Here is a 143,512-nt window from a genome sequence, read left to right as displayed (position 1 = left end):
GAAATGAAGGTACGTGCCGGATTTCCGGCATAGGAGACGTGTGGTTGACAACCCCGACCGGATGCAAAATGCTGCTGAAGGATGTCCGACACGTTCCGGAGGTTCGATTGAACCTGATTTCGGCCGGGAGGCTAGACGATGAAGGCTACACAGGTAGCATCCGGAACGGCGTAATGAAGTTCAGCAAGGGGAGCCTGATAGTGGCTCGGGCCCGGAAAGTCAACACACTGTACCTGATGAATGCCCGGTTATGTCCGGAAGAACTGAATGTGGCAGCCGACACTGCCGGTGAGCTGTGGCACAAGAGACTGTGCCACATGAGTGAGAAGGGGATGAAGAGGCTTGCAGAAGACAACCTTATCCCAGTGAAGCATGTGCACCTGGAGAAGTGCACCGATTGCCTGGCCGGTAAGCAGAACCGAACCTCCTTCCACTCAAGGCCACCGACGAGACGGAGCGCACCATTGGAGTTGGTGCACACTGATGTGTGTCAGGTAGAAACGAAGTCACATGGCGGAGCCCAGTACTTCGTAACATTCATTGATGATCACAGCCGGAAGCTGTGGACGGCACCGTTGAAGACAAAGGACCAAGCGTTGTGCGTCTTCAAAGAACTCCACGCGAGAGTGGAAAGGGAATCCGGCAAGAAGCTGAAAGCGATACGAGCGGATAACGGAGGGGAATACCGGGGGCAGTTCCAGGAGTACTGTCGCTCGAAGGGAATCCGACTCGAGTTTACTGTGCCGAAGACGCCGGAACTGAACGGGCTGGCTGAGAGGATGAACCGGACCATAATGGAGCGGGTCCGGAGTATGCTGGCGCATGCGAAATTACCCAAGGGGTTTTGGGCTGAGGCAATGTCGACGGCGACATACGTGATAAACAGATCACCCTCAGTACCTTTGGACGGAGACACGCCGCAGAAAGTGTGGACCGGTAAGGAAGTGTCCTACCGGCATCTGAAGGTGTTCGGGTGTCTCGCATACGTGCATGTGGCAAAGGACCGGAGAGGAAAGCTAGATCCAAAGACCCGGCCATGCATATTCCTCGGTTACGGCGATGACGAGTTCGGCTACCGAGTATGGGACCCGGTCGACAAGAAGATATTCAGGAGTTGAGACATCATCTTCATGGAGGACAAGACACTCGCCGACTGGGAGTCGGAGAAGAAGGTGAAGAGCTCCAAGTCGACCGGTGAGGATCAACTCTACAAGGAGCAGTCCCGACCGGCAAGGGACCGGTTAGCACTCGAGGATCCGGCCGAAGACGGTGAAGAAACAGAACCGGCCGAAGAAGATGAAAACGATACCGGAACCGGCCCCGATCCCGAAATGGATTCGGATGAAGAAGAATCGGAAGAACCGGTTACCGAAGCTCCGGAACGGAGATATCCTCTAAGAGAGAGAAGGGCCCCCCGGAGATTTCCGGAACCAGAGCACGTGCTGCTAACCGACGAGGGGGAGCCGGAGAGCTTTGAAGAAGCAAAACATGACACCCAGAGCCGCAGGTGGTTGAGTGCCATGCAGGACGAAATGGATTCCCTGCACGAGAACCACACATATGAACTTGTGGAGTTGCCGAAAGGAAAGCGGGCACTTCGAAACAAGTGGGTGTTCAAGCTGAAACCGGGAGATGCCGGAAACCCCCCGAGATACAAAGCCAGGATCGTGGTGAAGGGGTTTCAGCAGAAGAAGGGCGTCGACTTCGACGAGATATTTGCCCCGGTAGTGAAGATGACCTCCATCCGGACGGTGCTGAGCATAGCGGCAAGCATAGACCTCGAGGTAGAACAGATGGACGTGAAGACGGCATTCCTTCACGGTGACCTCGATGAAGAGATCTACATGCAGCAACCGGAAGGATTCGAGAAGAAAGGGAAGGAGCACCTGGTATGCCGGTTGAAGAAGAGCCTTTACGGACTGAAGCAGGCTCCCCGGCAATGGTACCGGAAGTTCGACTCCTTCATGACCGACGAAGGGTACCTCAAAACGCAGTCCGACCACTGCGTGTTTGTGAAGAAGTTCGAAGGAGGAGACTTTCTAATACTCCTCCTGTACGTGGACGACATGTTGATCGTCGGACCGGACCAGGTCAAGATCCGGATGCTGAAGAAGGCTCTTCACCGAACCTTCTCAATGAAGGACCTGGGTCCGGCGAGACAAATACTAGGGATGCACATCATCCGGGACCGGAGCAAGAAGCAGTTGTGGCTGTCACAGGAGAAGTACGTGACGAAGGTGCTTCACCGGTTCAACATGTCGGAAGCAAGACCGGTCGGATCGACCCTCCCGACAAACTGCAAGCTGTCCAGCAAGCAAAGTCCCAAGACAAAGGCTGAAAAGGAGGATATGATGAAAGTGCCGTATGCCTCAGCCGTCGGGAGCTTGATGTACGCCATGGTGTACGAGACCGGACATCGGATATGCAGTCGGAGTGGTGAGCCGGTACATGAGCAATCCCGGCAAAGAGCATTGGAACGCGGCCAAGTGGATACTCCGATACCTGAAGGGCACGGCAAACGTGTGCCTCCGATTCGGCTCCGGAAAGCCCGAACTCGACGGCTTTACCAATTCGGATATGTCGGCTGATGCAGATACCAGCCGGTCCACATCAGGGTATGTGATGACGTATGCAGGGGGAGCTGTTTCATGGCAGTCGAGGCTGCAGAAGACGGTTGCGCTGTCAACCACGGAGGCGGAGTACATGGCGGCTGTTGAAGCCGGCAAGGAAATAATATGGATGAAGGACTTCATTAGAGAGCTCGGTATCCGACAGGAGGAGTACCGACTCTACTGCGACAGTCAGAGTGCAATCCACCTTGCGAAGAACGCGGCCTATCACTCCCGGACGAAGCACATCCAGCGAAGATATCACTGGATCCGGGAAAGGATAGAAGACAAGGAGTTCGTGCTGACAAAGATCCACACGGACGAGAACGGGTCGGATATGCTGACCAAGGTCCTCACACCCGACAAGCTGGAAGCATGCCGGAAGAGGATCGGATTGGAGAGACATCCCATGCCGAAGTGAAGGGGGAGTTTGTTGGGATTACGGTCCCTTCTTCATGGGATGGTCGGATATCGGAGATGAATGCCGACAAGCCCGGTTTCGGTTTCGGATCCGGATGACGAAGACCCCGGTTTCGGTACCGGATGACGAATGTACCCGGAGAGCGATCCGGATGCAGGGACATATCCGTGAATATGTTCGCTATGGGCCCCTGAGGCTACAGTTGTAAATAGCCCAAAGTCATATAAGTATAAATATGACTTAGGGCAAACAGTGTTGTTGTTGCTTATCATTTTTCTGTTTTTCCACTCAAGAGGAGTGAAGAGGGAGCAGCCGTGAGACAGAGTGAGAGATAGAGCGCGAGAGAGGAAGAGGACGACGCCTCTGTGTATTTCCGCCGCCTGTGGCGAGGACAGCAAGCTCAAGGTCGTCGCCTTGGAGCTCGTCATTGTATACTTCTCTTGTATAGTGTTGTTTGGAGTCTTGTACTCCCGTGGTTTTTCCCATCTAGGGTTTTCCACGTTAATCCCTGTGTACTCGTGTGTTTCTCTCTTTTTGGTTTCTATTTTCTGCTGCATTGATCCGCGATTACTCGGTTGTGGCCGAAAGGAAGAAGGTGAATCGAAGCGTTGATTCCCAACAAATCCAAACATCGATTTGCACCCGGGAGAAACCATCGTCCTTCTTCGACCTGCAATCTATGTTGATGATCGAATAAAACCACGCAAGTGGGTCAAGGACTGTTGAGAGACAAGCTCAACATTGCGTGTGTAAACGGGTACGTAACCCAGTACGTAGACTGGGTACGTAAAACCGTACGCAAAATATGGTCGTGGCGGTGTTTAAACCAAGAGGCCGTTAGAACGTTATTCCTCGTAAGGAATAGTTTTGGGTGTTAGTGTAGAAGGCTCATTTATGAGCGGTCAATTACTGGCAGTACTTGTGTCAGCCTGATAGTCAGGGCTTGTATATAAGGTGCTTACTGAGCACAAAATATGTAATACAAAGAACATAGAGAATTATTTGGAATATAGTTTTGTGTTTCTGCTCTCTCTCTCTCTCTCTCTCTCTCTCTCTCTCTTTTCTTTTTTTTTCATAAATCAATGTTTTGTTATTAAAACAAGATGATTTAATACAACCCTTGCTATCTTCACTACATCATGAGTAGTGATAATGCATGAGAAACCCTCTCAAGTGTTGCAAAACTAGATGGCATACCTCTATCTCCTCTCGGGACAATGTCCCCAAACAACATAGTTGCGAAAATTGCCAAATCAATTTCCCTTTCATCCTATGAAGTTGTTGTGTTACCCCATGAAGTCCATCAAACAAGAACCCATTTCTCATGGTCCAATTAAACCACATCCCCCAATACCTAAGGTAGTCAAACATGACCTTATATGATGGTGTAGGCATGCCTTTATCGTCATCAATAAAAACCCAGTTAAAAGGTGACAAAATATTGCCTGTTATTGATGCCCAAATTTGTGATATAACCACCCAAATGGCTTTAGCAACCGGACATGTAATGAACCTATGTCTGGCATCTTCCTCAACCATCGCCAAAAAAACACCTTAGCATGAAACGGAAGATGAGACTGACATCTTGCATCCAAAACTCTAGTCCACCACTTTGCATGTCGAGTAATATACTATGTGTTTGCAACCTTGGTTGCTAACCAAGCTCTATCTTCAACCAACTTATGGTATACATCATTAGTGTTCACCACAAAAATTGATTGTCCAATACCAAATGACCAATCTTTCCATGGGTCCGCAACCAGCAACGTTGGAATCGGGAAAACTAATCTAGGCAATGCCAATATTGATTCCCAAATGTATCCATATCCCCGTGGTATATGAAACTTATTTCTAACTATCCTAAAGGCCATCATTTTCCTACATGACTGTAATATACCATCTTCCACCGTTACCAATCCCAGCCTGACCATTTGATTAAACTGTGTATTTAGGCTTTCTTTTCCATCCCAATGTAGTAGCCTTGAAGATGCCAATACCTCTGCTGCCAAGGAATAAGTATCGTTTCTACACTCAGGGGGGCTCCAATGAAATAATTCCAAGCATCGTTGCCAAGAAAGCACTAATTGTTGGACCATAATAGATTCTGAACATTTAAATGCACTGGTACTATTAACAACATGCCACCACGATGTTCTAATTCTGGTTTTCCCATGGTATATACCAACCTTTTCCACCAAATAACGAATTATTTCTGCCCAAGGTTGGGTACCTATGCACATACCTTTCAACAGATTGAATCTTCGAGCCACCATATGATCCTCCAAATTTAGTAATGCAACTCCCCCTAACTATTTTGGAGTACAAATATTGTTCCATGATACCCAACTCATACCCAATCTTGATTCTTTCTTCCACAATGTATATTTAAGTGAACGAGCTAATTGATCAAGTGATTTCTTTGTCCAAGGTAATAATGGCAAAAAATAAGAAATCATTGGAATCATTATAGCTTTTACCACTTTGAGACGAGTACTAAATGCCATGCTTGAGACTTCCAATACATAAATTTGTCTAAAATGGTCCTCGATATCCAATTCAAACTTTGAGAGCAATAGGGTAACCTAAGTGCCAACGGATAAGCTTGCGATAAGACAGAGTTAAGTTGTTGTTATCGAAAAGTATAAGACAACAATATGGACAGAGGAATGGGAAGCTCGCTACTGACTGAGAAGCTTGACAGGAGCAACTACGCATCTTGGTCGTACAAGATGCACCAGTACCTATTTGGTCATGGTTACTGGAGTTACGTCGATGGAGCTAATGATGCAGCACCCGAATCGACACACAGATACTTTTCGGCTTGGGAACAAGCGGCAAGAAGAGTTCTTTACTGCTTTATGTCCTGTGTGAGCAACCAACTCTTGAGCTACATTCGGGATGCTAAGACGCCAAAGGATGCATGGATGAATCTCAAGAGGATTTTCGCCACTAGCACAACGGCCAAGAAGCTGCAGCTCAAGCAGGAGCTTAGCAATATCTGACAGAAAGATCTCTCTATGGCCGATTATACAACCCGAATCAAGGAGATCTGTGACTCTCTCGCCTCCGTCAACGTGAACATTGAGGAGGAAGAAATGGTGTAGGTGTGTCTTGGTGGGTTAGTGTCAAAGTTCGGAGCGTTCCGAACGACGGTCTGCACAAGGGAGATTACGCCTTCGTTCTTTGAGCTTCAGTCGATGTTACTCGTAGAGGAAAATCACGTGGGTGCGTCAACGAGTATGCACACCGACAGCAAGATGTTGTACACGGAGGAAGATAGGCCCCATAGTCGTGGCGGACGAGGCGGATCGGCGCGCAATAGAGGTGGCCGAAAAGAGCAAAACGTGTGGCATAATCGAAATGTCGAAAGCAATTCCAAACTCTCCGGAAGCAGGGGGAGTCATAGCAGCTCCGGAAGTTGGCAAGAGAAGGCCGTAACGGAATGTTGGTACTGTGGAAAGAAAGGCCATAGGGAGAGTGAGTGTTGGAAGAAGAGAGCCGATTCGGAAAAATCCGGATGGAGCGAAAGAGACGCACGAAGGTGTCAAAAATCGCACTACACTGAGGGCTCCGAACAAGCCGTAAATGGATCGGGCCCAGCCTTCGTAATGAAGCACAAGGCCAATTCAATGGCCGTGAACACCTCAAAATCGAGCGAGGTGTGGTATGTTGATTGCGGAGTGTCAAATCATATGACGAGTCATGATGAATGGTTCTCGTACTTGGAGAAACCGGAAAAACGAGGAGTGGTCGAAATGGGAGACGACACTCCGCATACCATTGAACATATCAGAGAAGTTCCTCTCATCCACGTCGAGCAGAAAGGGAAACTTATGAACGTGTTGCACATCCCGACAATAACCAAGAACCTGGTGTCTGTTAGACAGATCGTCGACCAGGGGTTGCAAGTTCGATTCACACACCTTGGGTGCTACATTGAAGATGAAGGTCAAGCTATCGCGCAAGGGCATCGTGAAGGGAGGATGTTCATCCTCGACACCAATCAAGTTGGAACCGCGTTGTTCGCGAAAGGATAGAAGGTCGAGTCGGACATCGATCTATGGCACAAGCACTTCGGCCATGTTAACTTCCCATGGCTTCGTGAAATGCAGACAAAGAACATTGCTTTCGGATTGCCGAAATTTTAGGGCCGTAATGGCCAAGTCTACAAAGCCTACCAACTCAGGAAGCAACACCGCCTTCCATTCCCCAATGAGCGTAATCGTAGTCGAAATCCATTGGATTTGATCCATTCGGATTTGCGGGGACCGGCACAGAACGTGAGTCTCGGTGGAAGCCATTACTTTGTAACCTTCATGATTCATCGATGACTTCACTCGGCATACCTAGGCGTGCTTGATCGTGAAAAAGAGCGAAGTCTTCACGTGGTTCCTGAAGGTGAAGAGCCTTGCGGAAAGGGAAACTAGGCGAAAGATCAAGTGCCTATGGTCTGATGGCAGGAAGGAGTACTTCTCCAACCAGTTCACGAGTTATTTACAGAAGGAAGGAATTCGACGCGAATTCTCGTGTAGATATACGCCGGAGTAGAACGGCGTAACCAAGCGGAAGAATCGGACAATCGAAGAAGTCGCCAAGGCAATGCTTGAAGTGAAGAATATGCCGAAGTTTTACTGGGCTAAAGCCATAAGGACGGTGGTTTACTTACATAATCGGACCTCTGCTAATGGAGGAGTGTCACCACATGAGTTGTATTACGGCAAAAAGCCGAACTTGGCACACTTGAGGATTTTAGGTAGCATTACGTATGTGCATGTGCCAAAGGAGAAATGGAGGAAGCTGAATGCCAAAGCCGAGAAGTAAATCTTGGTCGGCTATTCAGACGAACAAAAGGGGTATAAGTGCTATAACCCCCGAACGAAGGAAGTTCGCGTAAGCCGAGATGTCGTGTTCGAAGAATCCACTTCATGGTACTTGCCTCAACCTCCAATACCTCGTGATTCCATTCTGAATTCTAAAGAAGAAGTTAGCGAGGTTGAGATGCCTTTGCGTGATGAAGATATCGGAGCTCTGACAGAGAGTCTGATCTCATTTCGGCTAAGTGGGCAGAATGAGGAGTTGAGCCGAGATGGCCAACCAAATGAAGAGTCGGCGAGTAGTGGAGACTCGATCGTGTTATCCCCGCGTAAAGAACCAAGGAGACGGTTTACACATAAAGAAAAAGGGAAAAAGAAAATGTTAGAATACGATTTCGGCAGTGTTGAGTCAGATCAGAGTGAATTTGACTTCGGGCCAATCGAAAAGGAACCTCCGCGAAAGAGGTCGAAATCGACCGAAAGGGTCGTGAAATCAGGTAATCACGAATTGCGTTGATCTACCCCATAAAGAGGTACAGGTATAATGAGTACATGGCGCATCATTATGCGTACATGACACGCATGGCAGAAGTGCGTGAGCCAAAGAGCTATGCATAAGCGGCGAAAGACGCAAATTGGCGTGCCGCGATGGAGGAAGAGATGTGCGCTTTAACGGACAATGAGACTTGGGACCTAGTTGATGCACTAAAGGGTGTAAAGTTGATCAGACGTAGATGGGTGTATAAGGTGAAATACGACACCGACGACTCTGTCAACCGATATAAGGCCCGTTTGGTTGTGAAAGGCTACGCACAGAAGCACGACATAGATTACGACGAGACCTTTGCCCCAATCGCGAAGATGACTACCGTGCAAGTTCTACTAGCCGTAGTAGCCGTGAAGGGGTGGCATTTACATTAGATGGATGTAAAAAATGCATTCTTGCAAGGCGATCTTGAGGAACAAGTGTACATGGTACAGTCCCCCGGATTTTTATCTGAACAGAACACCTCGGCAGTCTACTGATTGAAGAAGGTATTATACGACCTTAAGCAAGCCCCGCAAGCTTAGAATGCGAAGATTACGCAACGGTTGCGTAGAATGGGGTTTACAACATCCAAATCGAACTCTTCATTATTCGTTCGGCAAGGTCGACATGGACCGGTTTGTCTTTTACTTTATGTTGATGATTTAGTCATCGCCGGTGCCAACCTAGAAGAAATCAGCCGTGTAAAGTCTCAACTTGCAACATCATTCGAAATGAAGGATCGTGGAGACCTTCATTACTTCCTCGGGATCGAAGTGATCCGTTCCCCCGAAAGCATATTGATCAGCCAACGTCATTACGGATTGAATATGCTCTTCAAATTCGGGATGGCAGATTGTAAACCCATCTCGACCCCCCTAGATAGAAACGAAAAGTTTCGACGAGATTCGAGAAAGGCATGCGACACGACACAGCTTCGACAGATTGTCGGAAGCCTCATCTACTTGACGATCACTCGACCGAACCTCAGCTATCCGGTCGGAATGATCAATCAATTTATGTCGCAACCCACGACCGAACACCTTCAGTGCGCACAAAGGATATTACGATATGTCAACAGCACGAAACACATGGCGTTGTTGTATCGTGTAGGCGTAGCCAAATAGTTAGCCGGCTACACGGATGTTGATTGGGCCGGAAATGCCCACGATCATAGATCCACATCTGGATACGCATTCTCATTGGGAAGTGCAGCGATCGCATGGAGCAGTAAGAAGCAGCCGACAATAGCGTTGTCAAGCATAGAGGCCAAATATCGAGGGGCGATTGTCGCTACGTGCGAAGTCATCTGGCTGAAAAGGCTATTACGGGATCTGCATGTGGAGGTGTCAGATCCAACGATGATCTATTGCAACAACCTCAGTAGCATCCACCTTGTGAAGAACCCTATGTTCCACGCCCGGACGAAGCACATTGAGGTGCATTATCATTTCGTTCGCGAGCATGTCCTTTCTGGAGAAGTTGAACTAGCGTATGTTCCAATGGGTCGGCAGATTGTCGACATCTTCACCAAGCCCCTTGGTCTCGACAAGTTACGACATGTTTCGGGTGAGCTAGGGTTGCATCACCTCGACACGCCGAACTTGAGGGGGAGACAGGAACAAGAACAGGAGCGTGAAAGGAGCGGTAGTGACCGCGACACCAAATCGGATGAAGAATTTGATTTTGGGCCGGCTGAAGAAGCCGAAGAAGAAGCAAACAGGGTCCGTAATCACAAGGAAGAGCCGAAGACAACCGAACAAAAGGGAAATATAGCCAAGACGGGCATAAAGGCCAAGACCAAGACGTGGTCTGATGTTGTCAAGGGCCTGAAAACAGAAGACGAATTGGAGACAACCAATTCAGGCAAAAGTGGAATTGAATCGGAAGTATCCGATTTAATCGAAATGTTCAATTTGAACATTACGAATCGACTAAGGTCCAAGCGGAGGAAAGGGCAGCAAAAGAGGCGCCAACACCGCGATAGCAAGGGCACTGAGAAGGGTCCCATGAGCAGACAAGCCGACCAGAAGGGTCGAAGCGCGCAGAATCGAACGAGTCGAGGAGCGCGAGCAAGGCGTGAAGCCAGGAGAGGCCGGAGCGAAGATCCGGAAAAACAGATGGAACCTCAAGTTGAGCTTGAGAGGGAGTGTTGAGAGACAAGCTCAACATTGGGTGCGTAAACGAGTACGTAACCTAGTACGTAGACTGGGTACGTAAAACCGTACACAAAATATGGTCGTGGCAGTGTTTAAACCAAGAGGTCGTTAAAACGTTATTCCTCGTTGTCGTGACGATTTTCGGCTACGGTATGAAACCGAGTGAGACGAATAAACCAAGGATGTGCAACATTGCACATGCACTTAGCAAATAAACCTAGCCTAGTGGCACTTGAGTTCATACAGAGGGGTGCAAGCAAGGATTGAACCTTGCACCTCTAAGATACAAGATAATTGCCTTACCACTAGGAAAACTATCATATAGTGTAGATTTTATGTATTTCCTTTTCATATACAAATTATAGACGAAACAACCATAGAAAACCATGTGCACAAAACCATGGTTTTAAACCCATGGTTTGTGCATGACATAAGCAAAACCGTGTGCACAAAACCATGGTTTTAGCCCATGGTTATGTGCATGTCACGAGCATGGAAAGACCTATAAAAGCCTCTAGTTGGGCTTGTGTAAGGAGGGCTCAATATGTGATATCACCAACACCATTATCATCAATATAAATTATATTTGTCTTTATCTTCATATTTTTCTACTTCTCAAGTGTACAAATTTTCTTCTTCTCAAGTAAACCATTTTCATTTAATCTTACATTGATCGTCATCTAGCGTCGATAATTCCGCGATCATCCTCCCCAGTCCAAGACCCCGGTGGTCGCTCGAGTAGCACACGCACGCGCGAATCTTCGCGACATCATTTACGCGCGAATCTTCGCGACATCATTTGGTGAACCCGACGTGAAGAGCAGTAGGGGAGGACAAAGATGGATGGCGAATATCTCATGGAGGCAATGTCAAGAAGGATGATGGAGTTTCTGAGAGAAGAGAAAAGAAGAAATGAAGCCCAACAAGCCGTCGACAAAGTAGTCGAACGAATGAGCTATTTCAACGGTGCCGAAGTCCAAAGTTTCCTAAAAATCTACAATGCGGAGATGGATTCAAGAGGTGTGGACAAAGCTATGAGGCTAGAGTACTTTTCTCGGGTGGTGTCTCAACCGATCTTCAAAGATGTAACAGAGCTTCTAGAAGCTCATGATTCGTGGGCGAATTTCGAGAAGGCTCTATTGGAGGGATATGGCTATGAGAGACTGAAGGGACGAGATCGACGCAAGTTCGACCAATGGGTGACATCAGCGAAGACCCACCAAGGTGCGACACAAGCATTCGTAGACTTCGAGCATCATTTTTCTCAATTGTCGGAGCGGGAACAAAGATTGGTGGGGGTCGATAAGGTCCTTATGTTCGTGAAGTCAATCGATCGAATGGAAAGGATGGCGATCGGCCTCAAACTCGAAGAAGATGATGGTGCAAATGGCCTCATCGAGGATTGGAGCAAAGTGGAAAGTGTATGCCGACTACACGATAAGGGGCAAGCGAGAATATCGACGACAACAAGACGGCCCATGAGGGATGATCGAAGAGGGACGAGATGCAACAACGCACCACCAACAAAAGAAATGAAGCTTAGAAGGGAGACAAAACCGAGGCGAATGGTGATCGAGGAAGAAGAGACCTCCCAACAAATGCGGGTTAATGAAGTGGCCGATACAAAGGCTCTCGTTCGGTATGACGGTACCGAGAGAGAAGGTGTGAAACAAGTCACCTTCTTGTCTTACAAAGAAACGACGGCGAAGGAGGAGGCCGATGACTCGAGGACGGCGAACGCCACTTCGAGGGAGGATAAATGTTTCGGAACACGCATTGTGTACGAAACATCGGGTGATGACGGCGCAAGCATGAGAAAAGCTTGCATGATCGAGGGAGAAAAAGTGTTTGAGTCTGAAGAGATTGAGGAGGTAGCCATGACAAACAACATCGAGTCGGAGGTGGCTATGGATGAGTCGACGACGAATAGCCATGTCGACACTTTCTTCACGCTTGTTCCAGAGACTTCGGCGGTTGCGCCCATGTGCCAACGTGAGACCGGAGAGATGGAAGGTGGTGACGGGAAGACGAAGGCCCAACACAAGGAGGAAGAAGATCGAGGAAGAAAGGATATCCCCACACCTATTCTAGAGACTTCGGCGGTTGTGCACGTGCACCAACGTGAGACCGGAGAGACAGAATGTGTGGACAAAAAAGAGGACGACCGGAAGGGCGATGAAGAAGACAAGGTAAATGTAAATGAACGAAGGGATTCCTTCACACCGGTTCCGGAGACTTCGGCAGTCGAGACCGTGTGTCGGCATAAGACCGAAGATAAAGGAGGTGGCGAAGAGGAGACAATATGGCTCGCGGCGAGCATACATGGAGGGAAGGATATGGCCGACGTGGAGGCCAAGGATGAAGCTGCGGTTGAGTTCGATGGAGAGGTTGCATGCGGGAAGGAAGGAAGAGTCGAGAACCGGTTGAACCGGAAGACGATCCGGCCGGGATTCCGACCCGAACGAAGGAAGATCCACATGGGAGCCGATCGACCGGGGCCGACCCGGCCGAAACCTGATTCGGCGAAAATCGATCGGACGATTCCGATCCAAAAGGGGGCCGACCCAGCCAGAATCAATCGGTCGAGCCCGACCCGGGGAAATGTGAATGCAGACGAAGGCCAACCAAGCCAAGAAGCGATCGGTGGAGACCGATCCGGACAAGGGCAAACCCGGCCTAATCGGAGATCAACACGAACGATCTACAATACCCAGTTGAAGACGGTGAGCGTGAGGAGTGGCCAGGAGTCCAATCGAAGGACACACGCGGTGGACGAAGGAAGAGCGGTCGTATCGACGACATCGTTCGGTAGATCTACTACAACCGATCGGGGAAGAAGGTGTGAGCGCCGGATATGGTGGATCGGGTGGCTACGGTGGTTCGGTTGGAAAGATTGCGCATACTCGAAGTGGAAGATGAAGTCGACGAGCGTGCAGAGGAACTCGGTTGATCACCGTTGCCAAAGATATCACCTCTTCACCTTTCTTGGCACATACCGGAGGATGTGCGGGTTTGGTGGGGGTGGATGTCGTGACGATTTTCGGCTACGGTATGAAACCGAGTGAGACGAATAAACCAAGGATGTGCAACATTGCACATGCACTTAGCAAATAAACCTAGCCTAGTGGCACTTGAGTTCATACAGAGGGGTGCAAGCAAGGATTGAACCTTGCACCTCTAAGATACAAGATAATTGCCTTACCACTAGGAAAACTATCATATAGTGTAGATTTTATGTATTTCCTTTTCATATACAAATTATAGACGAAACAACCATAGAAAACCATGTGCACAAAACCATGGTTTTAAACCCATGGTTTGTGCATGACATAAGCAAAACCGTGTGCACAAAACCATGGTTTTAGCCCATGGTTATGTGCATGTCACGAGCATGGAAAGACCTATAAAAGCCTCTAGTTGGGCTTGTGTAAGGGGGGCTCAATATGTGATATCACCAACACCATTATCATCAATATAAATTATATTTGTCTTTATCTTCATATTTTTCTACTTCTCAAGTGTACAAATTTTCTTCTTCTCAAGTAAACCATTTTCATTTAATCTTACATTGATCGCCATCTAGCGTCGATAATTCCGCGATCATCCTCCCCAGTCCAAGACCCCGGTGGTCGCTCGAGTAGCACACGCACGCGCGAATCTTCGCGACATCATTTACGCGCGAATCTTCGCGACATCGTAAGGAATAGTTTTGGGAGTTAGTGTAGAAGGCTCATTTATGAGTGGTCAAGTACCAGCAGTACTTGTGTCAGCCCGATAGTCAAGGCTTGTATATAAGGTGCTTACTGAGCACGAAATATGTAATACAGAGAACATAGACAATTATTTGGAATATAGTTTTGTGTTTCTGCTCTCTCTCTCTCTCTCTCTCTCTCTCTCTCTCTCTCTCTCTCTCTCTCTCTCTCTCTCTGTGATTTCTGTGTTTTACCAAACTGTCGTACTTCCGAACCGTGTACTCTATGTGTCCTTACGCATACACTTCCGCATACGTATTCTTTTACAAGGACCACTCAATCGGACAGTTGGATGTTGTACACAGAGGTGGATCGCCCCGTGGGCGTGGAGGACGAGGTGGGTCGGCACGCAATAGCGGCAGCCGGCACAAGCAGAATCTGATGCATAGAGATGGTGTCAACGACAGTTCCGGACCCGTCACAAGTAGGGGGAGTCAAGGCGGCGCCAGAAACCGGCAATCAAAAGTCGGCACGGAATGTTGGTATTGTGGCAAGAAGGGCCACCGAGAGAGCGAGTGCTGGAAGAAGTGCGCCGATTCGGATAAATCTAGATCCGGCAAGGTCGGACAAGGTAACCGGCAAAGCTCCCACTACGCAAAAGGATCGGAAGGATCCGGAACCGGTAAGACCGGAAAAGGGCCAGCCTTTGTGATAAAGCACAAGGCGAACTCAATGAAGAAGACCACTTCCGGATCGGAGGAAGTGTGGTACGTTGACTCAAGAGCATCAAACCACGTGAGGAGCCATGAAGAGTGGTTCTCGTTTTTGGAAAAGCCAGAGCAACCAGGAGTTGTCTCTCTATCCCATCCTTACCCTATGCTCACACATAGAGGTGAAAATATACAATTTTTTCAAAGCTTTAAATATCTTGGTTTTGATGTACCCACCACAAATAAATGGAGTGCATGCTTTCATTCTAGGCTTCCAGCCGGTTGGAAATCGTATTAACTTTTGGAGAACCAATGCAACCAAAGTGATAATTGTGGATTGGAAATAAAACTGATGTTGTTTAATGACATGGTAACTCAAGTATGGCTTGATGGAGTGCATGCTTTCATTCTAGGCTTCCAGTCGGTTGAAAATCGTATTAACTTTTGGAGAACCAATGCAACCAAAGTGATAATTGTGGATTGGAAGTAAAACTGATGTTGTTTAATGACATGGTAACTCAAGTATGGCTTGGAGTGCATGCTTTCATTCTAGGCTTCCAGTAGGTTGAAAATCGTATTAACTTTTGGAGAACCAATGCAACCAAAGTGATAATTGTGGATTGGAAGTAAAACTGATGTTGTTTAATGACATGGTAACTCAAGTATTGATTGATGGAGTAGAAATGTGGGGTGGCACCATCTCTCTTGATGCATGGAGTGAGATTGAGAAAATTCAAAAGATGTTTTTAAGGAAGTAATTAGGAGTTGTAAAGAAGTAGATAAATAATTGTGGTTTAGTTAATATCTAATTCAGCAAGTAGTTAACCACATGTGTGATTAAGCCGTTGAAGTTAAATGTGTGTGTATGTGTAGAAGAGGATTTAGGTTTACATTTAATGAACATTTAATGGAGATGACTTAAAAAGGCTTGAACACCAACACTTTATATTAATTAGCATCAAGTTACAAAAGATCCCACGATGGGGTATATATACATCTTGTGTGAAAGAGTGCACATATAGTGAGAGGGAATGTAACTACAAAATTACATTTAAGGGTGTGACATCAACTTACAAGTAGTGGGGGATATCTAGAGTAACTCCTATTTAATACTTCACTCAGAACTAGATTCTATTCATGTAACTACTAAGTTACGTGACAAACTAAACACTTAATGCTACTTGAGCTTGAATATCTCAACGGGAGTTAAATGCACTAGATCTTACCAGGTTATGCTCTTCGAAAACTTATGTTCGGCCCATAGAGATATTAGCACTCTAAAGAGTATATAGATACATTACAAAAGTCAAGAATATGTTGAATTATCGATTACCACATCTTACTTGGAATGTTGGATGTAACCTACAAAAGAATCATAATAGTAAAATTCTCTCATCAATTGAGTTGCTGACATAAGAAAATGGCTCAGAATATGGGGTGTGGATGATCATTTAGAGCTTTCGGGCAATGTTATGCATTATGTAATGATCGAGGAAAGATTGGTGGAATCATTAATGATGAAGTAGGATGATGCCAAGAGGACAAAACTAGAATACTACATTGCAAATGTCAATCTTGAATGTTGGTCACAATATAAATCTTGCAAATGTCAATCCTAAATTGATCATATCTGACCTTATCGCATTACCAATATGAGTAGTAATGCTCATAGAGCCCTCACACGACTTCACACTCAATCTCACAAGTTAGGTATCAAAGTTGCATCATGGTATCGAAGTGTAACAAATTTGAAGGCATGTAAAGTATGCAATGAAGGCATGATAGAGGATGAATATCACTTGTTCTTCACATGCTCGGCATATAGTGCAATTCGTTCAAGATACAATGACATATTAAGTGGGAGTGTCATACTTAAGACACCACCTAGAAGGTTGAGCTTATATGTATATGCCTTATTCACGCATAGAGACTTTGTGCTTCAATGTATGAATACTCCTTTTTAGGAAGGAGACACATATCAAGAACACGTGTATACTTTGGTCCCATAGGTCAAAATTGGCCTCTTTATGGATGATAAGAAAAAATTTAAACTCTAAACTCTCACTCTCTCCTATTCCTCTTGACCTATCTATTTCATTTTCTTTCTTGCTCTCTATGTCTCTCCTTGTTTAGAAACCCAACATTTCTAATGCACCAATCACTAACTTTTGGACAATTTGTGCACTCTTATGTATCCAAGTGAATATGTGTGTTTCATGGATATGCAAATATGTATGAAAATGTTGTGCAAGTAAATGTGTGTTCATATTCTTTATATATATTTGTGTGTATTTGTGTTTATATATTGTGGTGTGCATGTGTTCATTTGTGCCACCCTTTTTAGCATGCATGTAGTTAAGCCAACCCAAATGGGTACCTTTGTATGAACTACAAATTGAGTAAGAAGTAAAAAGCTAATTAGGTTGGATTTGATCTCTTATGTGCATTTCATATATTGGTGGAGAATGGGGTACCAATCCCCCACGTCCAAGCATCCACCTCTTCCCCCTCACCTTAAGTTGCCCACCAACTTCTTGTCCTACGAGTTTCCTCGATCTCCCTTCGACACAATAGCCCTCCTATCCCCCACCTCAGCCAAGTTCAAGTGACCCTCAGTCTGTAGGAGCGATTAATCTCTATCCGCCTATAGCCCTCATGTCCCCCACCTCAGCCAAGTTCAAGTGGCCCTCAGTTCACAGGAGCGATTGATCTCTATCCACATATAGCTCTCCTGTCCCCCACCTCAGCCAAATCCATGTGGCCCTCAGTCCACAGGAGCAATTGATCTCTATCCGCCTATAGGGCTTCGGTCCCCCACCTCGGCCAAGTACAAGTGGTCCTCAGTCCACAAGAGCGATTGATCTTTATCCGCCAATTGTTAGCTCATACACAATAGCCCTCCTGTCCCCCACCTTAGCCAAGTCCAAGTGACCCTCAATCCATATGAGCGATTGATCATTATCCACCGATTGCTAGCTTGTTTTCCATCACTAGCTTCGTCCAACTATCAGGGCTAGCAGTTCCACGGGGATGTCCTCAACGCCGTTGCAGCTCAACTCGATGTCCAATAGATGTTTACGTCCCCATACCATCCTTAGACAAATGACCTCACTAAACGCCTCAACAAGACCCTCAAGAAGGAGATTGCCGCTTACATCAATCCATGCCACAAAACCTCGGATCAAATCTTTCCTTTCATCACCCACGCTTACAATACATCCGTACAGGCGTCGACATGGATCAATCTTTTTCGAGCACTCTATAACCCTCGCCTCCCACCATAATCGTTCATTGATGTCCATTCAAAACCTGCCAACATGGATAATGCCACTTGGGAGCTCTATCTCCAATAGATGCTCCCCCTCCTTCGACAAGTCACTGCTCATGTTCCTGTTCTTGCTCCAGCTCCTTAGTGTCTTGTTTCTCTCAGGGGGGAAATGTGGTGTGAATGTGTTCCTTTGTGCCACCCTTTTAGCACACCCTTTTTAGCTAAGCCAACCCAAATGGGTACCTTTGTATGAACTATAAATTGAGTAAGAAGTCAGAAGCTAACTAGGATGGTTTTGATCCCTTAATATGTGCATTTCACAATATGTATGTGTATTTGTGTGTGACGATAATGTAGGCATATTATTGGTTTTTATTGGAAATGTGTGGTTATTCTAAGAGCTTAAAGTTCACCACCCCCTCGGTATTAAGTGTGTAAGTTGGGGAATTTGGGACAAGGGAAAAGTGGTTATTCACTATGAACCCCAGGCTCAATGTCGAGCCTATTGAGCCTAGCCTAGGATCAGGCGACAAGGAGGTTTAGCATCAACATCCTTGACAATTGCAGAACATTGCATTGTTCAACAACAACACTTCGCAAATTGTTGCACCCTTCCTCCTTCCTCCCCTATTTCATGCAAGTATAATGACAAGCTTTGCATGATAGAACTCTTTAGGTTTTATCATGTAGAGTCAATGCGATGAGTTCTATTGTAACAAGAGTCCCAAGATAGGCTCTACATGCGAGAACTCAATGGTGAGTTCAACATTGGAGCTCGTTGCAAGACCTCAATTTAGATTTTGAGCCCACTCAATATCTCTTGTTAGAGTGGTTCAATATCTCTCTACCATTGGTCTTTGTTTATCTCAACTGTTGTTCGCTTTTTCTTTTCCTTCCTAACTCCAATTAATATGCTTTCCCCTTATTTATCTCACACGGTTACATCTTCATTTTTCTCGTACACATCACAAAGTGTTAACAATATGCTTTAAAATACGCTTGACATGTTTGACATAAATAATTTATCATTCACGTATGCACAAGCATAGAGATTGAGTTATCATATTGTTGCCCTATATTACGGAAGAGTCATGAATGAACTAGAAATTGACTATTGGACACATAGTTTGATTGCTACTAAAGCAATCTTTGACAAGCAAGCATAGAGATTGAGTTATCATATTGTTGCCCTATATTACAAAAGAGTCATGAATGAACTAGAAATTGACTTTTGGACACATAGTTTGATTGCTACTAAAGCGATCTTTGACAAGCAATATTTTAATCAATTTGGCTCCAATTGACTTTATTGTCAAAACATCCTACCTAATTACTTTATCGTTTTAATAAGAACATCATATTTACATGTGCCATCTCAAACATAGCTAGCTTGATTCACAATGTTTTATCCAAAAATTAACCCCTCTATCAATGATATTTTGTATATGACAATTAATTGTTTTATGTGTATAGAGGAGAGGAGTTGTGTTTGTTAAATGTTTGATAGCCCTTGACTTTGGGATTTTGGGTTTGTATATAAATTTTGTTTGTTCCAATCATTGTCAAATGACATCCCTTGTTAGGAAATGTGAATGAGTTACACAAATGGTTTGAATCAAAACACATAAGCTAATGAATGGGGATGCACATATACATACAAGTACTAAACACAAGTCTTCCGAATTTCAACATCCTTCATACTTATAAGTTGTGGAACAAAAACATTTCATCATCTACATCAATTATGAAGCATAAATGATAGTGTTATGGAAAAAGTGTGTTTGTTTGCGTCATGTTTCACAGGACAATGTTACACTCCTCAACCTTGTCAAAAAAATGGTATTTTGTCAATGCAATAAGGCCATTTTGATGAGCAAACGACAACTATGCATGATATCAAACTAAACATATGAAGATAGATAGATATAATAAACACAAAGTCAAGCCATTTGATGATGGAACAAGGAAAGGTTTCAAATTGTAGTTAACATCCCCAAAAATTATGTGATAAGTGTTACAAACATTATATATGTGTGGAGTAATTACAAAAAGTGTGTTTGTTTGCGTCATGTTTCACAGGACAATGTTACACTCCTCAACCTTGTCAAAAAAATGGTATTTTGTCAATGCAATAAGGCCATTTTGATGAGTAAACGACAACTATGCATGATATCAAACTAAACATATGAAGATAGATAGATATAATAAACACAAAGTCAAGCCATTTGATGATGGAACAAGGAAAGGTTTCAAATTGTAGTTAGCATCCCCAAAAATTATGTGAGAAGTGTTACAAACATTATATATGTGTGGACCTTCATGTTTTTATTTTTTCCATAAAATGACCTTCATGTTTTTAAATTATTGTATCATAGATTACGTTCATATGGCAGGGATCTTTGGTTTACTTTAATTACTTTTCGATTTATATATTTTAAATTATTAGTAACCATGAATTTTTGAGGACCTTTCTTTAAATCGTGACTCAACTCATATAAAAGTTACAAAATAGAATTATCATGATCTTGGGAAAAATCGATGCATTCTTAGCTTTGCCAACAGATAATGCACAACGTTTCAATACACAAATTTGTACTTCACTTTATACAATCAATCGTGTTTGTACGAAGGTATTTGTCATGATATATTATCATTTCTTGCGAAATTTATGATGAATGTCATTGAAATTTCATTGACCATGGTTTTGTTCAATAACGTGTGTTTCAACCCTGTTAACAAGAATGTCTTCTCATTTGTTAGGAAGGCATCAAAATATCAATACATTTAGATCATTACATGATTCTCCTTTTTGCATTTAGGTTATTACCATGTTCAATTGTTTTCTTGCATGATCTGAATTAGGTTTTTTTATTCTTGTATTGTGGGCCATACAATTGATTTCATGCACAATAGAAAACCTAAAAGAAGCATAGAAAGAGACACATAAATAAACTATTTAACTCACATTGATTAGTATTGCATCACTAAACATGTCAAATCCCACATATATGGTTACAATTAGACATTTTCATCGACCTTTTACTTAAGCATGTGTGGACTAGAACTTGAGACATTCTGAAGTTTCCTTGTCACAAGTACAACCCTTGCTCATGATATCAATTGTTTTTCTTTTCATAATTTATGATATGATGCATGTTCCATCCCCCCAAGTATTTAGAAATTTGTGTCCACTATAGTTTTCCATCTAATCAAATTTTGTTATACGAACATTATTGATATTCAACATCGCAATCCTCCACATTTTCCTTTAATAGTAGGGTCCATATAATAACTTCCAAAGCACATTGGATGCTAATTTGAATGGGCACATGTCTTAGTAGTTATCGTGTAAAGTTTATACAACCATACCGTGAAGAGTATGAACAATGGAATGAGCAGTCATGTAATGCAAAGATTTTGAGGTCATTGGGTGAATTTGCATATGTACATGCAAACATGGACATTCTTATAGTTAATAAGATATAAACAATATGAATTGGTAACCCCATATTCAAGCTTCCTTACCATTAATGTTAAAGCCAAATTGATATTGCTTTGTTTTCCTTTTTAATAATGAAGTTTCAGAGTATTCTATTCCTTCAACAATCTTGAAGTAGCCACTTAATAACTTTAAAAAAGCTTCATGTGGGATTTTAGTTGTCGGTTGATATTTAACCTACCAAAGCTCCTCTAAAAAGAATATGCCATTCAATTTTGTACTCATCCTCGATGTGCATTCTCAATTGCAACGATGATTAATAAAATTCTTGAATATTGAGGGTCACTTGCCAACTCCATGCACACCACGTGAAAACGTTTTGGTTAGTCCATGGGTCATACTTGACCTTTAAGGGCAATATTTAAGATATATAATAGACCTTTCTCTCACCCTACCGGTGTACTCCATTATGGGCAACCAATCTTTGAACTCCATTCATTCTTGGAATGTAAGGGTATATAAGTTATAAACCTTAAAAATATCTGAAATTTATAAAGACACAATTATCTTTTTAAAGCTCCTATTGCACATATATGGTCGAACTTTTATCTATTCAAGTATTGCCATACACTTAACATCAATATATAAAGTCATATGGTCTACTTCCCAAGTCCATTAACTAGGTGAAAGTTTGTTTATGCAATCCGATCCGAGATACATTCTGAGAATAGCGTATAGTCAATCACACATAAAATCATATTCGTATGTGAGTTTGGTATCATTTATATGGATAGTATGTTTCTTGAATTGAAAGTATAAATCCACAACTGAAGGGATCTAACTTTGCAAAACTAATATGATCATTTTAATTTGATATTGATTAAAGAGCTATTTGGAGCTATACTGCCTACCTAATGGCTTCATTAATCTACAATTGAATTGGTTCCACTTCGCAAAACTAGTGCACTTTTTAAGTTTGAACCATGAATGCATAATGACATATTTACAAAAAGAAGATCACGCCATCAAAGCTTATATCTATGGTTTTAATGAAATAATGCACAATCCATCATGATCTTGATGAGATAAAAACATAGCTTATTGATGTTGACATTGTGATCTTGCTTCTTCATATTGGGTTGGGGGGGGTTAGAAACCAATACCTAGTAGTTGATGCACCCAACATCAACATCTATCTTTGTGGGATAGTTTGACTACTCATATTTGAATCGTTCTATTTTGTTCCTTCTATCAATGTTGTTGGTGATAGTTTGCTTGTGGATTTCCATTGATTTGCAGTTTACTAAATTCAAGCTTAGAGTAGTGAACGTGAGTGTTGTTGATAATAGTTTGCTTGTAGATTTCGATTGATTTGTTGGTTACTAATTTCCATTGCACATTAGCGATTGTGAGTCTATGGATGGATGGATGGATTCTATTGAGAAGGCTAGAATCTACATCCATGGATACAAAAGTTGCATTCATGAGTTGGGCCCAATTTGTGTGAATTAAATTGCCTATGTCAACTTGTAAATTCCCCTCTACTATAGATGCCCAATTGGATGGTAAAATCTAGCTTCTAAGATACACATAACTAGAAGCTATGTTTCTATCTACACGCAGCTTGCTAAAGTTAAACAACAAGCGCTCCTTTTTGCCGGTGGTGAACAGGGGCCCGCCCATAGTTCAAAGAATAATCAAAGTAGATATTGTCGACTATAGAGTCTAAACGAGTCAATTGAATGTGGCAATACATATACCAAAGAGGATCCCTGAAAGGCCCAACCATAGAAAAGTCGGAACCCCACCATGGAAAAGGTAAAAAGACAAATATGTCCAAAGCCCTCTTCTAGGGGGCTTTTTTGAGTAAGGGCACAACAAAGATGCATGAGATGATCTTGACGAGCGTCGGACACAAGGCACATGCATACAAAAAAATACACAAAAGAGAAAAGAGAACCCCCCTCGATGAGAGGGCATACATACTTGGAGTCGGCCACGAGAAGAGAACATTATACATTGGAAACGGAAAACATTTCACACATTTTTAACATAAAACACATACCATTTTCATCAAGTTTGAGCCTCATCAACGGAACTAGTAAAAAGTATTCGGTTGGACTTGGTTCATACTTTGAAGGGTCAATGGGATTGTATTATTGGATATTCCAACGATAAAGCTGCTCAACACCATCGGTTTCTTAATTTGTGGACAACTACCCCCCACTTATGTCCTCGAAGAATGGCACTCCTTTTTGGCACTTTCACTTTCAACCACCAAAATGGCTATTTCTCCGTCGATTACATAGAAATCGAAACTTTGTAAATGGTTTACACTAATGAATGGATATCTTTTGCTTTTTTTAAAAACATAAACACGCACACACACATACGACACACACACGTACGTACATACAATACATATGTACGTACGCACGTACATACGCACACACACAATACAATACAATACAATACAATACATACATACGTTACTACGTGCATACAATACATAATGCATACACACATACATACAATACAATACATGCATACATACGTATGTACGTACATACTAACTGCATACATACACACACAATACATACATAACACACACACACATACGTACGTACTAACTACATACATACACACACAATACATACATAACACACACACACACATACATACATACAAACATACATGCATACACACAAACACACACACACACATATACATACACACATACATACATACATACATGCGTATATACATACATACATGCATGCATACACATAAACACACACACATACATACATACATACATACATACATGCATGCATGCATACACATAAACACACACACACACACACACATACATACATACATACATACATACATACATACATACATACATACATACATATTTATGTATGTATGTCTGTATAAATATGTCTCTCCAATTTCATTCATTCAATCATCATCATCATCATCCCTGGTCTCTCTCTTTCATTCACTCATCCATACAGAGAGACACAGAGCTGCTACTACTCACACAGTCACACAGAGGAAGAAGAAGAAGAAGAAGAAGAAGAAGAAACCATGAAAGCTTTGATTTTAGTTGGGGGCTTCGGTACTCGCCTGAGGCCTCTCACCCTCAGCTTGCCTAAACCTCTCGTTGATTTTGCAAACAAACCCATGATCCTTCATCAGGTATATCAAAGAAACCTCTGATCCTATCCTTCTTCCTCCTCCCCTTCCTTCCTTCTCTGAATATCTGCGAAATTCGGCTCTTTTTTCAGCCCCTGTTATTTCCCCCCATTTGATCTTCTTTATTTTCTTAGCTTTCACAAAATTCTGTTTCTTCTTCAGTTCTTATATCTCTCTCTGTTACTCTCTGACTTTATTTAATCTGATCTGATATTATCTTCTTTTTCTCATCTAGGAATATTTTTTGAATGTTCATCCTCCTTCCCCTCTGTTTCTTCTCCTCCCTCTGATCTGATCATTTTCCTTCATCTATGTTTTCTTCATTGTCTCCAATTGTTTTATTCGCTGATTCGGTATGATCTCTGGTTCTTCTCGTAGATCGAAGCCCTGAAGGCGATAGGGGTATCTGAAGTCGTGCTGGCTATAAATTATCAGCCTGAGGTATGATCTGCCCTCCGAGATCTGAACGCTCAATATTTTCATATTTTTGCATGTTTCCATGGGTTCTGGCAACGCTTAGGTTTAATGTTAGGGTTAAATTAGACTTATGGTCTTTTGTGTGGGATCATGTTCTTGGGTTTTAGGGTCTATGTTTTGTCCTCTTACAGATCTGAACAATTCAATTCATAATTTAGGGTTCAAGGATCTTTTTATATATACACTTATTACACCAGACAGCAGGCTTATTGATAGCTCTAGCAGAAAATCTACTTTCATGCCAGAGAAACGGAGCAACATTTCTCCATACAGCTAGAAATATGTATAGTAGCGAATATATGTACAGATCCATGCAGAAGACCAATCGATTTAGATTTTTCGTTTTATTTCTACTCATATATGCGTAACAATAGCCATTTAAGAAACCCTAAATCTATCTACTATGCACAAGATATGGACAGATCTGGCTGATTGTGCCAATGCAGTAAAGCCAACTTTGTTGCTAGAGCATCAGATCAACCATTGGGCTGATGGTCTGTGTGAAAGCTTATAGCTTGGAGTGTACGTAGTGGACAGATCTATGCATCGTTTAGGTTTTTTGTCAATGTATGTGCCTCTTATAGAGACATGGTGGAAACCCTGATTTTATGTCAGAGGATTAGGGAAACAGCTTGCCAACAACGGAGCATATGCCTATAGTAGTAAATATATAGTCATATCTAGGCAAAAGCAAAAGCAAAGGAAGTGTTTTGGCTTTGGGGGTCCACGTAGTAGAGATACATCAAAAAAGAGCCATTATTAGTTTGGTTCAATGTTGGAGAGATCCATGAAGAAAAAGTCTCTTTGGCCTAGACATGGCTTTGTTATGAGGATACAGTACCTACATTGTTAGGGTTAATTAAGGCCAGAGTAGACCAATTATCACTATGCTCTAGATCAATATAGTCTGAACAGGGCCTTGGTTCTATGGATATAGAAAGGCTGTGATCCCTTGTGCTTGTCTTGCTACGGTCATGACTTGAGCGTAGATATATATATATATATATACACACACACACAATTTACTAACCTTATTGAACTTACATATCTCCCCTACGCAGGTCATGATGGGATTCCTGAAGGAATTTGAAGCAAAGCTAGGGATCAAAATTGTATGTTCTCGAGAATACGAGCCGATGGGCACCGCTGGTCCCCTGGCATTGGCAAGAGACAAACTTCTCGATGGATCTGGCGAGCCATTCTTTGTGCTTAATAGTGATGTTATTAGTGAGTATCCCCTCCAGCAAATGATAGAGTTTCACAAGTCTCATGGAGGTGAAGCTTCTATCATGGTCACCAAGGTATATACTATAAACACTCTTTTAACATTGGAATGTAGGTCATTAGCATTTGTTCTATTGCTTAAAGTTTTACTGCATGTATGTGTATGTCATGAAAATGTATTCCGTTTATTCTGCAGGTGTTGTGTCTTGAAGACAATGACAATGTGTGCTTCATTTTTTAAAGATTTATTACGTGAATGCTTCATTCTTTAAAGATTTATTATGTGTATGCTTCATGTCTTAAAGATTGATTCAAGTTATGTGTCTGTCGGTATATGCTTCATGCATTACAGATTGATTCCGTGTGTGCTTCATGACTTAAAGATTTATTCAATTTATGTATGTCTGAACATGCCTTATGTTTATCAAGGTTTTAAATGGTTTACTCAATGTATTGTGTGAAATTCAATATCAGGTTGATGAGCCCTCGAAATATGGTGTGGTGGTTATGGATGAGACGAACAGTCAGGTGCAACGTTTTGTTGAGAAGCCACAGGTCTTTGTGGGTAACAAGATCAATGCAGGGATCTACCTTCTCAATCCAGAGGTTTTGGACAGGATTGAGTTGAGACCCACGTCGATTGAGAAAGAAATCTTCCCCAAAATTGCGAAGGAGAACAAACTCTTTGCGATGGTTCTACCTGGTTTTTGGATGGATGTAGGACAGCCAAGGGATTATATAACTGGGTTGAGATTGTACTTGGATTCACTGAAAAAGAATCACCCAGAGAAGTTATTGACTGGACCTAATATAGTCGGAAATGTGCTTGTTGATGAGACCGCCCAGATAGGTGAAGGATGTCTTGTTGGGCCAGATGTATCGATAGGTCAAAATTGTGTGATTGAGGCAGGAGTTAGGCTTTCAAGATGCACCATTATGAGAGGGGTTAGAGTAAAGAAACATGCTTGTGTCTCAGGAAGCATTGTTGGTTGGCATTCTACTATTGGACAATGGGCTCGTGTAGAGAACATGACTGTATTAGGTGAAGATGTACATATATCGGATGAAGTTTATAGCAATGGTGGTGTTGTTTTACCCCACAAGGAAATCAAAAGCAGCATTCTGAAGCCAGAGATTGTGATGTGATCTTCTCCGTGCCCTATTCTTCTTATTTCATTTTATTTATTTCATTTGTTTGATTTCATGTATCATATACCTTTGGAGGAAATAATGTAAAAGCAATGGCAAATGTTTGACAAATTCTTTTTAGTCGAAGTGTTCTCTGATCAGATTCGAGTATAGCTTCCTTTTCCTTTACTTCGTCTTTCAGGCGTCTATAATTAAAAAGTTGATTGTTGTGCAGTTTCAGTAACACTACATTAATGTTCACTTACCATCTACTCCGACTCATAACTGAAAAGATAATTCAGTGGTAGTATGTAGAGCTCTTCAAATTTCTTCCAAAATAATGGCATTTATCAAGCAGCCTACTCTTTGTTAATGTGTCATGGAATGCTCGAGGAGAACATACATCTAAGGCTTGACCTACATAGATTTAAGGCATGAATCCTCTGAGAATGTAAAGCCAAGACATCTCAATCGAGTAGTTATTTAATTTGTATTGATGTAGCATGAATGTATGACCCTTTGAACACTAAACAATGCATCTGTATAGATTGTCTCACAGCCTTTTCAATCCATAGATGAAGAATTCTTTGAGAACATAAAGCCAGAGTTGGTTGTTGTCGGTGACATGAATGAATTCTCTGAGGACACAGCAAAAAGTTATACCTTTAATCCGTAGATGAATTCTTGAGATAAAAGCAAAAGAAAAGGAGTCCCTTTAATTGGGAAATGAATGTGTGTTGTTATTCTGATGTAAAAAGGAATAGTGGCATATTAGGTCATAAAGCAATGGTGAACTGTCAAACCTCTTTAATCCAAGATAAATGCAATATTCTCTAAGGATATAAAGCCGAAGTAGCTCATGTTTACATGCATTGAATGCATAATAGTCAGCCTGTATGAAAAGGTTGAGTAGAGTACCTAATTGAGAGAGTACAGTAGAGCTGAGAGAACCCATGGGAGAAAGGTGATGCAGAGAGTCATTGATATAGTAAGAAAACTACACCTTATTCTCTTCCAAATATCTAAAGTATGTTCAAGTTTTCTTCCAAATGTTGAAGATCTCATTTTGGTTATTGCTTCCAAGAAGTAGGCCCTCTTTCCTTGCTAGATAATGACTTCTTGATTGGCTTCTGGCAGAGATGAAGTGAGTTTCCTTTTAACTCCTTCAGTGTTGGTGCAGCAGCTGAGGGAATCGACCTGTGGATGCAGATTGATCATTGTTGATCCAGGTTTCGAAGTGAAATTCTTGATTTGCCTGTTAACACGCTGTATTGAGGGATCCTATGATCGGACTAAAATTGGCTAGTTTCCCAGATGGTACATAAGAATGCTCTATCCTTCAGGGCTACTGGAGCCAATAGCCACCACTGTTTCTATTACTAAAACATTGGTCTCCACTCTGAATGAATGAATGAATGATGAGGGAAGCATCTGGTTAGAAAGGACGGTATCGTCACAATTCTGAATTCCATTTGTTAGTGAGTTTTTTTATTCTTTCTATGAATGGGCATTGAGCGCTTTGGAGAGGACTATTTTGGGATGGCGGAACATACAATCCAGTCCTAAGGTTTTTACTTAGTTCATGTCCATGATCTTGCGTAGATTTAACCAGCCTGGATGAATCTGCCAACAGATAACTTTCCCTAGAAGAAGTGGTTCATCCCCATAAAAAAGGGGTTTGATGAATACTTTGGTTTTCATTCGAGATGAAGTGAATTGGTTTTCATCGGTGTTGCATGTAATGCCTGGTTATTTGGCAATATTGAAGGTCTCTCTACTAATTGATAAGTATACTACTCTCAGTGGGAGCATTATCAAGTGGCTCATTCCATCACTAGTCTGAGTCACCCATAAAACAGAAAATACTGGTCAGTTTTTTTATTTGCTCACCCAGCAAGTAGAAGGATTTATCCAAACTAACCCAAGCAATGAGATTATTAAAAGGAAAGACTTTGGTGATTCTCGCGATTTAACATTTGATTGATGAATTCTTTCCTCTCACGTGCGGAGCAGTCACTTGAATGATTATATGGGCAGAAGTGGGAATCAAACCTGTGTCATCTCCTTGGCAAGGAGATCTTTTACCATTCAACTGTATCCACAGATTTTGCTATTACTCGTATCATGTACTCCATCAGAGGCTTAGTATATAGTATCCTCTACAAGTTGTTCGGCTTCTCATTATCTCCTTCACTTGGTCTAGTGGGGGTAAGGTATCCAGTCTTGAACACCGACATGGTGCCAAATTACCATTGAGGGTTTCAATACCTCTCCTACAATTCAATATCAAGCATTTAACATTAAGCCACCATAATATTGAAAAATATCAGCCTCATAAATGTGGTTTGTCTCTAGCAAAACAATGGCTCTTCAAAACAAAAGCAATGGAAGGTATGCTTGAATCAATCCAGAAAGATCCAGAAATTGCACCAGTATACTGAAGGCAAATTTGTTGCCTATAATATGATGGATTGACAAAACCAAACGAAGTACAAATCATTCAGGTTGATGCTAGTCCCCCCCCCCCATTTAAAGGAATATAGATTTCGAGTTATAACCAACTGTCTCCTCTCCAACAACATACCTCAAAACAGCTCCAGGAAAACCGCCATTCCACATCCATAGAACATCCATTACCGCAAAAAAACTACGCTGTTTATGGTTTTGGGGTTGCCCATACTGTTGACCTAGCTATAGACTCTGAAGCTGCTGGTGTTTGGCCATCCCATTACATGGATACACAATACAAATCAACTGGGATTTAATGGGCAGCGAATCCCCCGACAATGATGTACATTCACCAAGTGCACATGGACTTACTGCCAGAGGAGGGAGAATCCTTTCCTTTTCCCATAGTTCTAAATGTCTTCTTTTCCCAGAATTGATTCTTTAATTAACAGGAATCCTTGAAAAGGCGGGGTTTGGTATTACAATCAATTGCTTTTCTCAAAACTCGCTATAACTGCATGATCCCAGGGGAACCACAAAGAAGGAAGAATCCTAGATTGAAGTGAGATGTTGCCAGCCAACTTCAGGGGGTGATACGTAGTTGACAGCATAAATCTCAGTACCTACTCCATCCATGGAATTTAAAGAGCCCAGAGGTGCATGAGTCGTATACTCCGTAGATTAATGATCTTGCCAAAGTTTGTATATCCATCTTTAACTACTGAGATCCAAATCATTAGGCCCTCTTAAGAGGTTCTGGCCACGGAACCTGAAGGTCCTAGGGATACATAGTTTCCCCCTGAAAATGTGATGTCTTCCGTTGAAGAACACATAAGATATTTATCAAAACTGGTAGTTTCCTGAGTCAAGCATATGGGAGTTTTCACTAGAATCAGGTGTTGGCTGTTCCTCCATATGCATTCCTTGCCTCACAATAGCAATGATTAACGTATTTTAATACAAATTACACAGAATAAGATAGACAAAGAACAGGCAAACAATTGTGTACCATATTTAACGATTAGTTGATCGAGAACCACATGTAAACTGCGTGACTCGAGTGACTAGAATATATACCATTTGTTGGGCTGTTGTACACCAATAATGCATATGGGTAGAAACCATACATTGCCATATGGACTAAATTCAGTTTATGTATGTTCCAGATTGTGATCAACATAAAAACTGTTTCCTCTGTTGTGTTCCACCAGTATCAGCAGCCTATTATTCTATAGAAGTTATCTTGTTTAGAATGCCACCTTAATCTACACTTTATCTAAGTTGCCAAGAGATATGCACACATGAAAGCCCACATGTATACACATAAAAACTGTTTCCTCAGTTGTGTTTCACCAGTGTCAGCAGCCTATTATTCTATAGAAGCTATCTTGTTTAGAATGCCACCTTAATCCACACTTTATCTAAGTTGCCGAGAGATATGCACACATGAAAGCCCACATGTATACACATAAGAAACCATACATCTTAAACAGAGGATTTAGGAATAGAGATGAGGAAACAAGACCAGAAACTGAGATCAACACACATCAATATGCATATAAAGAAGACTAGAATTGCGATGAACGCATCTACATCCATATAAAAAGGACTAGAATTGAGATCAAAACACACTCACGTACACATTAAAAAAAACAGAATGAAGATAAAAATACATATCCACATGCACAGAAAAAAGACCAGAATTGATACTCATACAGAATTGCATCTTTGTTTAGGAGACATATGAGATCAACGCATCTACCTACATCCATATAAAAAGGACTAGAATTTAGATCAAAACACACTCACATACACATAAAAAAGAAGCCAGAATGAAGATAAAAATACATATCCACATACCTATAAAAAAGACCAGAATTGATACTCATACAGAATTTTATCTTTGCTTATGAGACATATACATATATATATATACTATTTTGATATAAGTTACAGGGCATGTAGGCAAAGTGCAACTAGGGTGTCTTGATTCATAGATCCCCCCCTTTTGCAAAGCCAAGCTTATAAATGTTAAAACAAAAGTTTCTTTTTGCTTTGCGACCACTAATAGCCTAAGAGGCAATCTGGGCACAAATTACACAATAAATATGGTTATTAATCCCTCATCTTCATGAGTAAATCCGTGCACAAGGCATTAGATTATATGAGGAGTATAGCTTGCTGTTGGCCTAGATAGTTGAATGGATGGATGGATGTATAAATGGTGTGTATGTATATGCATGTACCCGTGATCTATGTCAAGTTCCATGACTCTACACATCATCAATAACATCATTTATGATGAATTTAGTCATAATCTATGTCTAGATTCATGACTTTACTACAATATCATCGACAAGATCATCCACATCCACATCGACCACATCTATGCTACTATCTTCATCTTGTAGAGAGAGAATGACCAAGTCTTCGTCGGCTCCACTTGCCTCATAGTTTTGGAGCCAATACTCACAGAAGTAAGGAGAGATGTGGACGAGGTTCCACCACTCTGGAGAGAAATCCTCTATTTCATCCCAATCTGATGTGAAGCCATCATCACCATCACCATCACCATAAGCATCGGCATCAACATCAACATGCTTATAATACGAAGAAGGGATAAACAAGGGGGCATTAGGATTGAGTGAAGAAGCGAGGGATGAGGGCATATGGATGGCCATATACGGGTGATTATTCAAACCCATGTGATGGATTGGTTTCTATATAAGTATGTGCAATGGATCTATATGTATGTGATCTCTCTGTGTATTGGGTAGGTTCTATATGTGTATATGTGATGGATCTATGTGTATGTGATCTCTGGGTGTATTGGGTGGGTTCTATAAGTGTATATGTGATGGATCTATGTGTGTATGTGATCTCTTTCTTTCTTTCTTTCTTTCTCTCTCAAACACACAGAAACAGAGCAATTCTCAGCATGGGAAAAAGAAAACAGAGCAATTGACAGAGAGAAAAACACAGGAATGAAGAAGAAAGTGCCTCACCTATTTTTAAAGTCTTCCTTTCGGCCCTTTGTGAAAATTAAAATATTCCCCTCACAATTTACAAATAAAATTAGGAATTAAACCAGAGGATGGATCAAAATCCTTGGAGAAATTGTTTTAATTTAAATACATTAGAAAAATTAAAAAAAACAAATTTAAAAACCAAAAAGAGAAAAGAGGGGAAAGAAACTAAATCATAATGTTTGCATTAATTGAAGAAATAGCCCCCTATATGTGTTTTATTATGAGAAATTGTACTTGTTACATGAGAAATTGCCCCCTAGTTATTTACATGAGAGGGACAAAGACAGGTCACCAACCCAGCTAGTACTACATCCCAATCCTCCATCCCATACTTGTTTCTCTCCGGAACTTTCCGAGCTAACAGGTGCGCATTCAAACGTTTTGTCTGTGCTCATGACATTAATGACATCTTTGTTTTAACTGTCCCTAGCATCACGCCAAAGTAGCAGTCCTAAAGTCTCATTTTCCCACGTACAGTTGATGTAAAAGGAAGGACAACAGCCATTGTGAGAGAATGGGACAATCCCATCCTCGAAGGAGAATATCACTCATCGCCTCGGAAGAGAGTAAAAAGAACAAAATTGATGACAATGAGTTGATTGTATAGTTATCTCATAGATGGAATCAAAAGCTCTTATTATGATCCAGTGTCGTCAATGATGATGTTATTGTTATTACATCAATGATAAAGGACTTTAATCAACCCTAGGTTTGACGTCTAAACCATACCTACCCAAAACTATTGTTGTCCCAAATGGTTGTCGAATGGCCATCCAATGAGTATTTTGCAAATGGCTATTTAGTAGGTTGTTGGTTAGCTAATTCCAACCCTTTGTCCAACGAAGCCAATGAATCAATGCTTATGACATGGTAACGAAACACTTTGCACACGCACTATATCCTATCATTGTAGATAGTGTTTGCATTTTATGTCTTTCTATCACACTTTTAGCCACTATTGATATGGTGGCTATTTTAGGCCATGTGCATATCTATTAGTTTCTTTATGTGATTCCAACATAGCACCTCAACAAGATCGATGATTGCATATGCCAAGGTGAGTTTGCAATGATTCTTCTTTTGTGTGCATATGAATGAATCATGTTGTCATATCAAATTCAATCGATGCAAGATTAGTAGGTTCGGACATCCATGTGTGCTCATGCCTTTTGTTATAGTCGTAATTTCAAAGACTAATTGTAAAGATAATTTCTTAGTACGAGGGTAGGATGAGTTGGAAACCCTAAAGTTATGCCAATAACACCTTTAAAGTAAGAATAATTTTCTTTCACATCAAACTCCTTAGGATCATCGATCTAGATTGACACTGTGAGCTTCTAGGCTTGCATGCTATATTAGTTAACTAAAAGCCATTGTTCTTTACAACTCTTTTTGTGGGATGGATATTGATGGATCTTTATCGGATCAAACCCGTGCATGTACTCTCAACCACTTCTATTTTGTTATGCACCAACCATACGAATGCTAAACCCTTTAGGGGTTGCATTGCCAAAACATATATCGCCTTCAATGCCATACATTTTTGTTTTTGGAAAATGCAAGGATACATTTCATATCATTGCATACGTCAAGACATTGCTTTGAATTTTTGTTAGAACAAAAGCTAAAGATAAAAAATAAATTGGCAAGGAAATATGAAAGTGTCTTTGTCCATCTTTAAAGTTAGATGGCTACCCCTTTCTTCTGTCCCTTACAATAGTTTATGCTTACAAAATACATGAGGTATCATTCGATTGAGGACTACCACCACTCAATATGCATATATTATTTCTAAACAAAACCTTCCCCCGCCCATAATTTGATCTTATTCTCCATTTTTTAGGCTTTGAAGTGACTTTGGAAAACCTTTGAGAACATACTTTTGAAAATTGCAAGTTGACACTAATTTGCATGTCTTGATATGTATTCTCTCCCATGAGGAGTGTGTAAGTCTATCCTTCTCGGCTATTGTTTTCCATTGTTCATATGTGCTGGATAGATAATGTTGAAGGGGTCCCTATAGGCGTTGCCTTTTAAATGTCTCCAAAGGACTAGTCTCAAGGTCAAGAATCATTTGATTCCTACCGAATATGCTAACTTTATATGAACTTTTACAAATACAGACAAAGATGAAGATAAACAATCTCATGTTTTTGGTGGGTGGGTATGAATTTGATATTGTTTTAATAGTATCTCATGTTAGAGAGTTTTTATCGATAGAAAAATACTCTTCTTTCATCTAATCCAATGGAAAAATTTGTCGATCCTTGGAAAATTACAAAAGTGTGTCTTGTTTCCGGCAATATCATCTCTACTCCTCATAGTTCTATAGTAGTACCAACGTCAATCATCAAAGTTTCCCCTCTTTTTATTGATGTAAAGTAAACACATATTAATATATTAACTAGAAATTGAATCAAACAACTTCAATGAAATAGATTAATGAATGAATTAGTATAATTGAACAACACATTATTATACGATTATAGTGTCTGTATTTGAAAAATTAGTAAAGTTAAATGTATTCATTTCGTTAGATAACCTTTTTGTTAGTAAATTCTACAAAGTTCTTCATCCCATCAAGTCATTGTAAAATAAACAAAAAATAAAATGAGGGGGTAGACAAATACAAGGGGCACTTTCAATATTTTCTCTTTACTATAATATTAGAATACACATGATGATAATACGTAGGACGGCACACGTGTGAATCGTCCCTACGCTGAACACATTTGACTAGTACCTAATGATTAATAGCGTTGTATAACATTATTGTTTGTGTTTTACATTTGGTTAAGTAGCTTGTCTCAGGCTTTCGTTTGGAGAAGTCTACACTTATAGATTTGAAATACTATATATGAAAACTAAGCATATCATATGGCCCTACAAAATTTAAAGACAACATTCTAACACCTTAATCATCAACTAGATGAATGTCTCATGTGTGAGCTTGAATAAGTGCAATTAGTACCAAAATATATATATATATATATATATACACACACACATATATGTTTGTTTGGTTACACGAGTTGCTTTCATTCATCCAATGTTTTGGTCTACTTTGAATTCCTTTTCTTCATCCAAATAGGTGTTATGACATCCTTGTCTTGAAAAATATTTTATATTGACCTAAACAACTTTCTCCTCAATCTCTTGGCCTTTTGCCAATAAAACAATGCCCCAATATGATTTCAACTTAACTTTTGAATTATTTTAAAAAAAATTTAAATCCTTTAAGAAGTTAACTTTTAAATGTTCATTGTAAAAACTATGTTCAGTGGTGATTTTCCTTTAAGACTTAACATTATGATGGAGACTTACTTTATAGATACCATCTAGAGAGTACCCTCATGAAGCTATGGATGAATAAGATGTTACTTAGCATGGGGGCCTCCAATGTTTGTTTTGTATGCTCATGTAACAAAACGATACATTCATCGTTAAAGACATTTAAAAACACCAAGTTACACTAATTCTCAATATGTGCATGTATGCACGTACATATAATGATATATTTATATTCAAATACATAATCATGCATTCCTACATGCAAACACATACATGTCTACATATACAAAAAGAGAGACAAATTGCCATTGTTTTGTAGAATCATTAAGCATCAATAAACATCCCCTCCACCATTGTGGGTGCACCCAAGAGTGTGTATTCATTGGGTTACAGGGGGATGTCACACGTGGAGGCTATATCATATTAGAGACAAGTGTTGAAGGTCAAGGGAGAGTGTGCCTAGTATTAACACTAAAAAGTGAGGGTGACTAGAAATGTAGAAAAAGAACTATAAAGTTTTTTCTTCATTTTTTTCTTCATTTTTTTGAAGTATCTGTCTCCCCCATAACTAGAGATCTCTAAATCCTTAAGATGTTAATCTCTCCCATTGACATTCCTTAGTCTCGCCAAGCTTGTTGTTGTATCATTATCTTCATGAGCGTGCTTGTAGATGTTAATGAATGCAAAGATTCGAGAAGTCACTATCTTTTTGTGATTATTGATGTTGCCTTTATGCTCCTAAATTTTGGAATTACCATTGAAGTTAATTATATTCATGTATTATTATATTACGTGTTAATGTTTAAGATTAAGGTTATGAATACTTTAGGGATTTCACTAACAAAATCTAGGTGATTTGTTATTACACACAAATGTGGATTGACACCCACTCCTTGCCCATATAAGATTGAATGCCCAGTATATCTTGACAAGGATCTAACGTGAATAAAGTTGTTAGTAAGTCATGAAAAGACATGACATTTGGTGTTGGGAATTTAATAGACATCCAAAAGCATTTGGCCAAAATTCTAGTAAATGCACGAGGCTACAAACAACTAGTTAGAGGAGACGTTTTCTTTTTAAGATTTTGATATGTTTATATCAATTTTTGGGAATTTTTTTGTTTATGGTAATTGAATGATTATCAAACTCCATGTATTAGGGGGATATGAATTGTTTGGGAAAGGAATTACGTAGACATAAATGGTTTTTTCCAAAATGTTGCCAAAAACCACAAAGACAATTAACAATTCCCAAAGTAAAATTGGACTTCCTAAGGACAATTTAGGATAAAAGAGTCTTAGAGACGATGATATTCCATTAACCGAGATATATAGAAGTTGAGCAAAAGTACTTCAACCTTATGCTCGACACCATGTCATTGTATTTAGAAGATGGTGTGATGACCATACAGACAACTTTCTACTTGAAAGATATATACCCATAAATAGTGGCACTTCTTTCTTGTCAAATGGTTCGAGCTCAATGCCAGTTGCCTCTCATGGCATCGTACATATCATGATTCATCATGTATTCAATACAATTCCAAGACGTGCTTCGGTAGTTAGGTTGATGATAACTCAATGGTACTTGGCTTCTCTGACGATCATGCAATTGCTCTCAACGACGAACGGAGTCATTGCTACGAACAAGTCACGTAAACGATGTAATGAATCATACAAGAAACACCAAACCATGGCATAGGTACAATACAAGCTACACATTTGCTATGATAGAAAAAAATCATTTTGGTTCATCGTAGATGGCATTTTAACCCATTCTCGGAGATCGGGATAACCTCGGTTGGACGGACATCATCATCATCATCATCATCATCATTATCACATGGGAGAAGGGGAAGTGAGTGACGGTACGACACAATGCATTGTCTTGATCCATTTGGCTACGGTCTCTCTTTTTTTCTTTTTCATTATTATTGTAATTACCTTACCCTAGTGGTAAGTTGATAACACTACAAGCATTGTGTCTTGGGTTTGAAACCCAATTTCCTCACCTCTCTATTATATACTTCATATATATCTCTATTTCACTAGATGCCACTATGGAATGTAAGGGTTGAACCCATGACCACCTGGTCTCCATTTGGCTACAATCTCTCTCTCTCTCTCTCTCTCTCTCTCTCTGTGCCACCTTTGCTACTCCAAACCGAATGATAGAGCAAACTAAACTCCAAACCTCTCTCTGCCTCCTTTGCTACTCCAAACCAAATGATAGAGCAAACTAAACTCCAAACCGAATGATAGAGCAAACTAAACTCCAAACCGAATTATAAAAAGCAAACTAAACTCCAAACCGAATTATAAAGAGCAAACTAAACTCCAAACCGAATTATAAAGAGCAAACTAAACTCCAAACCGAATGATAGAGCCTCCTCCTCCCCCCCCAACGTTCAGAAAATTTGAAAAGGACGGACTCCAAACCGAATTATAGAGCAAACTAAACTCTCCACACGATCAAGTCCGCCCCCCTTCTTCCTTCCTTCACGTACACAGACAGAGCGCTCTGTGAGAAAGAGAGAAAGAGAGAGAGAGAGAGAGAGAGAGAGAGAGCGATCGAGCTCACGGGGAGAACAGAAGGCAACGCAAAGAAACGAATCGACAGAGAGAGAGAGAGAGAGAGAGAGAGAGATTGTGTGTGTGAGAGATAGATCTATCTGCCCCCCCCCTTACCCCCTTATCAACCAATTTCTGCTTCCATTTCCTGCAATCTCTTCCGTTTTAGGGTTCTGCGGTTCAGGGTTTTGACATCGGCGGCGATGCAGAGCGCAGTGACTGCTGAAGAATTCATTCTTGATCCGAAATACGAGTTCTCTGCCCCTCGATTCTTCGATTTCTGCGCTGGTGAGACCCAGGATGAAGCCTCCGCTGCTGAGCTATGGTTTTATGCTGCTCCAAGCCACCCTGCATCTCGTAACCCCCTCTCTTTCCCCCTCTCTTTCTTTTTTTTGCTCTCTATTAAATAGAGGGAGACATGGCATATACCAAAGAATCATTGCATTTCGTCATGTTTTCTTCTAGTTATCTCCACATTAGATGCCATTCATAAAAAAGCTTATTCCGTTTCTTAAGGATTTTATATATGCAGGTTTCATTTATAAACAAGAAGATTACTTCTTTCATTCGACTTGTTTTTTATTTCTGAATTTGATTGGAAAATGAATAGTTTCGTGATATACATTAATGTTTTTTTTTATATCTTCAAATTCATAGCATTTATCGGCAAAGTTAAATCTGTTCGAGAGCTCTCAATGGGTTGCACTCTAGAAGAATACATTGAAGTTCAAAAGGTATGCTCTTTTTTATCAAATGCTTTTTTCTATGATAGTAGTGGTGAAGTCCTCATAATTTATTCCCATTCTGTAGTATATATGTGCATTGCGGTGAATCTTGATTCAATTTGTTGCAAAGAATATCTTGATTCAATCTTTTACCATAGATGGCTGTATATTTGGTAACGGTATGACCCCAATTCTACAGGATATATGTGCATACTGATTTATTTTAATTTTCTTTTTGGAAGCAATTATCTAGAAATTCATTGAAATTTAAATGTATAGAGATAAATTTTGGGGTTTCTCAAATTTCCATGCATATGTTAATTGTATTATAGTAAGATTATCAGGCATGTAATGAAAATTGTGTCAATATATTGTAAACAATGTTTTAATTAGGTTGTTACGGTATCTTTTAGACTTGTATGCTGTAACCATTCCGTTGTAGTTCTCTAGCAGATGTTTGTATTGTCTTAAACCTTGATTCATCCCAAATCACTAATATTTGTGTATTACTCATCTTAATTTGCTATAAAAAGCATGTTGAACTGCCCAAGTAAATGTGTGTTTAAGGATATCTTTTGAGTGCTATCAATGGTAAAATTATTTTTTTATTTGTCCTAGTTCTCTAGTATTTAAGTGCTTGCAATAAATATTGGTTAGATGGGTTGTGACCCATATGACCTTGGATTGGTAAAGTCTTTTATCATATGCCTCTCTGAGAAGGTAAGATAATCATACATTCATGCCAATTAATCAGTTTATATGTGTAGATCAGTTGTGACCCATATGACCTTGGATAGGTAAAGTATTTTATCATATGCCTCTCTGAGTAGGTGAGACAATCATGCATTTCTAGCAAATTAATTAGTGTATATGTGTATTGCAATAAATCCTGGTTAAATCTGTTTTCGTTTTGAAATTTAGCTTGTAGTTCGGCTATCCTCGGAGTTTCCAAGTGACACAAAGGATGGTGATGCAAGGTATAACGATACCATGGAAATGTAATTATATCAAATTTTATTTCTGCGTGGCAATTTCTTTACTGATGGTATAGTTTTTTATATGTCATATCCACATAAACACAGCGCCGTTAAATAATATCCTTATTAAGGCCACGCATTTTGTATGTAATTAGCCATACGGATCTCTCAAAAAGAAATTTTGTGGTTTTGTGTATGGATAAATCACAGCTAAAGTTTCTTGCGTGATATGTAGTGTCAATGTTGAAGATACAAACATTGTGAAGGAAACATCACCTGTGAAGGAAATCAATGTACCTGGTGAGATTAAAGATCTCTCCTGGGGTAAACAAGATACTTCTATTTTTGTAGAACTATGTTTGTAAGAATTAGATATTGAACTATCAAAATATTTCACGTATAGGTCCCACATCCAATTCAAATAAGACAGAACCAAGCACCCCGAAACATCAGTTGCCTCATCATTTTGAGGAGCTCAAGAGTAATAATGAAAATGCTCATATCAAACAGAACTTACCTCTGAAAAGGACTTACTCAGAGTTGAAGAAGCAAGAGACTGGCAAGAATATCAAAACTCTGCAAAGGTTTACTATAGTCTTCTCAATGTTTTGATCATTTCTGGATTTGAGGAAGTATTTTGTGATCTTTCGTGCTTGTACTCGTTGTAAATACCAGTAACAGGACTACCACACTTAAAAGATGCTTGGATGGATTCCAAAAGATGGATATTGCTGATGACAAGAAAACCTCAAAAAAGCAAAGGATTGAGGTGCCAGGGTCATCTCTGACTGCCTTATGACTAATATAGCTGTCTGTTTTTGAAGTCCTCTTTTTTTATTACACTTTTGAAGTCAAATAAACAAAACATTTTGTCTGTTTTTCAGGAATTCTGTGTGACTACAGAGAAGAGGGCAGCCAAGAAGCAGAAGCTTGATGGGGGACGATCATACCACGTAATCATGATCATTTTCTTATTGTTAAATAATTGTTCTATGTCTTTGAATATAACATGTTTGAAAAAGGAGTTCTGAGATTTCTCATTCTTCTATTTGGTATGAAGGTACCTCGGCATGCACCTACCCTAACTGTTCCACAAGAGTTCCATTTTTATACAGAGAAGCGGGCTCACATTCACAGAGAAACAGGTCATTGCAATTCTAATGGCCAGGTTCAGTTAATTCTAACGAATTCTTTTACTTTTCCATGTGAAGAAATTCGTTGTTTATTTTTCCTCACCTCATTGTTTTTTGGTTTAGGGATCTAGCTTACCATACATACCAGTGGCAGAAATGGTGCAAAGGTTTCAGACGAATTTGTTAGGGGATTTTAGGACACAGGTATGTGTGTGAAGGTTGATTGATTGATTTTTTTTGTACAACTAACATGAACCCCTGTTTCTTAAGAGAACTGAGAAATTGATTATGTTTTCAGGAAACGGCTACATCATCAAGGGGGCGAAATCTTAAGTTGACACGGCCAAAAGAGCCACATCTAGGAACATCGTTGAGGGCACGGCCTCCTACGTTAGTTCTTTTGGCTCCGTATTCTGAAACATTGATTTATAATACATTCTTAACAACTTCACCTTAATTTTCCCTGGCGTTCTTTTTCTCAGTGTTAAAAGCTCAGCTGAGCGTGAAGAGGAGATGCTAGCAAAGTTGCCCAAATTTAAGGCAAGACCATTGAACAAAAGAGTAAGTACAGCCTGTTGATTCTGTTCGTTCCATTTGTTTAAATACATCAGTCTTATGTTCCTGTAATATTTGCCAGAATGACCTACAATAATTGTGTGTGGTTTCATAAAAGGCCAAATTTGTGCCTTTATAATCTTTGTACTCAATACCCATTATGGAAATTTCACAGAAGATTCTATATACTGTCGTATAGAAAACTCAATTATGGTGTAGTGGGAATCATGATGTTGGTCCTTTCTCCATTTGATTGCAGATTCTTGAAGCTCCCACCCTTCCATTGCCTCATCGAAGTACTCCACATCTGCCAGAATTTCAGGTTATTTTGAAATCCAAACATTCTATTTTCATTCTGTATGATTCACTTGTTTTGGATTCTATCTGCATAGAATCTTAAATGCATTGTTCAATGGATGCAGGAGTTCAATTTACGGACGATGGAAAGAGCATTAATACACCAGCAAGCTATACCATTAGTTGATGTAATAATGCACAATGGGTCAAGTGATACTATTCCATCCGTGAATGTTTTATCTAGCTTCTCAATGCATTTATTTTTCGTTATCAGAATGCATCTGCTCCTCAAAACATGGAAAGAATTATATCATCCAAAGGGGAGTTCCATCTTGAGACAGGTGTACGGGCCCGTCCTCCTAGGTATATCCTTCAACCTTCCTGGTATTTGGGTCTATTTACCCATGATTTCTCATATTTACCATGCCTTTGCCTTAGATACAAGACCACACAAGAAATAGAAGAGAGTATGATGATGTCCCAGTTCAAGGCTCGTCCTCTTGATAAGAGGGTAATTAATTTTCTAGATCCGGATTTGTGTCTCCATTTATGATAAATATTTCGATGAAAACTATAAATAACGTATAATCAATCTCATGTATAATACAGATATTCTCAAGTAGAGGCGATGTTGGGGTGTTTACAGTTATGAAACGTCAACCAACCGTACCAAAGGTGTGCCATCTGTGAATGTAAATGCGGTGCCAAAGGTTTAGGGGTATATACAGCCATATATAGGAAAGTAATTTATTTAGGGGCGTGAACCAATCGGCAAATATACTAATACGCTTCCTAATGTTTAATATTAAAATGATTCAACGTGATCTTTACTCAAACTTTATTTTATTGCAGGAGTTCCAATTTGCTACAGATCAACGTGCTCACCAACATGAAACTCTTCTGCAGGTGCATCGGGTATAACCTCTTGCTGGTACCCATGTATATTGTTCCTCTGTACATGTACATGTATATTGTAAATATATTCATACATGTATTTGTAAGTGTATAGTGATTTATATAACATAATATATATATATATATAGGAAATTGGTAAATTCACAGTTTTTTCCGTATTTTCACAGTTTTTTGGGGGGGATGTAGTGCAAATAATCATATTTCTGAACTCAAAAAAAAAACTGTGAAAATACGGAAAAAACTGTGAATTTACCAATTTGATTTGATTGACTGAATATGTATATTGATTTGATTGACTGAATATTTCATTTTTCCTGATCGTTGCAGGATGAATATGCAGGTATTAATTTGAAAACTGAGACATCTAAGCAAATGGGTGAACACAGAAATGCCAGAATCTCTACATCCAGATTCAATGTATGGATTATAGTTAACTGGCTATAATTTGATTTTTTGAGGGCCTGCTTATAATGTTTTGCGCTTTCATTTTGACAATGTCATAATCTTTTTCTACTAAATGCTAGGGCCTACATGTCTTTAATGACAACTACCATGTTCATCCAAGAACAGATCTCAATGCAGAGGTGTCGCAAAGCACAATACTTTCGACTGTTGAAAGAAGCAGGAAGCCTCTGCTGGAAGTCCAAAAGTACCCCATTGCACCAGAAGCAACAGCCTTCAGACACACAAAGCCATACCAAAAAGTTCAGAGAGTATGTGTTGATTCAGTTCTGATTGATTCATTAACGTTGTAAATTTGTTCATCCTATTTTTCATTTCTTCTGATAATTTGTTTAATTCTATTGCAGAACACGAGCATTCAAGGACATCATGAGCAAGAGGATGATGATGCTACAGTAACTGGTCATCACCAGAAAAGTGCTTTGTATGATGCACAACCAACTTTGGAGTGTGATTCATTTCCAGTGCATACAAGGTAAAAATAGTGTTAGGTGATGATAAAATATTGCAATGGTCTTTTCACAACACTTTGCTTGGTTCAGAGTAATCTATTTTAACTTGACCACATCAACTTTAATCCAATTTCTTGACTCTCTGTAGGCCAGCAAAAGAGCTTCTTCAAGTTTTGAGCCCCTGTGTACATCTGGAGGAACATAGATATTCAGAGAAGAAGTCCTTTTTCCCAGTTCATCACATGAGATAGAGATCAAGTGATGCCTATGTTTTCTCATGCGTTGAGAAGAGGTCCTTTTTTACCAGTTGATCACATGAGATAGTATTGATCAAGTGACCATGCCTATGTTTTCGCATCTGTCGAGAAGGTCAGTTCAATGTAGTGATCCTCTCCCGCATGGAGGGGGTTGCATTACACATTCGCAATATGTTGTAGAATGCAAGATTTGACTTGATTATTGTGTATTTAATGAAATGAGTAACTTCTTGTTGCACAACATTTGGATGCTATTGATATTGTAAACCATATTAACAACATATTATGAAATAGAATAATTGGATATAGTAATACATAACGACTTTTTAAAGTTTGGTTTCATCATTTTGTAATGTTAAGGGTGTTCCTCTTCCGCATGTTGTAGAATGCAAGATTTGACTTGATTATTGTGTATTTAATGAAGTGAGTAATTTCTTGTTGCACAAGATTTGGATGCTATTCATATTGTAAACCATAGTAATGACATATTATGAAATAGAATAATTGGACGTAGTAATACATAACGACCTTTTAAAGTTTGGTTTCATCATTTTATAATGTTAAGGGTGTTCCTCTTCTGCATGGAAGGGGTTGGGTTGCATTACACATTTGCAATATGTTGTAGAATGCAAGATTTGACTTTAAAACAATTGGCGGCAATCTTGATGAATCATTGGCAAGAATATGCTTTACACTTTTCTTTTGACTTTAAAGAAGTAATCTTTAAACTCAGAAATGGCACTTTTCCTTGCAAGCCTAAAACGCACGCCTTCCCCAAAATGGCATGTTCATTAAACAGGTTCTTCATGCATGCATGAAGGCCTTCTTGATGATGAAAACCTTTTCATTGGAATGTCACTGTCTTGTCCAATGATAACAATTTGACAATATGAAGAGATAGTTTCCTATTCTTAAGCATGGATTATTATACAATCATCTTCATTTTCTTTTTTTATTGTTGACAAGAACCCGCAATGGTGACTTGAGCTAAACTAATTGGATGACTTGTAAAGGTTCTCCCCCTATCACCGACACTTTTTGGGATCTATATTGATGAGATCACAGATTTTATTGCATGTAAGGGAGGCAATGAAGTAGTCCTTGGGGATTCCAGGTTCGTATCTTGCTCTATGCGGATGACATAGTTTTGCTCTCTGAGTCCGAACACGAGCTACAAAGGCACCTTAATGTCGTAGATGACTTTTATGCACAATGAGGATTGGTAGTGAATCTAGGGAAACTAAAGTCCTTATCTTCCACACATCGGCCCAAGTTAGAGCTAAGTGTCACCTAACTATCTCCCATAGCCCAGTTGAGGTGGTTGGATCATACATCTATCTCGGAGTCACTTTAAGTGCTCGCTCAAATAAATTTTCAATGACAAATGCAACGAAAGATAGAATTACGAGAGGACATGCATCGCTCTCACTCCTAGAGAGACACGGACTAAAGGGTGGCTCTTTGACTCATTAGTGACCCCCTCCCTCATGTATGCATCAACGATTTGGGCTCCAGGATTACCATCTTTCATGTAGACGCAATTAGAGAGACCATTGGTGATAATGTTATCACACCAACTCCGAAGAAAATCGACAGTACCACATGACATTATTAGGGCTGAGTTCACGTTACCCCCAATGTTAGTAGAGGCACTTTTTCCAACTTGTAGTCTTTATTCATATGATACATAGCCAACCACATGATAGAATATCTCATCAAGCCTTTAAGGCCTCTCGATCATTGTATGAATCTAGCTATACTAGCTCATGGTATGGCATTCTGGTGAGTTGGCTTCTTGCAAATGGTCTAAACATTAATAACCTACCTCCCCTTAGGTACAACCACACGATTGATAACACTTTAATCTCTCATTAGGACCGCATTAAAGTAATACGCCAAGAAATATGACAAATTTACACTCAATATAAATGGATCACCCCACGAGAGTGATTCCCATCTAAAATGTTGTACTATAAGGAACACTTCATGCATTTCTCTGAGTTAGGTTTTATCACACGACCAAAATATCTAGATGTATTCTTACCACATGCACTAAGGGTTGCCATTGGTCAACTTAGAATATCATCTCACCAACTTGAGATTGAGAATGGTCGTACTAATGGAGTACCTAAGGAGTAAAGGATATGTAGGTTATGTCACATAGAGATAGAGGATAAGTATCACTTTACATGCAAGTGCCCAACCTACGCTGAGATAAGGGCAAAATACCAAGCCATACATGGTTCCTCTCCTACCCTCCCCAAACTATTAGATACTCTAGATATAAAGAAATTAGGCAAATATATTCTAGAGCGAAAACAACAAAAAGAGAATAAGTTACAAAATGTTTGACAATAATGTTGCTAATTTCACCAACATGCAATAAATGAAGTTTTTTAGGAACAGGGGGAGACAACGAATATCGACACACCTGCACCACTCAACCTTTCCCTTGATGAGGCAAAAAACCAAAGAAGAACCAAACGTCCTTAGGTGCCGAGTTTCAAAGCAACTCGACATGGTGTAGAAGCAATAATGAAAATAAGGGAACGTGAGCTACACCGCCTAGAAGCCATGGATAGGGCACTCTTTACATTTGAACCACATGTCACAACCACATCAAAACCCTACCCCCCACTTCTTTTCGAGAGGCTTGGGTAGACATAAAATTAGTCTCAGTGTAAAGTCACTTCCTTTATCGAGTATACCACGTATTATACACTATTATAACTCTTTTAGCTTAAGTTCTATGTTTACTTTATTTTATCTTAGTTGTGATGACCAGATAAATACTCATTTTATTATAAACCAATTGTCTCATGGGTCCATTATGGTCTTAGAAGACGTTAATAAATCTTTCTTTCTTTCTCTAGAGCATCGGAATATCTTTTAAAAAAGAATAAGCCAAACAATAGATTGCCATAGCCATTGTTTCAAACCTTTCGTCCTTGCTACCGGCCAAAATCAATCATTGCACATCGTGTCCAACAATGCTAAGCATTATGACTATCCTACCAAGAGACAAACAAACAAAGCATTTCAATAGAAGGTAAAAGTAAGTTCAGTGATCTATCAGCTTGTTCAATTCACACATCCACCTAACACTCCTACAAACAAAAAGGAGGGCCTCCTTAATAATTTCGTGAGGGGACCACCTTCCCAATCTGTTGAAGTAGACTGAACCAGTTGTTAATCATGACAATGAGCGGGACAGGCCTCCTTAGTACTTACTTGAGGAGACCTCCATCCCAATCTCTTGAACTAGACTGAACCAGTTGTTACTGATGATAGAGAACTGGCGATTGTTTAGCAGGACTTAATAGCTTTTACTCCATCATACACTCAAGGAGTTCCTTCTCATATTCAGCTATCTATGTAAAGGGGGTTTAGGGTTTAGGGGTTCAGGAACCGATTAACCACTTCAAGGATAACTACAATCTCTCATTCGACAGGGATCAGTGGACTTAGTACGATGGTAAGCCTAGCACCGCAATATGGCAAATAGCATATTGTGACTTCTTGCTGCACAAGACTTGGATGCAAATGATATATTGTAAGCCATATCAACAACAGATTATGAAGTAGAATATCTGGATGTCGTAATACATAACGCCCTTTTAAAAGTTTGGGTTCATTTGTTTATAATGTTGAGAGTGTTGTCACATTTTTTTACCTATGGCACCGATTGGCTTAAGTAAATTATGATGGTTGTTTATTTAGTATTCCCCGCAATGTAACATGAGTAATGTTAGTGACATTAAGAATGTTTTTGTAGCATTGGTTTGACAATGCCAACAATTGGTTTAAATATGTTGTAATGCATGTTTATTTAGTTTTCACCATATTGAAAGGTAACATCATTGATGTTGGTAAAAATAAACATTTCTCCCTACTTATTTTGCATATCTACCAAGGTGTGGTTCTTTGTTCAGCTATGATTAGAGAATAACGATAGCTTGCTATTCGGCTTCATTGGAATGTTATTTACTTGAATTGCAGCCATTCCAGTTAAATTACCGAGAATTTTGCTTAAATGACGTGTTACGAAACTAGATTATAAGGCTATACAAGCTTGCGTTGAGTCTCGCACAGGCAGATTTAAAAGAGTAGGAATTCTATACCTGGCAGCTTTGCCAATATACTAAAATCCACAAATGGAGAAAAATCAACCGTAAGCATAATCTAACCGAATGTTGCAACCAACCATGAATTATGATACTCTTACGAGTTTGCGTAGAGTTTTGCATAGGCAATTTAAAAGAGCAGGAATTCTATACCTGGCAGTTTTGTCAGTATTATACTAAAATCCTCTAAAAATAAAAAATCAGCCGCAAGAATAATCTAACCGAATGTTGTAACCGACTACAGAATGCCTTGAGCTATAATCCTTTTTAACATAGTTGGTCTAAAACATGATAGCCAAATTGTCCTCAAACTCACAAAATGGAAATTTGTAGAGAATCTACATAGCCATATTTATGTTTGGAGTTGTGAGTATTGCATGTAGCTTACAGATTGATTGAGCTGTAGGCAACTTTCTTCACAGCCATAGCTCGACCGTCAGTAAGCATGACGATAAATGGTCAAACATTGACTCTTAGTTTCTTTTAGACATAGGGTGGGATAGATTCAACCCTGCACGAAAGACACAGACGTGAAGCAGAGATTAACGACTCACAATGACACTCTACTCGATACGTAGCTCTTGATCCGTAGCAATGATGAGAAAGAAAACGGCTGGAGGATTGAGCCTCTCAAGCCAGGTCCATGCAAATCTGTACGGGGGCCTGTACCTTAAATCCCCACAGAAACACAGCTGCAGGGTTAATGTCGGAGTTCAAACGATATACCGAAACAATACATTGAGGCCTGCAGAGGCGTTGAGGAGAAGGCACGCCTTGATCCACGGCCATAGCTCAACGTCGCCTGTGAAACGATGGGAGGAAACCCTAATTTCTTCTTCTTCTTCTTCTTCTTCTTCTTCTTCACATTCCTATTCGTGAAGCATGAGTCTCAGTTTATGTGTATATATAATACATATGTGTAAGGTTTAGGGTTTACTGAGAGTGTAGACAGATAAAAAAAGGAAAGAGTATTTCTGGTTTCACACTGCATATGCTATCTTGTCCGCCTTACATTATCTATTGGTTTCTCTCTGGCCCTCTCGGGGCCACTGAGACCCCACCACCACCACAGATTTAGATAATAGTATCGTTAGAATCTATACTTAAGGAATTTGTAGAAGAGATGTTCTCAGCGTGTTATGTGAATTATGACGGATCGTTCGACGAAATATACGGGTTGAATTAGCTCTTAATGTACCCAAAATAGAACATTCTCACATGACGTTGGTTCAACGCTACATATAAATCATAATTCTTTTGTTCTCATTCGACATCCAATGATGATAAATATAATAAAATTCTCAATTTCTTGAGTGGGTTACCCTATAGCATCATAAGTCATTCATTTGAGAGAACCAAATTTTATCCTTGGCATGGTTTAAGCCTCGTCTCGTGGATCATAACCGGTTTCCTATGGATGTGTAAAAAAAAATCTATCTATGTATCATGCTCTCCTCCTTCATCGTATCCCCAAACCTAAGAATTGGAGCAGGTTACATTATGTGGGAACCATGAAGGATCTATCTATGTATCACGGTCTCCTCCTTCGCCATATCCCCAAACCTTGGAATTGGAGTGGGCTACATTATGTGGGAACCATCAAGGCACTCACGAAATTTTCTTTGGACTCTCACAAACTTATTCGGAGAAGAATATGCATACCAGGGAAGTCCCCTTGATTGTGCCCCAATGCTCAATCTCGCATTGATGAGCATGTGACCTAAGTAATGTGAAAGCAATGGTCTAGATGGTGGACATCGACACAAAGTTTAGCATGTATTAGTGAGTAGTTTTGTGGTTTGGTGCAACATAAGTAACTAACGTGGGTGAATTTAGATACAATGCAAGAATGAATCAAGTGGGTGTTATTATTAGGACCGTGTTTCTCACAATTGGAACTACAACTCATGCAGTCATAAGTGAGTGAATTTAGATGCTATGCAAGAATTAATCAAGTGGGTGTTATTATTGCGACCATGTTTCTCAGAATTGGAACTACAACTCATGTGGCCATAAGTGAGTGGATATAGGTTCCATCTATGTATTCTTTACATATTCCAGAAGGTCCACATGGACTTCCTAAGTTCTAACATGCATTTATCATCTATAAATTGCCATATCACGTGCCATTTTGAATAAGTTGTATTCTGAGTGGACATCTTTAGATATTTGTCGAGATCTAACTGAAGCATTCTAGTCGGCATGGATAAGTTGTCTTTATAAGTTTTCCCATAGGCATGAGTAAGTTCGAAAAACTTTCTGCTCACGCTCTAGCATGCATATATATATATATATATAAGAGAGAGAGAGAGAGAGAGAGAGAGAGAGAGAGAGAGAGAGAGAGAGAGAGAGAGAGAGAGAGAGAGACATATAGATAGATAAAATCCAAAATATCTAGGCACTATCCAATGCATGGAAACAAACATTTTGGTACTAATCACTCCCAACATGGAACCTTCCGGAGGAAGCATACAAGTTGTCATTTGGTCGATGTCACAATAGACGATGAGCTACCATTTGGTTGAGATTCCAACAGATCACACATTTCTTGGCCTCACTATGAGAGTGTCTCCCAACTCAAAGAAGCTATACCATGCTATAGATTTCTCGTGTTTCAAAGCTTTGCAAAGGAAGCTTTCGAGCCACAGAGGTAGTCCAAAGAATAGATTGGTTTGCAACAGAAAGCTCAAAGTATCCATTGGTTGTGAAGGTGAGAGTGGCTCTCGGTGTGATGTCTTTGAAATGTAAAGTATTTCTTTTTGAGGTGTGTGAATTCTTAAGTATTGCTCATGTGATTCTTACTCAACTTGGTCTCATCTTCTTTTAAAATCTCCATACAGAGAGAGAGAGAGAGAGAGAGAGAGAGAGAGAGCATCTTCTACCCGATTAAAAGTCCTTACCTTGCAAGGGCCATTGTAGATTCCTCCCTCCTATCAACCCTTTGTGATTTGTGAATAAGCATGCAGTCAAGAATATGGATATCCTTTTCTAAACTCATGCATTTCATTTAGTGGGCTCCTCAATTGGATCCTCTACCCTCAACAACTCTCTCTGCTTTCACCAAGGTCAACAATGCTTCTTGCCCTCAATAAAACCCTCATTTCATTGATGAATAGGGGCCAAAGATTTACAAGTTCAAACAACTAGAAGTAATCAAAAGTTTATGACTATTAATGCAATAATCATATTTTTTTTACATGCCAAATAATATTGAGGATGGACAAAGCATAAAAAGAATTGACAATGGGTTTAATGGTAATTGCCCTAAAACATTGATTATGTTTGTGACTGATTCTCAAAAAGGGTAAACCATGTAGTACACACAAATGAGCCACACTTGGAAACCAAGTAAATTTCCCCAGTAGATTTAATCAGAATCAAAATATGTATATATACAGTGGTGTTTTACCATAAATGATTTGTCAAAAACCATTGCATGATCAATGTTTACTCATGGGAAACCATTCAGTTGTTAAAAACTCTCTATCACACAGTTATATCAAGGCAAAAAAGCTTCTATTCTCGCCATTTCCGGATTTTGGGCTTCGATTTTGACATTGATTTTGGATCTATGTCGAATATCAAAGCAGAAAATATTAGCACCAAGAAAATGCTCATCTATATCATTTCTATCTGACTTATAACAATGCTCGACAAATACAATGCCAGCCTTTCTTTGAATGTGAATCAATATATGAATCTGTACCAACTCCAACCAGAATCTGAATCAGGACCAACGAGAGGCCCATCATGAACATGAATCGGTATCCGAGTCTGTACTACCCCAACTGGAATCTGAATCTGAATTTGGTAGGGAATCTTTGCATATCACAGAGCTTGAATGTCGTTGAAGCTTGGATTCCCCTGAATCTGAATCTACATCCACATCTGAGTCCGTACTGCCCCAACAGGAATCTGAATCTGAATCGACTAGAGGATTATTGCATTTCACAGAGCTTGAATGTCGTTCAAGCTTGGATTCCCCTGAATCTACATCCACATCTGAGTCCGTACTGCCCCAACAGGAATCTGAATCTGAATTGATTAGAGGACTAGTGCATTTCACAGAGCTTAAATGTGGTTGAATCTTGGATTCCTCCGAATCTGAATCTAGATCTGAGCTCGTAGAGCCCCAACTGGAATCCGAATCAAAGTTAAATTTGTCAATATTGTCAGAATTAGAAATGCTTTCACCATCATCATTCTCGCCTTCTGTATCTGACCACGAGCTGATATACCCACCCACTGGCTCTACAGAGAATAAGCCGGCCTCTTGCTTTGCCTTGTGTTCTCTATATAGAACAAGCTCGGTCTCCAGGTCTACTAGATTCTTGTTCATCGATTTGAGGGACTGCTCAAATTTAGCCTTGAAGAGTGCCTGCACAATGAACTTGTGTTATCTGAAGAGCATAATGATCAAACACTCAATAAAGCCTGAATAGAGTATGCTTACAATATCATAAACTCAACTACCCCTTTCTCTAGACATAAGTTTCTACTTGCCGAGATAGGATGTAATAAATATAGTCCCAAAGAAGATTTCTACACAATTTTAAAGAATTGGACTACCTTTCTCTTACTGAGGGTGTTTTTTGGTGTCATATCTACTGGCCTTCTGTAGTTGCGGCCACGGTACATTACAATTGTGCTTCCATTCTGTACATCCACAACTATCCCTCCACTCAACCTCGCTAGTTGTTCGCCGGTCTCATCTATCTCCTCTTTTGTGAAGTTCTTGCATCGGATCTTCACAAGCTGATGCTTCTTCCAATGCAAATGCATATTCAAGACAACTCCACCGAAGACTCCACGGACTCCAAGAATCATATAGTTCTTATGTTTGTAACCCAGTCTCTTCAGATAGTTAAGCTCCTCTTCGGTCAAGGACTCTGGATCATGATCTGGCTCTGGCAAATCTGGCAATTTGTAGCTCTCCAGAGCCTTTTGTAGAGCATCGATCTTCAACTTTACCTAGCAAAACAGGATTTTAAGTCATTTAGCACTACCCACATATGTATGCTTTAGTAATTTGAATAAAAAAATGTTTACTAACTACCCTTTCAATCCTGGCCAGTAATTTCTCCTCGTGATTCATCCCTGCTTTCTTGACTTTTGCAGCGTGCCGCAAGTGCTTGAGCTTCTTGATAATGCATCGTTTTGTTTTTTTCTTCTTCATCTTCTTTTTCAACTTCTTCTCCTTTTGGCTCTGTGTAATGAACCTCAAATGGAGTGTCATCCAAGGAGGGCAGCGATTGCACCGACCGAGAAAATCAACAGTAATCCCATGTCGTGATGCCATCGGGTTTGAGTAGCCCTTGCAAATTAGCAGACCCAATGAACTATCACATTCAATTAGATTGTAATAAAGCAGTCTATGTGTGCAACTGAAGCATTAAGGGATCTCTCTCTCTCTCTAATGTAGGAATGTATGGCATGCATATATGTATGAACGTGTGTATCTACAGAATCTCTCTCTCTCTATTTTTTTTTTATTTTGATGATTGGGTAAATACCCTATTTTGTTGTATACCAATTGTCTCATGGGCCAATTTTTGCTTAGAAGGCGTTAATATATCTTTCTTTCTTTCTCTCTCTGAAGTATGTATGTATGCATTCATTCATGCATGTATATATGTATGATGTACTTGTATATGTAATGGATCTCTCTCTCTCTCTCTCTCTCTCTCTCTCTCTCTCTCTCTCTCTCTCCGTAATGTATGTATGTATGGATGGATGCATTTATGTACATGTGTGCATATAATGTATGTTCATTCTTCTCGTGGATGAGCCAGCCATTTTGTTCTATTGTAGACTTTGCCATATCTTCTCATTGCATAACTTAACATACAGTTTCTTTGTACTCATCCGACGGCACAGGAGAAAAGAAGCTATCATGCTGACAACTCTGAAACTTATATACTCTCCCTCCCTCACACTGAAGTATTATTTCTGTTTTTTTTTTGACCCAAAACTAACCTCTGGGCAGCTACGTCACGTCGGGCGGTGAGAGGAGGAGGAGGAAGAAGAAGAAGAGAGGAGGAGCAGGAGGCGCGCCGGTGGTGCAACGGATGAAGGAGCGAGCTCCTACGCCACAGACTTGCAGCCATGGCTATGGCTGCCTTCTTATATATATATATATATATCGATGGTACTCTCTGTTGCCGATCAGACTGTCGTTGCGTGAGTGAGTGAGTGCTCCTCTCGTCTCCTTCGTCAGACTCTCTTTTTCTTCTTGTTTTCTTGGTATCTGACAGAGAGACAGAGAGACAGAGAGAAACAGAGGAAGGAGGAGAATTAGAGCAAGCTATGGTATATATATCTTCTCACAAGCTGCAAAGTAATTTGGACAAAAAGCACAACAACAATGGCCCTAAACCCTAAACCCCTAACAAATGTAAGATACATCATACACCAAGACAAGGTTTACGAATAAAACTAGTATGTATGTACAAAAAAAGCTTGATAACATTCCGTAAAGGGACAAATACATAGTGGATTTATGTGGGCTCGGACATTTCGTGGAGCGAGAGCAGATATACAAAGACAAGGTTTACGAATAAAACTAGTATGTATGTACAAAAAAAGCTTCACAACATTCCGTAAAGGGACAAATACACGATGGATTTACGTGGGCTCGGACATTTTGTGGAGCGAGAGCAGATATACGAAGAGACCAGTCGTGGATAGGGTGACGTGATCTCGCTAAGCTCAATTCTCTATCTATACGTTATGTTTAACATCTCTCTCTCTCTTTATCATAATTAGGTTACCTTAGTGGTAAGTTGTGAACAAAGAACCCAATATTCTCGCCTCTCTATTAGATACTTCTACACACATATCTCTTAATTCATTAGATGCCACTGTGGAATGTAGGAGTTGAACCCATGACTACCTAGTCTCCATTGGGCAACCTTACCAACTGAGCTACATCCATTTGGGCTCTCTCCCTCACTTTTTTCTCACGTTGTGCACGGAACAATAGGACCTTAAATCGAACAAAAGCTTTGGTTCAAAACCAAAATGCATGATAAAATTTTTAGGATCCTTAAGTTTTTTTCCCAAGTTCTTGTCACCTCGACTTCACACGGACACGTGCAAAGTCACAATTTGCACCCCTCAACATTGCAACATTCATTGGTTAAGTTCCTGGATATCGAGAGTCGCTAACTCACTTTCTCATGTACTACATGGACTACAAGATTTTTGGTCTCATATGTCAGATTCGACCTCCGAATCAATCGATCTATCTGTCTATCAAGTTCGATCCATGACAGGGGCTAGGTCCCATCTCACTGATCGCAATCAGACTTCCATGGATGTTTAAAGAAGGCATTGAATCTATCTCTATCCATCCCCCTTCCTCAGCTCGCTTGTATGAGTATCCATTGATCAATGACCGATGATAGCTTGGCCGAGGTCACGTGCACACGAGCAACAAACATCACGAAGAGTGTGTGGTGCGTGTCTACGTAGTAGTAATAAGTAAATAGAGGAGGGGCCAAGGGGTTGGCCATATATGTATGTACATATTATCCATGGCCCTCCTTGGGGATTGGTGGTGGTGGCAGGGGCATTTCGGGAATATAAATAAATCATGGCTAATAATATAAAAAATAAACAAAATAAATATTTCAATAAAAAGATAAAATAAACAAATAAGCAATTTCTTCTTTCTTTCTTCATTACCTGCAAACCCTAGCATTCCGTCTGAGACGCACGCGCTCACAGACAGAGAGACAGAGAGAGAAGACAGGAAACGAACTAACTGCTGTGATCCCTTCCCTGCACACATTTCCGCCATGCCTAGGTATCGTGAATGATTTTCTTCACATAAAACTACTGCTTCCTGTCTCCTCCTCCTTCCATCACCGTGTTAGATCTCGTCTTCTGACTGCTTTTGAAACTCCCTCTCCACATTTTCGTTATCTTTGATTTCTCCTCCTCCTTCTTCCCCTGATTGTGCTAAATTTCTCTTTTTCCTTCTCGCAGGTATTACTGTGATTACTGCGACACTTATTTGACACACGATTCTGTAAGCCGTCATTCCCTCATTGTCTTTATTTTATCTGATGATTGTTCAGCTTTTGTTTGTTCTATGTTCGAAGCAACTAAATTATTGCTCTTTTTCTGTTTGTATTTTTTCCAGCCTTCCGTAAGAAAGCAGCACAACTCAGGATATAAACACAAGGTAAGATCCATATCTATGCTAAACATACAGTAGACTATTTGTAGGCTTGTCTTATGTAGGATAAATGGAAAGCTTCATATATAAAAAAAATGCTCGATTAACTCTCGAATTTATGTTTTAAAAACCTTTGTTTAGGCCCTTCTTCCTTATACCTGGATATGAACACATAATAAACTGGTTTTAGTCCAATATCATGTTGAACAGATCTATTAAGAGCTTTGCATATAACAAATATACACAATTTTGTCTTGACTTTCTATTTTTAACCTTAAATGGAAATGTTCATTTGTGTTAATTTACCTGTAGATAAGTCCAAGGATGACATTACGTTGTTGTGTTGAACAGACCTCTGTTGACTCTTACATATGAGGAATATATACAGGCTGCAAAACGATTGTTATCTATGATTCTAAAGCATGCATATAGAATTATTTTTAAGGTCAATCCAATGTTGAGAGTACATACGTAGCGGGATGCACATATCAGTAAATGCATGGTTATATAAGTACAAGGATTTTTATTATGTCTAGGGTTTAGCATAGAAGCACAACATAAGCCTATTCTAGGCCGATCTCATGTTGAAAGAATCTTGAGGCCAATCTTTTGTTAAATATTAGATACATGCAGTATGACCTTAAATTATTTTTGTTTTTATTTTCAAAAATGTTAATTGTTTCTGTTCTTTTTACACCAAGTAAAATTCTTTCTGTTCCAGTTTATGTCCATTATGTTTCAAAGTCTATGGAGATATTTATATATCAGAAGTCTGTAGCCAAAACAGAATGATTAAACTCATCTTTTTCCTGTTTGTCTACTTAAATGTGTGCTCTATGCATATATACCAGGCAAATGTTCGCACTTACTACCAGCAGTTCGAAGAGCAACAGACTCAAAGTTTGATTGATCAGAAGGTGAAAGAGCATCTAGGCCAAGCTGGCTATCCGCAAGTAGGTGCTGCATTTCATCAGCATCTCACTGCTTTTGGAGGACAATATAGACCTCCGATTCCGCTACCATTACCTGTGCGACCTCTTGTTCTTCCCCGGCCAGCCGTTCCTTCTTCAGGTTTCTGCCTCTTACTTGTGTTTGTTATTAATCTTTATGGTGGTTCAATTATGGCTTGGTCTTTGGTATCATAGCCAAATAGTAAGGGTACATCAGTTTATTCTATCCCATACTGCTAACTTGAGATAGGGACACACATAGACACCGAGTGAGGTATAGATTGACATATAGCCAAAGAGCAAGTATGTTTAAATTCAAAAGTCTGGATTCCTTGTAGAGCAAAACCCCCAGTTTACCTTTTGGTTAGGATGGTCAGTAACCTTTCATCTCTCAAATGTGATGGCTGATTGTTATAATTTAAATAGATGAATCTGATACCTCATTTATTCCAGATAACTCTCACATCCTTTCAGAGCTATCTGGAATAGAGAAGTATGAGAGAAAGCTCCACAAGTCCCAAAGTGTATTTCACACGCAAGTCATATATATAGGTTTAAGACTTGGGTGAATCTATCTACCTTTAGGGTTATTAATAGCTAAGGATGTACATACAGAGATATCCATTTCTGAGTTGGTGATAAAAATCATTTTCAGAATGTACACAAATTTTTATTTACCAAGGTAAGGCCGCACATTATAATGCTGGATAACATAAAGGGATTGTAGGTGTGCTTGGTATCATGTTTAAACTTTAAAGTATATGTTGACCTCAAGAAGAGTATGTGTCAAAAACTCTGATCTCTAAACATATATTACTATTAGTATGGCATATGGAATATATGCTAACCTCAAGATATAAATATAGAGAAAAAAGTCTGATCTCTTAACATAGGTTATTTTTAATCTTGGTACGGTCTTCTTCATGTAGGTTATATGGCTCCACCTGGTGTAAGACCACCTACAGCTGATGCCAACGGGTTTCCTCGACCACAAACACTAATGCCACCAGGGGCATCAGATATGAGAACCTTTCCCCCGAGCAATGTTCAGTCCTCATCAGGTGGTGCTCCTTCTAATGGCCCATATCCTAATGCTTCTTCAGCGCCACCAGGTCCTCCTACGCAATATTCACCTCAACAACCTTTCAGGCCTATGGCCCCATCAGGGCAACCTACGGCAGGGTATGGTTATGGTCAACAGAGTTCATCTAATGGATATTCTGGGACGACACCAATGGCTGTCCCACGTTATAACTCTTAATTTCAGTGGTAAACATTGGTACATACTTTTTTTAACAAGTTTGTTAAAGGTTGATTGGTAAGTGTGCTCGTATGATTTGATTCTTGTTTCCAGTGGTTAGTCGAACAAATGCTAGGTTAGAATGATATAATGATTACTCATGAATCAAATAGACTTCCCTTGGATAACTTTGGTATCCTACTAAACCTTGTTAACAAATAACTTTTGTAGTATCTGGCATAGCAAAGGATGGTTCACACTTGATCTCTGAACCTCAGGTAAGTCTGTTGAGATTGCTAAGGTTATACTGATGCTATGCCAATGAAATTAGGTGCATTTTTTTGTGGACACTGCTGTTACAAACCTTAATATGGCACTTCTATCTGCAAATCTATCTGGTATATCTGTCTGAGGAATAATGATTTATATTCTAGGGTGTTAGTATATTCTTTGTCAATATGCAAAAGGCACATGATTTGTTACTTGCATGGTAGAACTTTACTCTTAAACAGAAGATGTACTGATCTTCTGCCTTTGAACTGGCCATTTCATTGGCAAAGTTTTTGAGAGAAGTTCTGCTCTTTCTCTGGTTTAGTTCTGTTAAGTTTTGGCCAAAAACCTCGTTCAAGTTAACCAGGTGGGGTAAAAAGAAAGGCATCTACCTGCTGAATATTTTGAAGATCCATATTTTGTGCATTCATAGTAGTGGATTGATGTTCTTCAATGGATTCATCATATCATTAATCCAAACACGACCCTAATGTAAATGTGGTGCAATCATATATAGTGTCGACACAACTAATCTGAAATTCATTTCTATCAAGCGAACTAGGTATGCATGTGAATTTATTTGTGTTTCTTCCATTTATACGTTTTATGTATACACACTAAGAAATTAATTGAAGGAATGTCTACACAATGGTGTAAAATATTCTGTATAATTTATATTAGAGCCTCTAATAGATTCTTTTTAGGTTTTCATGACTCCCAAAGCAAGTTTAATCTTTTCATTATGATTTGCATCTAGATTGTTGTTTGCTCACAACTTTGTTTATTGTCTTTGCCTGTATATCGTGGCCAACTGCTACCAATGTTCTTATTGCTCATAAAGTGTCCTTTATTGAGATTTGCTTCTTTGATTGCTCAGTTATTAACTAACACACAGGCTGGTAAGTTATATAATCTTTTGAAGATTGATTCTAGCTAGAGTGAAACAGCGAGCTTTGAACTATGGTTTTGGTAAAGCATGAGAATTGTAAATCTTGTTTAAACATATTTATAGGTGATTCCTTAAACAAATGTTGGAAGGTTGCATTCACATACAGTAACAACATATCTCCACCTGATTTCAATTCTCCTTGTAAAAACATTTGTACTCTGATGCTATCACCAGTCCTTAAAAGTTTGGGAAGAGTTGTAAACTAAAGATATAAGGTAAAGTCTCCCTTTGGGGATTCCTGGCTTCCATGATTGAAAGCTAAACAGAAACAAAATTCTAGCAATCAAAGCAATTGTTATCTCACATGAACATCCACCCTTCTCTAATGGGATGAATCCTCCCTAAACTAATAATTTGGATATACTAGTCTAATTCGAAAATGAATATACACCATTTGGACTAGTTGAAGCAAGACAATGTATCGTATTTGAAAGCTCAGGTATTGGTCTTGCAAATAGCCTAATATGCATGATGAAAAATCTAAATAGTAACAAATTTCTGGTTCAATCCTCCTTACAAATAGCCTAATATGCATGCCCACCCTTTTCAAATTGGTTCAATCCTCGAAAAAACAAAGTTCTTTATGTATAGCAAACTTCTATTACCAAAATGAAGATCCACCAATTGAACATGTGATAGCAAAGACAAGGTCTATTGTCAAATTACTTTTACATCTTTAAGACTTGACTATGTAGGCATATAATGTTTGGATAGTAGTCTTGACAATACTCAAGCATGCACAATGTGGCCTATGTAACAAATATCTAGCAAGAGAAGCGATCTTGCTCTCATATGAATATTGACATCAGCCTGATCTCACACGAATATCACCACCAACCATGCATATCTATCCATTTGACATTGTTTGCTGTCCAAGTTCATACGTGTCTATTATCAAGATTCTTCCTCATCCATTATAGTTTACAAACCATGAGTGAGCTATGAGGCAGAGTATTTAAGTGGACACAAAAGCAAGGTCCTTTTACAAATTACCTTGTGACTTTCAATAGTTTTACCATTTTATCTTGGGATCTTTCTAAATTTCTTGCTTTACGGGATAAACAAGGCAATAAGTAGTTTATTTTGAGCTAAAAGACATGAGGATACCTTATCCAAGAAACCCAAAAACTAAACATTTGATCACAATTCCATGCAAAGTTTATTGAACAATCTATGCATGGAAAGAAATTTTAAGCGCAAACCATGTTATACAACATCCTCAAATAACAAGGTACAGGACTATAAAAGGCACCCTTTACCTTAAATCTATAGAGGATCATAACTCATTAGGGAAGATGCATTAAGAGAAAATGTAAGAATGAAGTTGAAATATTGTTATAATACATGTTGCTTTAAATAAGCAATAGCAAACTAAAAAGTTGCAGCTGTAAATGACCCCTCAACTCGCACCTTTCTTGTGCTTCTTCAGATACCTATTGTGGCCTTATCTCTATGTACACACAATACGCAAACAATCATCCTAAGGATTGTAACATGTGAAACTACCAACATATTCCTTGGTGAAAACTTAGATCCACTTGTCCACCAGTCAAAATCAACTTGGGCCTTTACCTTAGCCATCAGTTGGGAGGCCAAGCCATAACCCAACCCTTCCTTGCCATATTACTAGGAAAGAAAAAAATATGGTTCTTAATTTAGAAGCTTTTGGAAATCATTGATGCATGTCACATACGACCGCCTATCCATCCTCCTTTGATTTCAGTTTTACTTCGGACATCAGAAAGTTTTCCATCAGACGTGTAATCCCTCTCCATGACAAGGTTGACTCCATCTTCATACCATCCGACACCAATTGTGAATATGCCATCACCCTTTATTTCCACATACGCATTGATGCCACCGGGAAGCCACATCATAGTCACATCTTGCATGTCCAGAATATCTTCATCTACAAAATGAATCGGTATCTCGGGCAGTGTTCGTCTCTTCAGGGTTTCCATCGTCATGTAAATGAAAGGAGGTCTATCAGTTGATCCACTTTCCTCTTGGTTGTCAGGAAAGACTGGAGTTGCACTCAGTTCGAAAACTTTCCATGTCCCAACAAGATCTTGTTGCTGCAACCGAGGCTTTTGTGAAAACAGCTTCAAATGATGACCACCTGAATCACTGAGAGAAGAAAAAACCATAAAAAGTTAGCTTGAAGTGCTGGGTACCTGAATCACAGAAAGAAAAAAAAAAACAAGAATGTTATGTGCAAAAGCACAATGTGATGCATTTGCCGCTTCTTTGCAAATTTGAGACAGAGATAAGAGGTATGGAGATTGATGAAGAACCAAAGTTATTGCATGCGTGACAGAGAGAGAGAGAAGGAACAAGCCATTAATGGGTGTGGAAAAGGAGAGAAAAAGGTATAAATAATTTCAAGGATAGTCAAACAAGAACAAAATAATAATAAAAGAAATATCTAGATATTCCTACTTTTTTCACTAAAAAGGTTAACTACATACCACCTAATGTGACTGCCCTAAAAATAGGAAGATTGCCCTGATGGAGAGAGAGAGAGAGAGGTGTTCTTTTTTTTCAAATCGTTTGAGCAAATTCGTTCTATTTTTCCCCTTTATAAATATTCATTTGTACCTGATGGATTTCATATTCCTAGGGCCCATCCACTCTTCCTCATAAACAGCAACCCGAAGTAGCTGAACTGTCTCTTCTTCTTCCTCAATTGCAAGAGTATGGACTAATCGAAGCCTGGAATGGCCACCTCTTACAACACACTATATTTTCATACAGTTTAAGAGATGTCAATAAACATTCCTACATGACAAAGAACAAACATTGCTTAAAGAGCTAGCTTTGAGAATCTTTCAAACAGCATACTTGCTCAATTTTGTATGTATGCTCGCCACCACTACTTTCTGCAGTTAGCAATTCTACTGGACCCCTGGAGTAAGAACCATCCTGTGAAACAAAGTAGTAGTAAATCAACTCAAAACACTTGAACTGGCACTCAGAAAATGTATCTGTAATCTGAACAAATCATTAATATTGACACATATACGTTCAAACAAGAAAATTTTAAAACTTCCATCCTACCTCAAAAAGGACAAGACCAGGTTCTAACTCAAGAACATCCTCCTCCATAACCATATCATATGTCAAATCTTTCCTCTCCAAATCTGTTGTTATTCCCTTATCAGAGTCACTTAGTAACTTACCATCTGCATCAGGTTCTTCTTTCAATATAATATCATCATATAACTCATTATCCCAATTGACAACATCTCCCATTACTCCCTCATGTGAATCAGTAATCAATTGAAAGCTTGTATCAACTTCTTCCACTATAATATCATCTGATAGCTCAAGATCTGATTCAATGTCATACTGATTATCAATATAATCTTCATTTATATCCTCCTGTGGCATCATTTCTTGCATTTTAGCTTTGCCTCTACTCTGTTCGCCTAACGGATTTCCAACAGCCCAAATAGTCTTTCTGTGGATACAATCCTGAGATCCTTTCCCTTGAATTTGTTCAACGGTGCTATGAATGCGGCAATCATAAAGCATCTCTTCATTATCTCCAAGGGCAATAGCTTCCATTTCAGCAGTCATGGGAGAAAATGCAGCACCAACTCCTCTCCATACCCCAGAGAGACTACTAACAAATGTATGCCATGATGGAGTTGATGCCGGTTCCTGATAAAGTCAAATCAAAATATATTGTCTCACATGGATTTAAAAACTCAAATAAAGTAAACCCTATATGTGCATATGCAAACATTTCTTGAAAAGCTCAAACATAATTTTCGCAACTTGACAGAAGCACCTTATGAATGTCATATATGCACATGTCAAACTCCTCTCGCAAAACTCAAATCAATATAAATGATGTATTACATGGATTTAGCAGCTGATAGAAAGTACCTTAGGCGTCTTATTCATGCCAAACTCTTCATAAAACAGTCAAATCAAATAGTGATGTGTAACATGGATTTTGTAATTCGATGGAATTATCTTAGATGGGCTAATAAGTGTGCAAAACAAACTTTTCATCTCAAGGCCAAACATTTAATCTAGCATTATCAACCTTGATTCAGCCCACATCACTGGAGAACAGCCATAAAATTGTATCAATACAAATTTGCCGCTAGCCCGCAAAAGAATCACTTCAGTATAGTTGAAAAACTTTAGCCAGCGAGTGAAATCTACACCATTATATTCTACTGTCCAGTGGCACAGGATAGGTTGGAGATATTTATGGACAGAAATATATACATTTCATACTAAATTCCTATAAATTTGAGTATTTTCTAGGGATTTCCCATTATGCAATTGATAATTTCCCAAATATACCTTTTATTCTGACGAAATATAGAAATTTTGTGTTAAATTCTACAAATGTGTGGTATTTCATGAGAACTCCTATTATTTCATTCATGAATACGAGATTCAGTCATTCTATTAGATTCCAATCTTTTACATGTTTTGTCATAGCCAAACATAAGTTTGTTCCAATAGAAATTCAACCCCATATTTGCAATTTTTGGTTAGCCTAAGGCACTTTTCATTCCATCAAAATACATAATTTAGGTTCTACATTCTCATTATTAAATTTAAGGTATTTTTTCGTAGGCAGTATACATTTTCTTCCAACAGAAATATGCAAAAACAGTCCTACTACATTCCCAGATTAAATATGTGGCATTCTATCATAACAAAACATACCCTTTCATCCAACTGAAAAAATATAAACTCTCCTACAAAATTGTTACATAATTTGTGGTATTTTTTCATTGCCAAAATTACTCTTCTATTCCTGTAAAATTAAATTGTGCTTTTTTCTGATACCCAAACATACCTTTTTTATCCACACATTCCTATAAATTTGCGGTATTCTCTCATATCCAAGCATAACCTTTTGCTTAAATGGAAATATAAAAAACATCTAAATTAAATTCCTAAAACTTTGAGGTATTTGTCATATTTAAATATATCCTTGCAGAAACCAAAGAAAAAAACTATTAAATGTATATACATTCGATGTATTTTATCATAGCTAGGCACACGCTTTTGTACCAACCAACGCACATAGATTTTCCAGGTTAAATTTATCTAAATTTGAGGAAGTTTATAATGGGAAAACGCACATTGCAAAAATATTAATCGACATACCTGTGTCTGCAAAACTTGCTCAGTTTCCACTGGCATACTACCCGAAACAAGAATCTGGGAATCTTCTTGGAGATTCTTTCTTGGGTCGGAATCTTCTTCGAGATTCTTTCTCGGCTCAGAATCTTCTTCGACATTCCGTCTCCCCGTAGAACCTCCTCTCTGATTCTTCTGTTTCTTTGACGAAGAAGCCGAATTGCTTGCTGATTTCTTGTTCAATGTTGAGCTTCTATGAGTCTGATCAACAGCATTCACATCATCATTCCACGGGTTCGCTATATCCTTCTCTTTCTTCTTCGCGACCGATTTACTTCTGTTGTTCCTGTTATTGCTTCTACCCAGAGACGAAGGTCGACCATTGACAGAAGCGAGAGCGAGAATGGCCTTGTTATGATGATGAGAAGGTGTGAGGTGGGGCGGTTGCAGGGATTTGAGCCTGTGGCGATGAAGAAGAAGAAGATGAGGATGAGGATGAGTGAGAGGGTGGGCAGAAGATGCTCTGAAGAAGAGCTCGATGGAAGAGGCAAAACAAGCCATCTCAGACATTGTCGTCAGAGTCTTATCTAAATTTGGGTCATGTGTAGGAGAGAACCAGAAAGAAGAAAGAATGAAGAAGAAGATGAAGAAGAAAGAAAGAAGAAGAACTAGAAGTGTATGTATGTATGTGTTGGGATCATGGACTCTACTCATGTGGAGTGTTCCCCCGCGGGCGGCCGGGCCGAACCGCCCATCTGGATACTCAGAAGATTCCGAGTCTCGGGCCTCGGCTCGTCTCGATAATGTACCCGTACCGTATACGTACCGCATGTATTTCCGTCCCTTCGGGTGTCTCCCAACTCAGAGCCCGCGTGATCCCTATTGATGGCCTTTTTTTTTTTTTTACTTGTCAGCGAATCAAGCCGGTTTGCATTCTCGTTCTTCTCGCAGCTAATCCTTGGGGGGTACTCATCTTGCTGAGAGGAGCGATCCCTTCATGTGAGCGATCCTTTCTGTCTGCTTGGGCTTAATTCGGTTTCCAGGACCCTTCTATGTGTGCCCTCTCTGTATGTGGTGGTAGTGGCGAGAAAGCATTATAAATATTGTTACAACCTCTTTGGTTCAATGATGTGGCGGAAGGGAGAAATGATGGGAGTTACATGGGACCATTTGGCTACTCCCTAATGGTTATGTGGTGTGGCGATATTGGAACTGGAAATGCATTTGATGGCTCGTAGATTTGCATTATTGCGAGATATGCGTGAACAAGATCAACCATGGATACCGGTGATGCAATATTTTATCAAGCATGAAGGTTTGGTGCACGAGAAAACAAACATTCAAGCATTGTGGTGGCCATAATCTAAATGGATTATTCCACTAAAGATTCAACATTCTATATACAAACAACATTTGGTTATGTAATGGCAATATGCATATATCTTTTTTTGAGTGGGCACCATCATCAAGTGATTGAGAATTTTGTAATTTGTTACAAATTGAATTGCTCATTTCTTCTTTACTGTAGTATTGGCATGGAAACGAGAAGTTGAGATCTCAATTCAATCATTTTTTTCAATTGGGGGTTGTACATTTGGTAAGTGTGGTAGATAGTGAATCTCAAAGGTTGTCACAAATTTGAAGATTCCAAACAATGATTAGGTATTGCCCCAAATTATGAGATCAATAAAGGTGTGGCAGTTGCCTCAGGGTGGGTTTTTATTGATTTAGTGGGTAGAACCAAGCTTTTATTTGGAAAAAACTACAAGAATGTCCATTGTTGCATGGATCTTCGCCATTGGAAACAAATGTTGTACCTTGGGTGGATTGGCGATTATAGGATGCTACACACTTGTTACAAAAGTCATTACAATTATATTGTATCATTATTTATCTTGGCTATCTATTAAAGTAGAAAAGGTGTGGAATGTATGTAAATTGAATGCAAGGTGGTGGGAAAATATTACAACGTGTTTAGTATTCTCATTTGTCATTTCATGCAAAGGTATTATTCATTCATATGGAAAGTCATGATTGGTGGGCTCCCATTAAGGTTCAAATGTTTGATAGGAAGAGGATATAATTACAGTTAATATGATTAAGTAGATTTTACATACACTTAATATAATTACAGTTAATATAATTAAGCAGATTTACATACGCAATTAACATAATTAAATGGATTATTTTACAATACACAATTAATATATTATTAATATAATTAGTGTTGTAATTAATATAATTACAATTAATATCAATAATTAGATTTTACATACAATTAATATAGTTAAGTGGATTATTTTACATACGCAATTAACATAATTAAATGGATTATTTTACAATACACAATTAATATATTATTAATATAATTAGTGTTGTAATTAATATAATTACAGTTAATATCAATATGTAATTAGATTCTAAATACAAGTAATATAATTAAGTGGATTATTTTACACACACAATTAATATAATTAAGTAGATTTTACATACATACAAGTAATATAATTAAGTGGATTATTTTACATACACAATTAATATAATTAGTGTTTAAATTAATATAACTATAGTTAATATAATTAAGTGGATTATTTTACATACACAATTAATATAATTAGTGTTTAAATTAATATAACTATAGTTAATATAATTAAGTGGATTATTTTACATACACAATCAATATAATTAGTGTTATAATTAATATAATTACAGTCAATATAATTAAGTGGATTATTTTACATACACAATTAATATAATGAGTGTTGTAATTAATATAATTAAGTGGATTATTTTGCATATACAATTGATATAATTGTGTGTTTTTTCAGCCAAAAAAGGAACAACAAAAAACAGAGAGAAAGCAGGGTCACAGACACACACAAAAACAGAGTGAAGACAGACAGACAGAGACAGAGACAGAGAAAGAGAGAAAGAGAGAAAGAGCGCAGGGCACGATCGGAAGAAATAATGGATGGGCTGCTGCCCTCTGCTTCCCCTTCTCATTCTGCCTCTGCATCCGCCCCCGGCCAAAAGCGCAAACGACCCGACGATCAATTCGCACCAAACCCTAACCCTAACCTAAACCCTAGCCCTAACCCTAATGTAAACACCAACCCTAACCCCAACCCCAACCCTAACCCTAACACCAACCCCATCCCCAACCCTAACCCTAGTCTCCCTCACACTTTCTCCAACCTCCACCCTTCCTCTGTTTCCCATGAAAGCCGAGCAACTTCCGCAGATGATGACGACGAAGAAGAAGACGACGACGACGAAGAAGAAGATGAAGATGAGAATGAGGACAATGGTGCAGGCGAAGAGAGCGGATTGAACCAATCTCAGCTCGATAGTGTAAGTGCAGGTGATCCCGAAGGCCGAGAAGAGTATGAAGAGGAAGAAGAAGAAGAGGAGGACAATGAAGAGGAAGGCGAAGAGGGAGAAGAAGAAGGAGAAGAGGAAGAAGATGAAGAAGGAGAAGGGGAAGAAGATGATCCTATGAGTACATTTACGGCTGCCCGATTGGATGGTTCTGGAACTCCGAAACCAATTGTTGCCAAAGTCGAAACTTTAGTTAGCGTGAAAGCAGAGCCAGCCGTCGAAATATCAAAGGAGGTAGGGGGTCTTTCTGGAGCTGCTGTTATGGCCACTGCTAGTTCTGGCAGTGGTGCTGTGAAAGATGAACCCAACAAGATGGCTTCTGCTGATGTCATTCAGACAAGTGGAGCTTATTGTTCTAGGGAGGAGAATTTTAAACGAGAGGTACATGCGGAAATTTGGTCATAATCTAATGCATTAATTTGAAATCACATTAAGTCTAGGTCATATTGGCTGACATACATATAATAATCTATGCATTCGATGTGGTATTAAGACTAGAGATAAGACTGTTTGGCATATAATATGAATTACAAGTATCATTTAAGGTGAAAAATATCCCCTTTGGCATGTTAACCAGGCTTTTGAATTCACATTAAAGCTATAGAGATTGGATATTGGCATATAATCTAGATTTTATAAGTTGGAAGCCATGTTAAGGGCCAGAGATTGGATATGCATTAGAAGTCACTTGAATGCTGGAGATAAGCCCATCTATCATATAATCTACAAATTAGAAATCCAAAAAAATTGGCCAAAATGGTATAGATTCTACGAATTAGAAGTCACATGAAGGCTGGAGATAGGCCCATCTATCATATAATCTACAAAATATAAGTCCAACGAGATTGGCCAAAGTGGCATAGATTCTATGAATTAGAAGTCATGCGAAGGCTAGAGATAGACCCAATTTGCCTATAATCTATGTATTAGAAATCTGATGAAGTTTACCAATAGACCTGATTGGTATGTGATGTGGGAGGTATGGTTGGGAATGGAGTCACGGTCTAGGCATAGACTTGGGTCTGGAGATATTCATTCCACTTGCAGGCTTAATGTGAGGCTATCATTATTTACTTGAACTCTTATGCTACATATTGATCGCTGTGCTGTGTTTTGAGACTCTTAATAAATTTTCCATTTGTATGAAATTGACTCGATGTTTCTTTGTTAGCATGTTCATTCTCAGGATCTTCCAGGTGCATCAATGATGCAACTTTGGTACTTGTTGTACAATTAATCACTTTGTGTTTTTCATCATGCAGGAAGATGCTGGACGACTTAGGTTTCTATGCTATTCGAACGATGGGATTGATCAGCACATGATCTGGTAATGTAATGTTTTCGCATTGTGTCGAATTTAAACTCCTGAATGGATGGGAGACAAAGATGCTTATCTTAAAGGCAGGCTTGTAGGTTTGAAGAACATTTTTGCGAGGCAGCTGCCGAATATGCCTAAGGAATACATTGTACGGCTTGTGATGGACAGGTTATGTATGGGCTTGCTATAGTTTGTCACTGATATGGCCTTCTACATATCTGCACACATATATACACCTTTATTCATATATATATATATATATCTGTGTCGTGTGCATGGCTGCCTACTTACATACATATCCACACACACGCACATATAGACATGCACACATAAGTTTGTGTCACACACATGCAATCCATTTGCTTCACAAGAACTTGAAAAAATTATTATTGCATCCTGCATGCTCTCTGATGGATATCCATCTACGTTCATATGTGACTAGCAATGGGCGCGGTTCGGTTCGGTTCGGTTTCTTGGCCTTGAAACCAAACCAAACCAAACCATTTATTTATAATAAAAAACAAACCAAACTGTTTAAATTTTATGAAGCCATTTAAACCAAACCGTTTATGAAAAATTTAGAACCAAACCAAATCGGTTTATCGTAAATCAAAACCAAACCAAATTTATAAACCGATAAACCTATAAACCTTCAAAACTTTAAAACCTTTAAACCAAACCACATAAGCCGAAACCGCTAAACCGCTAAATTGTGAAATTCAAAACCAAACCACATAAGCCGAAACCGCTAAACCGCTAAATTGTGAAATTCAAAACCAAACCAAATCGAAACCGATAAGCCACTAAACCATGAAATTCAAAACCGAACCGAACCGAACCGAAACCAAACCAGATCATAATATTTGAAACCAAACCAAACGGTTTATTTATCTTTGAATCGATAAACCGTTAAGCCATGGCTTAACGGTTCGGTTCGGTTTGAGCCGAAACTGTGCCCATTGCTATATGTGACTTTACAAGCAAAGAGACAGTTAGAAAATATAAATGGTCCAGGCAGTTCATGAAATTGGATGAATATAGGCCACCATTATTATGGATACTAAAAGAATTAACTGATATGTTCTGAGAAGTTGAATAAACTCTGCTAATTGAAAGGATGTATAAATTTCATTGTACACTTTCTACAGGAAGGTTTCCAAAGCCATTCAACTGTCTTTTCTTATCTATTTATTCTAGTAGCATGATCAATCTTAGACATTTTGTTGCAAGCAACTGTTGACATGTGATCAGCATTGGATTATTTGTACTAGAGGATTAATGCTTGTAGTGTTTTGCAGGAGCCACAAATCAATGATGATCATAAAGATGAATCAAGTAGTTGGAGGCATCACTTATCGTCCATATCCTAGGTAGTGAGAAACTATTGCAGGAACTTTGTCTATAGTCCGATTGATGGTTTGGCAATGTGTTTCTGAATGATGTTTGCATATTGCAGTCAGAGGTTTGGAGAGATAGCCTTTTGTGCAATTACAGCAGATGAGCAGGTTAAAGGTTATGGAACTCGCTTGATGAATCATTTGAAACAGCATGCTCGTGATGAAGATGGGCTCACACATTTTCTTACCTATGCTGATAATAATGCTGTTGGTTATTTCATTAAACAGGTTATTTATATGCGTATGTCTCAACAATTTTAAATGGAATGGTGATGTTTCGATATTTTGAGAAGTTGAAACCTTTAAAGGCGACATTTAAGGATGTTAAAGATAGATAGTATGTAAGGAGCTTTGGGGAAACATAAGCTTTTGACATGTGTAAACGTGTGCATATAGAGATATTGAGATTAAAGGAAGCTCGTCAGACTCATGCTCAATTGGAAAGTTGTGTAAGCGTGTGACAAACATCTTAGTGGGGTATAGTGTATTAATGCTTGACTTAGATAATGAAAGAGCATGTCTCAATTTTATATTGAGCCTATGGTTATTTGAAAATCAAGATTGATGCTTTTCCATCATCAGAGAATCCATAAGCTGCCCTGACCCAAGTTGTTTCCTTGTATGAATCATGTTGACCCCACGTTTAAGGGCGAAAAATGTTTTGACTGAACAAATTATATGTGGACAATGAATGAGGCTTAAGTTATGTGAATGGGCAGGAAATGGTTACTTTATAGCAAAAAATGCCATTCAGACTTATGGGTACTGTACACCAATTTTAGTTCTTTCCTGATTCACTCTATGTTCACAGAGTCCCACCTCCATTGCCCATTATTATTTTCTAGACCATGTGATTGTGGAGGTTATCTTGGTGACCTAGCTAAAACGTGCTGATTCTCATCAGCACAATGTCACATACCATTTTTGGAAGACAGCAAAGATGTATACATTGTACATTCCATCTCATGCATCTCAATGAAAAATGTTTAGCTACAAAATGTACATGCTAGAGAGGACTGCATTCAACCTATAGCATTATAGGGAAAATGTTGGGCCTTGAAATATTTGTAGAATTGAAATTTATGAAAATTTTCCTTTATTCTTTTTTTGCTAAAGAGTTTTACCATCCTTGAGGTACTAGTGCTGGACTGGTATTCTAGTGTCTCTGTGAGGATTTAGTGCAATATGTGTAGCAACATATGCTCCTGAGAACACAGGCAATAGCCACTTTTTGGAAATTGTTTTAAGGGAATATTTATATAATCTATGGGAATTATTCTATTTATTGCTGACTTGAATGGAAACCCTTGTGTTCTATGTATTTCAGGGTTTCACCAAGGAAATTACAATGGAGAAAGATCGATGGCAAGGGTATGGCCTCTGTCATGCCTCCAATTTACTGAAATTTAATAGGGTATATTATGTTTTTAAACTCATCTTTACTATGCCTATAGTCTTTTTTTGTCATTCAATGTATGAGAGTTGCTTCATCTGTATATTAATGCACATTGCTGTTCATTGTTATATGTTGGTTTTCTCACTGATTGAAATGTCTATATATAAGATATCAGTGTCCAACCCAAGAATGTGATTTCAGCATTTCGTGATTTCTGTGAGTATCTTTCTTATTACATACAAGATTCTAACCCGAGGGGTTTAATCTGCAGGCCAGAACTGTACATTTTATTTAAAGCTATGTCTTTATAACTGCTGTTTTGTTTATAAAGGTCTTCAACATGGAATCTCTTGGAGAAATCTGTTTTTCTCTTTGCATAATTAAAAGCTCTCTGTGAAGGTCTAGTTTGTTTTGCTTAGCTATAGTGCACAAAATAAGTAACTTAAATTCTGGGTTTCAATTGTGAGTGTCATGATAATGGGTTTTTAATGGATTTTGTTCCATCTTTGATTTGATGTTTTCTTTATGGTTTGTAGCTTAATAATGCTTTCTTTTTATGTGTTGTAGCTTCATCAAGGACTATGATGGTGGTACACTGATGGAATGCAAATTAGATGAAAAACTTCCTTACACAGGTCTACCAGCAATGATACGTCGTCAACGACAGGTACGACAAAATCTGCCTTTTGATTAAGCTATGAGGGTACGTCTTTCATTTGATGCTAGAAGCATAGTACTTGTGCATGTAGATAATGTGGCAATGTCTTGTTAATTTGTTGCAACATTATCTATAATCCCATACTTGTAGAGCTGTGATCCTCCTTTTTTGCAAATAGTCTCGACATTTTCATAGAAAACAACACACATCCCTAGCCAAAACTTCCATGCTTAATGTCTGGTGTGGAGGTATCCACCTCCCACCCAACTATATGTTTCAAGTGTACTGTTTCTTGTGAAACCATGCATCCTTACACTTCGTAATAATGTTTTACAGGCTATTGATGAGAAGATACGAGAGCTCTCGAATTGCCATGTTGTATACTCTGGAATTGAGATACAAAAGGTTCTCCTTAATCCTATTACAGGATGCTTATTTGTATTTGTGCATGCAAGCCCATTGCATACAAATCATAACTCATGCAAGCAAACTATGATGCATGTATGCATAGATAAACTTGTTTTCATCTTTGAATGGGCATGACCCCAACAGCCTGTACTAGAGTATATCATTATGATATGCATCCCCGGTGCACCAGCTTGATGTAAGATGACATGTGTTTGGGTCATATTTTTTTGCAGAAAGAAGCCGGTATTCCAAGAAGACCCTTGAGAATTGAGGACATACCTGGACTGAGTATTATATAGTTTCTCTTCTAAATTTTCTGAGCTTCAGCATTATTGTTTGCTATGGATATATTTAATGTGTGATTTTCGGTGAATAGAGGAAGCTGGTTGGGTCCCAGAGCAGTGGGGCAATAGTAGGATCCGTCTCATAAACTCACCAACTGATGGCCCTCCTTCACGCCAAGCTTTGCATGCTTTTATGCGTAATTTGCTCAAAGTAAGAGTGCTTTTTTAGCAGCATCCATTAATGGATGTTAGAAGTAGGCTAAATTCAGTTATTAATGAGTCTTGGCAAGGAGTGCCAATCCTTCAATTGCCAGACAATCCTTCAATCCTTCAATTGCCAGACAATTGACAGAGTTGATTCGGTACTTGTGAAAATTCAGTTTGTCTTTATCGGGAAAACTGGCATGTTTATAGTATAATATTGATAAAAGTTTCCAAATCTTCGGTTAATATCAAATAACTAACTAGCGTACAGGCTGTTTATGAGCATGCAGATGCCTGGCCATTTAAGGAGCCTGTAGATCCTCGTGAGGTTCCTGATTACTATGACATCATTAAAGATCCTATAGGTGAGAGAGTGGCAATTTCCGATATTCCAATGTTAAATTATTATTTACTGCTTTCTGTTTTTATCGTTCTGTTAATTTTGTAGATCTAAAAACCATTGGCAAAAGGTTGGACAGCGATATCTATTACTTGACCTTGGACATGTTTGCGGCGGATATGAAGCGCATGTTTGCCAATGCACGGACATACAATTCTCCAGATACTATATACTTTAAATGTGCCAACAGGTTTGTGTCCATTATTAGGGTTATGCTCTAATAAATTTTTTGTCATTTTCCAAGTCAAAAGTTGTTGAGGTTTGATTTTGAAAATTTCAGGCTAGAAGTGTTCTTCGGCAGTAAGCTACATGCTGGTATTCAGACTGTGACTCGATAAAAAGTTGAGAGTTTGTGATCGTCAAATCTTCAAGAGTGTGTAGAGGTACCTAAATAGTGCTACAATTTCTTTTCACCAATTTGTGACAACCAAAGGCGGTTGGGATTTGAACTCGCAACTGATGGTGTGCAAGACAAGGTGTCAAGAACTATTTGCACAAATTCTTTTATAATTACTCGCTTAGAATCATATAGTGGGAACTTATCCTGTCAAAGGGTACATATACAACAAGAATTGTATTATTGAGAGATTATTAAAGGAGCTGAATATAGCTGTAAAGTAGACAATGAACTAACATGGTCTCAACTGACAACAACTCGTAAGATTAAATTGCTTACCGATATAACTTAGCTAGCTAGCTAACTTGTAATTTTTTTACATGATATAAAGGATTTAACTGTTGGCAAGGATGACCTCTGTGGTAAAATCTGCCTTGATTCTTAAATCTATATGAAGTCTTGACTCCTGTTTTTCATTTTTGTATTTATTAGTATAATATTACTAGTTGCTAAAGTAATAATGATAATAATTAAACATAAAAAGGTTGACATAAGAGGTACTGGAAGGATCACTGTATAGCTTGGTTACAGAAATTCTTAGTATTATATATTTTTTCTTTTTTCACTCTTAGCTAGACTATGTTGTGAAAATATGTTCTGGGCTCAAAATACACGGGTGGGACCTTTCATATATCCTTTTACTAAAATTTTAATTTTGTGCTTAATCAATGCATTTATCCAATTTAAAAATAATTGTCAAACTATGTTAGCTTAACAAGTGAAGCAAGTAACTATGTTTATAATGAGAATTTATACGAGTCATCAAGGCTTTTGAACTTGGGTTTCTGTGAAGAGAGGAGATGTGAAGAAATTAGCATTGCATAGTAATTTTAATCATAGTGGTATTAAAGAATGCAACAAGTGGAAGATCCGACTATATTTGGCATGAGAGTGAAAGTGCAAGATAGACGTAGAACATGACCTTTGGCCCTAGGCTTTCCAAGACAGCAGACAATCAGATCATTGTTCCCAGATGTATGTGCCCATCTACAGTGAAATCATAAATTCCCAAGCAAATGGGTGATTGGATTGTTGTGATATAGCTGGCCCTAAGGTCCTTGATTGACATAAATCGTAGTTGGATAGTGTCCGCAATTGCACCAAGGCACATATAACTGTATCTCTGTCCTAGGCTCTCACTTGAGATTGTCTTGGACATCAACCAATCAAGAAAAATTGATGTAAAGTACAGCCATTCAGCAATGATCGACTATGATCAGAATCCAACAAATACACATGGGAAGCACAGGAATGGTACACCATCAACCCCAACAATCGAGTCTAAACCTTAACACCATCAACCCCGACACTCAAGTTTAAAACCCTGTCAAATACATGAGGATTCCTCTCTACAGAGATGCGAAGAAGATGAAGAATGGTAATCAATATAGCTCAGAAATTCAGGAGCAGATCTTTAGGTTTGTGGAGTTGCTCAAGGTTTCTGCTAAGACCAAGGATCTCAAGAAAGGTGCTAGCCTACATACTGAAATTTTGAAGAAGAGACTACTTGAGAAGAGCCCTTATATAGCAAGTGCATTGATCACAATGTATACACAATGTGGAATGTTTACCATAGCTCAACAACTGCTTGATGAGCTTCCTGTATGGGATGTTATCTCTTGGAATGCATTAATTTCAGGTTATTCTCAACATGGACAAGGACATGAAGCTTTGTCTTGTTTTGAAAGAATGCAAAGAGCAGGGCTCTCTCCTGATACAGTCACTTTTACTTGCACCTTGAAGGCTTGTGGAAGTGTAGGAGCTGTTGAAAAGGGTAGAGAAATTCATGATGAGATTGTATGTAACGGATTGGTTGAGAAGAAACTCACACTTGGTAATGCATTGGTGAATATGTATGCAAAATGTGGTGTGATTGTGGAAGCTCAGAAAGTTATGGAAAGTCTTTGTGTTCGGGATATAGTTTCTTGGAATGCGCTGATTTCCGGGTATGCCCAAGAAGGGAAAGGGCATGAAGCAATCAAGTGTTTTGGAGACATGCAAAGAGAGAAATTGTCTCCCAATGAGGTAACTTTCGCTTGTATCTTGAAAGCTTGTGGAAGCATAAGAGATATTAGCAAGGGCAAACAGATTCATGATGAGATTATTCATGAAGGATTGCTGGAGAAAAGCATTGTGCTTGGTAATGCATTGGTGGATATGTATGCCAAATGTGGTGGGCTTACAAAGGCTCGAGAATTGCTCCGAGAGCTTCCAATGCGAAATGTAGTCACGTGGAATGCACTTATTTCGGGGTACGTGCAACATGAACTAGGTCATGAAGCACTTGATTGTTTTTCACAGATGCGAAGGGATGGATTCTCTCCGAATGAGGTCACTTTTGTTTGCATTTTGAAGGGTTGTGGAAGTATAGGGGCCATTGACAAAGGAAAGGAAATCCATGATGAGATCCTTATTAGAAGCTTGCTGAAGAAAAGCGTTGTGCTAGGAACTGCATTGGTGGATATGTACGCCCAATGTGGTGCCCTGGCAAGAGCAGAACAGGTGCTTGATGAGCTTCCCATTCAAAATATTGTTTGTTGGTCTGCACTTATTGCAAGGTATGCCCAACAAGGGAAAGGTCATGAAGCACTTAAGTGCTTTGAGAGGATGCAACGAGAGGGCTTAACTCCAAATGAGATCACCTTTGTGTGTGCCCTGAAGGCTTGCGGAAACATAAGAGCCATTGAAAAGGGTAAACAGATCCACAATGAGATTATTGATCACGGTTTGTTGGAGAAAAATATTGTCTTGGGGAATGCTTTAGTGGATATGTATGTGAAATGTGTCATGCTTATGAAAGCAAGAGAAGTGCTTGAAAAACTTTCAGCCCGAAATGTAGCCACTTGGAATGTACTAATTTCAGGGTATGCTCAACTCGATAAAGGCTATGAAGCACTTGATTGTTTTTCACAAATGCAAAGGGAGGGCATATCTCCGGATGAGATAACCTTTTCTTGCATGTTGAAGGCATGTGGGAGCATAGGAGACCTTGATAAGGGCAAAGAAATACATAATGAGATTGTTGACAGGGGCCTTCTTGAGAAAAACATTGTGCTTGGTAATGCTTTGGTGGATATGTATGCCAAATGTGATATGATTTCCAAAGCACAACAAGTACTTGATGACCTTCCAAATCGAGACATAATCTCGTGGAATGTATTGATTACTGGTTATGTCCAAGGGGGACATGGTCGTGAAGCACTGGATTGCTTTCCACGGATGCAAAGAGAGGGTCTCTACCCAAATGAGATCACCTTCACTTGCATTTTGAAGGCATGTGCCAGTATAGGTGCCATTGACATGGGCAAGCAAATTCATCATGAGATTGTGAATAGAGGCTTTCTGAAGAAAAGCATAGTGCTTGGGTGTGGTTTAGTGGACATGTATGCAAAATGTGGTATGCTTGCAAAGGCACAACAAGTGCTCGAAGATCTTTCCATCCGAGATACAATCTCTTGGTCAGCACTCATTGCTGGGTATTCTCAAAAGGGTAAATTTGATGAAGCACTCAACTGTTTTGAACAGATGCAAAGAGAGGGTCTGTCTCCAAATGAGGTAACGTTCCTTTGTGTATTGAATGCTTGTAGCCAGACAGGTAAATTGGTTGAGGCCCAAGTATATTACGAGAAGATGAGCCAAAAATATGGAATCACACCACAAGTAGAGCATCATAGTTGTATGGTGGTTATGTTTGGACATGCTGGATGCTTTGACAAGGCAATGTCGATCATTAAGACAATACCATCTTCAGAAAAACCTTCAGTTTGGCTTACACTATTATGTGCTTGTAAAAAGTGGGGAAACACGAAGCTTGGGAGGTTGGCTTTTGAGAAGGTGATACAACTGGATAATAACCTTGCACCGGCTTATACAATCATGGCTGATATTTATGCAGCTGCGGGCATGCTAGAGGATGCTGAAAAGGTTGAAGCAATGAGAATGAACACCACCACACCAAGTAATCATGGAGTGTGCATGTGGCTTCATAATGCAAGTTGAAATTTTCGTTCATTGCAATAAAAGAAATTGTCAAAGGGAACGATATACAACTGGATAATAACCTTGCACTGGCTTATACAATCATGGCTAATATTTATGCAGCTGCGGTCATGCTAGAGGATAATGAAAAGGTTGAAGCGATGAGAATGAACACCACCACACCAAGTAATCATGGAGTGAGCATGTGGCTTCATAATGCAAGTTGAAATTTTCGTTCATTGTAATGAAAGAAATTGTCAAAGCAAACGATATACACTACAAAAACCATTAAAACATCAAAGGAGAAGTATATTACTATGGCTTGTGTCTTTGTCAATGCATGCCAATTAGTAAACACAGAAGTGGAGTTTATTTTATATGAATTCCCATTTTACGGACAGCAATATCTGTGGTTAAAAAAAACAAGCATCCAATTTCAGTCTAAATAAACTCTAACTAGGATACAGCAGTATATTACGAAGAATGCAGGGGGGGCAATGGTCCATATGGCTCAAGATTCTTGTGGCAAATTAAAAACTGAAGTTACTGACCGCTCTTTAAAAGAGAAACATTTAACTGAAGTTTCAATGATCCGAATTTTTGGAATGCCAAGAATGCATGGGGGTCAATGGTCCATATTGCTCAAGATTCTGGTGGCAAATTAAAAACCGACATTACTGATCACTCTTTAAAAGAGAAACACTTAACTGAAGTTTCAATGACCCGAATTTTGGAATGCTGTTAGATACTACTTGTAACAAAATCAGTAAAAAAAACCTATACCATGTAAAGGAGCTATATATATTTATATTGGAACATTATTAGTGACAAGACATGCAAATCCACATTCTAACTTAAATGGCCACCAAGCATACCAGAGTAGCACCCATTTGGGATAGTAATACATCAACCAAGATATCACAAAGAAGAATGTGGTGATTGATGGTGGTTCACGTACTGCTTAGATATTTGAATGGCAATGTAAGTTTGAAATTGATATTTGGGCGTTCCTGCATAATACAGACAGGATGAAAATGAGCAAATTTGGCTTGAAAACTGATTTACCTTAAAGAAATATATCATGAAGCAGACTTGCATACAAGAAATACTATAGGAACTTGAATAGTATTGCTAATGGACCTTGACAATGGTATTGTTAATAAAAACTGAAAATGAACAAGGAGGTTAAAAAAAATGAAGAAACGTTAGCAAACTCTCTCCACAATGTCTTCAATTATGGAAGGGCCTTGCTTTTTTGGCATGAGATAGTAATTTCAACTTAAGGTCATATATGCACCCTCAAGACTTCTCATTGCTTTTTGTTGTTTGCAGAACTGTTTATATCTTTATCAACCTTAATTATATCAGATAACAAAAACATTCCATAGCACTTTTTTTATGGAGTTTGTTCAGCATTACTTCAAAGCCATTTTTTGTGTATGTCATCACAAACAGTTGATAGATTCCAAAGTTATGAGTTTGAAATTGGTTCCTACAGTTATCGAATGACACATTTATGACATTGGGTTCATGATGGCCACTCTTAAATCTCTTTAGACTTGCAAGTCAACATTCCATCCATATTCTTTTAAGTCTTTCCAAAAATCCAAAGAGCATCACAACCAAGAGCTTTAAGTTCAAATTTGAACAGTTATTAGGCCATGCCCCTAAAAACATAAACAGTTTATCATGCAAGTGTAGCAATTAATTTATTAACATTATGATGTACTATATCATATTGGCAACGATTTGTTACTCTTTATAGAATAGGCATGCAAAATTTGAAACTCCAAATGATGTTTCCGCGCCCAGAAATATAAAGCATTTTGTGGGAAATATTTCAGATGCTTGTGCTTCATCCAACATTCATATGGTTGCCATTTGCATGCTAGATACAATATTATCTTCCAAAACACTATGAGACCTTCGTTTTTCTGATTCCAAGGAACTTTGGTTTTGAAGTACTTAGTTTGACAGTATTTCCATATGACGAGAAACTCACATCTTGACATAGTCACTCATAGGCTCTGATGACGATGTGTTATGCCCAGATACACAATTTTGAACTCATCAAATACTTGATAGTATGATGTGGATGAAAGCAATGCATCTGGAGAAAATAAACAAATAAAAATTAGCACTGGGCTTTCCATTGATGCATATACTCAAAATGATAAGTCGGTGGCACACAAAGCAATAGATATTTCAACAAATATACCTACAAATGGCTGCATTTCCACAATTACAAGTGTGCCATGCTAATTCACATTTCTAACAAAATTTGTCTGTTCAGAAAGAATAAAATGTAGTAATCACATTGTAAGTAAAATCTAGTTTTGAGAAAGTAACAATAAGTAAGAAAAAAGCATAATCTAAATGCAAACTTGGTCAAAACGAAGTTACAGAAACACGATTCAAATGACAAAGACTTCAAAGACTCACATGCACAACTTGTAAAACATGTTACAAGCGTCTTAATGCATGTGTATTGTGACTAGACAGTCATTTTATACGAGAAGTCAAGAGCAATATAAAAATGGGAAATGTAGTTACCTTTTGACTATCATAGGTCAGCTCCCTTGAAAGAAAACACTTTGCATTGTTGACATAGTCCAATATCCAAAATAGACTTTGCATTTTAAGAACATATACCAGTTCCACAGTCAATACTCATATGAATACGTGGAAGCCATACAGATCAATACTAGAGATCAAACAAAAGAATCATCTTTACTGTTTCATGCATAAGAGGAAGCTATTATCCACATACTCCAAATCAACATTCTCAGGTAGTGAGAAATGCAATCCATTCCTACAAGGCTGTGCAATAGATGTAACTCAAGGATGGTCCACGTGATCAAACCCTAAGCTCTTGTTAGATAGAGATCAAACAAAAGAATCATCTTTACTGTTTCATGCATAAGAGGAAGCTATTATCCACATACTCCAAATCAACATTCCCAGGTAGTGAGAAATGCAATCCATTCCTACAAGGCTGTGCAATACATGTAACTCGAAGATGCTCCACGTGATCAAACCCTAGGCTCTTGTTAGAGAAGGATTCTACAAACTGCTTGATGACTCTACGCTGGATAGCAATGTGCAAACCCCGAATAGAAGAAATATCAAGCTTTCGTGTCTTTATAACTCCACTGTTTCCAGAGTATTCTGATTGCTTTCTTATGCTTTCACAAAGATCCTCTAGAAATGCATCTTCTCCTTGAAGAATCTCTGCCCATCGAGCCAATGAACGATCAATTCCAGGTTGAAAACTTTTCCTCAAGAAAGGGAGGAGTTGATGCCTTACCTTATTCCTTTTAATATCCAAAGAGAAGTTACTAGGGTCTGGCCAAATAGGTAGCTTCTCAAGATCACAATACTCTCTCAACTCCATTCTACTAAACTCCAAAAGAGGCCTGATCAAGGTGACTATGTTACACTCTTGAATCAAAGATTTAGACCCTATCTCTTCCTCATTGACAATGGGTCTTGAGTCTCTCATATGCTCTTCAAAAGGACGTTCAAACCTTACCATTTCCTTGTTGGAGATGTCCCTTGATGACTTCATATGCGTTGGAACAAAAGGATCAAACCCTAGCTCCCTCTCATTAAATATGGGTCTTTTCCAAGTGAGAGAGAGCAATCCATGGAGCCCTGTTCCTCGGAAAAGATTAAGAAGTAATGTTTCAATCCGATCACTACTTGTATGGGCAGTCACTATGGCTGAGTACCCATGAGATCTTGCAATTCTATGCAAAGCTTGGTAGCGCCATGCCCGGGCGGATGTTTCTCCGGACACATCCCGTGTAGCCACAGCTTGATAGTAATCGAACCCGAGATAAGAAGCTATTTGAGCCACATGGGCAGCTTGTAACCGGGATGATCCTGACCATTGATGATCACAATGGACAACCCCGATCTTCCAAAACCATTTGTGTTGAAGCTTGTTTAAAAGAAAGAGTAGAGAGACGGAATCCTGACCTCCCGAGGTGGCCACAAGAACCTTTTGATGTTGTTGGAGAAGGTCTCTGGTTTGTATGGACTTGTTGAGCTTCGAGAGAAGGCGAATCTCTTCTTCACTTCCTCGGCCCGATGGTGGTGATGATCCCATGGAGTTAATCCATATCTGTCTATTGTTAGAGCATCTAAAACTTCTATTGGGGTTTATATATCTTTTGTTAAGGCTTTTGAGGAGAAATGGTGACTTCTTTGATGTTTGAGGGATGAACATATTGGCAGCGTGCAGAGAATGCATATTGGTTGATGAAAGGCTTCCAAAGCGTCAAACCCTGCGAGGATTTCTAATTAGTTCCATCTCTGTATGTCATAAGTCATTCTCAGGTTTTTTTTCTGTAAGTCCTGTGAGGAATCAACCACTGAAGGGATTAACGCAAATTGGTTTTCTTTCTTTTTCTTTTTGAGGGGTTTTTTTTTTAAGGCTTCAAGAACCAGGTGCAAAGACCCAGTTAGACAGCTCTTGATACAAAGCAGGGATTTGGGTCATGGTTCTTCTTCTTCTTCTTCTTCTCTTTCTCCTTATCAAGAACAGAGCAGATGAGGAACAGAGTATATCTATACATATATCTGGAAACATATTACATAATTGACCTCAAGGTCTACGTTTATAATATTCCATGGTCTACCCTCGCCCATCCATCCAACACTATGCCCTCCGTGTGTCCTCTAGGAATCGGCAACGGCTTGGTTCAAGCCTAATCCGAACCGTTAAACTGTTTTAGACCGGTTTGGCGGTTTGTTTTAGGCTTGAGCTTCCTTAACCGGTTTAAGCTCGGTTTGGGATGGCTCAAGCTGAACCAAACCGATTTGGGCCAAAGCCGGTTAAGGCTTAATCGGCTTGGCTAAACCAGTTTGGGAACTGTTTCGGTTCAGGTTTGGAAACTCCCAAACTGGTTTTAGGCTTAATCAGTTTAGTTTGGACAAGGCCAAAACGGTTAAGCCAAAACCGAACTGTTGTCAATTCCTAGGCTCCTCCATGAGGAGTTCCATATATGTACATATGAGAACTCTTTGGACTCGACTTGACCTGTTCTAATTGCTTCCAGTTCGTAGAGCTTCTATTCCCCTCACTCGAATACTATAACAACACATCTTCTGTACCAACAACCATTATCGGTGTGCTTTTGTCGCCACACCATAATTGACACTCTTTTACCTCTTCCACACGAGTCTTTTTCTTACTACCTTTGTTTGCATATATCATAACAGGTGTGACTGATCAACGACCATGGCTTGACAGTAAAACCCTTGTGGTGGCCCGTTATCTCGATCTTGGCATCTCACATTGTGATTCTCAATTCTCAAACAATGGCTAGAGAATCCAAAGACTATTGGACTGACCAATTCCAACACAACTCGAGCTTCGGCATTAATAGGAGTTGAGTGGATATTGTCAGCGGTGGAAAACAAGATTTCTTGTGCCTTTATCACCAACATCATCCCCTCCTCCTGATGTTTGTACTTATCAACTGCGCGTTGCCATGATAACCAACATACATTCCCCCATTTCATTGTGCCTTGCACTTGGCATAATTGCAATAGGTGGCCAAAACCCCATTCCTTTTTAGGCATTTCCAAACAAGGTCATGCAAATGCTAGAACTTTCAAGTTTTTTAGATTGAGAAATTTACCCGAATCGATCATCTTTACAAATCATTTTTGGACACTCACTAATAACTATAGTAACACTATGTGATGCAACATTTATTATTCTCGAGGTTCTTCATTGGTTGCAACCCAAGGTTTTGAATCTCAATCATCGTTAGTTCAGATGATTGCGGCATTTAGTTAGTTCCAACAACCAGAAGGTGTTCGGGTCCATTTGTCATAGCCAACCATCTCTTGGAATGCAATTTGTAAACACTTTTTCTTTACGATTGTTGAACCTAGCAACCTAATTATTATTAGCTACGTGTTGCGATAATAAGAATTGCCCCTCAGAAATGTGTCCTCTTGGCACTCGACAGTTTTCTAAGGGCCACAAGTAAGCATTTCAATTGTTTGTCTCGGCCACATTTATCGGATACATGTTATGTATATAGAGTGTACTACTAGAGATAAGATAGGGCAAAACACAAGACAGATTTGCCCCTAAAGTTTTGGATATTTACCACAATACCCCTGAGGTGCCCCCCCCATGCAGGAGCTTTAGAGTTTGTACCAATGAAGGTAATATACATATACCTGGTAACTTTTTGAAAAAACTTGGGGGGCCATTTTGGAAAGGCCAAATGCAGGATTCAAGAAAACCTCTAATCTGTACCCTGAGATGATGATGATGATGATGATGATGAAATTTTTGTCAGGTTTGAAACGTTTCTTTTCCGGTCCACTTTTACCAGAGGTGTTTGGGTTTTAGTTTTATTTCTTACTTAAAAAACATTTGGTCAATGTGTAATAGACGTGTCTGATGATGTGCATTTTCTTTGAGGATTTTTATTAGAGCATAGTCATTGAATTATGCTATGCAGCTTCCTTTAGGACCCTTAGACCATAGGCATTGAACGATGCTATGTGAGAGTTTTTGATGATATGCATACTCCTTGAGAGTTATTTGAGCATGCAAATGACACGCAAATTTCTCAAGTACTCCTTGAGAGTTATTTTAGCACACAAATGATACGCAACCTCCTTGAGATATTGAATGATGATATGTGAGAATGAGGATGGTATGCAACTTCCTTGAGGTATGTTTTTGAGTGCAAATGGTTTATCTAGTCTCATAAGGGTTTTAAATGGTTTATATGGATGGAATTCCAACGAAAATCCCCAGGCAATTAATCCTAATGGATGAGTGAAGTGCTCTCTAATCAAATGCTGATGCCATTTATGATCTTCAAATCAATGATTTTATGCAATAGGCATTGAAGAAGATGTGGATGATATCCATCCTCCTTGAGGAAGGAATATGTATATGAATGGTTTCAGTTTTGTCATAGAAAAATTCTCTCAATCATTTATATGGATGGATAAACTTTCCAAGAAATTGATCTGTATGGATAATCAAAATGTTTTCTTGTCAAATGTTGATGTTGTTTATGGTCTTATGCAAGGCTTCACTAAACATGACAACCTTGAACACATTAGGGGACTGCACTGTCTAATGATTTACAATGGACTAGATTCAATACCTTTCTTAGGGGATCATCTTATTCGTCTATTTGCTTCATATGGGAGCTTGTCAGAGGCAAGCACAATGTTTAGAAAGTTTAATAAGCCAAGTGCATATACCTGGAATGCAATAATTTCAGCGCATGTCAATGCAGGTCAATGTCAAAGTTCTCTTGAGCTGTTTGATAAAATGAAAGAACAAGATATTAATCCCAACCGAATAACCTATTTGAGCATCATAAAGGCTTGCTACATGACAAATGCACTTGAACAGGCTAGAATAATACACAAGGAGATAGATGCAAGCAATTGTGGGTCCAATCTTGTTGTTGAAAATGCTCTCATAGATATGTATGCAAAATTTGGGAGATTGGATGAAGCTAAGACAGTTTTTCGTAACATGGTTTTGCGGGATGTGGCCTCATGGGGAGCGATGGTTTCAGGGTATGTTCAGCATAGCTACAGCAGGCTTGCAATAGAACTCTTTAAAGAAATGCAATTCGAAGATGTAAAACCTGATATAGTTATATTTTCCTGTGTCCTCAAGGCATGCGGGCAAATTGAAGCTCTAAAGGAGGGGAAACTGATACATGGGCTGATTCTAAGAGGTGGATTTGAGCTTGGATCCAATTTATTGCTTGGCAATACTCTCATAGACATGTATGGAAAGTGTGCTAGCCTAGAAGATGCACAGATTACATTTGACAATATGGTTCCCCAAGATGCAGTGTCATGGAGTACATTGATTGCAGGATATACAAATAATGGATGCGAGCTTTCTGCACTTCAGCTCTTTGAAGAGATGCAAGCAAGAAGAGTAAATCCGGTGAAAACAACCTATTTATCTGTTTTAAAAGCATGTGGGAATGTGGAATCTCTTCATCATGCTAGAGTGTTACATAATAAAATAATACGAAACGAGAAACTAATGGATCAGGAAATAGGAAACTCGCTTTTATATGTGTATGCCAAGTGTAAGCAAATGTATGATGCACAAAGTGTCTTTGATGATCTACCGGTAAGAAATGATGTTTCCTGGAATGTGCTGATAGCTGGATATGCTGGATGTAACGAATATTTGCGTGCCCTCAAGCTTTTTGAGGAAATGCAAGAGGAGGGTTTTAAGCCAAGTGAAATCACAGTGTCCGTTATATTGAAAGCATGTGGAAGCACAAAAACTCTTGAACATGGCCAGTCAATACACAAGAAGATAATGCAAAATCAGGTTGCATGTGATAAAGTTGTGCAAAACACTCTGATTGATATGTATATAAAATGTGGAAACATTAAGGAAGCACAAAATGCATTTGATGAAATGCTGAGCAAGGATGTAGTTTCATGGGGTGTCATTATATCTGGAAATGTTCAGCATGGGTATAGTATGCATGCATTTGAGATTTTTGATGAAATGCAAAACAAAAATATCCAGCCAAATGATGTCATATTCTCGTCTATCCTGAAAGCTTGTGGAAACACTGGTGCTGCAAGGGAGGGCATGCTGATTCACAATCAGGTTATTCACTGTGGATATGATGTTAATGTAATGATTGGGAACACGTTGGTTGATATGTATGGGAAATCTGGAAGTTTAGATGAGGCATTCAAAGTATTCAACAACATGAAAATTCGAGATGTGGTTTCTTGGGCAGCAATGATTGGAGGCTATGCTCAACATGGTTATGGTTCCCATGTTTTGGACATTTATGCAAAAATGCAAGACGAGGAGATAGAAGCAAGTAGGGTCATATTTTTGCATGTGTTGAAAGCTTGTGGGATTGTAGGAGCAATGGAATACAGCAAGTTAGTACATGGTCAGATTCTAGAAAGCAACATTTCTTCAGATGATGTTATTGGAAACACTCTCATCAATATCTATTCAAAATGTGGAGGCATAGAGGAAGCACGAATTGTTTTTAACAAAATGAACACAAAGACCACTGTTACATGGGCAACCATGATCGCAGGTTATGCATCTTGTGGTAATTGCGTGCTTGCATATCAATGTATTTGGGATATGCAAAAGCATGGCTTGGAGCCCGATGGTGTTATATTTAGTAGTCTTCTGTCTGCGTGCAGCAATTCTGCCCTCTTAGGAGAGGGCATTAAGTACTTCAAATCAATGGTTGACGACTTCGGTATCATACCTAGTATTGAGCATTACAGTTGCATGATAGATCTCCTTGCTCGTTCTGGAGGCTTAACTGAGGCAAGAGATTTAGTTAGCACATTGCCATATTTTCCTGATCCTGTTGTTTGGAGATCATTGCTTGCAAACAGCAAAACATATAACAATGTTGAGTTAGCAAACCAATGCTTCCATGGAGTTCAAGAAGGTTCCAATGATGCATCTGATATTGTATTCATGCCAAACATCTATTCAGACACCCAATTGTGGGCAGATACTCGTGAAATGCAAAAATTTGAAATAAGTTCACTTGAGCAAAAGGACAGGAAGGCATGGATTGAGATAGATGAACGAGCTCATGATTTCACGGTTGGAGGGAAAGTTGAACCAAACAATGATTTTGCCTTTCCCAAGTTCATGTGTGTACAAAAACATCTCAGGGATTATGATTACATGCCTCAACTAAATGAGAAAGTGGAATCAATGCTAGGTAAAGAGGATGACATGTGTCTACATACAGGAGTTCCTCAAAGATATAATAGTTTTATATTTATGGATTTTGAAAATATTCTAATGAAGGATTTATTTGAGATTGAAATTAATCATGGGTTGTAGATGTGTATATTGCCATTCATGTATATATACTTTTATTGGCTCTAGATGTGACTCAACACACCATGAATTGCAGTATATTTTATTGCTCATAAATGTGATCCAATGCATCGAAGTCACAATGGTCAATGCCATACATCAAGATACAAGTAACAAGTAACTGATACAAATATACGGAGAGGAATGGAAATGTTGGCATGATCAATTATAATGACCACCAAAGTGCAAGTACTGATAGTTTTGATTAAGGTTCAAAAGTTGAAATTGGTTGATTTGACACAATGCTCTTTATGAAGTTAATGTAACACCAATATACTTTGATAATGCTGACTCTCATGGTCATATGGGCAATAAGAATCCAGGAGTGGTGATCATTCAATGACCCAAATGGCAGCTCGTAGGTCAACTATTTTTTTAGTGCACCCCTTTAACATTAGGCTGCAACTCGGGTGCCCCTATTTGATGTTTTAAGAGAATTGAGTTTACATACAAAGATCAAACGTGGTTCGGTTCCCAGGCCAAGTAAAATTTCAGAAATGCAGTACAAATAACTCATGGTTCACAAAAAAGTGATCCAAACAAACTGCACAACTCCAGGGAACCCATCTGATCAATCAGCAATGATGAACTTATTCCTGACTCTTGGCCTTAATTTTCGGTGAAATACAAAATTCCAGGGTGAAATCAAGAATATTATTAGTAGGAAACCTTAGTTCATTATTTGTCCAGATTGATCCCGTCATTAACGTTTCTGATTGGTTTTCATTACATGGGCCATTAATTAGCTCATCACTTTTTGAATATGAGAAACAATATCAACATTACAATCCATGTCATCCTCCACAATAATCAACAAATTATTATCAACCAATCTTATCTTTGGAACATAATCATGGGTGTTTAATCTATGACGGATGATTAATCTCTCATGGATTAACCAGTGTTGTGTAGATAAATGATAATTACTAAATCTCTTCATCCAGAGAATGGATAAGTATTTTACATCAATTCTTATATGAAGAAGAGACAAGATCTATTACCAGCATCACTCTTGGGAATACTGAGATAAATATCTTATAATACAAACTGGGAATGCTCATTGTAGTAAGACCCTTGGCATATAAATAAATAAAAATTTGATTACAATGAAATCAATGATACATTGGAATAGGATACTACACCACGTACACAAGTAGAAACCTTTAAGCTGTCATATGAAGGGATACTCTTGTTGTAATAAATCAAGATCCTGCCTCTCACAAGCATCAATCAACTCTCGACTCCCCGTGGTGCTGAAAAACAAAATTCAAGATTCTCTATCTACACATAATGTACATGCATATGCTGCATGGATCCCATCTTTAGTAGGCCAAAGTGGTTCCTGTATGTAAATAGTAAATACGCAACTAGAAATAGCCTTTGTTAAAGGTTACCTTCAGACATCACATGAATCTTATACATTCCTGATGGTTTTAGACACTTGTACATACGATCAATAAAAAAGCATGTGTGCATACACGATAGACATTAAACAATGTATTAAAGTAACATTTTGAGAAGGCCAAAATGACCTATTAGATAGAACCTATAGAGTGAGTGAGGGGCAAGAGAGCTCCTTACCTGAGGGAAATCCTAAGGTATTGCCAAACATTTTCTGCTTTTGGATTCATACACAATGCTCGTACATAATAGCGTATAGAATCTTCATATAGACCCTGTACAAGCCCTGAAATTTAGTATGTGCTATCTCTCTCAATGTGTATTCTGTTGGCTGACTGAAAAGGACAGTATAGTACCTGATTTGCATAGCTTATACCCATATTGGACCATGCTCGAACATAATTCGGTTTTAAGTCTAAAGCCTGCATTATTCGGACAAATATTTGAAAAATGATTTGCAAAACATGGTTATCTGAATGTTTTTGGCTCCATAATTTGAAATAGTGCACCTCTTGATATGCATGAAGGGCGTCAGCACTTCGACCACTATTAGCCTGTGTGGCACCAAGTTTATTCCAAAGAGAGTAGTCTTTGGGTTTTAATTCAAGTGCTTTCTGAAAAGCCGCAATAGCTTTATCATACTCTCTTGACAAATTATAAAGAACACCAAGCACTGTGTGGACATCGGCATCCTCCGGACACATTTGTGCAGCTTTATGGAAGAGACATGTGACCTGGATCCACAAACAGAGTGAAGACAATTACAGTTAAAGATATTTTCCCGAAACTCCCTTTGTATAAGAGGTAATATCAAATCTATCAATTACAGTTTTTAAAGTATCAGTGATATTAATATTGGACTCTTCATTTTTAAACAAAGAGATGTTAACTGATATTTTCAAAACTACAGGGCATAGAGTTGAGTTTACTATTATTTATATCAGGGATACTTTTCATACTACCCCTTCATTATATACGTAGTGATGCATTTACCTCACTATGGTTTAATACTGGAACTTGCTCCATCTGGATCACTGCACCGTACTTGGAGTGATGTTGAAGCCAAGCTTTCAGATATTTCAAGGCATCTTGTGGCTCTAGCTCTGAAGTTAAAATGTTTAATTCAGGGAATGTTATCCCTCATATTCAACAAACTGTATTTCTTTGTACACATGATAATGAGAATCAAAATATCAAGAAAGGCTATGTAGGTTCCACCTGGGTGGCGTGCATATGTAATCATGCACGTATTTTAGTTTCCATTTTAGTTGCTATATGATTACTTCTCTTTTCATCGGTTTTTTTCGAGGGGAAAGTTGAGGCCAACATATGAGTATTCTAGAATAGAGGTCTTCAATAAGAGCACAACATTTCTCTCAAGGAATTTTCCTTGGAATGTTTGGACAGCAATGCAAAGCGGAATGTAATAGTATTGAGCTATTTACCATTTGTATGACTGACACCAAGTGATAAGAGCACTTCGAGGTTGGTGGGTTCTGTATCTCTTGCCTGAACCATTGATGCAATGGCCTGTCATCATAAACGCTCATCAGAGACAGAACTTAATATGGATAAAATGTGATTACTGGTGTATATTCCCAAATACCACCATTCTTGTGTTAGTTATTATCATCGATCCTATATTTGTTATAAAACACCAATTCTTCTGAATCAGAAATCGAAGTGTAGGATATCAATAGAAGAGGGAGGGGTTGCCTGGCCTTGTATGCCATAGGTTGGAAGTTCAACTCCCGATCCTGGTCTTAGTTTCCAATTTGCAACCGAGCTACCATTAAGATAAAAATGGGGAAAACACAAAAATAACTCTGATTTCTTGGATACATACCAGAAAACCCCAAGCCTTCTAAAATTTTCCAGATTGCTCTTCTGCAGTAGTAAATATTGTACTAGAGAAAGGTATGCCCTGGTATTTTTGAAGACTTAGGGTATCTTGGTATGTAACAAAAAATTAGGGGTATTTTGGTGCTCTTCCCATAAAGCAATTGTGAGGAGTTATATCCCTCTTAACCTGTCCATCATCGTCATTTTCTGCATGGGTGATGCCTAGCAAACGCCAACCTTCAACATTATCAGGATTCTTCAGTATTTCTGCTTCAAGAGCCAAAACAGCTTCACTAAGAAGCCCTCGCCGGAAAAGCTCTTGACCCTCCTTCAATGGGTTTGGATGACCCACATAGGGATTCTGTTCTGAAAATGCATACAACCACTTTGAAGATGATGGCAAATTTCGATTCATCATTGCTTTCTCCTCTACATATCTGAAAAGAAATCATCAAATTCCGATGGTTATGCAATCCAAATACACACAATTCTTCAAAATTGTTAAAGGCACAAAGGCAGTTACTTGTCATAACTATCCACCCATTCATTGATCTGATGAACTTTGTTAGAGGATTGACCACCAAACTCATGAGACCAGTCTTTCACATTAAACTTAGAAAACTCATCAATCCAACCCTCTTCTGATGTCCCCACTAAAGCATATTCATTCGCCCAATTGTCCACCAAATGAACATGCTGCATACAGAATATCACACATTGCAATATGATTAGCAATTGACTTAAAAGCAAGCTTATTGTAAGAATTATTCATAACGTTTTATAAAAATACATGTTCTTTTTGTTATTTGCTTAATGAGCTAATAGTATCATTAATAATCATTGTTGGATCTCATTTAGAGATGTTAATAATCTTTGTTGGCTCTCATTTATAGATGTTTAATAAATTTTCTTGAATTTCTAGAACAACCTCTCCTGCTGTAAATTCAGTTTCCCATTTCTCATTGATGTTTGTGTGTTGGAATTCATCAGCCCAACCATTTCCATTTGGCTTCATCTGGTTATCTTCGAGAATAAGATCCCCTCTGCTCATCTTGGAGACAAATTGAAAGGACTTTGAATTCTGTATAAAAAACCACAAAAAGAAGAGGGCTGAGGAGGCTAGATGTAAGACTTGAAAGAGAAATTTTCCTATATCTTATTGACTGACCTGAAACTTGGGATCCAGGTTTTGAGAATGTGTGTCAGCCGATGACCTTATCTGGCCTAAAGTTGCAAGAGTTCCAGCATCTTGATGCCTAGACAATTCCGTTGTAGATAGTTGTGCTTGTTCCTAAATTTACAATTATGACAGATTCCTAAAAAGGTACTGAAATTTCATTCATATACAGGACATGTACAAAGTGATTAAGAATTGATAAAACTATCAGTTAATCAATCCTAGAGCAAACTTAGGAAAACTGAGCATAAATTTCCACATGGGAAAATCCTGAAACTACTCTAGACACATACCCAAACGGAAGCTTAGTTCCCACTCACGAGTAGTTGCAAAATAATTTTCTAGTTGAAATTTCAGACCAATACTCATGTGGGAGCGTAGAAAGGATTCAACGAGCAAATATTTCAAAGATCCATCCAGCTAAACAGTATTGAAGCAAAACCACAAACATATGCATCTATATATACATGATATGGAGTTATGTATCTGTATATCATGCATGATATGTAGATAGAGTAGGCATATTTATACAGATCTGTGTATAAGTAGATATACACCTACACACAAGCATATTAGGTAGATATGTGTATTAAACAGAGGAAAATGCCAAGAAAGAAAACCTTGTCAAACTGATCAGCCCAACCATTTCTTTGCTGTTGAAACTTTCCTACACACTGCTGTGGATCCCTGGATGTATTGAAGTTTTCTGCCCACTGATCAGAATTCTGTAAATGTTGGCCACTCTCTACAGCTGCTAGTTTTCCAGCATGTGCATCACTCCAGTACTTTTCAAGTTCAGGAAAAGGGCCTTGTGGTTCCCAAGATCGTAGCTCAGAATCTATATCCAATGAATGTAAAAGTGCATTCACCTAGAACACAAGCATTCAAGTTCACCAACAAAAACAAAGTAAGGGTTTAGCGAGGAATCCCTTCAATGTTTACAAGTTTGGTGCTTCAATATGCAAGCTCGTTACCTGAGAACTTGCATATTCATCCCCCTTATCAGCAAAAAAGTGGCGTGCCATGATGCTACTCCGATCTCGGATCCTCTGTTTATCAATATCTGACAAACCAAGATCTGGCAGAGGCATGGGATGAAAAGGAACTTCAGCCCAGCTGCTGTCCACAAAAGATCGTAAGTAACCGGAAAGCATCCCTTGAGGAGTATTTTCAATTGGAGGGACTGAAGAGGCTGGGTTTTTTTCATAAATCTGTTCAAACTTGGAAAATACACCTGAGGAGGTCGGCATCTGGAAATATGCTTGCTGTGGTAATCGGGGCGCAAGAATCTCACTCCAAGCATCTTGAAATCCTTGTTGATCAGCACCACGGAATCCCTGGAGGAATCCAGAAACCTACCATGAAAAGAGAGATTCCAGTTACATAATGAAATGTTATAGCTAACATATGGCATGCTTGTGTGTCTGTCATGAATAGTCTGCATATGAGTGTAAATAAGTATGCATGACTATCACACACCTCTAAATGAATTAATGTGAACAATAAAAGTGTGTGTATGCACACATTATCTTGGCAATATAGCCATATATGTATATATATATATGTATATATATATATATATATATATATATATATATGTATATATGTATATATATATATATATATAGTGATCCCAACACTGCTCAGCTACATGTGACATTTGATTTGCTTTATAGAAGGAACTTGAAACTTTCATCACATTTTCCTCCTAGAGTATGCCCTTCTCAGTATTTCCAGTAATCAAATTCCTGCCCTATCAACTTCCGGTGGTGGTGTAAGGTTAGTTAAAGGTCAATATCAGCAGGTTGGAAATCATTTTCAATCTAAAGAAATTCAAATAGTGATGGCCAAAAACTTTCAAAGCATAAATAGACAATTAAACACCATCCTTCATCCTTTCTTTGATTCGACATACTGAAAAAGCAAGGGTCAAGAAAAGTTTGTGACTAACTTACCTGAGGATCAAGTGGTTCACCATTTTGTTGGGCATACTCAGAACCTGAAAGGGAAGTGAATGATCCTAGTTCATTCACCAGTGATTCTTGGCACGCTGGTAATGCCGGAAGCTCTTGTAACCTTTCCTATGGACATTAAAAATTTCACAAACACAACCCATTACGTCTAGCATTGAATTTATACATGTCATGCATACATAAGAGTTACAAAACAAATGCATGATAACCACTCTTTAGGTTTATGTATTGAGTCTACTTGCTTCATCCATACATACAATAAGAACGGGAAAACATAAACTAATTAGCTCCCACTTCATGCCTATGTACAAAATAAGAAGAAAAACATGCACACTATATTAGGTCTAGCATGCATCGAATTTACTTCATGCATCATATAGTAAGAAAAAAATATGTGCATGTTTATCATGCCTAAGAAGATATAATACGCAAGAAAACATGTGCATGATCAACACACATTAAACACAGTGAGTTGAATCTACCCCCTTCATGCCTATATGCATAAAGTAGAAAACCATATATATGCACGGTGAACCCTCAGGTTCATAAGGCTAATAATGATGGGTCTACAGAACCACATCTAAGAATCTCAACCGTCTCACATGAAATGAATCTCTCTGTAAGGACACAATCATAACCAGGGCAGGTATTCCATGTGGAGCTCCATTGGCTCTCAGTGGAACATCTATTCTCTCACTTTCCACCTCACCATTAATATATAGCCATGTCCCCATGCAAGTAGCATTACATCTGGAAACTTAATTGTTCAAAGGCTAAATTGACCTCTACATGCAACATATGGGCACATTATCACTTCTTCTTGACACATTGACCCCAAAATCTCATTAATGTTCTAATGTACTAGTCTGAAGAAAACAAACAATTAACATTACATATGGAAACCTAATTGTCCATAGGTTAAATTGACCTCTACATGTAGTATAAGGACACATCATCGCTTCTTGCGTGGAACCCAAATCCCATTTATGTCCTAGTGTCCTAATCCAAAGAAAACAAACAAGTCATTACATTTGGAAACCTAGTTCTTCATAGGGTAAATTGACCTCCACATGCAGGATATGGGCATCTTATTACTTCTTGGGTGCCTTGATGCATTGTCCCCAAAATCCCATTACTATATGAGTGTACAAGTCTGAAGAGAACAACCTACCTCATTCAATACATCCTATAAAAAGAAGACACCCACATCATGCATACATACAGTACGAAGAGAACTATCCATTTCATGCAATATATATAGCCAGGAGAAAACAATATTCATCATGCTTAATCTGTAGAGAACCTGAGTTTTGGAAGCTGAACCAAAGATGGATTCTGCCAAACCACCAAGTGGATTGGTCGCCGACAATGTTCCTGGAACTGCGCAGCTCCCACTGCCTATTATTAGGTCTCTTAATGCCATTTTTCCAGCTAAATAATCTCTATTATTCAATGTTCAAAGAATCCCTCCTAAAACAAGACAAGTATTACATAAATGTATCATCAAAGCTCAAATTGATTTCTGACATGAACACACATGTATATATAAAGTATGTCATTAATGAAATCTAACAGAAAAATTCGATACAAAATGTATGGTATCTGATGAATACCCTTATAGATAAAGTGTGATATTACATAAATATTTCACAAAAGTTTAAATTGATACCAGAAGTAGGATATTTGAGGAATATACACGTACATAAAGTATGATATCTGAGGAACAACCATATAGACAAAGCATGATATCTGATGAATACCCATATACATTAAGTACGATGCCTCAAAAACCTACCATAAAAAATTAAATTGATAACAACATCATCATATAAATAAACCATGATATCTTATGAATACACCACATATACATAAAGTATGATATCAAATGAAACCATCTACATAAATGTATGATATCTAATGACACTCACATAAATAAAGAAGATTATTTATGATGAAATTGATGTACATTAAGTATAATATCTAATGAAACCCTATATCTATGAAGTACGATACGTAATGAAACCCATACACAAAGCACGCCGATATTTGATGAATACCCTGATACATACAGCATGATATGTGAGGAAATTCATATGCATAAAGTATGATATCTGATGAAAAGCATATGGGAAAAGAGCTAAGAATGTTTTTGTGTTACAATCAGGAAAAGAAGAATAAAAGACACACAGCAAGGTTTTTTTGTGTAAAAATTGATGTGATTAATAATGAAACAAAGCAATCAATCTGACCTGAGTTGCGCTAAGCTGAGAGCGTCCTCCGAGCATTATTATCCCCACAACTAACAGAAAGAACATGGATTTCTGTACAAGGATTGGAGTGTAGCAGCAGCAAAAGCCATGGCTTCTATATAATCTATTTCTTACTTATTACAGAAATGTCCCTTCCATATACATAATTGTGAGAATCATCATCTATTACATTTAAACTATATATCTATTTAGCTTGAATTGGATAGTAAAGAATATGTTTTGCTTTCACCATAAGCAAAATCACCCCCCCATCTTCGAAAAATCATTGAAGACTTTAAAGACACAATGTCTCTAGGCTATGGCACCAGGTCTGGACATATTCGGGTGTGTACAGTGTGTGCTTTTGTGTGTGTTCACACTTTAGAGACACGATGTCTCTAGGCTATGGCACCAGGCCTGGACATATATCGGGTGTGTACGTGTGTGTTTCTGTGTGTGTTTCACACATGGTTCACTAGGATATCAAACCATGACATGGGTTTAGAAACTACATGATAATGCTCGACATCATTGTTGTGAGGCTCCATTTTAACTAAGTATATAATGTGTTCAATAGGACAAGAAAATTATGTTGTATGAGAACATGAAAACCTTCAATAAATTGGGCTTTACATAAAGTTACATTACACATTTGAGAATATTCAACTATAAGTCTAGGTTGTTCCAAGAATACTATCACTAGGTCGGGAGAAGGCGTAGGAGCATGGCGAGGACCGCACGTGTTGGCTAGTAGTGCGCCACAGTCAAAGGGAGGAGAGCGCGCGCAACTGCTATTGCAAGAGGGAGTTTCGGCCACCCGTCAGTGGCTGTCCTGTTCTGATCAGCGGTTGTTCTGCATTGTGGTGTTGTCAGGCCTGAACGAGGGAGCGACAAAGAAGGGGGATCGACAAAGAAGGGGGATGGGGCAACGGAATGAGGAGGCGATAGAGGAAAAGTAGACGAGGGTTTCGTCGAAAGGAAAAGCTTCCTTCCATCATCCTCGATGGCCCTCTCTGCCTCTGCGTTAGCAAACCTCTCGCTGAATAGCGCGACCCAAACCGGGATTGGGAAAGAAGGTAGTCGGCAGGGACAAGTCTTCGGCAACAAGCGACAACACGATTGGAAGGCGGCTATTGACGATGCAAGGCCAAAGCACAGAGAGTTGCAACAATCTTTTGGAGATGGCGATGGTCAAGCTTCCTCCAATGGACATAATCGGAACAAGTATGGATCCAAACCCTCCTCGAGCTGAAATATTAGATACTTGTATGCATTTGGGCCCAAAGGACCAGAATCTGATAGGGGGGGAGCTGAACACGGCACTTGCCGAAATGAATACCAAGGAACTCATTGACATTGGCATGAGAGAAAAGTATTTTATTGACTTCGATGTAGTCCAAGAGATGCTGGTGGAGTAGAACATTGACGAAAGAAAAGGAATCGACCTCTATCTTTCTTCGGCCGAGAATCAAAGGTTGGCTGAAGAAGTGGGTAGGTTGAAGTGTTCGGCATTCATATGTCGGTTGTTAGGAGGGCACCCTAGTAAAGGGTTGTTAAGAGACATGTTGCAAGCAACCCTTTTGGGTAAAATGCCGCTTATCCAAAACATTTTGTGAATGAGCTATAATTATCACCATGTGATCTTAGAAGAAGGCCATAATGTCAAGAAATTCTGGACCACAAATGGATTACGCTTAAGTATGGCAAAGCCATGATTTTGGAATGGAGTCCAGACTTTGATGCAATGGAGGAGCATAAAAAAGTAGGCACTCCAGTGGTCATTACCGTATGCTTCCTAGACCTACCCTTCCAACTCCATCATTTGATCCCAAAGTTGGCACACAATATTAGGATGGTATGTATAGAGAAACCCTCATTTGCAGATAAGGTTGCAGAAATCCCCAAGCTTAAGGCATTGGTTAGAGACATAAAAGAACTGCCAACAGAGATTAGAGTCCACATGGAGGTTTTTGGCCTAAGGGTGGTGAAGGTTGGCTATGAAGGCTTGCTGGGCCAGTGCTTTGCATGTAAGAAAATGGGCCATACGGCCAAACATTGCCCTTTGTATTGGAAGAAAAGAGAAGGCAAGGGAAATCAAGGCACCAAGATGCTCGATAACCCAATGTCAGTGATGGGAGGGCAGAGGATCCTCGATCATGTTGGGAAGCAAGTCACTGGAGAAGAAGGATGGGTAACGTTGTCGTGAGGATCCGTCACTACGCGCGGATCGTGAGGCGGAACCGCCGGGGTTCTGGACCGGAAGGATTCAAAGTCGGTACAAGCTTTGGCACAAGCTTTGGCGAGAAAGTACTTAAGATAGATTGGGAAAGAGAGAAGTTGAGATTAAACGATTGAGAGAGATTGATTGAACTTTTATCTTTGGATTTAAGAAACAAGTTACACGATCAATTTGATAACGAATTTCTTCTTCTTAATTTCATAACCCAAAAAAAAACGTTTTTTCTCCTCCCCCTTCCTTCTTTTATAGATGCTCTCATGCATATGATGCATGTGAGGGTATAAGACATGCATAAAATGCATGCTTGCCATTTGACGCTTATGTATTACATGTGGTGCATGATAACCATGTCACTCATTTTAGCTCTCATGTATGAGAATTTTTACGTAAAAGTACAATGATAGAAATATAAATTCAACTAAATGGCATGGCTTAATGGTAAGCCAATTGACTCCTAACTCGGAGGTGCAAGGTTTGAATCCTTACTTGCCCTCCTTGTATCTGTATATATATTTATATATTTATTTATCTAGTCACCGGACGCCGGTTCGTCGGATGCCGTCGGTTGCTGGATGTCGCCGCCTCGCCGTCGCCGGATTGCCGTCGAATGCCGGTGTCTCACTGCCGCCGGATCACCGGCTCCATCGCTGGTCCATCGCCGGTCCGGTTTTGGTTGGCCAAAACCCTTTACAAGTAGCTAGCCCACCTCCACTCTTAGTTCAAGTTACCTTGAACTCTCTATGCTCCACACATAGACACAAAGATAATATCTTTTGCTCTACCTTATATATGATGAGAGCCGTATTTGTCGTGCCTATGTGGGATATCTCACAATTTTCTCTTTTCCTTTCACAAACTTTATACCCTCATATCTTGACATTTAGTTGTCTGTTTCTCATGTAATAAAGTGCATTCGAAACCTCCATCATTTTGTACTTAGATATTAAATTTATTTAAAATGTTATCTTCACAATTATTGTATTATGTGATTCATACTTGATTTTGTACGTTTTATGGGATTTTCACACTATTGCTGAAAATCTTCACGACAACGCCAAGGAAAGTGGCTAGGTCTAACATTCATAATCATAAGGGTCCTCCTACAAGTGACAGTTCCAGTTCGAATAGATTTGATATCTTGTCACAAAGGGAAGAGGAAACCCAAGAGGGTGAGATAATTTTGATGACTCTTATTGATTTGCTTCCAAGAATCGAGACCCTCGAAACACTTGTAGAGCCCTCTAAAAGCCGGGGCAAGAGATTTTCATCAGACCTAAGAACGGTTAAGGCGTGGATTAGGAAAGGGAAGGACAAGGAGAGTCATGCGGACATGGGTAATAGTGAAGTGCAGAAAATGCTTGCCCGGATTGAGGCCGGAAATCCTTCGATTGTGGGAGTTGACTTTGTTATGATGAAAGACTAGAAGATGCAAGGTATGGAGGTACCCAAGGTAGCGGTGAACATTGGTACTCCCAAGGAAAGAGTTCATGGTTGGAATAGACCACACATGGTCCTCATCAATAAGGACTCTAGTAGACCGGAGATCGGTTGCTCCTTCGAATTGGAGCCTGATTTGGAAGATGGAAGGGGAGAAGAATCCTCCTTGAAAATGTTTTGTATCAGGGCAGCAGTGTGTATGTGATACCTTATATCTTAAAACGAGGCCACGGGGCTGCATGCACAATGGAAGAGCTCCCTGATACACGGGGAGATTCTTGAACTTGGTCCAAATGTTCCCTTGGTTTGCATATGGAGGGTGCACGATCTTATGCTAAATCCTGGTCAGTTCCACTTCCATTGTGGTGAATTACCCACTGATAAAAAATGGGAAATAAGAATGGAGTGGGAAAACATATGGAATATGATGACGGCATACTTGTCGAGCAAAGGTGAATCCCCCTTGGATCTTCTTTTGAACCCAAGTCAATGAGACTTTTCTCTTGGAATGTGCAGGGACTTGGTGGGTCCCATCATTTGCTTGAGAAGCAATTTTTTAGGAAGGAATTTGAAGTTGTTAACTTATGTAGGAAGATTGATATTTTGCTCTTGCAAGAGCATCACCTTGGCCGAGAAAGGACAAAACTTTTCAAAGACCCGTTCCGTTGCCAGGGGATTGGCACACATGGTGGGCTCTAGCTCACGGTGTGCTAGAAAGGAGAGGTGGAGTTTGTATTTTGGTGAGAAAATCACCGGATATTGCCATTTTGGATCATGGCATACTGATAGAAGGAAGGGTCATGTTCTGCTACTTGGAATGGAGGAATGTGAAATTTGGGGTGTTGAATGTCTATGTACCAAATAGTAACAGTGGGATGACCTCTTTTTGGAGCGAGTTGGCAAACAAAATTCCCTCTTATGACAACTGGATAGTAGCAGGAGATTTCAACATGACTGAGAGGACCGATGATTGTTTGGGGGCTCACTCGAACTTGTTACAGGGAGAGGAGCTTAGAGCATGGGGTTTCTTAATTGCTATGGTTGGAATCAGAGATTCTTGGTATTCTAGTATGGTGGTTGAGGAGAATTCCTTGCAGTTTTCACAATTTGGTTGGAAGGAGAGTGAAGGATGTCACTCTAGATTGGACCGCATCTATGTGAGCATGGGGTTTGAGGATTGGAGTGGTTACACATCCATTCTAGCTAGCTTTACCTACTTCGATCCCCTTCCAGTTTCCTTGACTCGCGGTCCTATTCATAAGAATAAGAGTGAGTGCAATTTGAGGATTCCTCCGAATATTTTTGGTATCCAGAAGGTCAAGGATGAAGTGATTAACATCTGGTCAACATCTCCATCATCCGACGACCCGTTACAGGTATTAGAGGATAAGATTGTTAATTCTTCACATGCTCTTCAGAAAACAGCTAGAGAGGAGCTGGTAAGGTGTCATTCCTAGCTACAACGCTTAAGGAAGGCAGACATCTCAGCTCAAAAGCTTACGCAAGTGGACCCACACTATTCTTGGGTGAAAGATATACTGCATGAAGCCACAAGGGTGTTGTAGGAGACTAGGCAGCAACGGGAGCAATTCCTCTTTAGAAAGTCGACAACATGGTGGGTTGTCAACGGAGATAAAGTTAATAGTGAGTTTTTTCTTACCAAGGCTCCAAAACTGAAGGGAAAGCCTATTGTAAGTCTTAAGCGAGAGGATGATTCGGTGACAACTGACCAAGATGAAATCTTGCAAATGACAACGAAGTATTACAAAGACCTTTTAGCTCCAACATTGACAGAAGCCCCACCGATTAACTTGATGCATCATGTAGTTGCATGCTTGAAGACCAGGATTGGAGAGGTAGCCAAATCACAATTGTCAAAGACCATAGAGAAGGAAGAGATTGTAGCGGGGCTAGATAGGATTCATAGCAGGGCTTGCCCTGGAGTTGTCGGCCTTCCCAAAGCCTTCTTTGTGGAATTTTGGGAGCATATTTTTCCTAGTTTGGAAGTTGGATTCTAGGAAATGTGGAGAACGGGAAGGATGCAGAGCAGCTTCAATGAAGGACTGATATACCTTATTCCTAAATCGGAGAAGGTGTCGCACGAGATTAGACAATGGAGGCCCATCACCATTTTAAATCTCATTTATAAAAAAATTGCTAACATACTAGTGCAGAGAGTCAAGCCCTTTCTAGGAGATATCATCCAGACCAATCAAACTGATTTCATGGAGCATCGATTTATTATGGACAATGTGATATTGTTTTGGGAGGCTGTTGCGACAGCAAGGGAGACCAAGCAAAACATAGCTTGTTTGATGCTTGACTTCGAGAAAGCCTATGATCGAGTGCAATGGTATTTCCTTGAAGAAGTGATGAAGGTGATTGAGCTATCGTGGGAATGGAGGTGTGTTGCTCAAGCCTTATATAAGAATGGCTCAAGTAAGGTGTTGATTGCAGGGAAGAAAGGAGCTAGAATCTCTCTAACTAGATCCATCATGCAAGGTTGTCCTCTCGCCCCCTTTCTATTCCTCTTTATTACTGAAGCAATGTCTACCTTTTTGAATAGTTAGACGACAAATTTACTTGGTCTTTTAATCCCTAACACAAGGCAGTCCTTGCTCGACTCGGAGTTCGCGGACGATACGATGTTATACCTCCAAGGTAATGAAGCGAATTTGGGGAGGGCACAAATTGTTATCGATCTCTTTTGCAAAGCATCGGGAGTTGCCATCAATTGGAATAAGTCCAAGGGTTTTTGGATGAGCTTAGAGGTCAAGCTGGTATGGAAACCAAATGTTGATTTCAAATGGATTGCAAAAGAGGAAGGCACCAGATATCTGGGAATGTGGATTGGTGTAGATATCGACAAAAGAATACAGTTGCAACAAATTCAAAGTGAAATTTGCAACAAAATCCATATCTGGTCAGGGATGAATTTATCATTAGCTGGCAGGATCATAGTAGCTAACCATGTGCTCTTGTCTACTATGTGGCATGCGGTTTCAGTGTGGATGTTTGACAGGCATGCTATTCGTATTGTTAAAGCATGTATCGGGGGCTTTCTATGGGCTGGGAATATGAAAGACAATGCGGCATCTAAAGTATCATGGTCTACGTTGATTCTTCCCAAAAGTAAGGGGGGGTTTAGGATTGATCGACCCTGGAGTACAAAGTCAATCATTGCTATGTAAGGTATTGGTAAGGATCTTGTTGCCCGGAAATGAGTTATGGAAAACATTGATTTTTAATAGGAGCATACTTTAGAGTCCACAACTTGGTGGGCATTGGAAGCCACATAAATCATGGCTATTTTGTATGGACTTAAAGCTTAGGAGGTCTAATCGGTTGGCTGATCACACGTGTATGTCAGTGATGAAGGCCTGGGATATGCTCCATGGGCATCTTAGCCGTATAGGTCCAAGTACTAATGTTGAATGGATGCACCAACCCCTATTGTGGAACGAGACCTTAAAGTCGAACGAGGGGAAGATGCTTGTCTTGAGCGAGGGTATGCCATGGGTTATATTGCATGGTGTTGGGATTCAGTCAATAGAAAATTGGATGCAGTTGTCCCCTAGTAATCGGGATAAATTATATGAAGATGTGAGAAAGTTCAGAAATGGTTGGAAGATGGTTGACCTAGTCGATAAAGTTGTTTACTCTGTTCTTATTAGTAATGGGGAAGAGGGTGAATGGTTCGGACAATGTGGGGATGCCGGAAAAGTTATCAATGCCAAGGGTATAGGAAAGAATGGGAAGATCATCCAGTTGGGATTTGTAGTTGCAGGTGCTCGTTGGTCCCCGATTAGAATTGTGGCACGAGACGGTAAGAAATGGAAGGTGAATCCATCAGTCGATGAGGTTGAGGAGGATTGGATCTTGTATGTAGTTGAAGGGAAGCCACTAGAGTGTTTAGAAATTGTTACGGGCATGACCATATAATATCCCGTGGTGAGAATTTACCGTAATATTCTATACTCGTGGATAATTGTGAGGGTTAAACGAGAGTGTATAGAATACTATGGTAAATTCTCACCACGGGATATTATATGGTCATGCCCGTAATAGAATGGGATCTTGCAGAATATACATGGAGGGACGAACAAGGTAAATCACGTGGTTTCTTTGACTACTCAATCGCTTGGGGAGACATTTATGCTTGCATTGTGAGAAGTGTGTCAACAAATGGACCCATGTAGTTGTCGATTCAGTCTTTGTGCATAAAACTAGGAATAGGATATGGAACTCATCCCTCCCCGAGAGGGTCAAGGTGTTTTTTTGGCTAATCACCTATCGGGTTGTTCCAACCGGAGAGTGGTTGGGGAAAAGGGGTGGCATGAGTAATTGCAAGGCCTGTGGAGTGAGTTTGGAGGACATCGCCCATTGTTTATGGAGTTGCCCACGAGCCCAAGAAGTTTGGACTAGGAGCTTAAGAATTCTGGCTCGATGCGGGGTTGAAGTTCAGGTATCAAGTGCAATAGTTGTTTGGTTAGCTACTGAATCTGCTGCATGGTTTCATGGGTGGAATGGAAATAGCCCTTCTCTTAAAGGTGGTGAATGGAACAATTCAACCTGCGGCTCAAGGAGATTCATTCTACATACAGGAACGGTACGTAGATGTTTGGTTTTTAGTGGTTGGCCTTACTGTTTGGCAAGTGTGGGTTCTAGGTGCAAGGAGTCGTTTACCAGGACGCGAACCCCATCGACTGAGAGTTTAACGATCATTTGGTTTAATCTGATTTCTACGCTACACGGAAAGTTTGACAGCCTTCAGGGGCCCTCTGATGCAAGTGAAGAAGGTAGATACCGCTTCCTTCTTAAATGGAGAGGTTCTCCGATGTTACAGATGGTGGATGGCAATGCAAAGTGGATTTATCAAGGTGGTTGTTTCCTCCTAAGGTACCAAACATAGAGGTAGGTGTGGAATTGCGAAGAGATTGGAGGGCATAATTGTTGAATGTGGGTTGTGTGAGGCTCATGTTGAGGGGAGTCTGTCGAGTAATTTTGTGATGAGGTTTTGTTGCTTCATTTATACATGATGTTTTCTTGTAGCCATTGCAAAGTGGCTTGTAACATATGAGTTATATATTATCCTATGTACTTTTTCTTAACTAATGGAAGTAGATTTTTTTTGGAAAAAAAAAAGTCCAGGTTGTTCCTTAGAAGGTCCAGAAGGAAAACCATATGCTAATTGAGCATATCTTGAGCAATGAGGGGAACAATAAGAATGCAAATGTAGAGCAATTTCAAAGAGGTAGGTGTTGAATTGTGAAGAGATTGGAGGGCGTCTTTGCTGAATGTGGGTTGTGTGAGGCTCATGTTGAGGGGAGTCTGTCGAGTAATTTTGTGATGAGGTTTTGTTGCTTCATTTATACATGATGTTTTCTTGTAACCATTGCAAAGTGGCTTGTAACATATGAGTTATATATTATCCTATGTACTTTTTCTTAACTAATGGAAGTAGAATTTTTTTGGAAAAAAAAAGTTCAGGTTGTTCCTTAGAAGGTCCAGAAGGAAAACCATATGCTAATTGAGCATATCTTGAGCAATGAGGGGAACAATAAGAATGCAAATGTAGAGTAATTTCAAAGAGGTAGGTGTTGAATTGTGAAGAGATTGGAGGGCGTCTTTGCTGAATGTGGGTAGTGTGAGGCTCATGTTGAGGGGAGTCTGTCGAGTAATTTTGTGATGAGGTTTTGTTGCTTCATTTATACATGATGTTTTCTTGTAGCCATTGCAAAGTGGCTTGTAACATATGAGTTATATATTATCCTATGTACTTTTTCTTAACTAATGGAAGTAGAATTTTTTTGGAAAAAAAAAGTCCAGATTGTTCCTTAGAAGGTTCAAAAGGAAAACCATATGCTAATTGAGCATATCTTGAGCAATGAGGGGAACAATAAGAATGCAAATGTAGAGCAATTTCAAAGAGGGTGAGATTTTTCCATTTGTCTTCACAATCAATGGCTCATTACTCCGCATGCTCCTCATAAGAGGGTCATTCAAGAACAAAATTATATATGTTTTAACAACAGTAAAATGGAAAAAGAAATTGTGCCTCATTTATAATACACTTGCCACATGGTGAATTGACTCGTCTACAATGTGCTAGTAATTGGAAGTTGCCTTTGCACATGATGGAACTCTAAAGATAGGATATTTACAAGCCTTTGTATAATTAACTCATATAATTTGAAATCATTTTAAACATTTGTTTTATTTTTATAAAATCAAAACTTTCTCATACTACACCCCCAAGAAAGACATGAATACCCAATAATGGTACATTGGCTCCATATTTAGGATATCTTTATTAGCATTTCTTTGTTCAAGTATCTATGTAGGTGTATGTAAAGATGTATGTATATATATACATATATACATACATATGTATCTATCTATCTCATGTAAGTGTACCGGCTCAAGTGTGTAGAGGTTTATGTGTATGTTTGAAAATGTCTCTATACGTGTGCAAGTGTAAATGAAGATTTTTTTTAGTATGAGTTTACAAATATAATTGTTTTTGTAGAAAGGTTAGTGTACTTGTAAATACATGTGTATGTGCACTTACGTATATTAGTGTGTAAGGGATGCGAGATTGTATCCACATATGTTTGAAATTTGAATGTATTTATTCATATAAATGTATATTTGTGCATGTGTAGATTTGTGTGAGTGAATGTGTAGAAACCGTGGCTCCCTCTTGAATGACAAACAATGTAGGGTAACCTTAAATTTGTAGATTAATTGTCATAGTCTTTTGTACTTATCATGTATGCAAAATTTCGAGATCAAAGTGTACTTGGACTAGCCAGCTACTATAGATACTTGAAACACATGGAATTGACCCAAGGAGCTTAGATAGCAGATATCCCTAATTGAGACAAACTTGATCGCCCAACTCTTTCTCGTCCTCCCCCTCTCTTGCATCCCCTCACCCCATAATGACAAAACTTGGCACAAGAGTCCAACCCCTACCTACAACTTTCCTTGTCCAATTCTCATTGCACACTAATAAACTTGACCATGATCATTGCCATGACAATGACCCCAAATTAAACCCCTAGTCCTCCACCATTTCTTGCTCCTCACCCCCTTTCCACCCATTCTCTCTTGCCCACATTCTCAACTCTATCCTTATAACTTCCATTTCAACCCAAGTGAGTCAATGGGTCGAAACACATGGAATTGACCCAAGGAGGTTAGATAAATGCTGACATCCCACTCCTCTGCATCCCCTCAACCCCTCATGACAAAACTTGGCACAACTAGTCCCATCCCTACTTACAACTTTCCTTCTCCAATTCTCATTGTACACTAATAGACTTGACCATGACCATGACCATGACCATGACCATGACCATGACCATGACCATGACCATGACCTCAACCCCAACCCTTAATCCTCCAACATTTCTTACTCCTCACCCTCTTTCCACCCATTCTCAACTCTATCCTTATGCTTCCATTTCGACCCAAATGAGTTGGATTCTTGAAACCATCGTGCATCCGAAAGTGGATAGCCATGGGATTGGGGGGGGGGGGGGGGGGGCTACACAAGAAACAATGATTCATTTGTAACGGTTTTGGTCCATACACAAGAACTTTTATCCGTTAGTTTGAGGGGCAATTTGCGACCACCATGACCATGACCATGACCATGACCTCAACCCCAACCCTTAATCCTCCAACATTTCTTACTCCTCACCCTCTTTCCACCCATTCTCAACTCTATCCTTATGCTTCCATTTCGACCCAAATGAGTTGGATTCTTGAAACCATCGTGCATCCGAAAGTGCATAGCCATGGGATTGGGGGGGGGGGGGGGGGGGGGGGCTACACAAGAAACAATGATTCATTTGTAACGGTTTTGGTCCATACACAAGAACTTTTATCCGCTAGTTTGAGGGGCAATTTGCGACCAGGGTTTCCAAACATGGGATTCGGAAAATCCTTTTGTTTGTTTTGTCTCTTTCTGAATCATCTACAACGTGATGCCATCTTTTTGCAATGGGGATCAAATTTTGGGTATTGTTGAACAAATCGAATAACTCACAATCATGTGGTACTTGGATGCTCCCCTACCCCCTCCTTTGTCTCCCCAATATTTGTCGACAATCAACATTTCTTCGGGCCATTTTTCATAGAAATAAGGTCGCTATGACTGTCACACAGGTTTGACGGAATCTCACGACAGGTAATTTGGCTTGACTTTAAAGGTTCGCATTTTGGCTTTCGAAGAAGTGCGAGGTTTTTATATTTGTAACGGATGATTGGTGAGGTTTCCCACGAAAAAAATCAATGAATGAATGAATGAATGAATGAATGAATGAATGAATGAATGAGTGGGACCAAATCCCTTCAACTTAAAGACCAAGAAATATAATTGTCATGGAATGGTAATAAGAATAAGAGACCCCTCAAAAATAAGAAGTTGGTGGTTGCCAGGGATGCCACGTGGCATGGAGATTCAAGCAACGCCAAACAATCCAAAGGATTTTTTTCTCTCTCTCTTTTCTTTCTCCTTATCCATCATTTATATCTTATGTATTTATCAATACTATGTATATGTACTTCATATCAAGTCCATTGGATAATTTATCTTCTTTATCCTGATTTGTCATTAAGATCCTAATCAAGCTCACCTGGGTAGTAATTAAGAGAGCCTAATTACTCTGCAGCCCTCCCATTCTTCGATAATTACACCCGGATTTCGCCCGATCCTTTATTTCGGTTTGCGGGTAACTTTCCGATCCTAATTACTCTTCATTATCACATCCGAAAAAGGTCTTAGATACTCATTTGGATCCTCTTCATTAGCCCCCCCTAATTGCACCCATCAACATATCTGGTTAATGAGTTTGTCTTTCCCTAATCAAGCTCCTTGGGTTGTAATTAGGAGAGCCTAATTATTTTGCCTCTGATAGATACGCCTGAAATCCGCAGCTCTTTTTCCTCGTCAGATTTTTTTCAATCTGATTTTCTAACGAGGGCTTTCAAATTGGGTTGTCAAGAGTGAGGTTTTTTTTTTTTTTAATCTCTGGTTTTAAAAAATTTTGTTGGGAGAATGCAGGGATTCCGATGGCGATGGTCATTCTGCTAATGGACAGAGCTGTGTTTGGGCTGGGGAACTCTTCCTTGTCTTCTGCTCTGTATTTTGACAGGCTACATCAGAATCCATGGATTTCTACTCAACCTCAGTCTTCTTCTCCTTCTCCTACTTCATTTACTTCTTGTCCAAGGTAGGGTTTGCCTTTCCTGTTTCTCTTTGCTTTCTTTGGTGTGAACAGATTTCTGGTGTGAATGGACTTAAAATGCAACTTGTGGTCTTGAGATTTGCTTGGACCATGGGTGTGGTCACCGGGTGAGTAGAAGGCTTGGCCTTGCTAGGGGCTGTATCTCGGAGTCGACAATGGCTCCGTTCAAGCCTAAACCAATCCTTAAACTGATTTTAAACGGTTTGGTGGTTTTGCGCTTCAGTTCTGTTCGGTTCAAGCTTGAGCTTCGTAAACCAGTTTGAGCTTGGTTTGGCAAGCCTCAAGCCAAACCAAACCAGATTGGGCCAAATCGGTTAAGGATAAACGGTTTTTCGAGACTAGTTCTAAACTGGTTTGGTTCAAGTTTGAAAATTTCCAAAGAGGTTCCTAAACCGGTTTGGTTCAAGTTTGAAAACTTCCAAACTGGTTCCTAATTTGGTTTGGTTCAAGTTTGAAAGCTTCCAAACTGGTTAAGCCGAAACCGAATCGTTGCCGATTCCTAGTTGTATTTGATGGTTGGCTTGGATTCTGAAGTCGGGTCATGCAAATGGACATGTTACCCATCCAAGTTATCAATCTGTGTCGATATGTGTAAAGGAAACATGATCAACATGTTGTTGGATTTTTTAAGTAATTTAGAAAAGATTCAAAAGTCCCTCCACGAAGTGAAATTTTGAGGGGAGGAGGGATGAACTCGAGATACTATATCTCGATGGAACTCAACCTTCCAACCTAGTTATCGTGTTGCAAATTTTATGAATCAAATAGCTGATAAATATATCTAATTATACTTAGATTTTGTGAAAGACCTAAGATCGTCCAATCTTCGTCCCACATCTAGGATCATTGATGCAATGTTGAAGTACTTGGGGAACACACACGAAGTCACATTTTGATTGGGGGTTAAAAAGATTCGGGCTGATTGTTGGTGTTTTGGTCACAAAACTGATTCAATGACTATGAAGCACATGGGGAAGCATGTGCATGTTCAAAGACATTTGGCATAAGATTTGGATGAACATTGAGACGTTGAGATAGTAGTAAGCTGTGTTGAAATAAATGCCCGACTAAATTTAAGATGTTGAAAAAGGGGTGTACCAATAGATATAGGACAATGGAAAATAAAGAATTTAAACAAGACTACTTAGATATGTCGAAATTTCGCTAACTATTTGTAAAACTATCTAGCTTTTAATGTTTCGCGCTCATGCACATTTGGTTTTCTAGATCTGGATTAATTTATTATTTATGTTCTTTCATAGATGTATAAATACACAACAATTTATTGATGGATTGGATAGCGAACTTCCTCGCCTTAGAACAAACTCCAATAAGGAGCTTATAGTGCCAAGGTCTCCAATGTTATGGAATACCATACACATTGCCGATGAATCATGCTATGATATCGGTGGCTACAGAAGAAGGAAAAGCTTGACATCATGTAGACCATTGGAATCATCAGAGCAACCCTCATCATCAAGAAATGAAGATGCTTCTAAACCATCTGAATTTACTGGTACTTTATCTTTATCCAATAAATGTAATTGAAATCCTCTTAATAATCTACATGCAATAAGAATGCTTGGGGAATAATAATTTATAAGATCGTGTGGAGAAGAAAGGAATTTATCATACATGACCCTACATCTATTCATCTTACATGAAACAAATATCCTATAATTTGAACTATTCAAGAAAATTATGTAAAATAGATTTGGAGTGGATTTGTCTGCGAAGAGTTCATCATAACCCACATATAATGATTAATCATAATCAACGTGAAGCTATGAATTTAAGAAACTTGTGATTATTCAAACCTAATCCAATATCTACCATGTCTACTTTGAAATTTTGTAGATAGCCAAGAATTAGAGACCAAACCAATCTATAACATGTCTCATTCTTATCTTTCCGTGTCCCAATCATCTCGAAGAGCCTTGAGAAATGCTACGACACTTCAGTTGGTTAACAGACCATTGCAAATGAAGGATCTTCAAGGTGAAAATTTGCTTTAATATTGTTTGATATCTTGGAGATGTTCAATATGAAGCTATGAGCTTATCAACTTATTGATGACTTGATTTCTATTGCAAACTTGTAGGAACCACTAGTTTGTACATGGCCTTTGTTGCCATCATGCTTGCAATGGCAACAACGTTTAAGAATGTCAAACTTATAGGCACAAGCAACACCCCGAAGGTAAACACTTTCATTCTTTAGAGCTAAATCAAACAAATGAACTATATTCACCATCACACACACACACACACACACACACACACACACACACACACACACACACACACACACACACACACACACACACACACACACACATAACGACTTTTTCATCTATTTTGTGATCTCATAGCTTGAAGTCTTTTCACACAAGTTTCTTTCATATCTGATTGTTTTTGTCTTGCTTAATCTTGAGATTAGACCATTTGTGTGAACTGCAATGGTTATGGCGTCACTAAATGTGAAATTTGCAAGGGCAAAGGTGGTGTTATCTGGGAAGGAAAATGGACCCACATTGATCCATGCCCCTTGTGCTTTGGTTCATGTACATGCAAGGTAATATATATTGTTAATAAACTTTGTATTATACAAGAAATTTATTTTTTCAAAGGTGCGTTCTTCTCTCAAAATATCTATATAAAAAAACCCGAATTCCTTTTTGGACATGTTTGTCTTCATATTGTGTTGACATTGGCTATTAATGGCTAAAGTCGTACATAATACACAATTAAGCTAGTGTTACAATGGAATGAAGATGTAGAATAATTTGTTGATGTTATTAGCATACCAAAACATTTTATGAATGGATGGATCTAAATATGCATCGTGGTGAATTTTCATTGAGGACAATGTATTTTTTAACAAATGTCAAGATTGTAATATTCAATCCTATTGATTGTCTCTTTTGTTGTGAACTAGTGTCGTAGTTGTGGAGGGATTCGTGTGCGAAAGGATCGCCCACCATTTTTGCAACACTATTCAAAATCAAATATGAAGACTAAAAGGATGTGACATACATTATTTCGAAGTTTCCTTATAGAATGTTATAGAGCTACATTATTAACCTTGACATAGCCTAAGATGTTGTGTTGGGAAGGTTACATTTATTCTCGATAGAAGATAAAGAGTTTATCTCTATTGAGATGGTTGTACAAGAGAAATGTATTTTATTACCCTTGTATATAAAGAGAAGTTACTAATACATACAAATTTAATCAATATGGTATACAAGCCACATGCCTTGTCTATTGTATAAATATAAATATGGATTTGGAAACACAAGTTTAATGATCGATATTAGTAGACACTGTCATTATATGAAGCCGAACTAGAGAGCAATGAGAGCAATGTAGCTTGAGTAATGAAATATAGTGGGATTCATCATGAAAAGAGACATGAGAGATGGAAAGAATCATTGCTTAGGAATAAAAAATGGTGGACATTTGGAACGTCCTTAGACTCTAGTTAGTGCCATCTAGATTTTCGCCAGAAAATGGAGGGTGGTGAATACATAGTGGAGTAGCTGTAACATTCATGGACAAGGCCATTAAGTGCGCAAATTAGTTTATAGTAGCGGGGATATTCCTTTTTTGTCAATTGACTAGTCATTTAATATGACCTAACTCTCTACATACAAGCTAGTGCTTGATAGTATTAATCTTGAAGTTACTGCCGCATATTTCAAGATTACGTACATCTTAACTTGCCAACAAAGAATATTATTCTAGTTGACCTAAGTAGTCAATATCATTACCCTACTTCCCTCTTTCCTAAATATATCTATTCGACTCATCTAGGGTTTCCCTTGATCGACACCTCATTGACCCATATGTTCGGGTTGGACAATAACTTGTTAGGAAACAAGTCCCTCCGGATGGGAAGTGAGAACCGGATGAGGAATACATGGCTACGGAGAGCCGGATGGTGCAGACCCGGTGAGAACCGGATGAGGAGTACCCGGCTATGGCAAGTGCCGGATGATGCAGACCCGGTGAGAACTGGATGAGGAGTACCCGGCTACGGAGAGCCGGATGGTGCAGACCCGGTGAGAACCGGATGACGAGTACCCGGCAAGCGTTGGATGATGCAGGCTCGGTGAGGAGTGCTCACCGGATGAAGAGACATATTCGTAAATATGTTTCTGAGAGTCCATCGTGGCTATATTTGTAAATAGCCGAAAAGTCATTTTAGTATAAATATGACTTAGGGCAAACTGAGACATGAGAGTCGTTGTGTCATTCTTGTTTGCGCAAGATCCGAGCGCGTAATTGTGTACAGAGAGAGAGAGAGAGAGAGGAAGAGGTCGTTGCCTCTGTTGTAACCGCTGCCTGTGGCGAAGATCGTGAGCACGAGGTTGTTGCCTCCGTGAGCTCGCTATTGTAATCATTGTGATATAGTGATAGTTTGGAGTCTGTGGACTCCCGTGGTTTTTCCCTCTCAGGGTTTTCCACGTTAAACATCCTGTGTACTCTCTCTCCTTTGTGTCGTGCATTCATTCCCGTTTTTTTTCTGTGTTTTGATTCTAAGCTTGGTTGTGGCCGAGCGTTGTTCATCGGGAGCGTGAGTTCCTGTCATAACTACTCCCCATTTGGGGTGCTATCATGAAATATGAACTATAAGAATACATGTGGGGATAAAATTGAAACTTGGGGTGATCATTGACTATATTTAATAGAAGCTAGTAGCCACTCCCTTGCTTTGAGATAGTTTGCAAAGGATAAAAGAAGTGATGGTGGATACTAGTTTGAGAGACCCGAGAAGTATTAGTCTTCCTTTATTGAAAGAAGCAATGAGTGGGTGAGGTGGGTTCCTTTTACTTGAAGAGGAGTTAAAGCTCATAGAAATGTTGGAGAGACATGGGAGGGCATTTGCTTTCTCTCAACAAGAAATAGGTAGTTTTGATCATACACTTGTAGAACCAACGATGACTTTATGATACCACATGTACCGTAGAACCTAAAGCCAATTCCTAGGCCAAAAGCTCATATACCAAAGTTGATAGAAATATTGAAATAGGCATTTGGACAATTCGAAATATTGGTGGTGGGACATTTGTGTGGGTCCTAAGGTTGTTTATTAGGGGGTGTGCATTTGATCACATTTGTATTCCACATTAATGCTCATGTAATTGAACCTTTTGTAAAAACGAAGGTGCGGAAGAGTTAGACAATCGGCTTAGCTGGATAGCAACAGAGAGAGAGAGAGAGATTAACACACAGATGGTACGCAGGAGAGATAGAGAAAGAGCAAAACAACTTAAATCTATTATCAACAACTCTGTAAAATTCTCTGTACATAGAACGTGCTCAACATCACTATTTATACAAGTCCTAAGAGGACTGATAGAAGTACGGTGTACTTCAATGCTCACACGAGTGTCTGACACTAACTACGAGACATTAACTACCTAGTAGTCTAGGCTGGTACTAGGCTCTCGGTTACTGCTTGATCCAGCTAACCGGCTCCCCAGCTCATCGATCTGGCTCATCCTTTCGGATGCCGATCTGGCTCGGGCTTATTCAGCCGATTCGAATCCGGTTGAGCTTGCCACTCAACACTCCCCTGCAAGCTCAACTTGAGGTCAGATCGTAGTGTCAGTCTCCATGGTAACCGGTCCTTCCACCTGGCTCCTTCTGGCATCACTCCGCCTCGTTCACGCTCCTCAACCGGTCCGGTCCTGTTTGCCGCGACCCTTTTGATTCTGCGCACCTCGACCTCCTTGGTCGGCTTGTCTGCTCAACATGCCCAATTCAACTCCCTCGTTGCTGTGACTCCGGCGCTTGCCGAATCGCCGAATCCTTCGTGTTGGCGTCGACTTTCATTGCCTTCTTGTCCTCTTGGCCTTGAATTGTTCCGGTTCTTCCAAATCCGTATGTTGAACCGAATCAGATATCTCTGATTCGTTCTAGCTATTATCCGAATTGGTAGCTCCCGATTCGTCTTCCGGTTCTAGGCCCTTCACCACATCGGACCATGTCTGGGTCTTGGCCTTCTTCTTCTGGTCGGCTCTGTCCTTCTTGACTCTACCGCCGCTACCGCTTGTTCCGACTTGTTTGGATGTGTCAACTTCCTTTGTTGACTCAGTTCTTTTCTTCTTCTTGTCTCTCCCTTTGTCGGTTCTTCCCTCACCGACGCAATCAACAGTTTCTTTGCCTTTGCCCGTTCCGGTGTCTTTGCCTGTGCCTGTTCTCCCCCTCAAGTGTGGCACGTCGAGATGCTGAACACCAAGCATTTCGGTGAAGTGCTACAACTTGTCCGATTCGAGCGGTTTGGTGAAGATGTCGACAACTTGCCGATCCATATGAACATACGGAAGTTCGACTTCACTGCTCAAGTCATGCTCACGCACGAAGTGGTAGTGCACTTCTATGTGCTTTGTGCGAGCATGGAATACGGGGTTCTTGGCGAGCTACATGTTGCTTATGTTGTCGTAGTAGATCAGGATCAGGGTCGGCACCTCGATCCGTAGGTCTTGCAGCAGTCGCCGAAGCCAAATGGCTTCACAAGTGGCAATGGTAGCACCCAGGTATTCAACCTTAGTGCTCGAAAGGGCCACTATTGGCTGCTTTTTGCTGCTCCATGCAACAACCGCACTACCAAGGGAAAACATATAGCTAGAGGTGGATTAACGATCCAATGCATTCTCGGCCAAGTCGGCATCAGTGTAGCTGACTAGCTCTTCGGTTATACCATGCCGGTATAACAATCCCCCGTCCTTCGTGCTGCTCACATATCGCAAAATTCGATGCGTGCACAAAAGGTGCTCCACGGTCAGCTTTTCCATATATTGGCTGATCACGCCGACTGGATAACTGATGTCGGGTCGGGTGATTGTCAAATATATAAGGCTTCCGACGATTTGTCGGAACTGCTTCTCATCACAGGCCGGTTCGGAGTCAGAACGGAGCTTTTGGTTCCGGTCCAGGGGTGTGGAGATCGGTCGGCATTCCGTCATGCCTAACTTGTACAACATATTCAACACATAGTGTCTTTGTGAGAGCAATATGCCGTCGGGGGTTCGGATTACCTCGATCCCAAGGAAATAGTGAAGGTCCCCCAAGTCCTTCATCTCAAATGCGTCCGACAGTTGGGACTTGACTTGGCTGATTTCATCGAGTCTGGGTCCGGTGATGACTAGATCATCAACATACAGCAAGATGCAAACCAGACCGTCCGAACCTTTCCGGATGAACAACGAAGAGTCGGACTTGGAGACCACAAACCCCATCTTACGCAATCAGTGCGTGATCTTTGCATTCCAAGCTCGGGGGGCTTACTTCAGGCCGTAAAGTGACTTCTTCAGCCGGCATACCGCGGACTTGTTCATCTCCGACTGGAAATCGGGGGGTTGGGTCATAAAGACCTCTTCGTCAAGATTGCCTTGAAGAAATGCATTCTTCACGTCCATCTGGTGAAGATGCCACCCCCTTGCCGCAGCAACCGCGAGCACCACACGAACCGTCGTCATCTTCGCTACCGGAGCGAAGGTCTCGTCGTAGTCGATTCCGTGGGTTTGCGCATATCCCTTCGCCACTAACCAGGCCTTGTACCGGTTAACCGAACTGTCGACGTTGCACTTTACCTTGTACACCCACTTACATCCGATCAGTTTACAGTGTCAGGGAGGGTCAACTAGGTCCCATGTGTCGTTGGCATCAAGTGCCCGCATTTCTTCCTCCATAGCAGCACACAAATTTGCATCCTTTTCCGCTTCTGCGTAGCTCTCTGGGTCACGCACTTCCGCCACCTTGGTCATGTACGCATAGTGATGCACCATGTACTCATTGTACCCGTACCGCTTCACGGGGTTCTTCTGACGGGAAGACCGGTGTAACTTATCGTTACCCGGTTTGAGGCTCTTCTTGGCCGGTTTGGTCTTCGTTGCCAAAGATCCACCTTCTTCTTTTTCGGAGTCAGATCCGCTCCGATCCGACTCACCATGCCGGTCTCGTGCTCCGGCATCTTCCTTTCCTCTTCCCCTTTTCTCTTTGCGCGTTAACCGTCTCCTCGGTTCCTTGCGTGGGGAGAGCACGGTAGAGTCTCCACTACTCGCCGGTTTCTCATCCGACTGGTCATCCCGTTGTCGCGTTGTTACGTGTGTGCGTGGAGAAAGGCGGGACCGCGGGGGTCTTGGACTAGGGAGTGATGGAGCGTAGGAAGTCGTGCTTCACCGTTTCCGGGGCATCCCAAAAGCACACCGGAAGCAACCGAAGGGAGAGAGAGAGAGAGCGTGCGCTTAACACTGACTTACGCACACACACGCACACACACACACACACACACAGGCCAACCCGACTCACGCCCTTATGTACAGGAGATGCAGGAAAGGGGAAGCACCCGACACCCACGAAGACGCGAATATACACAGACAGATGCAAACGTATATGTATATATATATAAACGAAGAATACATTCCCAGCTTCAAGCCGGTCCAAGGTAGGTTACAGTAGTCGTCAGCTGCCAAGCCGCCGGTCGGGGAGCTCATGGGCTTGTCGCGCCGAGAGGGGTCTTGCGCAGGAGATGAGCTGAAGCAAACCCTAAGCGAACATTCAGGGGGAGAAGAAGAAGAAGCAGAAGAAACTAACTCTAAACCTAACGGTATACCCTCTAATGCAAAATGGGCAACCCTTTCCCAAAGGGTGTTCCCTTCCTTTTATAGAACAAGGAGAGGGGTGCGTTACAATGTGGGATGAATCCCAACTTACATGGGATCGTCTGTCTCGACTTGACTACTCTTCGGCGCCATAAAGGCGCCCTCGATATTCACACTAAATGTACATGGGTGCGTACACACGCTGCACCCCGCCGATGTAGCCAATGTTTCCCGGTTTCCGCCTCTGGTCGAAATTCTTCACGACACCGTCTAAGCTGCTCATTCGGTCCACTCAATCAAAACGATTCCGGACTCACATCTAGAGTCTTGAACCCTTCATCTTCTAACTGGACCGGTTCAGGCTCACTAGCCTCATCCTTCGGTATCGGTTTGGGGTCGGAAGTCGGAGCCAGTAAGGCATACCATGATGCCGTCTCATCAAACTCAACATCCCGGCTAATTCGGACTTGCTTCGTCCGGGGGTTATAACACTTATACCCCTTTTGCTCATGCGAGTAACCGACCAGGATGCATTTCTCCGACTTTGCATCTAACTTCCTCCGCTTCTCATCCAGCACATGCACATATGCAATGCTACCGAATATCCGAAGGTGTCTCAAATTCGGCTTGCGCCTGAAATATAGCTCTTGCATGGACACCTTGTCACCAATCCAGTTTTGGATATAGACGGCCGTTCGGACTGCCTTAGCCCAGTAGAATTTGGGCATGCTCTTCTCCTCTAGACCGGTTCTTCCTCTCGGCCACACCGTTTTGCTCCGTTGTGTACCTGCAGCTAAATTTTCTCCAAATTCCGTTCTCATGCAGATAACTGTTGAATTGGTTGGAAAAGTATTCTTTCCCAGCATCTGATCGCAGACACTTGATTTTCCTTTTTGTTTCCCATTCAACCAAGCTTTGAAGGTTCCGGAAACACTCGAAGACTTCGCTCTTCCGCTCAATGAGGTAGATCCATGTGTGTCGGCTGTAGTCGTCGATGAAGGAGACGAAATACTGACTCCCTCTAAGACTAACGTTTTGTGCTAGTCCCCATACATCCGAATGAATAAGGTCGAGCTTGTTACAACTACGGTTTCATTCGGTGGAGAATGGAAGCCGGTGTTACTTCTCGAGTTGGCAGACTACACATATTTGGACCTTCCGACCACTGAACTTCGGCAAACCAAAAACAACTTGTTTCATTTGTAGGTCTTGAAGCCTCCGGTAATTGACGTGGCCGATCCGCTTGTGCCAGAGATCAATATCTGATTCAATCTTTTGTCCTTTGGCAGACAAAGCGGTGCCAACATCATTGATGCCGAGGATGAACATCCTTGCGCAATAATCTGGCCCTCTTCCTCGATGAAGCACCCAAGGTGCGTAAACCGCACCTGCATCCCCTAGTCAACGATCTGACCAATTGACACCAGGTTCTTCGTGATAGTTGGAACGTGTAATACGTTCATAAGCTTCCCCCTCTGTTCGACGTGGCTCAAAGGGACTTCTCCGACATGCATGATTTGGTGAGGAGTGTCGTCTTCGGTTTCGATGACTCCAGGTTGTTTCAGTTTCTCCAAGAAAGAGAACCACCCTTTGTCGTTCGTCATGTGATTCGACGCACCGGAATCAACGTACCACACTTCCTCCGATTTGGAAGTGGTCTTCTTCATCGGGTTAGCCTCGTGTTTCATCACCAAGACTGGCCCTTTACCGGCTTTTCCGGTTTTGGATCCTCCCCCTGCTTGTGGAGGGTCCGAAACTGCTGTCGGCATGTTCTCTGCGCCTTCGGTCCTACTCTTGTTGACCGCTACCATTGCAAGCCGACCCGCCTCGTCCACCACACCCACGGGGACGATCCGCCTCCGTGTACAGCATCCGGCTGTCGGTGGGTGCACTTGTTGACACACCGGCGTGGTTCTCCTCTACAAGGAGCATCAACTGTAAGTCGAAAAATGACGACGTATTCTCCCTTGTACATACCACCGTTCGGAACGCTCTAAACTTAGACGCTAGGACCCCAAGACAGATCTGCACCATCTCATCTTCCTCTACAGTGACGTTGATAGAGGCAAGTGAGTCACAAATCTCTTTCATTTGGGCCGTGTAATCGGCTACCGACATGTCCTTCTGTCGGACATTGCTCAACTCCTATCGGAGTTGCAGCTTTCAGGCCGTAGTGCTTGCCGCGAAAACCTTCTTCAGGTTTCCCCAAGCTTCTTTTGATGTCTTGGCATCTCGGACATGGCTCAACAGCTGGTCTTCGAGACTGGACGCAAAGCAGTACATCACTCTGTTGCTGCTTGTTCCCACACTTGGAAGTCCTGTTAGGAAACAGGCCTCGGCCGAATCCGGATGTGGAGTACCCGGAAACGGAAGACCAGGTGAGAACCAGATGAGGAGTACCCGGCTACGGAAGATCCGGTGGGAACCGGATGAGGAGTACCCAGCAAGAGCCGGATGGTGAAGGCCTGGTGAGAAGTGCTCACCGGATGAAGGGACATATTCGTAAATATGTTTCTAAGAGTCCATCGAGGCTATATTTGTAAATAGTTGAAAAGTCATATTAGTATAAATATGACTTAGGGCAAACTTTATGTGTGGTGACGTGGTTGTCATTCTTGTTGGTGCAAGAAGAGAGAGCACGTAACAGTGTACAGAGAGAGAGAGAGAAAGAGGTCGTTGCCTCTGTTGTAACCGCCGCCTGTGGCGAAGATCGTGAGCACGAGGTCGTTGCCTCCGTGAGCTCACTATTGTAATCATTGTGATATAGTGATAGTTTGGAGTCTGTGGACTCCCGTGGTTTTTCCCTCTCAGGGTTTTCCACGTTAAACATCCTGTGTACTTTTCTCTCCTTTGTGTCGTGCATACATTCCCCGTTTTTTTCTGTGTTTTGATTCTAAGCTCGGTTGTGGCCGAGCGTTGTTCATCGGAGCGTGTAGTTCTTGTCAAAGTGGTATCAGAGCGAAACAACACAGAAAATGGACGAATCGTTGGAGGCATGTTCAAGCTCACCGGCTCCAACTGTTCCTTGTGGAAGTCGAAGATGAGGGACATGCTTGTGGTTAAAGACCTTTGGTTGCCGGTTCAGTTCGGGAACAAGAGACCGGACAAAATCGACACCACGATATGGGAGGTGATGCACATGAAGACAACGGTGTACATATGGTGCTTCATCGACATGAGCCTATACAACAACTTCAATGAAGAGAGCAAGGCTCATGAGCTTTGGGAGAAGATCGACATTATGTTTCAGAACAAAAATGTTGTTAACCAGGTTTCAGTATTCCGGAAGCTAGTAAGACTCCGGTACCAAGATGGCTCCAGCATGGCGGAGCACATGAATGCCTTCCAAGGGCTGATACACCAGGCAACATCATTGGAAGTACCTCTAGCCGATGAGGTACTAGCACTACTCCTGCTCGGCTCCCTCCAGGATAGTTGGGAGACGTTGGTTGTCACCTTGGGCAACGCCGGGTCGGAAGGGAAACGGTTATCCCTAGCAAGAGTGAAGTCGAGCTTGCAAGATGAGGAGGCGCGTCGGAAAGATAAGGATACGAGCTCCGACTCCAAAGCGCTCCTTACCGAATCGGAATGTGGAAGACAAAGGAACCGTAGTCCCCAGAACCGGGAGAAGTCGGGGACACGGTCAAAGTCAAGGGGGAGGCCTATTTGCTTCTATTGCAGCAAGCCGGGACACTTCCAGAAGAACTGTCGGCATTTCCGAAAAGACAAGGAAACCGACTGTACCGATTCGAAGCGGACCCCGGACCAGAACAATAAAGACTGGAGGGGGCCGGACCGGAAGGGAACGACGGCAATCGCGGCAAGTGAAGAAGAGTTGATGCTCATCACGGAGGAGAGTGAGCTAAACCTTGCCGACGACGAGATGACCTGGGTGGTCGACTCCGGAGCGTCGTTCCACCTTACCCCGGACCGGAAATGCTTCTCGTCCTACTCAACCGGTGATCACGGCTGTGTCCGGATGGGGAATGAAGGTACATGCCGAATTGTCGGCATAGGAGACGTGTGGTTGACAACACCAACCGGATGCAAGATGCTGCTGAAGGATGTTCGACACGTTCCGGAGGTTCGTCTGAACCTGATATCAGCCGGTCGGCTAGATGATGAAGGCTACACTACACGGGAGCATCCAGAACAATGTTATGAAGTTCTGCAAAGGGAGCCTGATTGTGGCTCGGGCCCGGAAGGTAAACATGTTGTACCTGCTGAATGCCCGGTTATGTCCGGAGGAAGTGAACGTGGCATCCGACACTGCCGGTGAGCTGTGGCACAAGAGGCTGTGTCACATGAGAGAGAAGGGGATGAAGAGGCTTGCAAAAGACAACCTTATTCCAGTAAAGAACGTGCACTTGGAGAAGTGCACTGATTGTTTGGCCGGTAAACAAAACCGGACCTCCTTCCGATCGAGGCCACCGATGAGACGTAATGCACCACTGGAGTTGGTGCATACTGATGTATGTCAAGTGGACACGAAGTCACATGCCGGAGCGCAGTACTTCGTGACGTTCATAGATGACCACAGCCAGAAGCTGTGGGCCACACCGTTGAAGACGAAGGATCAGGTGCTATTCGTCTTCAACGAACTCCACGTGAGAGTGGAAAGAGAAACCGGCCGGAAGTTGAAGGCGGTTCGAGCAGATAATAGAGGTGAATACCGGGGGCAGTTCGAGGAGTACTGTCGCTCGAAGGGAATCCAGCTCGAATTTACCATGCTGAAGATGCCGGAACTAAACGAGCTGGCCGAGAGGATGAACCAGATTATAATGGAGAGGGTCTGGAGTATGCTGGCGCATGCAAAACTACCCAAGACGTTTTGGGCTGAGGCACTGTCGACGTCGACATATGTGATAAACAGATCACCTTGAGTACCCTTGGATGGAGACACGCCACAAAGAGTATGGACCGGTAAGGAAGTGTCCTACCGGTATCTGAAGGTGTTCGGGTGTCTCGCGTACGTGCATGTAGCTAAGGACCGGAGAGGAAAGTTAGATCCAAAGACCTGAACATGCATATTCCTCGGTTACGACGACGATGAGTTCGTCTACCGATTGTGGGACCCGGTCGACAAGAAGGTATTCTGGAGTCGAGATATTATCTTCATGGAGGACCGAACTGGGAGTCACAGAAGAAGATAATGAACTCCGAGTAGACCGGTAAGGATCGACTCTACGATGAGCAGACCCAGCCGGCAAGAGACCGATTAGCACTCGAGGAACGAGCCGATTACGGTGAGGATATCGAACCGGCAGAAGAAGAAGTAGAGGAAGCTGAAACCGGAACCAACCAAGACCCCGAATCGGATTCGGATTCGGAGCAAATGGAGGAGCCGGTTACCGAAGCCCAAAGACGGAGATATCCTTTCAGAGAGAGAAGGGCCCCCCGGAGATTTCTGGATACAGAGCACGTGCTGCTAACCAATGAGGGGGAGGTAGAAAGCTTCGAAGAAACAAAGGATGACACCCACAACTGAAAATGGTTAAGTGCCATGCAGGATGAGATGGATTCCCTGCATGAGAACCATACGTACGAATTGGTGGAGTTGCCGAAAGGAAAGCGGGCACTCCGAAATAAGTGGGTGTACAAGTTGAAACCGGGAGATGCCGGCAACCCCCCGAGATACAAAGCCAGGATCGTGGTGAAGGGGTTCCAGCAGAAGAAGGGCGTGGACTTCGACAAGATATTTGCCCCGGTAGTAAAGATGACCTCCATCCGGACGGTGCTGAGTATAGCGGCTAGCATGGACCTCGAGGTAGAGCAGCTAGACGTGAAGATGACATTTCTTCACGGTGACCTCGAAGAGGAGATCTACATGCAGCAACCGGAAGGATTCGTGGTGAAAGGGAAGGAGCACTTGGTATGCCGGTTGAAGAAGAGCTTGTACGGACTGAAGCAGGCTCCCCGACAATGGTACCGGAAGTTCGACTCCTTCATGACCGATCAAGGGTACCACAAGATGCAGGCTGATCACTGCGTGTTTGTGAAGAAGTTCGAAGGAGGCGACTTCCTGATACTCCTTCTGTACATGGACGACCTGTTGATCGTCGGACGGGACCAAGCCAAAATACGAATGCTGAAGAAGGCTCTCAATCAAACCTTCACAATGAAAGACTTGGGTCCGGCAAGACAGATGTTGGGGATGCATATCATCCAGAACCGGCCAACAAAGCAGTTGTGGCTGTCACAGGAGAAATACGTGACAAAGGTGCTTCAACGGTTCAACATGTTAGAAGCGAAACCGGTCGGATTGACACTCCCGGCAAACTGCAGATTATCCGGTAAGCAAAGCCCGAATACGAAAGCAGAGAAGTCTGATATGATGAAGGTTCCATATGCCTCTGCTGTCGAGAGCTTAATGTACATAATGGTGTGTACCCGACCGGATATAGGATACGCAGTTGGAATGGTGAGCCGGTTCATGAGCAATCCTGGCAAGGAGCATTGGAACGCGGTCAAATGGATACTCCGGTACTTGAAGGGCACTTCGAACATGTGTCTCCGATTTGGCTCCGGTAAACCTCAACTTGACGGTTTTACCGATTCGGACATGTCGGCTGATGTGGATACCAGCTGGTCTACATCCGGGTATGTAATGACATATGCAGGGGGAGCTGTTTCGTGGCAATCGAGGCTGCAAAAGACGGTTGCGTTGTCAACCACGGAGGCGGAGTACATGGCGGTTGTGGAAGCCAGCAAGGAAATACTATGGATGAAGGACTTCATCGGAGAGCTCGGTATTCGGCAAGATGAATACCAGCTCTATTGCGACAGTCAAAGTGCCATCCACCTTGCTAAGAATGCGGCCTACCATTCCCGGACAAAGCACATCCAGCACAGGTATCACTGGATCCGGGAGCGAGTAGATGACCAGGAGTTCGCGCTGACGAAGCTTCACACAGCCGAGAACGGGTCAGATATGCTGACCAAAGTACTGATACCCGACAAGCTGGACGCATGCCGGAAGCGGATCGGACTAGTAAGACATCCCATGCCGGAGTGAAGGGGGAGTTTGTTAGGAAACAAGTTCCTCTGGATGGGAAATGAGAAGAACAGTACTGATGAGGAGCCTCGACCGAATCTGGATGTGGAGTACCCAGAAACGGAAGACCCGGTGAGAACCGGATGAGGAGTACCCGGTTACGGAAGACCCGGTGGGAGCCGGATGAGGAGTACCCGGCAAGACCCAGATTGTGAAGGCCCGGTGAGAAGTGCTCACTGGATGTTTTTGAGAGTCCATTGAGGCTATATTTGTAAATAGCCGAAAAGTCATATTAGTATAAATATGACTTAGGGCAAACTTTATGTGTGGTGATGTGGTTGTCATTCTTGTTGGTGCAAGAAGAGAGAGCACGTAACAGTGTACAGATAGAGAGAGAGAAAGAGGTCGTTGCCTCTGTTGTAACCGCCGCCTGTGGCGAAGATCGTGAGCACGAGGTCGTTGCCTCCGTGAGCTCACTGTTGTAATCATTGTGATATAGTGATAGTTTGGAGTCTGTGGACTCCCGTGGTTTTTCCCTCTCAGGGTTTTCCACGTTAAACATCCTGTGTACTTTTCTCTCCTTTGTGTCGTGCATACATTCCCCGTTTTTTTCTATGTTTTGATTCTAAGCTCGGTTGTGGCCGAGTGTTGTTCATCGAAGCGTGTAGTTCCTGTCAAGTCCTTGTGTGCCGCATCAGGTGGTGTGTTGTTAGCTCCGTCAACATAGCTCCAGTAACCATGCCCAAGCAGGTACTGGTGGATCTTGTATGACCAAGATGCGTAGTTGAATCTGTCGAGCTTCTCCACCGGGAGCGAGCTAGCCATTCCTCTGTCCATCACTTCTCTTTCTGTTCTTACCGGGTCTTAGGGTTTGTCTTTAGATGCTGATGTCGGCTACAAAGGTTCTTAAACCTCGCGCTCTGATACCATGTAAAAACGAAGGTGTGGAAGCGTTAGACAACCAGCTTAGCTGTATAGCAACAAAGAGAGAGAGATTAACACTAAGAAGGTACGCAGGAGAGACAGAGAAAGAGCAAAACAACTTAAATATATTATCAACAACTCTGTAAAATTCTCTGTACATACAAGGTGCTCAACAACACTATTTATACAAGTCCTAAGAGGACTGACAGAGGTACGGTGTACTTCAATGCTCACACGAGCGTCTGACACTAACTACAAGACATTAACTACCTAGTAGTCTAGGCTACTACTAGGCTCCCAGTTACTGCTTGATCTAGCTATCCAGCTCCCCAGGTCATTGGCTCACTTGCTCAATTGCTCACCGGCTCATCCTTTCGGATGCTGATCCGGCTCAGGCTTATTCAACCGATCCGGATCCGGTTGAGCTTGCCGCTCAACACCTTTGTATGGGTTGCTCAAGAAGGGAAGGAAGTTCGAATGAAGCAAGAGCAAAGAAGGCGATTAAGAGGTTATAAAGGATGCTGCTAGAGGCGCAACCATTAAGAAATTCTGACCACAAAGAGAAACGGAGCCAAGTGCATGCGAACAGGTGTGTGCATCGATGCACACGAATCAAGTATTATGTATTGGCATAATGTAAATAGAATAGGACTAGTAAGTACTAGGTAGTAGAATTTAATGAGGTACTTTAAAGTCCCACAGGCACAAAAGAAATCGGGGGGGCGGGGAATCTCTGACACCGATCACCATGTAATGGTGTCCCCTTGTGCTATAAAACGGGAGGGCTCCCCCCTCCCCCCCCTCTCTCGCTCTATGTAAGGAAGCCTCTGCTCGCGTCAGAAGCCCGTGAACTCCTGACCAGAGGCTCCTTGGTTTGTTTGTGTGCGTGTATGGGTGGGGGTGTGTTTTGTAGAGCGTATGGGTCTCCTACCGGCCAAGCCTGGTTGTAATATTCTTACCTTAATCTATAAGCTTCTCGTTTCGGGTTTTCATCTCTATTTCTATTTCTTCATAACGGGTTTCCCGCTCTACATGTGAACTACACGACACAGTTCCTTCCGCGAACCTACACACTCGCTATCCGGCTTCCGGCAACCGATCAGGCCCACCATCACGGTTGGCCTTCCTACTCCCTCAAACTCCTTGGTTCGAGACCCCCGTGGTCCTGCCCGTTTCAACACTTACTCGCGGAAAACCGTGACATCTTTGGTGAACCCGACGTGAAAGGGGCAACAAAAGAGTCCGGAGATGAGAGGAAGTGAACTCATTGAAGCAATGGCGGGGGTTGTAGACCGCCTAGTTATCGCTTATGAGGGCACGAGCGCCCTTGATAGGGTCATAGAAACGATGGTCGACAAGATAGGCCGGTTTAATGGGAAAGACACAACAAGCTACTTGGAAGCCTACAGGGCCGAGATGCTAATGAGGAATGTTCTGGAGGACAGACGGTTGTCCTGGTTCCCTCGGGTTGTAATGCCGAGCATCCGTGTGGAGGTGCTCGAAGTGCAAGCGGACTGCCGTAATTGGGCAAACTTCGAGGGGCGGCTGCTCGAGAAGTACGACTTTGATGACTCTCTCTGGCTGTCGAAGAAGGACGTTATGGATTGGGTCGAGAGCCTTGACAAGGGACGGAATACGTTGGCCATGCTTCAGGAGTTCGAAAGGGGGTTCGCGCGACTCTTGATGCTAGACCGGACCGTGCTCGATACGAGCAAGGTCCTAATGTTTGTGAAGTCGGTCAACGTGCTCGACCGCGAGAAGGTTGGTTTCCTCTTGGAGACGGATGAAGGGCTCACGGCCGACTGGGCTGTGGTCAAAAGAGTTTGCAGTCGTTTCGACAAGCAGCACGATTGGAACGACGCAGGGTCGTCGACGACCGACGCGGGTGCCAGGAGGAAGTCAGAGGAACCGCTTCTGACGAGAGCGGCCAAAATGAGACGGTGGCTCAAGTGGGGCACGCTGCTGACCAATGTGGTCGTAGGACCGTCTAGGGGCTCAGCTCTAGAGGAGCTAACGAAGTTGGTGCACGATATAGACTTACACAGTTGCAAGCTTTAATGGAGAGCTTCTTATTTCTACACAACGCGTTTTTCTCTCACAGAGATTACAATCGTCTACTCGTCATCCTCTCTCATTACAATGTTAGGTATTCGCTTATATACTAAGCCCTAACTTATTAACGAGTTCACACTCGGACGGATACAACTTGGAAGGAGTCGGCCTTTTATGCCAACAAACTTCCCCGTAAAAGGACTACTCTTTCTTCCATGTACAAGTGGTTGGGGTTATCTCCCCTGTAAACCTAGATTACAAATTTAACTAGATCTTATGTTACAAGTCTATCGGCAAGTAGCCGAGTTGGCAGAGGTATAGTATGAGTGTCGGTCAGCTCTTCCCTTCTGCTCATCGTTCGGCTTTCTTCTGCTCGGTCGCTTATCATAGCCCCATCTTCGTCCTTAGCATTCCGAAGCGTTGATCTGGGAGTGGCTTCGTCAGGCAATCGACGATGTTCACCTCGATGTTGATCTTCTGAACTTTGAGTTTCTTCTTGGTCACGAGCTCCCGGATATGATGATACCACACCTCAGTTTGCTTCATCTTCGCATGGTAGACGGGATTGTTGATGAGGTGTATTTTGCTTTGTGAGTCGCAATAGATGGTCGGTGTTGGTCGGTCTATTCAGTTTTCAGTTTCGAAATCGGCAGACAGTCGGTGCAGCCAGATCGCTTCCTTCGCTGCTTCCGACGCTGCTATGTACTCAGCTTCTGTGGTAGAGAGAGTCGTGCACTCCTGTAGTTTCGACCTCCATGATATTGCACCACCACTACAGGTGAAGATGTTGCCTGATGTCGATTTCCGATTATCTGTGTTTCCAGCGTAGTTGGAATCGGTGTAGCCTTCGACTTCATCATGTACGCAATGGTGGCGACCCGACCTGACCTAGCCTATGCCGTAGGGGTGGTCAACCGGTACATGTCAAACCCAAGAAAGAAGCATTGTGAGGCCATCAAACACATCCTTAGGTATCTGAAAGGAACCACGGATGCACAACTTGTTAATCCTAGGGCCGGACAACAGTCTAACACAAGGTGTCCACTTAAGACACTTCACCAAAGGGTGTTACGGTAGAATGACTTGCGACACAACACTTAATTAGACCTTAATAGGTTACTTAGCAACACATCATTAACACGCGTAAGATATAACAATGAGTACACAACGGTAATCAATAAAGATTAAGGCAATAAGTACTATTAATTATCCGTTGTCGATTACATTGTAACCGGGCCTTTATATAGGTCTCTGGTGCGAAGTACAAAACGGTGCCAACCGACACCTTTTCGGGATCCGGATCGGCATACCGATTCCGGTCCGTCCGTCCACATCTTCTCATATATTAATATATATTAAGACTACTAATTACAACAGTTCCCGAATAAACTATTCCTTTCACACTCTGGTGTGGACCTCCTTAAGCCTTCTTGCCAGCCGGGTAACACAATTGACATTCAATTTGACAACATCAACCTGCCGATGCGTAGGGTATCTTTCCATTAAGCTCTTTCTCCTTGTCGTTTGCTGGAGAGTCTCTGCCTGATATTCTGATCGATGTTGGAAGTGGTGTTGGTGCTGGCTTCGCATTCTCCATGTTGAAGTGCTTCAGCACCTTGCGGATGTTTTCGGACTGGGAGAGTTGGAGAGTTTTGGTCATTTGATTTCGCTCTATCCTCATGCCTAGTATGTGTCGGGCTTGTCCGAGCTCCTTCATCGCGAACTTTGCGTGAAGGCTCCGCTTCAGCTTTCTGATCTCTACTTGATTGCTCCCTGCAATCAACATGTCGTCGACATAAAGGATCAGATAGATCCTGGACTTGTCGGGCCAGTTGTCGAACATACATGCATGGGTCAGAGTCTGATCTGTTGTATCCAAGCTTCCTTATGTGGGAGTCAAACTTTTGGTACCACATTCTCGGTGCTTGTTTGAGGCCATATAGACTTTTCTTTAGTCTGCATATGAGGTGATTGTCCTCCCCAGTCGCTGGGAAGCTTGCCGGTTGAGACATGTATATGTCTTCTTCCAGATCTCCGTGTAGGAATGTCGTCTTTACGTCCATCTGCTCAAGCTCTAGATCTTCTGTCGCCTTCACTTCTGGTGAGAATATCTCGTCGTAGTCGACCCCATATTCTTGTTTGAATCCTTTCGCGACAAGCCGAGCTTTGTACTTGGGTTTCTTTGAGTCGAATACATACTTGTATCGGAACACCCATTTGCAAGGTAGCGGTTTTCTTCTTGCTGGTAGTTCGACCAACTCCCATGTCTTATTCTGATGAATCGAGTCCATTTCAGATTTCATGGCTTGCAGCCATGTTTCGGCGTCCGGTGCGGCCATAGCTTCGTCATACGTGCTTGGTTCGCCTGCATCTGTGTAGTTGACATAGTCGAGGCCCGGTTGATAAAACTCTGTTTGCCTTCGAGCTTGTCCAGATCTCCTGGGTGCCGTAATATCTAGTTCGGATTCTTTGATCGGTTCTTTTTGACGATCGACATTTGTTGAACTAGTTGAGTCAGGAGTCTTGTTCGGTATTCCGACCCCGACGCCAAAAGAAGCTTGGGGAAACCTGAAGAAGGTTTTCGCGGTAAGCACTACGGCCCAGAAGCTGCAACTCCGACAGGAGTTGAGCAATGTCCAACAGAAGGACATGTCGGTAGCCGATTACACGGCCCGAATCAAAGAGATCTCTGACTCACTTACCTCTAGCAACGACAATGTAGAGGAAGATGAGATGGTGCATATCTGTCTTGGGGGCCTAGCATCTAAGTTTAGAGCGTTCCGAACGCCATCATTTTTCGACTTACAGTCGATGCTCCTTGTAGAGGAGAACCACGACGGTGTGTCAACAAGTGCACCCACCGACAGTCAGATGTTGTACACGGAGGCGGATCGGCCCCGCGGACGTGGTGGACGAGGCGGGTTGGCTCGCAATGGTAGCAGCCAGCAAGAGTAGGACCGAAGGCACAAAGAACGTGCCGACAACAGTTCCGGACCCTCCACAAGTAGGGGGAGTCAAGGTGGCGCTAGAGGCCGGCAAGCAAAGGCCGACACGGAATGCTGGTACTGTGGTAAAAAGGACCACAGAGAAAGCAAATGCTTGAAGAAGCGTGCCGATTCGGACAGATCCGGATATGGCAAGGCCGACAGAGAGAACCGACAATACACGCACTACACAAAAGGATCAGGAGGATCCAAAACCGGAAAAGCTGGTAAAGGGCCAGCCTTGGTGATGAAACACGAGGCTAACTCAATGAAGAAGACCAATTCCAAATCGGAGGAAGTGTGGTACGTGGATTCCAGCGCGTCGAATCACATGACGAGCCACAAAGAGTGGTGCTCCTTCTTGGAGAAACCGGAACAACTGGGAGTCGTCGAAACCGGAGATGACACTCCTCACCCAATCGTGCATGTCGGAGAAGTCCCTTTGAGCCACGTTGGACAGAGGGGGAAGCTGATGAACGTATTAGACGTTCCGACTATCACGAAGAACCTGGTGTTAGTCGGTTAGATTGTTGACCTTGGGTGCTTCATCGAGGAAGAGGGCCAGATTATTGCGCAAGGGCGCAGAGATAGGAGGATGTTCATCCTCGACACCAATGACGTCGGCACCGCTTTGTTCGCCAAAGGACAGAAGATTGAATCGGATATTGATCTCTGGCACAAGAGGATCGGCCACGCCAATTACCAGAGGCTTCAAGACCTGCAAACGAAACAAGTTGTTTTCGGTTTGCCGAAGTTCAGTGGCAGGAAGGTCCAAGTAAGTGAAGCCTACCAACTCGGGAAGCAACACCGGCTTCCATTCCCCACTGAATGAAACCGTAGCCGTAACAAGCTCAACCTTATTCATTCGGATGTATGGGGACCAGCACAGAACATTAGTGTTGCCGGGAGTCGATACTTTGTCTCCTTCATTGACGACTACAGCAGGCACACATGGATCTACCTCATTGAGCAGAAGAGCGAAGTCTTCGAGTGTTTCCAGAACCTTCAAACCTTGTTTGAACGGGAAACGGACAGGAAGATCAAGTGCCTACGGTCGGATGGCGGGAAAGAATACTTTTCCGGCCAATTCAACAGTTATTTGCAGCAGAACAGAATTCGGAGAGAATTCAACTGCAAGTACCACCTAGAGCAAAATGGTGTGGCCAAAAGGAAGAACCGGTCGATTGTCGACACGCCAAGGGCAATACTGGAGGAGAAGAGCATGCCCCATTTCTACTGGGCCGAGGCGGTCGGGACGACCGTCTACATCCAAAACCGAATGTATCGAATGAGAAGTGGAGGAAGCTGGATCCGAAGTCGGAGAAGTGCATTCTAGTCGATTACTCGCATGAGTGAAAGCGGTATAAGTGCTATAACCCCCGGACTAAGCAGGTCCGAGTAAGCCGGGATATTGGCTCTGATGAGACGGCATCATGGTATGCCTTACCGGCTCCGACTTCCGACCCCGTCCCGATACCGGAGGATGAGGCTAGTGAGCCTGAACCGGTCCAGTTAGAAGACGAAGGGTTTGAGACTCTAGATGTGAGTCCGGAATCGTTTCGGTTGAGCGGGCGGAACGAGTGACTGGGTCAGACAGACCAGTTGGAAGATGAACCGGTTAATAGTGGAGACTCTGTCGTGTTCCCCCCGAGCAAGGAACCGAGGAGACGGTTCACGCGCAAGGAAAAGGGGAAGAGGAAGATTCTGGAGCACGAGACCAGCAATGGTGAGTCAAATCGTAGTGGATCCGACTCCGAAAAAGAAGAAGACGGATCTTCGGCAACAAAGACTGAACCGGCCAAGAAGGGCCTAAAACCGGGTAACGATAAGTTATGTCGGTCGTCCCGTCAGAAGAACCTCTTGAAGCGGTACGGGTACAATGAGTACATGGCGCATCACTATGTGTACATGACCAAGGTGGCGGAAGTGCATGATCCAGAGAGCTACGCAGAAGCGGAAAAGGACGCAAATTGGCGTGCCGCTATGGAGGAAGAAATGCGGGCACTTGATGCCAACGACACATGGGACCTAGTTGACCCTCCCCGACACTGTAAACCGATCGGATGTAAGTGGGTGTACAAGGTAAAGTGCAATGGCGACGGTTCGGTTAACCGGTACAAGGCCCGGTTAGTGGCGAAGGGATATGCGCAGACCCACAAAATCGACTACGACGAGACCTTCGCTCTGGTAGCGAAGATGACGATGGTTCGTGTGGTGCTGGCGGATGCTGCGGCAAGGGGGTGGCATCTTCACCAGATGGACATGAAGAATGCATTTCTTCAAGGCGATCTTGAAGAAGAGTTCTTTATGACCCAACCCCCCGGTTTCCAATCGTAGATGAACAAGTCAGCGGTATGCCGGCTGAAGAAGTCACTTTATGGTCTGAAGCAAGCCCCCCGAGCTTGGAATGCGAAGATCACAGACAGGTTGTTTAAGATGGGGTTTGCGGCCTCCAAGTCCGACTCTTCATTGTTCATCCGGCAAGGTCCGGACGGTCCAGTTTGCATCTTGTTGTATGTTGCTGTTCTGGTCATCACCCGACCCGGACTCGATGAAATCAACCGAGTTAAGTCCCAGCTGTCAGACGCATTTGAGATGAAGGACCTGGGGGACCTTCACTATTTCCTTAGTATCGAGGTGATCTGAACCCCCGAAGACATATTGCTCTCACAAAGACACTATGTATTGAATATGTTGTACAAGTTCCGCATGACAGAATGATGACCGATCTCCACACCTCTGGACCAGAACCAGAGGCTCCATCCCGATTCCGGACCGGCCTGCGATGAGAAGCGGTTCTGACAAATAGTCGGAAGCCTTATATATTTGACAATCACCCGACCCGACATCAGTTATCCGGTCGGCATGATCAGCCAATATATGTAGAAGCCAACCGTGGAGCACCTTTTGTGCGCACATCGAATTTTGCGATATGTGAGCGGCACGAAGGACCGGGGACTGTTATACCGGCATGGTATAACCAGAGAGCTAGTCGGCTATACCGATGCCGACTGGGCCGACGATGCATCGAATCGCCGATCCACCTCCGACTATATGTTTTCCCTGGGTAGCGCGATTGTTGCATGGAGCAGCAAAAAGTAGCCAACAGTGGCCCTTTCGAGCACTGAGGCTGAATACCGGGGCGCTATTGTTGCCACCTGTGAAGCTATTTGGCTTCGGCGACTACTGCATGACCTGGGGATCGAGGTGCCGACCCCGATCCTGATCTACTACGACAACATCAGCAGCATGCAGCTCGCCAAGAACCCCGTATTCCATGCTCGCACAAAGCACATAGAACTGGACTACCACTTCATGCGTGAGCGTGTCTTGAGCGGTGGAGTTGAACTTTGGTATGTTCATATGGATCGGCAAGTTGCCGACATCTTCACCAAACCGCTCGGGTCGGACAAGTTGCAGCACTTCACTGAAATGCTTGGTGTTCAGCATCTCGACGTGCCACACTTGAGGGAGAGAACAAGCAAAGACACTGGAACGGGCAAAGGCAAAGAAACTATTGATTGCGTCGGTGAGGGAAGAATCGATAAAGGCAGAGACAAGAAGAAGAAAGGAGCCGAATCGACAAAGGAAGTTGACACATCAGAACAAATCGGAGCAAGCGGCAACGGCGGCAGAGTCAATAAGGAAAGAGTCAACTAGAAGAAGAAGGCCAAGACCCGGACATGGTCCAATGTGGTGAAGGGCATGGAACCAGAAAACGAATTAGGAGCGACCGATTCGGACAAGAGCTGGAACGAATTGGAGACAGTTGATTCGGTTCATCGGAAGAACTAGATCAATTCAAGGCCAAGATGACGAGAAGGCAGCGAAAGTCGACGCCAACACGAAGGAATCGGCGAATCGGCAAGCGCCGAAGTCACAACAGCGAGGGAGCTGAATTGGGCCTGTTGAGCAGACAAGCCGACCGAGGAGGTCGAGGTGCGCAGAATCAGAAGGGTCACAACAAACGGGACCAAACTGGACGAGGAGCACGAGCGAGGTGGAGTGACGCCACAAGGAGCCGGGTGGAAGGACTGGCTGCCATGGAGACTGACGCTACGATCCGACCTCAAGTTGAGCTTGAGGGGGAGTGTTGAGCAGCAAGCTCAACCGGATCCGGATCGGCATCTGGAAGGATGAGCCGCATCGGTGAGCCGGTGAGCAAGTGAGTCGGTGAGCCAGATCAAGTAGTAACCGGAAGCCTAGTAGGAGCCCAGACTAGTAGGTAGTTAATGTCTCGTAGTTAGTGTCAGATGCTTGTGTGAGCATTGAAGTACACCGTACTTCTGTCAGTCCTCTTAGGACTTGTATAAATAGTGTTGTTGAGTACGTTGTATACTAATATGACATTAGGACTATTTACAGATATAGCCCCAATGGGCTCTCAAGAACATATTTCCATATATGTCCCTTCATCCAGTGAGAGGTTCTCACCAGGCTTGCGTCATCCGGTTCTCACCAGGTCTTCCTTGTCGGGTACTCATTATCTGGTTCTCACTAGGTCTTCCTTGACGGGTACTCATCATCCAGTTCTCACCGGGTCTTCCTTGTCGGGTACTCATCATCCGGTTCTCACCGGGTCTTCCTTGCTAGGTACTCATCATCCGGTTCTCACCGGGTCTTCCTTCCCGGGTACTCATATCCCATCTGGAGGGACCGAAATCCTAACAAACTCCCCTTCACTCCGGCATGGGATGCCTCGTCAATCTGATCCTCTTCCTGCATGCATCTAGCTTGTCAGGTGTTAGCACTTTGGTTAGCATATTTGACTCGTTCTCCTCCGTGTGGATTTTTGTCAACGCAAACTCCCAATCTTCTACTCACTCCCGAATCCAGTGGTACCTGTGTTGGATGTGCTTTGTCCTGGAATGATAGGCAACGTTCTTTGCAAGGTGGATGGCACTCTGATTGTCGCAGTAGAGCCGATATTCCTCTGTCGAATCCCTAGCTCTTTAATGAAGTCCTTCATCCATAGTATTTCCTTGCCGGCTTCCACAGCTGCCATGTACTCCACCTCCGTGGTTGACAACGCAACCGTCTTCTACAGCCTCGACTGCCACGAAACAACTCCCCCTGCATATGTCATAACATATCCCGATGTTGATCGGCTAGTATCCGCATCAGCCGACATATCTGAATCGGTGAAACCGTCAAGTTGGGGTTTACCGGAGCCGAATCGGAGACACATACTTGAGGTGCCTTTCAAGTACCGGAGTATCCATTTTACCACATTCCAATGCTCCTTGCCGGGATTGCTCATAAACCGGCTCACCACTTCGACTGCATATCCGATATCCAGTCGGGTACACACCATTGCGTACATTAAGCACCCAACGACAGAGGCATATGGTATCTTCATCATATCCGTCTTCTTTGCCTTCGTCTTTGGGATTTTCTTACCGGATAACCTGTAGTTTGTCGGGAGTGTCAATCCGACCGGTTTTGCATCTGACATGTTGAGCCGTTGAAGCACCTTTGTGAGGTACTTCTCTTGTGACACCCACAATTGCTTCGTTGACCGGTCCCAGATGATATGCATCCCTAGTATCTGTCTTGCCAGACCCAAGTCTTTCATTGAGAAGGTTCGGCTCAGAGCCTTCTTCAGTGTCCGTATCTTGACTTGGTCTCGTCCGACGATCAACATGTCGTCCACGTACAGGAGGAGTATCAGGAAGTCTCCACCTTCAAACTTCTTCACAAACACGCAGTGATCGGCCTACGTCTTGTGGTACCCTTGATCGGTCATGAAGGAGTCAAACTTCCTGTACCATTGCTGGGGAGCTTGCTTTAGTCCGTATAGGCTCTTCTTCAACTAGCAAACAAGGTGCTCCTTCCCTTTCTTCACAAATCCTTCTGGTTGTTGCATGTAGATCTCCTCTTCGAGGTCATCGTGGAGGAACGCCATCTTCACGTCTAACTGCTCTACCTCGAGGTCCATGCTTGCCGCTATGCTCAACACCGTCCGAATGGAAGTCATCTTTACTACCGGGGCAAATATCTCGTCGAAGTCTACACCCTTCTTCTGTTGGAACCCCTTCACCACAATCCTGGCTTTGTATCTCGGGGGGTTGCCCACTTTGTCAATTTACTCTACCCCTGTCTCGTTCACTAATTTCAATCTACCCCTTTCCCCCTTCCTTTTTTCTAGAATTACATTCATACCCCTCCCTCTTTTAGTAATTTTCTCGTACCCCTCCCCCTTTCATTCTTCTTAATCTTACTCTACCCTTTCCTCCTCCACTTTAATTTCCAATCTACCCTCCAATTCTTCCTACCCCCCTCCTTTTTTCAAAGATCTCCATACAATCTAACATACTTCACAATCCCTAACTCCCACCTCACACACTTCTCTCCTACCCTTCCTCTCTCTTTCTCTCTCACACTCCCCTACATGTTTTTCAAATAAGCCCATAAAATCTTCTATCCCACACCAAATATATCAAACCCCATATCTCCTACATCATCAAATTTGAACACACACACACATTCTCTCTCTCTCTCTCTCTCTCTCTCTCTCTCTCTCTCTCTCTCTCTCTCACACACACACACACACACACACATCCCTTATCTTCTCTATATAAACCCCTCCAATTCTATATGGTCATGTGCACTGATGAGCTCCTTAGGACCGAAACTAGTTTGCCACATCGACCATTTCTTTGTATTACTTTTTAAGTTTCTTAATATGAATTAGTTTTTAGTCTATTTCTCTCTCTATAAACTTTGTACATATCTCTCTCTCTCTATAATTCTCACTCTTAATCTCACATTCACCCACCGATTGTATACTGTTCACACTCCTTGTATTGACCTCACGGTCTAGAACGCACACCCACTTGTTTCGGAGTGCCTTCTTTCTTTTCGGCAACTCCACCAATTCATACATGTGGTTCTCATGCAGAGAATCCATCTCGTCTTGCATGGCACTCAATCACTTGCGGCTATGGGTGTCATCCTTTGCTTCTTCAAAGCTTTCCGGCTCCCCCTCATCGGTCAGCAACACATGCTCTGCATCCAGAAATCTCTGAGGGGCTCTTCTTTCTCTGAGAGGATATGTCCGTCCTCGGTTTTCGGTAACCGGCTCTTATGTCCGTTCTTCATCCGAATCTGATTCGGGGTCTTGTCTGATTCCGGTTTCAGCTTCCTCTCCTTCTTCTGCCGGTTCGGTATCCTTACCGTAACCGGCCGGTTCTTCGAGTTTCAACCGGCTCTTAGCCGAGTAAGTCCGAATCTCATCGGTCTGATTCTTACTGGTCGACTCGGAGTTCATTATCTTCTTCTCCGACTCCCACTCGGCAAGGGTCTTGTCCTCCATGAAGATAATATCTCGACTCCAGAACACCTTCTTATCAACGGGGTCCCACACTCGGTAGCCGAACTCATCATCGCCATATCCGAGGAATATGCAAAGCCGAGACTTTGGATCCAACTTTGCTCTCCCGTCCTTTGCCACATGCACGTAAGCGAGACACCCGAACACCTTCAGATGCCGGTAAGACAATTCCTTACCGGTCCACACTCTCTACGACGTGTCTCCGTCCAAGGGTACTGAGGGTGATCTGTTTATCACGTACGTCGCTATCATCAACGCCTCAGCCCAAAACGTCTTGGGTAACTTGGCATGTCCCAACATACTCCAGACCCTCTCCATTATGGTCCGGTTCATCCTCTCGGCCAGCCCATTGAGTGTCGGTGTCTTCGGCACGGTAAATTCGAGCCGGATTCCCTTTGAGCAGCAATACTCCTCGAACTGCCCCCGATATTCTCTTCTGTTATCTGCTCGAACCGCCTTCAGCTTCCGGCCGATTTCTCTTTCCACCCTCGCGTGGAGCTCCTTAAAGACGGATAACACCTGATCCTTCGTCTTCAACGTTGTGGCCCACAGCTTCCGACTGTGGTCATCTATGAACGTCACGAAGTACAGCGATCCGGCATGTGACGTCGTGTCCACTTGACCGTAAACCCTAAATCCTTCTCATACTTCACTCCCACATAACTTGTCACTTAGATGTCCGTTTTTTATGTGGTAAAGCACATTGGAAAGCTCTTGAAGACCTCCATCTTCTTGTACCTAGATATTAAACTTATTCAAAATATTATCTTCACTATTATTGTTTTGTTTTTCTCGTGAGAAGAGCCACACTCGATTTCGAATGTTCCTTACAATTTCCACACTATCGCCGAAAATCTTTACGACAACGTCTCATCGGTGGCCTTGATCGGAAGGAGGTCCGGTTTTGCTTACTAGCCAGGAAGTCGGTGCACCTCTCAAGATGCATGTCCGTCACCGAAATGAGGTTGTCTTCGGCAAGCCTCTTCATCCCCTTCTCACTCATGTGACACAGTCTCTTGTGCCACAGCTCACCGGTAGTGCCGGATGCTACGTTCACGTCTTCCCAGCATAACCGGGCATTCATTAGAACAGCGTGTTGACTTACCGGGCCCAAGCCACTATTAGGCTCCCTTTGCAGAACTTCATGACACCGTTCCAAATGCTACCTGTGTAGCCTTCATCATCTAGCCGACCGGCTGATATTAGGTTCAGTTGAACCTCCGGAATGTGTCGGACATCCTTCAGCAGCAACTTGCATCCGGTTGATGTCGTCAACAGCACATCTCCGATGCCGATAATTCAGCATGTACCTTCATTCCCCATCTAGACACAGTCGTGCTCACCGGTTGTGTAGGATGAGAAGCATTTTCGGTCCGGGGTGAGGTGGAACGACGCTCCGGAGTCGACTACCCACGTTGTCTCATCGCCGGCAAGGTTCAACTCACTCTCCTAGGTGATGAGCATCAACTCTTCTTCACTTGCTGCGATTGCCGTCATTCCCTTCCGGTCCGGTCCTTGCCGATCCAAACTATTTCGGTCCAGTGACTTCTTCGAATCAGTACTATCGGTTCCCTTGTCTTTCCGAAAATGCCAACAGTTCTTTTGGAAGTGCCTTGGCTTGCCGCAATAGAAGTAAGTGGGCCTCCCCCTTGACTTTGATCGTGTCCCCGACTTTTCCCGATTCTGGAGACTCTGATTCCTTTGTCTTCCACGTTCTGATTCGGTAAGGAGCGCTTTGGAGTCGGAGCTCGTATCCTTGTCTTTCCAACACACCTCCTCATCTAGCAAGCTCGACTTGACTCTTGCTAGGGATAACTATTTTCCTTCCGACCCGGCGTTGCCCAAAGTGACAACTAACGTCTCCCAGCTATCCGGGAGGGAACCGAACAGGAGTAGAGCATGTACCTAATTGACGAGAGGTACTTCCAACGAGGTTGCTTGGTGAATCAGCCCCTGGAAGGCATTCATGTGCTCCGCCATACTGGAGTCGTCTTGGTATCAGAGCCTCACTAGCTTCCGAAATACCGAAACCCGATTAACAACATTTTTATTCTGAAACATAATGCCGATCTTTTCCCAGAGCTCATGAGCCTTGCTCTCTTCATTGAAGTTGTTGTACAGGCTCATGTCGATGAAGCACCGGATGTAAGTTGTTGTCTTCATGTGCATCGCCTCCCACATTGTGGCGTCGATCTTGTCCGGTCTCTTGTCCCCGAACTGAACCGACAACCAGAGATCTTCGACCACGAGCATGTCCCTCATCTTCGACTTCCACACTGAGTAGTTGGAGTCGGTGAGCTTGAATATGCCACCAAATGAATCTTCCATTTTCTGTGTTGTTTCGCTCTCATACTAGATTGATGAGAATATGCGGAATATTGATCGGCCACAACCGAGTCTTTGATCACTTCGTTGAGAATTACAATCACAGAAATGGGAATGTAGAGATAGATACACGTATACACAAAACACTGAAAAAAAGAGTACACAATATGTTTTCGTGAAAAACCCTAAATGGGAAAAACCACGGGAGTTCACTAACTCCAACTATCACTATGTCGAGAGGAATACAACAGATAAACACGGAGGCAGCGACCTCGTGCTCACGATCTTTGCTTGGCGGCGGTTACAACAGAGACTCACTCTGTCTCCCTCTCTCTCACTCTCTCTTTCCCTCTACTACACTTTGTACAACAGTTACACCAATAACACTATACAAAATAATGACAACACTATGATACACACACACTCTGTTTGCCCTAGGTCATATTTATACTAATATGAAATTAGGACTATTTGCAGATATAGCCCCAATGGGCTCTCAGGAACATATTTCCATATATGTCCCTTCATCCGGTGAGAGGTTCTCACCGAGCCTGCGTCATCCGGTTCTCACTGGGTCTTCCTTGTCGGGTACTCATCATCCGGTTCTCACCGGGTCTTCCTTGTTGGGTACTCATCATCCGGTTCTCACTGGACTTCCTTGTCGGGTACTCATATCCCATCCGGAGGGACCGAAATCCTAACAGATCGAAGTAATTCGTGATTACCCGATTTCACGACCTTTTCGGCCGGTTTCGACTTCTTCCATGGAGATTCCTTTTCGATTGGCCCGAAATCAGTCTTGCTCCGATCTGACTCAACACTGCCGAAATCATATTCCGACATTTTCTTCTTCCCTTTTTCTTTACATGTAAACCGTCTCCTTGGTTCTTTAAGCGGGGATAACACGGTCGAGTCTCCACTACCTAAACCCCTCATTTGGCCCATGGAAAGATCTTTCTGTCGGACATTGCTGAGCTCCTACCTGAGTTGCAGCTTCCTGGCCGTTGTGCTAGTGGCGAAAATCCTCTTGAGATTCGCCCACGCGTCCTTTGGCGTCTTAGCATCCCGAATGTAGCTCAAGAGTTGGTCGCTCACACAGGACGCGAAGCAGTAAAGAACTATGCTTGCCGCTTGTTCCCAAGCCGAAAAGTCTCTATGTGTCGATTCGGGTGCTACATCATTAGCTCCATCGACATAACTCTAGTAGTCATGACCAAGCATGTACTAGTGCATCTTGTACGACCAAGATGCGTAGTTGCTCCTATCAAGCTTCTTAGTCGGTAGCAAGCTTCACATTCCTCTGTGTGAATGTTAATGTGCAGAAGCGTCAGACAGAACCGGATCAGTCGGATAGCAACAGAAAATGAGATGAAGGTTTAATGG

The 143,512-nt window shown here is 41.2% G+C and overlaps 11 protein-coding genes and 1 non-coding gene across 18 annotated transcripts; 8 read left to right on the top strand and 4 right to left on the bottom strand.

The window, feature by feature from the left end:
- Positions 1-24,662: 24,662 nt before the first annotated feature.
- LOC147852211 (mannose-1-phosphate guanylyltransferase 1-like) lies at positions 24,663-27,829 on the top strand. Its single transcript, XM_087333828.1, has 4 exons — positions 24,663-24,842; positions 25,218-25,280; positions 26,378-26,617; positions 27,015-27,829. Exons 1-4 carry the CDS (start codon positions 24,732-24,734, stop codon positions 27,684-27,686), a joined length of 1,086 nt encoding a protein of 361 aa, XP_087189954.1. The 5' UTR covers positions 24,663-24,731; the 3' UTR covers positions 27,687-27,829.
- A 4,165-nt stretch (positions 27,830-31,994) lies between these two features.
- Positions 31,995-33,100, bottom strand: LOC147852210 (uncharacterized). The gene has a single exon (XM_087333830.1). It carries the CDS (start codon positions 32,819-32,821, stop codon positions 32,447-32,449), a length of 375 nt encoding a protein of 124 aa, XP_087189956.1. The 5' UTR covers positions 32,822-33,100; the 3' UTR covers positions 31,995-32,446.
- A 5,874-nt stretch (positions 33,101-38,974) lies between these two features.
- LOC147852209 (protein TPX2-like) lies at positions 38,975-45,063 on the top strand. The gene is made up of 22 exons (XM_087333817.1): positions 38,975-39,366; positions 39,667-39,743; positions 40,656-40,711; positions 40,947-41,011; positions 41,115-41,295; positions 41,387-41,480; positions 41,596-41,664; positions 41,772-41,879; positions 41,968-42,048; positions 42,143-42,234; positions 42,327-42,405; positions 42,659-42,721; positions 42,822-42,884; positions 42,971-43,059; positions 43,135-43,207; positions 43,306-43,371; positions 43,549-43,611; positions 43,939-44,028; positions 44,136-44,324; positions 44,421-44,548; positions 44,674-44,776; positions 44,850-45,063. The coding sequence occupies exons 1-21, from the start codon at positions 39,213-39,215 to the stop codon at positions 44,774-44,776; spliced, it is 1,983 nt and encodes a 660-aa protein (XP_087189943.1). The 5' UTR covers positions 38,975-39,212; the 3' UTR covers positions 44,850-45,063.
- Positions 45,064-52,284: 7,221 nt separating this feature from the next.
- LOC147852208 (uncharacterized) lies at positions 52,285-54,995 on the bottom strand. The gene is made up of 4 exons (XM_087333827.1): positions 54,883-54,995; positions 53,963-54,220; positions 53,476-53,877; positions 52,285-53,284 (listed from the first exon to the last, which is right to left on the bottom strand). Exons 2-4 carry the CDS (start codon positions 54,203-54,205, stop codon positions 52,655-52,657), a joined length of 1,275 nt encoding a protein of 424 aa, XP_087189953.1. The 5' UTR covers positions 54,206-54,220; positions 54,883-54,995; the 3' UTR covers positions 52,285-52,654.
- A 1,594-nt stretch (positions 54,996-56,589) lies between these two features.
- On the top strand, positions 56,590-59,368 carry LOC147852207 (U1 small nuclear ribonucleoprotein C-2-like). The gene is made up of 5 exons (XM_087333829.1): positions 56,590-56,713; positions 56,896-56,938; positions 57,053-57,094; positions 57,940-58,159; positions 58,968-59,368. Exons 1-5 carry the CDS (start codon positions 56,706-56,708, stop codon positions 59,297-59,299), a joined length of 645 nt encoding a protein of 214 aa, XP_087189955.1. The 5' UTR covers positions 56,590-56,705; the 3' UTR covers positions 59,300-59,368.
- A 161-nt stretch (positions 59,369-59,529) lies between these two features.
- LOC147852206 (small nucleolar RNA snoR101) lies at positions 59,530-59,593 on the top strand. The gene has a single exon (XR_015531487.1). It is a non-coding gene; the product is annotated as a small nucleolar RNA snoR101 (small nucleolar RNA).
- A 2,219-nt stretch (positions 59,594-61,812) lies between these two features.
- LOC147852205 (dihydroorotate dehydrogenase (DUF3598)) lies at positions 61,813-66,231 on the bottom strand. 4 transcript variants are annotated; one of them, XM_087333824.1, is made up of 6 exons: positions 65,735-66,231; positions 65,637-65,704; positions 63,555-64,160; positions 63,339-63,419; positions 63,096-63,235; positions 61,813-62,624 (listed from the first exon to the last, which is right to left on the bottom strand). In XM_087333824.1, exons 1-6 carry the CDS (start codon positions 66,177-66,179, stop codon positions 62,183-62,185), a joined length of 1,782 nt encoding a protein of 593 aa, XP_087189950.1. In that variant the 5' UTR covers positions 66,180-66,231; the 3' UTR covers positions 61,813-62,182. The 4 variants fall into 4 exon arrangements, with proteins under 4 accessions (XP_087189950.1, XP_087189949.1, XP_087189948.1 ...); XM_087333823.1 differs by having other exon boundaries at positions 65,637-65,723; positions 65,754-66,231; XM_087333822.1 differs by having other exon boundaries at positions 65,637-65,758; positions 65,789-66,231.
- Positions 66,232-68,524: 2,293 nt separating this feature from the next.
- Positions 68,525-75,856, top strand: HAG1 (histone acetyltransferase of the GNAT family 1). 2 transcript variants are annotated; one of them, XM_087333818.1, is made up of 13 exons: positions 68,525-69,368; positions 70,250-70,314; positions 70,393-70,473; positions 71,604-71,675; positions 71,762-71,930; positions 73,030-73,073; positions 73,666-73,765; positions 74,093-74,161; positions 74,398-74,452; positions 74,541-74,659; positions 74,924-75,017; positions 75,101-75,242; positions 75,333-75,856. In XM_087333818.1, exons 1-13 carry the CDS (start codon positions 68,577-68,579, stop codon positions 75,388-75,390), a joined length of 1,860 nt encoding a protein of 619 aa, XP_087189944.1. In that variant the 5' UTR covers positions 68,525-68,576; the 3' UTR covers positions 75,391-75,856. The 2 variants fall into 2 exon arrangements, with proteins under 2 accessions (XP_087189944.1, XP_087189945.1); XM_087333819.1 differs by lacking the exon at positions 75,333-75,856 and having other exon boundaries at positions 74,943-75,017; positions 75,101-75,239.
- A 492-nt stretch (positions 75,857-76,348) lies between these two features.
- Positions 76,349-79,827, top strand: LOC147852203 (pentatricopeptide repeat-containing protein At2g33680-like). Its single transcript, XM_087333814.1, has one exon. The coding sequence runs from the start codon at positions 76,785-76,787 to the stop codon at positions 79,446-79,448; it is 2,664 nt and encodes an 887-aa protein (XP_087189940.1). The 5' UTR covers positions 76,349-76,784; the 3' UTR covers positions 79,449-79,827.
- A 6,072-nt stretch (positions 79,828-85,899) lies between these two features.
- LOC147852202 (pentatricopeptide repeat-containing protein At4g13650-like) lies at positions 85,900-89,308 on the top strand. Of its 2 annotated transcripts, XM_087333813.1 has the most exons (2): positions 85,900-86,131; positions 86,711-89,308. In XM_087333813.1, exon 2 carries the CDS (start codon positions 86,746-86,748, stop codon positions 89,293-89,295), a length of 2,550 nt encoding a protein of 849 aa, XP_087189939.1. In that variant the 5' UTR covers positions 85,900-86,131; positions 86,711-86,745; the 3' UTR covers positions 89,296-89,308. The 2 variants fall into 2 exon arrangements, with proteins under 2 accessions (XP_087189939.1, XP_087189938.1); XM_087333812.1 differs by lacking the exon at positions 85,900-86,131 and having other exon boundaries at positions 86,305-89,308.
- Positions 89,309-90,251: 943 nt separating this feature from the next.
- On the bottom strand, positions 90,252-98,121 carry LOC147852201 (peroxisome biogenesis protein 5-like). 2 transcript variants are annotated; one of them, XM_087333815.1, is made up of 15 exons: positions 97,974-98,121; positions 97,028-97,194; positions 95,707-95,832; positions 94,726-95,106; positions 94,372-94,620; positions 93,743-93,865; positions 93,503-93,655; positions 93,098-93,270; positions 92,762-93,011; positions 92,178-92,262; positions 91,726-91,835; positions 91,242-91,466; positions 91,089-91,154; positions 90,913-91,007; positions 90,252-90,584 (listed from the first exon to the last, which is right to left on the bottom strand). In XM_087333815.1, the coding sequence occupies exons 2-15, from the start codon at positions 97,145-97,147 to the stop codon at positions 90,503-90,505; spliced, it is 2,238 nt and encodes a 745-aa protein (XP_087189941.1). In that variant the 5' UTR covers positions 97,148-97,194; positions 97,974-98,121; the 3' UTR covers positions 90,252-90,502. The 2 variants fall into 2 exon arrangements, with proteins under 2 accessions (XP_087189941.1, XP_087189942.1); XM_087333816.1 differs by having other exon boundaries at positions 94,726-95,088.
- Positions 98,122-110,592: 12,471 nt separating this feature from the next.
- Positions 110,593-114,143, top strand: LOC147852200 (uncharacterized). The gene is made up of 7 exons (XM_087333736.1): positions 110,593-110,607; positions 110,723-110,891; positions 112,169-112,422; positions 112,764-112,904; positions 113,008-113,105; positions 113,346-113,480; positions 113,844-114,143. Exons 2-7 carry the CDS (start codon positions 110,731-110,733, stop codon positions 113,934-113,936), a joined length of 882 nt encoding a protein of 293 aa, XP_087189862.1. The 5' UTR covers positions 110,593-110,607; positions 110,723-110,730; the 3' UTR covers positions 113,937-114,143.
- Positions 114,144-143,512: the final 29,369 nt, after the last annotated feature.

The sequence above is a fragment of the Azolla caroliniana genome, unplaced genomic scaffold (genome assembly GCF_043228905.1).
Source record: "Azolla caroliniana isolate FFs.n. ecotype wild unplaced genomic scaffold, voAzoCaro1.0.p SCAF_18, whole genome shotgun sequence".
NCBI lineage: Eukaryota > Viridiplantae > Streptophyta > Polypodiopsida > Salviniales > Salviniaceae > Azolla > Azolla caroliniana.
This window is presented reverse-complemented; position numbering and strand designations above follow the sequence as displayed.

Bases quoted from the DNA above. Each gene is read 5' to 3' on its own strand.
- LOC147852202 (XM_087333812.1), top strand. From the start codon at position 86,353: ATGTATATGAATGGTTTCAGTTTTGTCATAGAAAAATTCTCTCAATCA.
- LOC147852207 (XM_087333829.1), top strand. The intron at 56,939-57,052 runs GTAAGCCGTCAT...TATTTTTTCCAG, and splicing joins CTTATTTGACACACGATTCT to CCTTCCGTAAGAAAGCAGCA. The intron at 57,095-57,939 runs GTAAGATCCATA...CATATATACCAG, and splicing joins ACTCAGGATATAAACACAAG to GCAAATGTTCGCACTTACTA.
- HAG1 (XM_087333818.1), top strand. From the start codon at position 68,577: ATGGATGGGCTGCTGCCCTCTGCTTCCCCTTCTCATTCTGCCTCTGCA. The intron at 74,162-74,397 runs GTTCTCCTTAAT...ATTTTTTTGCAG, and splicing joins CTGGAATTGAGATACAAAAG to AAAGAAGCCGGTATTCCAAG. The intron at 74,453-74,540 runs GTATTATATAGT...TTCGGTGAATAG, and splicing joins TGAGGACATACCTGGACTGA to AGGAAGCTGGTTGGGTCCCA.
- LOC147852210 (XM_087333830.1), bottom strand. From the start codon at position 32,821: ATGGGTTTGAATAATCACCCGTATATGGCCATCCATATGCCCTCATCC.
- LOC147852205 (XM_087333821.1), bottom strand. From the start codon at position 66,179: ATGTCTGAGATGGCTTGTTTTGCCTCTTCCATCGAGCTCTTCTTCAGA. The intron at 64,161-65,636 runs GTATGTCGATTA...TGACTTTATCAG, and splicing joins AGCAAGTTTTGCAGACACAG to GAACCGGCATCAACTCCATC. The intron at 62,625-63,095 runs GTACAAATGAAT...TTCTTCTCTCAG, and splicing joins AGGAATATGAAATCCATCAG to TGATTCAGGTGGTCATCATT.
- LOC147852209 (XM_087333817.1), top strand. From the start codon at position 39,213: ATGCAGAGCGCAGTGACTGCTGAAGAATTCATTCTTGATCCGAAATAC. The intron at 43,060-43,134 runs GTATATCCTTCA...CCTTTGCCTTAG, and splicing joins GTACGGGCCCGTCCTCCTAG to ATACAAGACCACACAAGAAA. The intron at 44,325-44,420 runs GTATGTGTTGAT...ATTCTATTGCAG, and splicing joins CATACCAAAAAGTTCAGAGA to AACACGAGCATTCAAGGACA.
- LOC147852201 (XM_087333815.1), bottom strand. From the start codon at position 97,147: ATGGCATTAAGAGACCTAATAATAGGCAGTGGGAGCTGCGCAGTTCCA. The intron at 93,012-93,097 runs GTAACTGCCTTT...ATTTCTTTTCAG, and splicing joins TGGGTGGATAGTTATGACAA to ATATGTAGAGGAGAAAGCAA. The intron at 91,008-91,088 runs GTACTATACTGT...GGGCTTGTACAG, and splicing joins GTATAAGCTATGCAAATCAG to GGTCTATATGAAGATTCTAT.
- LOC147852200 (XM_087333736.1), top strand. From the start codon at position 110,731: ATGGCGATGGTCATTCTGCTAATGGACAGAGCTGTGTTTGGGCTGGGG. The intron at 112,905-113,007 runs GTGAAAATTTGC...GCAAACTTGTAG, and splicing joins GCAAATGAAGGATCTTCAAG to GAACCACTAGTTTGTACATG. The intron at 113,481-113,843 runs GTAATATATATT...GTTGTGAACTAG, and splicing joins TTGGTTCATGTACATGCAAG to TGTCGTAGTTGTGGAGGGAT.
- LOC147852203 (XM_087333814.1), top strand. From the start codon at position 76,785: ATGAGGATTCCTCTCTACAGAGATGCGAAGAAGATGAAGAATGGTAAT.
- LOC147852211 (XM_087333828.1), top strand. From the start codon at position 24,732: ATGAAAGCTTTGATTTTAGTTGGGGGCTTCGGTACTCGCCTGAGGCCT. The intron at 25,281-26,377 runs GTATGATCTGCC...TCCCCTACGCAG, and splicing joins CTATAAATTATCAGCCTGAG to GTCATGATGGGATTCCTGAA. The intron at 26,618-27,014 runs GTATATACTATA...ATTCAATATCAG, and splicing joins CTTCTATCATGGTCACCAAG to GTTGATGAGCCCTCGAAATA.
- LOC147852208 (XM_087333827.1), bottom strand. From the start codon at position 54,205: ATGGCATCACGACATGGGATTACTGTTGATTTTCTCGGTCGGTGCAAT. The intron at 53,878-53,962 runs GTAGTTAGTAAA...CTGTTTTGCTAG, and splicing joins TACTGGCCAGGATTGAAAGG to GTAAAGTTGAAGATCGATGC. The intron at 53,285-53,475 runs GTAGTCCAATTC...TTCATTGTGCAG, and splicing joins ACACCCTCAGTAAGAGAAAG to GCACTCTTCAAGGCTAAATT.